This window comes from Gallinula chloropus (assembly GCF_964237585.1).
Source record: "Gallinula chloropus genome assembly, chromosome: 16".
Lineage (NCBI taxonomy): Eukaryota > Metazoa > Chordata > Aves > Gruiformes > Rallidae > Gallinula > Gallinula chloropus.
This window is the reverse complement of record NC_140101.1, coordinates 9,999,216-10,143,394: the sequence shown is the minus strand read 5'-3', so window position 1 is coordinate 10,143,394 and position 144,179 is coordinate 9,999,216. Positions and strand designations below refer to the sequence as shown.

The 144,179-nt window shown below is 41.6% G+C and overlaps 1 protein-coding gene across 2 annotated transcripts; it reads left to right on the top strand.

Annotated features, from left to right (window-relative positions):
• Positions 1-48,477: 48,477 nt before the first annotated feature.
• On the top strand, positions 48,478-141,783 carry EYA2 (EYA transcriptional coactivator and phosphatase 2; the record flags this gene model as incomplete). Of its 2 annotated transcripts, XM_084271624.1 has the most annotated exons (17): positions 48,478-48,542; positions 88,917-89,035; positions 90,690-90,734; positions 92,284-92,332; positions 92,972-93,114; positions 95,946-96,062; positions 109,120-109,187; positions 111,161-111,338; positions 112,942-113,069; positions 113,565-113,648; positions 126,100-126,189; positions 132,843-132,901; positions 135,064-135,224; positions 136,225-136,339; positions 136,932-137,053; positions 137,859-137,959; positions 141,703-141,783. In XM_084271624.1, 17 exons carry the CDS (start codon positions 48,478-48,480, stop codon positions 141,781-141,783), a joined length of 1,725 nt encoding a protein of 574 aa, XP_084127750.1. The 2 variants fall into 2 exon arrangements, with proteins under 2 accessions (XP_084127750.1, XP_084127751.1); XM_084271625.1 differs by lacking the exon at positions 90,690-90,734.
• Between the last annotated feature and the right edge of the window lie 2,396 nt (positions 141,784-144,179).

Sequence of the window (144,179 nt, the reverse complement as noted above, 5' to 3'; positions counted from 1 at the left end):
GCTGGAGGACACTGTGTGATCCCTCCTCAGCCACACGTTTTATGGCCAGGCAATGAGGTACGGCTGGGATTTTGAGGAATGCCAGGTGTGCGTCGGAGAGACTGATTTCCACATTGGGAAAGCCTCCTGCACTTGGGCCTCTCAGCCTGGCCGGCTGGGTGGGCCTCCCCAAAAGAGTATGAGTGCTCACCCACGCCATCCATCGAGCCAAACACCACCAGCATGCTTCAGCGTGATGGCATGGGGAGCGAGGAGGAAGAAAAACAGTGTTCCACAGGGAAATCATCTCCCAGGGCCAAGAGCTGCAGACTTCCATCTCTTCCCACCTCCTAACTGGCTTTAGAACCTGTGTATAACCTTTTTTTCCAAAACTGCTCTGAAATTAGGCACTTAAAACTGTCAGTGAAACTCAGGCTTCAAAGCACAAGGAAGAGCAGGGCTGCCCTCTGTGCACGCACTGGTGAACACTTCCACGGCTGCCTTTGGTGCCATCATGCCTCCTATGTTATTGCAAACACCCCAGTGTGGGACTGGGCAGAGAGGAAGCATCAGAGGGAGCCTTTTTCCTTCAGGTCAAGGCAATTTGGCTGCGTTTGTAATCACTACACACTTTTTCCAGGCACTGGCCATATCAAGAAAAGCATCCTTTCAGAATTCATTCTGATCCCAAAAAGATAATCCAGTGACAAAACCACCATCTCACTAGCATGGCACGCTTCCTTGGAAGCGGCTCGCAGCAGATGAGACATGGGTTGTTTGCAGATACTTGTCTTCAGCTCTGAGAGATGCATGACCTGCAGGTCAGCAAGGTGTGAGCACAGCAGTGAGAGAGCACTCGCTCCTCTTGCTTCTGCTGGATGAGGCTAACATGCAGGAAATCCCATTCTTGCATCCCCCACCCCCACCCCCACCTCCCCCACCCGCCCAGTTTCAGATTAATAACCTTTATTTGTAAAGCAAGAAGTGCCAGATGTATTCCCAGACATACCTGCCCTGCTGTCACCGTTCCTCACCCTCTTGCCACCTCCACTCTGCTAATCAGCGTGCGATAAGCACGCGCTGTTGACTTTGTCTGCCAAGCAGCATTTTAAGCCTACATATAATTGCTGAGAAACTCTCCCTACCTAAAAAGTCAGAGGAGACTCTTTCTTTGTGTTTCTTTTTGCTCAGAAGGGGCTGAACCAGCAATCTTGACTTAAAGGCTGACTCTGATTGGAAAATAAACAACTATAAAGTACAATAAATCCCATTGAAGAGTCCAGTCAAAACATCCCAATGAACAGCTAATGCTCGACTAACCAAATCCAGATGTGACTGCCTTGTCTGGCACTAATTGGTTGACTGGAGAGTAAGTAACTGTGTAACCTGAAGGAAATCTCTACTGCTTGCATTTGGGATGAGTTGCTAAGGCAGAAAATGGTTTGGTTTTGTTGTGTTTCTTAATTTCCTAACAACAGCGGCATCACAGGCACCTGCAGTCATTAGGACCTCTGTAGCCTCCTCCCTATGGCAGGACACGCTTCTACTTTAGGTACCCTAAAGCAGCCCACAAGAAGTTTCTCAAGAGCACGAAGGTGCTTTTGACATCTGATGTTCTTTCATTCCCAAACATTTCTGGGTTTATTTGTTTAACCAAAGGACATGCCCTAGCAGATCGCAGCTAAGTTCTTAGATAAAGGTAGTTGCAAATTCCAGTGGGAAGTCTTTGAAACACCAAAGAAGACACCAAAGAAGGCAATTGCTTTCATATATAATTAAAAAATAAAACCAGAAGATGGGAGATGAGTTTGGAAATGGAAAGTTGATTTTTTTAAAAAAAAAAAAGATTAGTCTGATGAACCCCAATTCCTACAGCCTGGAAATTCCATATCTGCCTGCACAACTCTGCATTGGCAGAGGATACACAAAGTGGCTAACCAGGATTTTCCAATGATTATTTTTAAGGTGTATTTGACAGGATGATATTAGATATTCATATTTTAGAAAGAATTCTGCATAATACTCTGAAGCAATGTGTGTGCCTGGAAGAATCATCTTTGCTTTACCAGCAGACTTCCCAATGCCATGAATCTGCACACATTTACTTCCATTGTTTAACTTGAAGTAAAGTTCTCTCATTTGCTTCAGTAGCTTCCAAGACATTAAGAATTATTTTTCTTAAGTCATTCTTGGGGGTCTAGTCATATCCCAAGCAGATAGGAGGTTCTGTGAAAGACCTTTCTAGAAAGTTAGTTACTAAGATTCTGTTTAAAAAGTTACTATTCATATTCCTTACCATTTTAGATCAGTCAGTAATATTAATTTTGTCTTTAATTTTATCAAATAACTTACAGAAATTTTATACACATTTTCCTTAGCATCATTGCAATGTTTGTACTTTATAATTCTAAAATTATATTAATCTGCACACAAATCTAATGTTGACCTTCTGCTTGCTTATATGATTTTTAGTGCTCATAACCCCCCCAAAAAACATCCCACATAAGCTCTATAACTTGACCCTCAAGTGCCAAAGCTGTTTTTTCAGTGGAGCAGTGGAGCATCTGTCTGGACACATCCAGCCACGTCTTTCACTCATGATATGCAAAGACTTGAAATACAGTAGACAGTTGTGCAAAGCATGAACAATGAAAATTACATCCAGCCTTTAATCCAGGGGATTCTGGGCTGAGCTCAGCCTCCGTGGATATACATATCCACCCTGCATTTAGTTCCACATATTCTAAAACTGGACATTCCCTTACAAGAGTCACATGGGAGCAGAAATGGGATTAAGCAGCTTTCTCTCCATGTTTTGTTATTAGTATTACACATGTACTATGCAGTCACATAAGCAACTGAGCTGCACAATCATCATCAAAAACTCATTTCTTCTGAGACACCAGAAGGTTTTACATTTCATGTATCATCTTTATTTTGTTCTTGGCCTTGGGAGAGAAGGGATGGGAGAGAGGCAGGAGGATATTCATACACCATAAATTTAGAATCAGAAAAATTTTGATAAATCTCCCTCCCTCAAGTGTGAGTGAAGAACTCTCTCCTGCCAACAGAGCGCAAGAGCAGCTCCTTTGCTGCACTTTGCATTCCATGCTTTTAAAAGTGCCACGAGTTGGCCTGGCTTTGGCAATAGTGATACAAGGGAGGATTTCTCTCCTGTGGATACTGGATATTTACCAAATTAAGTAAAACTACTATCTTGCTGGAACAAGCTACTATCTCACTGGAACAAAGTGGCATCTGCTGGCAACCCACAAAAAGCCCAAGGACAAATCAGGATCCTCCAAGGACTATCTCCTCTACCTCTTTAAGTTCAGCTCCCAGAGGTCTCAGGCTGTTATCTCCCACCAGCAGGAATTAGATGTGTAGCTTGAACACTAACAAGAATTTTTTTAGAAAAATTAATGTGTGAAAGCACTACATTTAAGTAGACAGCATTGAACTGCTCACCAGAGAAGGGAATTGAACTTTCAATTTTATGTCAAAAGTTCCTGCAAAGAAATTGTGGGATGTTAGGAAGAAAATACTCATAGGAGTTAAATTCCTGTTTCCATTGAGCTGAGTTAATTAGCTAAAATGGATACATTCTGAAACAGCTTTTTTATAGCAGTGCAGGGCAGCAATTCTTACTGACATTTAAAATTAAATATCTCTCTAGCCACTTCAGAACACTAAAACATATCTTTTAAAACCAGCCTTTGACTTTGGCAGCATAGTAGACTGTTAAAAGAAACTGTTAACATTTGGTTGAGTGGCATGTGGAAGAAAACTGGCAAAGTAAACTCAAGGGTTAATGAAAGTAAATGAGATAATCCTCATTGATCCCCCATAATCCCCACAGTCTAAGTGCAACTGTCAATCACTGGGAGAGACTTTTTTCAAATCCACCCCTGTGTGAATAGGTCATTCCAAACTGAATATACTTTATATACAGATATATTCAAACATACACATGCATGCTAAACGTATAACAAAAATCTTATCAGGGTAAATTCCAAAATGAAGAGGAAAATAAAGCATAGTTTAAAGCATGGTGTGTGAGTAAAAAAGTTTCTTTTGCTAGTTGAAATATGTTCAAGCTGTCTCTTCCTACTAACTCGCTGCTTCCCATGTAAGCTGGTAGCAAGCAACGAATCTGTTAAACCCCTTCTCCCTAAAGGAAGAAAGGCTGTTCCCATAAAATTACAACTCACCGTTTAACAGATTGACCTCAGCAAAATATGGTCTGGAACAGAAAAGAAATCATTTCAGTCCTTTACAGAGAACTACTGACATAAGAAGTGCATTAAATCAAATGATGGCATATTTGAGGCTTACAGGACCCCAGCACACTGCTCTCTCTTCCAAGAGCTGCTCTGGATTTACAGGACATCAGTCTAAGTCTTGAATCACTTTGGTCCTTAGCTACTTGAGCAGCACTGTGGTCTCCCTGCACCAGCGCAACTGGGGAGGGATGCACATCAACAGGCATGAGATGTGTGCTGCCAGAGCTGGGGAAGGAGCTGGCTCAAGAGGCAGCATGATCCAGGGAGGCAAACACATTCAGACTACAAGGGCATCAGTGCCATAGTTCAGATTTTAGCACAAAAGCTCAGCTCTAAACCCACACTTGATTTTGTGAGAAACTCATCCAAGATACCCAGAGCACAAGCATCCTGTTATTAACATTTGTAAGCATGTGGTTATTCCATCTAATATTTTGCTTCTGGAATTCTTGATAGCATAGACATGGCACTCTGGAACATGGTTTAGTGGTGGATGTGGCACTGTTAGGCTTACAGTTAGACTCAATTGTCTTAAGAGGTCGTTTCCAACTTAAATGACTCTGGGATTCTGTAACATAGCAATCACTTTCAGAGGAAGTTACAGGATTTAAGAGAAAGACAATCTTTCTGCAGAGCATTCAGACACACCTGTAATAACGTTTCTGCACGCTGCACTGGAAAAGGAAATTGTCTGTCAAAGGTTTGGGATAGAAATGCTTCACACCACCCAAAGGTACCTCTTGATAACCTAGTACAACAGTCATTTTATTCCTGTAAACATTCAGAGCAAACTTCCCTGCCTAAGCCACCACTTCTAACCTGAGGCTGAGCTGGAAAGAAATGCCCCACTCTCAGGTTTAAAGAAAAACCAGCTTGGTAGCCATTTGGCCTGCAGCCAGGATTAAAGTGCTAACTCCACGTCTGTCAACCTGTCACTTAAACATTTACCCAACTACTGACCACTTCTATTAAAAGACCATTAAACCAGGATTAAGCTTTTCCAGGGTTAAGCTGATGTAAAAATGCATGGAATGTCACACCAAGGGCAGCTGATTTTATTTGTATTTATGTATTAATGATTTATTTGGAACAGGCAGAAGATGGAGGATAAAATGTTACATGTTTATTAAATATGGGGGATATACCCCTGCTTTGCATTTTCCCTTCTTTCAGTTTCCTATACCCAGATCCCCAGCGCTCTGATAGCTGCAGAACATCACACAGTGATCACAGAAACCTCCAACTGCCTTAAAACCAACACTGGCTGCTTGAGGACAGGTCAGCATCGCTCTGCCCAGGGTGGAGGGGACACAATACAGCCCAGCCACATGGTTATAAACACATTGTCATGTCATGCCAGAGACCAAGTGTTTAAAGAAAAGAACCATCTCATCAGAAGTAAGAGCCTATTCTGAGCAGTCTGAGTTTATTTTGTAGCAGTGTTTGCAGCTGGAGATGGAAGGCATGTGAGCAGGCAGGGCATGGGTGCTGCTGCTCCTTTCAGTCTGTTCTGTTATCTTAAAGTAAGTCCTGTAGAAACAGACACAAAGCTCTATAAATCATCACTCCATTAACTAGGAGAGCGCATTACTTCTGAAAATGCTTAAAGGAAGATACAAGTAACCTGTAAAAGCAGCACACTGTCTCATTTTTACCTTTTTCAGTTCCAAGTAACTCAGTGTTGTATCCCCTAAAAATAAAATCCTGGAATACCCCAATCAGAGCATAGTCTGTACTTAGTCAAGGTGGACTATGCAGCCTGTCTGTCTCCGAAGCCTGGGCTCACATGATGCTGTTCAACACTGTTGTAGGTGCTGGGTTACTCCATCCAGGTCAACAGACACACATAGTATCAGAAAGCAACTTTTGGACTGTGCAAGTTTAGTGGGTCTGCAGATGACGCTTTCTGGAGAAAACTCCTAAGAGCTACCACAGGTAGCATTGGAACTAAAGAATCAGGCCTATAGATAGCTACAAACTCAAAACATTAACAAGGAGTATTAGGAAGTTGATACCGATGCTTACTAAGGTGAGCAATGTGTTTAACACATTGTTTAATACTCTTACATGTTTAACACCTGTTTAATGCTCTGATTTCTGTACAGTTCCAGAGGTAAAAGACATAATGAAGTCCACCAAGGGGCACCAAGCACCTCAGTGGAAGTTCCTCCACTTAGCTGACCGGGTGCTGTGATGAGGTTGCTCCTGTTGGGTTATATTTACCCACTACCAGCCCTTAGTAAAGACAGGGTACAAGGCTAGATGGCCTGACCCACTTCGGGTAGTTTGTGACTGCCACCTGATTAGTTCTGAGTGAAGACATGCTGACCTGTCTGAGCACTGGTGCCAAGACATAACTCACAGAACTGTTGGTCTCTGTTAACCACTATTCTGCAGGCTTTCAAAAGCCACTGAACAGTTCTGCCTACATAAAGACCACAGAACTGGCCATTCCCAAAGAGGGAGGTGCACACATTTAATGAGATTCCTCCCCTTCCCCTTAGCCCTCCTGGCTTCTCTATCCTGTTATCTATATTAAATATAATTTTGCTTTCAGGAAGTATCTATGATACTTCCATCTGGAGCAGGGCTTCCAGTATTTACAGATATCAAAGAACTGGTCTTAATTTCATCTGATACTTTAAAAAGCCTTTTATTCTAAAATAAATTATTGAGATGTGGTATTGGTAAAGTGGGCTGCTCCAGTAATGGATTTACTGTGCTGGTGCAATCAATTTCAGAGATTGGATTTCAGGAGAGAAACTATTCATCACTCTCCACGTCAATGCAAGGTTTACCTTCACACTGCGGTCACCCGCTGTAGCTTACCAATACCAAGGGCAGAAGAGGATCTATTGGAGGAAAACTCTTTCTGTTGCCTTTTCCCCCCACATTGTTGCTGAGGTCAGAGCCTCAGGAGTTTGTACAGGTGCAGCAGCTCCACAGCATCACAGTGCTATCCAGGGAGATGCAGCAACAGCAGGCATGATTAAAGACCCTGTTGACCTGCTTTGCCATCATCATTCAAATACAAGGTTTCCTGTTTTTGCACTTCTGTCTTATTTCAGGATCTGCAAAGCCCTTCATTCAGTAAAGGCCACAGGGGTAGAGACCATAATGGTTTTAATAAGACAGATGGGGAGAGACATTGGAGGGGTATAACTTCTTCCCATCCTGTAACAGAAGGCGCTCTGCACACAAGTGATGCTGACATGGGAAGGCAAAGAGGAGCTGTGACATTAACTGTCCCTCCTCCCCCTGCCTTCCTCCTGTTCAGTAAATTTATGCCTCAAGATTTTCACAAGCTGGAGATCCCAGTAACTGCACGTACACCTGTCTTCCCACAGCTACAACACTTCTCCTAGACCTCTGCAGCAAAGGAGGAGGCTGAGAAGAGAAGTTTAGTCCTGGAAGTCAACAGTGAAAGGATTTTGTGCCATTTATTTTTGCTCCATAGAGGTACATGTGTCTTCATTAGCATATATACATATTCATGAGTCCCTTTTTTTTCTTGCTCCCTGCCTGGTAGGGCCTCTTCAGATCTGCCAGGGCCACAATCCATGGAGGTTCCACAAAACAAAGCTTGTCTGTGGTGTCCTGAACTATCAGTGGCAGGAACAAACAGCAAATAAAAGCCTTGTGACATGAAAAACATGAAAGCTTTTTTCCACCCTCATCTCTAACAAACCATGTTCCTAGAGAGCAAAGTCAACTGCATAAATCAAGTCTATGGATTTGGGATTTTACATTAACACCTTCATTCATGCTTTGCCATGACCTCTTAGATTGGGTTGAACTATTCTACTGTGCTGGGAAGTGGCAGCTCTGGAGCCAAATTTAGCACCTAGAAAATTTCCCTTGGCTCTTAGGCGCCATAATTTTTAACCTGACTCCCTGCTTAAAGACAAAGTCATGTCTACATTTGATTTCAGGTGTTATGTACAATAATTTAAGAAGTTAAATGAGGATCTGGCAAGTCTCTGACTATGGAGGGGGTTGGAAAATATTATTTGGAGCCAGAAATGCAGCTTTCTTGGCTCTGGTCTGTCCACCAGCATCAGCTCTGCATTTAGTCTTTCACTAACTTTCTCAGATACTACAATGGAGAAGTTTTGCTTAGCTGCAGAATCACCATCAATAAATACAGCTGGATTGGAATACCTAATGAAGGGTGAAAAACTGAGCTTGTGATACTTATTTATAAGGCCTCTCAGGACATTTAAAAAGTAAGTGAAAGGTGTCTGGAATTTTAGAGCTTTCTTCTCACTCCACTGCTTACACTCCTTTTGCTCTGGTTTTTCATGTGAAAAATGGCCTATCCTGGAAATTTATTTTTTAAAAATCCAAATTTTGAAAGAACTCACAAATGGCAGCTTGCAATGATTAACACACAGCAAGAAAGCTACTGATGATGCCACCATGATGCTTGCAGAGGAAGGGCTCCTGGAAGAGCACAATCTCCCAGAGATAGACAACTCAAACTTTGGTCACAGCAAGCAGTTCCTCTTAATGCTGCTTTTATATGCACAAATACTGTATTTAAATGCACAAACCCTTCCAGCCATCCAATGCAAAGCTTATGCTTTACTTACTGTCAGGCCTATACAGCAAGCCTATAAGATAGATAATTCTGTTCTCATCTCCTTAGTCTCTGTTCAGAGCTTTTAGTTTTGCTCAGGGACAAGACTAGGCTGCTGTATCTGTGTCAGAGTCTCAGTATTCTCCACCTGTGGTAACCACACTCAAAGCACTATAATAAATATGCTCTTGGAGTGCTTCACCTTCTGCAATCCAGTGCTGACCAGAGTAGATCTGCACAACTCAGTGGTCACCAACACTAACTACTTGGAGGTGCTTTTGGAATGGGAGGTGCTGGAAGGGTTCAGGAAGAGGCAATGAAGCTACATCATGGAGTCTTACTCAGAATTTCTAACCCTTTAATTTTGTCGTTTCAAAAGAGCAGCCATTCCAGTAATGAATGAAGAAAGGATTTTCAAAATTAAAAATCCTGTACTCCTCACTGCTCAGACAAGATACAACTCTCCAAAAACTCTACATGAAAAAAAGAATTATTCCCAAATCTGACCATCATGCTGTAAAGGCCCATTCCTGCAATTGTTTTGTTTCTCAGCTTCAAAATATCGACAGAAAGAAAGTTAAATCCAGGATACTGCAGCCTTCTTAGTCAACCATAAAAAGTGAAAAGAAAAAATACCCATAGACACAACCACAGTCATCAATGACATAGAAATCATAGTTATTGTCAGCTGGAGCACAGGATGCTAAGCTGTTAAGTTAGCAGTGCTGTGATGTTGGTTATACACTTATCTACGCAAAATTGAGCATCCTCCAAGGAACCTTTAAGAGCCATGAATCTAAGCTCACCACCTTACTCAGGTACAGCACCACAGACACATTCCTCAGGGTCTCACACAACTTCTACCTGGTTCATCTGTAGAGAGGGGAGCTCCCAGACCTCAGTTCTTCCCTCAACGAGACAGCAGTGCCTCCTGCTGTACTCCAGGCTGCATTTATCCCCAGACTTCCAGTTCTGCCTGGTTTCAGTTACCAGTGAAGCCAGGGTTGGCATTTTAAGAAGAACCGAGATGAGTAATGGAAGATTTGTCTAACCAGCCTCAACAGCTCTGGAAACATCAGCCTGTGTCACAGAAACACACTCCACATGATCACACACAGGACAGGGGTGAGCTGCACAGTGGGGTGAGGCAGCCTGAGATACCCAACACAAACCAGCTTTTAAACACATTCCTGGGTGTATTTGAGTATCACAGCACATCAGGGCTGGTCTGTGGCACCCACAGGGTTTCAGCTGACTCAGACACGCTCCCCTCCTCTGGCTTCAACACGTTGCAGCACTAATCTGCAGGAAGCCCCACTGCAGCATTGTGACCTGCTGCTGAACAGACTTTCACTTGTGCTGACCCATGTCAGACTATCACAGTTGGGGAACACTGACTGTATCCCAGCCCATGTGAATGCCAAGTCTGGCTTAATCCAAAAACATCAGAAAAAGGAACTTGGGGTCAACCTTACTTAAGGAATGTGCCAAGCTTCCTGGAGGTCACAGCGAGAGAACAAGCCCAATGTTTTACCTCTGAAATGAAGAGACAGAGATTTTAAATCCTTTTGAGTCATCAGCCTGTAAAGCAGGTAGCCCAGCAATATAAAAGAAGGGTTGTCTCTGCTCTGGGCTGTAACTGGGAGCCTTTCACTGGAGAGGGTTCTTCCTCCCCCTCGGGCTGGTTTTTCACATATCAGGTAGAAAATCTCTTTGAAAAACAGCAAGTCAAATCTTTCAAAACAATCATTATGATAACAGAGAATAATAATGTTAAAGACCACTCTGCCACCAGGACTTCCACCAAAAAAGTTTCTGAAGGCTTTGCAGAAGCTATTTTTTAAAGTCTCACTGTAGGACAGGCAGCTCTGGGGAGGAACATCAACAACAAGTACCCTCCACGCTTGGTGTAGTCAGAAGAGCTTTGCTGGCAAAGCTGCTCAAGCCAGAGCATGAGGCTCTGGACTACCCTCAAAGCACACTGAAGGACCCCAGCAGCCCACCACCCTTCACTCCCCAGGGCTATGCTAATCCAAATAACATGCCCCCAGTCCTTACATCAGATAATGGCACTGATGAGATGGATGTTTGTCTGTCCCACCCTCACACCACTTGAATCAATCTTGTTTGCCTGACTTCCAGGTTTTGGGGCTATGTGACACTGCAAAGCAGCGTGAGAACTCGGACTCAAAAGATGTCATGGGGCAAAGGACAGTCTTTTCATTCCCAGGAAGTTTCTTAGAAAACCAGTAAGTTACACAACACATTTGGGACACTCCTACATTTTATACTTGAAGAAACTGAGGCAGAAGGTTACATGGTTTCTGAAGATCACCAAACAAAATGGAAGTGCCAGGAACTAGACATGGATAACTAAAGCTCTTCAAATTATCTGGTCCATTAGATAAATCTTTCCTACTCATTTTCCACTAAGGCTTGAGAAATATCCTGACAATCCTCCTAACAGGAGATGGAAAAGGACATTTATACCTGAAATGAGTTTCATCAGGGAACAGGATTACCAAATAACCTTCAATTCCTGCCAGTGGCAGGGTAGGAGGGATCAGTAGATGTGGAAGCTGTGACATGTCCCTTGCCAGAACCACCTGTGACCACAGTGGTCCTGCCAGCCTGGCTCTGGAGGCTGATGCCAAGTCCAGCTCTGCTGCAGTAATCTCCTGTCATCAGCACAGCCAGGAAAAATGTAGCCTACAAGCTGTGATGCCAACATCAGTGCAGTGATCAGCCCTGGGAAGGAGCACCAAGATGAATGTTAGCTCTTCTGTAACTAGAAGCTGCACAAGTGGTAAAGATCTAACTCAGATGTGGTGCAGAGCCTTGTGAGGATGGTCTCAGCTGAGAAGGAGGTTGAAAACACAAGGAGGGGTTTGTTTGGCAGCAAGAAGGTACTTGTGAACACTAATAGAGTCACTCCAGACTTATTCTGGGATGAATGAGAGCAAAAACTTGGTTCTGTATATGTATAGCCAAAAGCAACTGTATGCAAAACCTGAGTAACAGGGAACTACTTCTCCTCACCTCTTCCCCCTTTACCCATTTCACACTTCTTTTCTTCCTCATCCCACAGCAAAAGCCTGATCCATCAAATGACAGGCGATCCATACATAATTTCAAATTTTCCCAAAACACTTTTCCTTACAAAATTATCTGCTCCCTCTGCAGACCAAAGAGAGCATCATCTTCTGAGCATCTGGGCAAGCCGAGCCAAGCTTCTAACTCTTCAGCAGTTCAAGATTCACAGCAAACTGGGAGATTTCAGGAGTTCCTCATAGCTCTGTTGCTGAATTCTTAGAACAGAACAAGCACTGCACTTGGGCAGTTATGCAAAAATATTAATTTACATTATGAAAACACTTTTCTTCAGCTTCATTGACTGTCTTCTTTCCAAAATTGTCACTAAGCATAAGTCAGAGTAATCAGAAAAGAAATCCTTCTGCCATTAACTGGAATATCAGCATGTGCCACCCCTTCTGAAATTAAAAAGCTGGTGCTCCTCACAAGCTAGAAGGTGGCAGATGTGACTGCAGCACCTACCTGCAGTCTTATCACAGACAGTTGCCATAGCAAGAAATGCTCAAATTGAAAGTTTTTATAAGGGAAGGGAAAGAGGCTTCTCTAGCTCACACACACAGAGCTGTCAAGGAAAATTTGTAGAAAAGCAATTTTTAATTCATTCAGGAAGATCTTGAAAAGAATGCTAAAGATTGAGTTCTTCAGAGGTTGTTCCTGTGCCAACTACCTAGTAGCAACACAGTGAGTTCACAAGTAAGTTACACTTGCAAGTAATGAAAGCAATGAGCATGTATCAGACTGCTGCAAGACAGTTCAAGAATATTACTCAGAATATGTTAAAATCTGTTAATTTTGTGATCTGCTTCATCTTTTCTATTGTCTTTTTGCTTAACTGTATGCTGTCTTGATTATCTGTTGAAATTAAGCACTCCGGCTCCATTTCCCAGGTCACCAGTTGAAGAGATTCACCAGAAAAGGTTCCTTAACTCTGAGCAGGGAGACAGGGCCAGGTATGACTGCAGAACTTCATTTATCTTGCCCAGACAGCAATTACATCTGACGGACTTTCTGGCTGCTCCAAGTTTTGTAGAGCCTCCCCATCTTAGCAGAACAGCAGCTCCCACCCTAACCTGAGAAGGCTCAGCCAGACAGCCAAGAACTCAGACGTTCTATCAGCTCTTGTTTTGGTTTTTTTTTTTTTTTTAAGTTAAAATATTCTGGTTTTGGCCTTCTCTGCAGAAAAAGACTTAGGAAAGGTCTTTTCTTTCAGGCACATTTGCAGCTTCGTGCCAGGATCTAATGAGACTCTGAACCAAAGCTGACACAGTTGGTCTCAGACAGAATAATCTCTTCTCATAGTGCACATAAATGCTTTCTGGACTGGTTTCCTTTCTCTCAGGCAATTATAGGTGATTTTAAAGAGACAGATGTTGTCAGATTCCTCCTTTGTCTGACAGGCTTTTTTTTTTTTTCTTCCCTTGACTCTCTCTTTCCTGAACAACAATAAAAAAGTTGGCATTTCTGGCAGACTTACCCAAGTTCATGGCCACACTCACCACACTCTTGCATTCCAGCATTAAATCCCAGCCTTTTCCTGTTTCTCTGTCACAACTAGTAAACAGGCACTCCAAGAGATCAGCTTTTATAGGCAGGAGCTGTGGGTAATCTGCTGGCAAATCACTGCAATTAAGTACAATCTTATATTTATTAAGAACTCTCTGATTGCGATAAAAGACAAAGGTGTTTTTCCTACTTACCCAACACTCAGGAATGACATCTAGTTGATGTCATTACAATCTCATAGCCAGAAATATCCTTGGAGGAATAAAATTACCTGTTACAATCCCAATGAAGAGCCTGGCAATTAGAAGCAATTAAGACCCCTGTTAGGCTTTTGCAGCTCTCACCCAGCTGCTTACTCCACTCTCCTGACTACCTTAGTGGCCCTTCACTGGACTCCCTCCAGTTTATTCTTACCTTAAACTGGGGAGCCCAGAGCCAGCATTTCACTCCAGGAGGGGTCACACAGCCATGCAGACGAGGGGAATCACTATTTATTCCAATGTGCTGGCTGTGCTTTTGTTAACACAGCCTGATGTGCCTTCATCCCCTTTGTGTCCATCATCCCTTCCCTCGTCTTACTTCCCCTGTGAGGAGATGAACAGATTCCTTCAACCAAAGAGTATTTTCACATGTTCTTTATCTTTGCATTGTCCACAAAGAAAAAAACCACAAACCCAAACCAAGGTATTACTGATTTTTCAATAACCTCACAGTTTTTGTAGACCTTCAGTCTTAGTTTAGCCTAATTCACAGATATACTCTGGTCCTAGGAAAGCCTGAAGGAATGAGCAAATGTTAGACAGCTGCAAGCATCTCTCCAAAGTAAAACAGATACTGAATGTAGCCACTTGGAAATGAGGATTTTCTGCTTCTGCTATGCTTGTCATTTTGCAAGTTCTTGTTTTATTTATCAGTTTGGATGCACCTGACCTTGTCTGTTCCATCCTGAAAACCTCCTTGTGCAGAGACAGCAGCTGGGCAACCGGCCCATTCGCAGCCCCGAGCTAAGCAACCAAATAACCCAACATGTAGATGTGCTTGTTTCAGACATTGTTAAGTGAAAAGAGGGGAGCAAAGAACTTGGTGTTGTTCACCAACCTTCACCAGAACAGGTGCAAAAGGAAATCAGTCCTTCTGGGTTGCTCCACTCACTCTCACTGCCATCCTATGGCTCTCTCTGGCCTGGTCACCCTGTGTCCTTCCTCCCAGCTGCCCCTTCCAATGGCCTTACCTAACTGAGATTACCCAGTTTACCCAGTAAACTCATCTGAGTGAAAACACACCCTATAGGAAAAGAGAAGAAAAAAGTTCCTTTTTGTACAAATTTCCGTCCCGATGATGAAAATGTCTAATGAAAACATACCTCCCTTCCAGTCATGGGGAGATAGCAAACACACTGTCTCTTTCCCCTGCCCCTGCTTCCACAGTGTCCGCACGGTGATTTTGGGAGCTCTTCCCCAAAGAAGCCAGACAATGTGGGAACCCGAGGGAGCTGAGGCTGTACATCCCAGCCTTGGAGACCCCTCTTTCCACTGTCAAATATTTGTAGAGTGTCCCTTCAATCTGTCTTCAGGGATGTAGATGGTATCTTCATTCTCTTTAAATGAGAATCACAAAAAGAAAAAGTCCTTGGATCCTGAGCTGGTGAGGAGTATTGACCTGGCTCTTCCTTCTCCTGTTCTCTGGACTGGTGACACCATCCACCTGTGAGCCACAACACGAGTGGTCCTTGCTTTGTACACTGCCATCCACATACACTTGTACAGTGATATAAAGAGGGACTTTATTGCCTCTGAAAGACAACAGGTAGGTGCCCTGGCGAGGTACAGAGGTAAGCCAAAGGCAGTCCATGACATTGGCGGTGGCATCCAAACACTGCTCTGCTCAGGAAGGAGATGGGCTGCGCTCAAGGCCTCTGACCTAAGGCCTCTGACCTCATCAAGATTGAAAATTGAGATTGGACGCCCTCTTGTGCCATCCCATCCCCTGGAGCAGGGGCTGGTGAAGGATGGATCAGGGTGACCCCGGTCCTGGCCCCACTAGAGAGGCTGGGAGCAAAACCTGACCTCGGCTGAGGCTCCAGCCCTGTACCCTCCAGGGACTACAGCCATTAATCTCATTTCTGCCACCAGTTGGGACAGCATTGCCATGACCAGTTCTCAGCTGCCCTGCAACGAGGGCAGTCTTTTAAACACCAGGGAAGTGCCTGCAAAATGCCTTTAAACCAGAACAACAGAAGCCCACATGCACTTTGCAACAGGTAAATGAACATATGAGCTACAAGGAAACCAAGGATTAGTCCTCTCATGCACAGTAAATGATTTCCCCACCCCCAAGATAATTTCTTGGCTCCTCTCTCTTTAAATCATCAGTGTCACAGTGGAAAAACCAGAAGGACTCAGTCCCTTAAAGCTCTTTCCTCTTTTTGCCTGTCGTTTAATTAAATTATCCTATAATGAAATCTTTCCCTAATGAGTCAGTGTTTAATAATTTATTAGACACTGAAGCCCTGCTTGGAGTCTCATCAATTATGTATCACAGCACCAGGCACTTTCAATCCCTCTTTTTTCATTTCTCATTCACTTCATTAAAAGCTCCATCCTTGCTGCTTCTAGGTTTCAATCTGCTTGCCCAGACTTAGAGGTCAGTTCATTGATACCTCTTGTGCTCTATGCTCACTGACAGATGTGTGTGTGTGGGGGGGGGGTGTGGGTGTGTGCATGTGTGAGCTGGTCTAACATTACCAGCAGCATCTGTGTACATGTCAGTGCACACGTATACCAGAGCATGGGTACCAGCCTTTCTCCCTGGGAGTGAGAATGGGCATTTATCCCCGATTTCTACATCTAGGTGTACGTACATGTGTTTGTAGATTTTTAGTGTTTCTGTTAGCGCTGATGTATCTACATCTCTAAGGTTGTAATTGCTTCTGCATCCATGCAGGTGTGTATCAGTGCTGCCTGGTGAACAAGTTCATCTTATTCCACTATTTTCTCATTGTTGTGCTCCTTAAAACAACAGCATCTGTAGGAATCAGTGAGGAAATCTTGCACGAGCTAAAGATGAGTTTGTACCTACGGAAGGGGTCAGGAAGGGATACCATGTACACATTGCTGCAGACCTGACCATCATCCACAGGGTAATCTGGGGAAGGGGCTGACTTTTCAGTGAGATTTCCTGTCCCATTCACTATCAGCCCTCTGTAGTCTGCAGAGCACCGAGTCTCTACACAGACCAAGCTTCCTTAGTCACTCCAAGGTTGTTCTGGAGTCAGCAGCCCCACTGACTACTTGTCCCAGGAGCATTCTCTAAAGATTTGTGTAAAATACGCTGCTACTAAAAACTGAGTCTGGGGGAACAGTTTTCCCAAAGAAGTATTGACCTCAGAATATTTAATCTAAAATTTCACCCATTTTCTCCAGCTTATTCCATTACCATAAATACATAGCTAGTTTCATCTCCTGTTTGGGAGCAGAGAGTCAAGCTCAGTTGTTCTTAACTCAGGCAATGCCCTCGGTAGCCCTGGTGTGCTGGTGCTCAGGAGAGCTGAGAGGTCTGGAGTAGGTGAAGCCCCGGGCTCTGCATGCCCACGTTGGGAGCACAGTTCAGCTTGATGATGTTGCCAGCAGTAAAGCAGAGCTGATGCTGCACTGATGCTGTCCTGCCAAGGTACAGAGTGGTTTAGTTTCTTTTACAAGCAAACCCATGCTCAGTCCTTACCAGAACCTGGGCACACTGAATCTCCACTGCTTTATGGCAGTGTCCGAAGGTCTCTTCCAAGAAACAGACCCACAGCATATGCACTGGGTCAACAACCAACTATCTGCTGCCAACGACCACTATCCAACTGATGAGGAGGAAGCCAGGGCAGAGGTAACCCCTTCTCTTCCTCTGAACAACCAGGACAGGCTTAGCACAGCCTGGCGCTGCTTCACCTGATCCGGGCTGCCTCTGTCAGTCAGATGATGTCAGTCCACTCTCCTGCTCCCACTTACCAGTGTTTCCAAGGATGGGAAAATCACATGCACTCACATCTACATGCATTTGCATTTTGAATACTTAATTAGACAGCTGTGCATGGGAAAGATTTTTTTTGATCAATTTATACCCCAAAGCACAAAATTTGATTTTCCTCTTAATTAACTTCTCAAGCATTTTCAAAGGAGTTGTTAGCAGTAACAATCTCATCAGGCCTTTCAAAAAATCTGCCGAGATTTTAGATGGCCTTTCTTCACCTCAAACTGTTTCTTTCAAAGTGAACGCTTCCCCACAACCACAGTAAGAGAATCTGTAACAGATGCCAATGTAATGCATTTTACTAATTATATGATGATTATTTAATATTTTTTTTCTTTACAAAGGATGCAGCTTTCCTAAACAACCCTGTGTGGGTGTTACTGGAACCCTGTGTTGCTCATCAATAAATATTCTGTGTCAATAGGCCATTAACTATTAATCCCAGTGCTGGCCATTTGAGAACTTTACATCAACACTCTTGTTATTTTACACATTGCTTCTCATCTTATTAAGTGACTTGTGCATATGGACAAGAGCACGGTCTCACAAATGAGCCCACGTCAATAACACACAGGACACCACCTCTGATAAGGAAGGGGGAGAATCCCAAGAAAATTAATATGTCTGGGGCTATTCTGAGTATTTATTTACATTGAGAAGAAAGAGAATCCACTCTTGAAGAGCTTATTGTATTACCTAACCTGAACTTCCAACATATGTTCACTTTCATCCACATTCTGGCTTCATTTTTTTTAACCTTAGAGCAAATTTGGTGTTAGTGAAAGATGCCAGACTGACGAGCAGAGCTCACCGCTCGCCACGCAGGCTGCCGCCCAAATGAGCTCCTCTCCAGGCTCAGCTCCCTGCTGCTACCTGATGCAGACAGATGATTTCCAGGGCGAGAACTGAGCTCACTGATCCAGCACTATGGCACTAGTAAAGAATATTACCTCCAAGAATGTGTTCTCCAGAATGCGAAAGACAACAAGGGAGGAATTTAACAGTTTTGATTCTCACAATTTTCTTCAAGAGCACCTTGCAGCTAAAATGAATTAAATGAAAAGGGAGGAGCAGGAGCGACATTTTATTTTAATGGGGAAAACTTGCATCAAAAAGCAATGTTTTTTCAAATAATTTCAATATGCTGAGTATTGTTCCTTCCAACAAATTCTCTCCAGGCACCTAATTTATGATCTCAAATCAAACTCTGACCTGATTGAGTTGATTTTAACCTGACTCTTCTGTAAGTCACCCTAGAAATATTTTGGTTCCACAACTGGCTTTTCTCTTCCTTCCAAGTAACAGTTGTGCAAGTCCACAAAGCAACTCCAAGCAATTACTCAACTGGACAAACTAAGAAATACAATATCCTGTATCCAGCTACTAGAGATGTCCCTACAGTATTCCTCAGGCTGTTACGGAAGGTGACTGACAAAGTTTTGAAAAGTCCTATTAGTGACATATATGGTGTGACTGAAGGGGAAAAAAATACCCATTTTATGTTTTAACTGTATCAGAGAGATAGAAGTGAGCAAAGAACCCATGTTTGCAGTAGGTATCAAGAGCATGTGGCAACGTGGCAGTCGGGAGACGACCACGCGGAGATAGGATTGAATATTATTGAAGTGGCAATTGCTACTCTGTGATTGTGTGGCTCCAACTCCTGGCATTTATTTGGCCAGAATTCAGCAGGAATCGGTGCGTCTTCGACGGAGAGAAATGATGACAGTGCAACAGCTGTGCTCTCTAGCAAACTGCATAATGATATTCAGGTTTTATGGCTCTTTGGTTTGATTCCCAATAGCGACTATCCCATTATCCGTGGTCGGGACAGGTTAGCACCTGCTCGAAGCAATTTCTCATAAATTAGTTCATGTCAGCTCTTGAACGGCTGCTGCTTAAGCCTAAGGTCTGCCTGTCCCCGCCGCAGCGCTCTGCTTGTGCAGATGGCTGTGTCCCTGCAGCTGCGGGCAGCCGGGCAGGACAATCGGGGCAGTGTGTGAGCTCTGCCAGGTTGTGCGGGGTGCTCGCATGGAGACCCACACCTGTGCTGTGCAGATGGTAAGTGTGTGCCTCCCCTTTGGGGGATTGCAGGGGAGCAGCGCACATGGTTTCTGTTTGCATCTGAAGCTGGGTATCCCAGCAGCTGTGTTCAGGAGAGGGGTCAGAGGGTCTGGCTGGCTGCTGGAGGCAGAGTCCACACCCCGCACCAGGTCCTTGAGCAGCCTGAGGGAACTAGTTCTGTCTGGCACTAGGAAATCAGCAGGGCTGTGGCTCAGGCTCGACTGAAGCACAAAGTGGAGGTCACTCAGCTGTACCGGAGTCTTGAGGAACATTGGACACTACTTTTACGTAGCATTCTTCCAGCCCAAGAAGATCCTGCACTCTCCCATGCTTCTGAGGCCAAACTCATCCCTAAGTTCACAGATTCACAGATTAACAGAATCGTAGGGGTTGGAAGGGACCTCCAGACCTGCTAAAGCAGGGTCCCTAGGACAGGTCGCACAGGTAAGTGTCCAGATGGGTCTTGATTATCTCCAGAGAAGGATACTCCACACCCCCCTGGGCAGCCTGTCCCAGAGCTCTGTCACCCTCACTGTGAAAAAGTTCTTCTGGATATTGGTGCAGAACTTCCTGTGCTCCAACTTGAGGGCATTGCCCCTTGTCCTGTCCCCACAGACACTGAGAAGAGACTGGCCATTTCCGTCTGTGTCTCACACTTCAGATATTTATAAACATTGATCAGATCCCCTCTCAGGCTTCTTTTCTCAAGGCCAAGCAGCCCCAGTTCATTCAGCCTTCACAGTTCATGCTGCTATGATGACAAGGTTGGTCCTTAAGTTAACAACACAATTTGAATCAAAAGATGCAATTTGATGCAAAAATGCAGATCTGCCTTCAGTTCTTCCTGCCCTTCAGCTGCTAGAGATTAACACGTGGTTTGTACTCTCTGCATAGACCCGTACTTGTCTGTCTGTGCCCACTCCACACCACTCCAGACACAGCATCATACCAGACCCATGAGCAATAGCTTCGCAGGCGGAGCCGCTGGCATTGACCCTGGTGCCGACCAGCCGCTCGCCGGATAGCACACACAGATGGAACATTTCCTCGGCACAGACAGACCTTACATTACACAGAGTCCAGTAGGTCACTGTAAGTGCTTTGAATCAATGAGGCATCTCACGAGAGACCGTGCGGGCCCCCGAAACGGGGTGAAATCTGATCGTGCGGCTCAATGTGTTACAACAATTTTTCAACTGCATTGAAAACAAGGGGGCTGCGGGGCAAGCAGTTGTCTCTCCTGAGGAAATAGCCAGAAAAGGATGAGGTTTACACAAGGCATGTTCAGGATCATCAAATTAGGATTTCAACAGACCGAAACGAAAAGTAGCAGTTGTCGAATGCAGGGAGGCAACAAAAATTGATGCCAGTGAGTTGACTGACAGTGGCCAGAGTATGAGTGATCAGTGTGACACATTTGCCAGATATGGAGGTTACATGGACCTGTCATTACAGAGCAGAGTTTCCTGCACTTGTCACCTTGCAGACCAGGAAGCATTGTTTTTTCACAATTGCTCCTGGTCTCCAGTCCTTCCCTTCACTTCCACAGAGTCCCATCCTGGAGTCCCCCATATCTCCAGTGCAGGCTGCAGGAAGCCCTTGCAGCCTGGCCAAAGGAGGCACTGGGGCTGCTGGGAAGTGATACCTTTTCTCCCACCTCCATTATCACACCTTTTCTTGCTCATTTCACTACCCTGGACTTCCTTTTTGATTTCAGACACTTTTGCCACCACCTTTGTTTTGATTTCCGGGGGATAATTTTCTCTTCATTTTCCCCCTGCAACTGTTCTTCCCACACAGTGTTTCTCATTTTTCTTTTCCACTCAGTCCTACCACCTCCTATGTTCTTGAAACCATACATGTTCCCAGCTCCTTCTTCCTCTTTATTTGTAGACAGATTCTTTTTTTAACATAGAAATTTCTTTAGCTGTTGGACAGTGTACTAAACACTGCCCAGAGATTTTGGGTTCCAACTATGGGACGGCCAAGCAGACCTTCTACTCTTCCTTGGGGGTAGTGAATGCGGCACATTTTTCAAGGAAAACTGAATGACTCCCTAAGCAGATTGAAGATCATGTTAGCTAACAGCCGAGCAGGACTGGCACACCTTCATCCACAGAAGTGTTAGTGGCTCTTGAGAAAACATGACTTGTCATATTTTACCTGGGAAAAACTGTGACCATTGGAGCAGCCCCCGGATTCTGTTCAGGTGGTGTGGGTACATATAGGTGCAGAGCCCCAGGCTGTCAGCACTCCTACAAAACAGGGTTTTCACCATATGGAATTTCTCAACACTTGAACACCAGCAACAGCAAATCCTAGCAAGCGTACAGCACGGATGCTCAGGAAGGGAACAGTCACAGAGCTAAGAGCACCCATCATGCAGGACAGCACTTGCCACCAGACAGGCTTGGCAGTCTGGATAACAAAAAGTACCAGAGAAGTTAGGAAAAGGTGTGAGAGTGAATGCAGGAAAGTCACAGTCAGAAGGCATGTAAAGACCTCTGTTTACAGCACCAGCCAGGGTTAAGAAAAAAAAAAAAGAAAAAACAAAAAAACCCTACCAGAGCCAAATTCATCTGTCATGGGCAAGCTGATTACAATCAATAGACACTTAATGGTCTCTCAGAGTCCCATCTGGGCAATTAGCGATAGCATTAAGCAAGCGAAGACGTATCATAAGTCTGTTTCCTCAGTGGAAGTGACAGAAAAGAGAAATAAGAAACCAAGTTACATTTTTAGATTCAAATCCTTCTCTCATTAATTCTGCATGAAACCTACTGCTGCTGGTAAAAATGAAACAAATGTCCATGTTTTTCTTTTCTTTCTGCGATTTTCTGATTTGTTTGTTTGGTTGGTTTAAATATAAAACATTCAGTATCCATTTAATAATACCTATTGAAGTCAGGAGGTAAATATGAATGCCAATGAAAGAAAGAGTGGACTTTAGGGTATTTTTCTTACATTCAAATAAATGAAAAATAATGATTTCAAATGCCCCTGACTTCATCAAATCAAAGAGCTGCATTCACAGTTTCACTTTCTCTACCCTAAAACGCAGTGGGGTGTCATTCCAGGCTTTCTGAGGATAGAAAATGGCATTAGAAAGAAATGTCAAAAGGAAAGTTTTCTGTATAGCTTTTATTTTGTTCATGGCAAGAACTGAAAAATAACATTAATCAGGCAACAGTGCGTAATGTGCTCTCAGTTTTATTAAATATGACAACTCTGCATTACGAATGACAAAATTATCTACCTACAAGTCGTGTAACTAAATTACTGTCTCCACTGTGATCTCAGGACATTTTTCTTGGGAAATGGAGTAGATCCAGTATCTTGCACTGATTTAACTCATTGTCCTAAATTTTTCTCCTGCAATCCAGCTGACCCACTGTTGTGCAAGTTTTGACCTGTGATTTCATAGAAAATAAAGACTAAGGTTGTTGTTGGATTGGGATAATATTTTCTATTATAAGCTGTGCTCTGTTAGTGTCTATCAATCCAGATCTTCCAAAAATAACAGGGAAAGTAAATTATGAGTGAAGTTCCTGTATGAGATGTGCTTAATTATTATCTCTCAAAAAAAGAGTAATCTATGCACACAGCTGACAAATTGGGCCCACTCTTGCATTAAAAGTAATTACATTAAAAGTAATTACCTGTTTTGTGTGCCATCAGTTAACTTCCACAGAGGAGACCAAGTACCACACAAAAGTCAAGTCTATAATATAAAAAGAATCACTTTTGAAAGCTTTTTTACCAGCTCAAGAATTCAGAGTCTGTCAGAGAGTGCAGCATCAGCCTCCATAACTTTTGGCAAGTTATTAGCACCTTTCTACATCCAAGCAGAGCTACTAGGATCAAATTTGCAGCAGATGCTTTTAACTGAATCCATGGAATTCTGCAGACAAAACAGACAAATTGCACAAACGTATGTCAGTTTGCCAATGGGAAGCCACACCCTGTCTATACGTAACTTCTCTTGAGCGATCAAAAAGAACTGATGGAATAGGCATTCCTCATGCATTTGCCCCATGTCATATCTATAAATTAAAGATAATAAAGATAATAATCTCAAAATTATAAGGCAAGAACACGCTGCAACTCTGAGCATGATAAACCTGTATTACGGTAACATACTGCATCACTCACTGGTGTAACAGAAACTCCTTTGAGCTTAGTGTTGCCCCTCTAAGGATCAAATTACATTTTAAATCTGCAGTGCTACTATTTTTCTTATCTTTGATCTACTGAATGAAGCAATTTAAAATCTGTCCCCATTGGACCCATTTTCAACAAACTTTTTAACTATTGCACTGGCACTGAGCTCTGAACGGCTGGAGCAGCAACTCACTTGTAAATACTTAGTAAATCATTTTACCTGAAATAGTTGTCAGTGAGATAGAGCCTGGGTTTCTTTGCAAAATCTTATCTAAGAAAGAGTTCTTTATAATGGCTTTATTAAATACTGTAGAAGACTGACCGTTCTCCAAGCTGACAGCCATAACAACTGAGCCATAACCAGATGCCAAGAGTCAGGCAACGGTAGCAATTATATTTGGCAGCATAGGTTTGCTGAAATACTCCTAGTCATTGAATTTCTTCTTTAAAACCCCTGCCTTTCCTCTGCCATAATGAGTTTTGCAAACATATATAAAAGATGGCACTGAGACAGCTTGCAACATATTGACTGGGTTAACCAGGTCTGCCTAGAAGGGGTTTAGGTATGAAAGTGATACTGAAACCAATCCTGAATGCTGGCTGCTCGCTCCTAATTGATTTACATAAATGTTTATGTGACCCTGATTTGATAAATATTAAATGCAACATTAAAGGATTTGTAGGACAGATTTTTACAGCTTTCTATTCAGTCTCCATTTATCAGCAGAGACAGAGATCAGACAGAAAAGGCCCAGGAGGAGAGGCAGAGAAGGACCAGGAGATCTAGTGTCAGAGGTACTAAACATCAGATTAAGTTTGTAATTTCTGATGGCCTTTTAAAGGTTTCTGGGCTCCCCAGAGCATCAGAGACGTGGACATAATGAAGTGAGTCCAGAAAAGGGCAAGAAAGATGATTAAGGGACTGGAGCATCTGACGCATGAAGGGCTGAGACTATTCAGCCTGGAGGAGAGAAGCCTCCCAGGGCAGGGGGCTTATTAATGTGTACAAATATCTGATGGGAGACAGGAGAAGATGGATTCGTGGTATCCAGTGACAGGACGAGAGGCAGTGTGCACCAAATCAAACATTAAAAATTCCATAGAAACTTAAAAACCACTTTTATGGTAAGGATGGCTGATGTTGGACCAGGTTGCTCAGCAAAGGCTGTGAAGATACTCAAAACCCGTCTGGACATGGCCTTGAGCAACCCACGCTGGCTGACCCTGCCTTGAGCAGGGGGCTGGACTAGACAATCTCCAGAGACCCCTTCTGCTTGCAGCCCTTCTGTGATTCCCCTGTACAGATGGGGCTGAGCAGCGATGAACAGCCACATCGTCCTGGCTTACACCATCAAAAGGTCAGTTCCATAGCAAGATACTGAAGGCAAAAGCAATTCTTGTTACAGTCTGGATTCTGTGGAGTGATTTGGTGGCACACAAAATGTGTTGATAAGTTATTTGTGACTGTCCAACACAGTGGTAGCAGTGGGTTTTTCTGAACACGGTGTGGGTGTCTGTGTGCTGATAACGTATCCTGCACCTGGGTAGAATGGTCATTATTAATACTGATGTAAATGAAATGTTAATTCTTGCTAGTAGATTAAACTATGAAATATTTTAAGAGCAGAATTGCTACAATAAAAGCAATTGGGCTGTTTCTTTGTAATTTGATGGCCACAGAAGTGCAGAAACATATCTTACGGCTTTACAAATCTGTGATAATTTCCCTCAACTTTTACTTTTATTGCCTTGTCATTAAATTCACATTGAGTTCTTAAAACAAAAATGTTTAAAACAGATGTGGCTGTTAAAGTTACAATATGAATTTTACAACCCTAAATTTTATGACACTGAAAGAAATTTCAGCCACCGAAGTGAGAGACAAGAATGGAAGCAGAAGGCAGCTCTAAAGGTGACAGATTTCCATTGTTACCAAACACATAAGCTACCATAATACTTACATTATACACCAACTGTGTAAGTCAGTATTCAGAAAGAAAATTATTCCAAAACCTGTGAATTATCAGACTGAATAGCAAACAAACAAGGAAAAAAGCCCCGACAGCTAATGCTTTAATATCGTAGTTCTACTTCTGTCCTTCATCATTTTCCTCTATGGATCCAATTCACAGGACCTGAATAGTTAGGCTGCACAGTGACCCACACAAGCAATCCTAAGGCAAGCATTCATTCTAACAGAAATAATTGTTTTCATGATATTTTGGAGATTAAATTCCCACTTAGTCTGACTATAAGAAACATGATGCCTGATTTCACCAGACCTTCCACTATGGGTAGACAGATGGACAGAAACACAGACATGATTTCTTTATGTCTTAAAATAATTCATAACAAGTGTAGGAACGATCTCTCATTGTACATTATCCCACACAATGTGTTTTCTGAAGTTTCATGCAAATGGCTCCATTTTAATTCCTCATTCCCTGGACTTGTGTGCTGCAACCCTTCCCCAGTGTGTGCCCGTTTCCTCTGCTACCTTTCAGCAAGAAGCATCTTTGCTTGTTGACTGCTTCTCAGGATTATATCACAATTACCCCAAGTGTGAAAGATAAAAAATTTCCCTCGGTTTTACTTCTAGATTCCTCTTTCTCTTGAGCTGTGTTGCCTTTCCAGTTCTACAGATCTCTAAAGCTCTGATCCTCCTAGCAACTGTGTTGTCGTCTTTTCCAAGGCAAATCATAGCAATGATCTTTTGCTAAATTTAAAGTCCACATATTTCAGATATGGTCTGGCTGACTCTCTTGACAATAAAACATCCATGTTCTGGTTTAAAACCTCTCCTCTTTTTGGTGTTTATTCAGTTCTACCCACCTCAACTTTGGAATCTATTTAAGCAGGTTTTGTGAGGATTTAAATCCTATGCTCAGGAAAAGTGGAAATTCCCGACCACTGTAGGAGGGAGCACACTGAAGTTTTCCCGTGGGGTAAGTCTTTAAATAAAGAGTGGTATCACCTAATTATCATGCAATCAACTTGCTAGAAAGACAGGGTTTGTCCTGTGCTTATGCAGTCCTCATTTTTAACTGGCTTGATGTTGTTCTTTAGTCTCCTAGAAGAGCATCTGTGCAGTGCTCCTGTCAGCAGAGGCATCCCTGCACCATCCCTGCACTAACTGTCCCACAAGTGAGCTCCTGTGGACATTTCCCTGTTCCCCAAATCCTTGTTCTTGCTAATATCTTGCTAAGGACTGGGCAGAGGCTTTCCAGCCTTGTGCTGGTCCTTGATTTACTGCTTTTCCTCCCGTGCACTTCACAGTAACTTCCTCATGCTTGTTATTCCCACAATATCGAGCACGTCCTAGAAAACGCAGCTGTCAGTCAGCCACATCATGACACACACTTTTGGCTTCAGTGAAGAAAAAAACCTTTTCCTCTTCTCTTCCAGTCGTCCCAAGCTCCAGCTCCTCTTCACCAGCAGCCACATTACCTCATGATTTCGGCAGCCCTCCCTCTGATCTCCCCCTTCCCTCGTGACTGATCTCAACGCTGGCCAGGTAACTTTCCATATTAGCAGCTAATCTCTCTGCTTCCATATGGCTGGGGCCAGTCATCATTTCCATGACTTATTTGTTTCAATATCCGTAAAAAGTGAGGAAGTCCTTGGCATCAAGTAGCTTTAAATGATGTCAGGGGTCAACTGTGCCTTTGTTCCAGCGCTGTAAATGTTCCCCCGTGCCTGTGCTCACCTCCGAACGCTGCCCTGCAGCGAGCGAGGGGGTAATGCAGGTGTCCTTCCTCCTCATTGAATTTACTGCAGACATTATTATATCCGTAGCCGTCCAGCTAAAAATAATACAGCCCCTTTTCTATCAGCCAAGTTGTAGGTGCCTGAGAAATGTCTAAGTTAGGAGGGTAAGTCTGGGGCTTGGAGGGAAATCTGATAAAATACTCCCTCCGTTCCCAGCACCGCAAACTCTCTCTCAAAATCTGTATTATCCATGTGAGATCAGAAAGGCAAAAGAAGTGAGAACAGATAGAGAAAATGATCTTTTCTTCAAACAAGCAGAGACCTGAGCTGCCAGAAAGCAGAAGCTCCAGTGCTTAAGGGAGATATGTAGCTCAGTTTGACAGCTATCAGTCCATCTTCCTTAGGTCTGTTAAACCTCATCTCTTTTTAAATTATTTTTGTAGAATTCCTCCCCCATTGCTGTGTAAGATATATAAATAATGATGCTCTTACAAGCTTCTTTCTGCCAGCGTCTTGGCTCCTCTGCCATCTAGACATGTTCAGAGTAGGATTGAATATCCCTTTGATTAATGCTAATGCTTGATTAGTGTACTAATGCTCTCATGAATGGCAGTAAGCCACCACATAGGAGAAAGCGTTATAGGAAACATTTAGAGACTGGCAGGAGAAGGTGATTTAACAGGCCTGTTAACATTTTAATTTTTATAATTTATTGTAGCATATTTATATGCAACTTGCATGCTCTGGTATGGTGATAATATTATATGAAAAGTCAGAAATCTCTCTGATATTAAAATATTCCTGCACCTAGATAAAGTCACATCTATACTGAAAGTCTTCAATAGCATCTAGACATTTCCAAGTCTGGCTATTGCATGTAGCTTCAGAAAAGATATTTCTTCAATGAAAGTATCACCAGTAGTTCCCATTCACAAATAGCTTGGACATGATATCATAGAGACACTGCTTCACACCAGGCAGCCCCCAGATTTTGCAGATCTGCTGTGTAACTGGCTGCCACCCAAGCAGCAATATACTCCAGTCGGACCAGTGCAACAAGATTTCACCCAGAAAATAAAACCAGCTCCTCCCTAGGGCTGCAGAAAGCAGAGTACAAGCTGTGTTTGTCAGCGCTGACCTCTGTGCTTTCATCAGCCCAAAAAATAGAGGGGGCATCGTCCACAAGTAATACCTGCTGGGGGGTCCGCCGAGGCAGCACATTTCCTTTTGTGCTTAGGGAAAAGGAATACACAAAGGGACAATGGCAATACATCCCACCTGCTGCTTTAGGACATGCTCAGGAGCTAGTTAAGCACTTTCTGGACACACGCTCACTATACAATGTGGCAAAACAGGAGCAGGAGCAGAGGGTCTGTGCACGGTTTTCATCACATTAGGCAGCATAAAGTGTTGCCATTTAGATCCTGACATCCTGAACCACCTGGGTGGTGTCTCTGAGGCTTAGAAATGCTGTAAAAATAACCATCTCACACCCGTTTCATGGAGAAGTTCTTGCTTCCTCCCTCCCTTGACATCTGGTGGTGTGGGAATCAGCATGGATCTTTTGTGGTCCCTGGTGTGACTGCAGCTTTGCCTGTGTCTGACTAATCCATGAAGTCCAGAAATGTCTGTGTATACTCATCGGAGCCTTGTGGAAGCTGAGTAGCTGTCTTCTCTACTTAGTTGTAAAAGGAGGCTAGTAATATGATTGACTATTGCAGCATTGATGCAAAGGTGAAGTAATTGATTTGAAGAAGGATTCAGATATGATGGTGATACCACCACGGAAATGTACACAAGTAAATTAACTTTCATATTCCGGCAGCATTTGAATAATGTGCAGTACAAAACATCTGGGACTGCATATTAAAAAGGGATATCAAAATCCTGAAGGGTGAGTGAGCAGCCAGTGGATGAAGCAGTACAGGATAACCTGATTATGATTTAACTGAATCAAGCATGGCGGGGGGGAATCTGCCTTAAAACAAACATGGGGGAAAAAGGCTGCACTGAAGTTACCACATTAATTTTTTACTATCCTCGGTTTTGAGGGCTTGAATTAACAATTCCAACATATTTTGTAAAATGTAATATAAATAACTTTTGTGCATACCTAATGGCTTCAATGGAGGTGTATGTAGGAATTACTAGACAGTATACAGCATCCCTGACACTTCTAAGTTACATTATAAATGGGTCTTGCACATGAAAGGAGAGATCCATGTGAAATACAGAGGCAAACAAGCATCTCTTTCTTGTGCCAGCTAGGGCATGGAGGAATGCCTTGCACCTCAGCTCTGCTTCAGAATTCCTGTTGAGCAGCTTTGCAGCTATTCACAGCCTCTCTGATAGATGCACACATAGAAAATGACAGCAGGAAAACTTGATACTATGTGAAATTAATCTAATTATAGCCTCAACACCAAGTAACTTCCTGCTGAAAAATCTGTGTACCTGTGGCCCATTTTTGTGTTGTCCTGAAAACTGAGCAAAGACAGGAACGGACACAATAAAGGGTTGGTTATGACAGTTAACCTCTGGATTTGGGCTTCATGCTCTGCAGCTGAGTGATAACCACATAAAACTTGGGAAACATTTTTGCAAGGTCTTGGGAAATGAAATAGCAGTGTAGATGGAGTCTTCCCAGATCTTCCCCAATATGGAGCTGACATCCCCAGTGTGCAGTCTGAACTGCTGTCTGCACAGACTGTCAAATCGTGCTTTGGGACGTGGCCCCCTATGAAATGTCCCTGCTCTTGTTACAGTCATGCACAAATGAAGTTAAAATTGCAAAAGTTTAATTCTCACACACTCTTCTGGCTCCACACATCGATGAAACTGGCCACTGACACCCGTACAGCCCCTTTTATGTGAGCAGCTCAGCACATAATGCAGATGGTGATCAAAGCTATCATTTGCTGCTGCGTACAAAGCAGCATTGGCAAATAAAGTGCTTGTCCTTCATACCTGGCTCTGGTATGACAAACATCTCCAAGGTGCAATGTTCCTTCTCCTGCCATCCTGCAGCAGACCATGGGACAGATGCACCACAGGGACCGTGGGTTTGCTTTCACATACTGAGCAACTCTACCAGGGCCAGGGCTGAAGCGCTTTGATGGGAAAGAGGCATTTTTTACTCTATTTTCACTTACTGTGGGATGAGCAAACAGGAAGCCATCAGTGCTGCAGTGGAGGCAAAAGTACAGTGTGGCTCTGAAGAGCATCTTTATAAAAAGACCATCATGGAGTATTTACTCCTCCTCACTTTGATTTCCATATAAAAACATAATCATATTACAAGTAAATATTGTTTAGTAAGAATTAAGTTACCAAGATCAAAGTCTGTTTTTTGTGTGTGAGTTCCTTCAGTCCTATACCTTCATCACACATTATTCTGTAGGCCAAATTAGAATCTCAGCAATATTCATGGTACTCTACTGCCTTAATGAGTTTAAACAGGTGAATTGAGTGACCTTGGATTTGTATAACTGAAGCCCTAGTTTGCTGATTCTCTATTGTTTTGGTTCTTTCAGGCTAGCAGAAGTAAAAATCAGTAAAAACTTATTTTTGGCACTAGAGGCAGTGGATCTGACTGAATACAGAAAAACAGCACATGGACTGAAATGGTTCCATTATTACATGGTCATTTTGAATGTTGAACTTCACTTTAAGCCAAAGAACACGCTAAAGAAAATAAAGCTTGAATATATTGTTCCCACATTTGCAAACCACTAACATAAGAATATTTTTGAGCATCCTAAATATTCACCAATTTTGGCTATAACTTTATCTCAGTCACCATCTCCAATGCCAAGTTTATTTTTAAAGAGCAGTCTAGTTCCTGCTCCTTCAGGTTTATGCAGACAGCTGTTTTGTTTTGCTCTTCCCATGCTATGAAAAATCTGTCATTCAGTATTTAATTCTAGCACCTAACTGGCTCTCTTGAGACAACAGAGGAGCCTCCAACAAATATGAACCCATCAAGATCCCCAAGTAGGATAAAAACCCCCAAAGTGAAGGCTAAAGCAAAACAGTGGGTCAGGAAGCTCAAAGGCTTGTAGTGTTGATTTCTTTGGCACAAAAACCTCTGGGTTAGTCCAGTCCGTACTCTGATTTAAATGGAATTATCCTGAGGTAAAAATAAAGGAATGCAGTGGTGAATCAGGCTCATTGTCTAGAGCTAGTACAAAGCTGAGATGAAGGCACTGGGCTGTGTGTGATGCAAGGTGTAAATGAACAACACGCGTGAGCAAGGCTTGATCTGTTCCTTATGGCTCTCGCTAAGCTGTGTGTCAGGTATTTGTCTGCACAGCTCCTTAGGCCACGTAAGGCTCATCTGGTTTGTGATAAAAAGATTTGGCTGCTACATCAAGATCTTAAAAAACAATTGGAGCCAAATGGCACCATCAAATTCCACCATTTCTCTGTCAAAATGTGAAAGAAGCCACTTTTAACTGGGGAGCGTTCAAGGCTGCAAACTCATGCTTGTTGTTACGTACTTGGGAACAGTTCACTGTCCCTATCTCTAATCCTTTCATGTGGCTGCCCAGCAACTGCATTTGGATTTTTCACCCCTTGGGAAGGTTTAAGGGCTGCTCCTGCTGCTGCTGCTCCTTCCCTCCTCCTTGTTACCCAAAGCAAAAGCTGTTCCCTGCCCTGACTAGCCTGCAGACAGCAGGGGCTGGGCTGCCCAGCCACGCAGACTCAAAGTTCCAGCTGCACAGAGGCTGTGGGGAGAAACCTGTCTGAGGAAGAGTAGAAGATCAGTACCTCATCAAGCCCTTAACATGACTCTCAGCAAATATTGCCCTACTGTGCTTTATATCCCTCAGGAAAGCTGATGGCGGGACATAGCCTGACTTCAGGCTAAGCACTGCGCTGGGTTTAAAGTGGAGCACGAGCAAGGGGCCTATCAGACCTTCTGGGTGTCCTCGAACAGGCCGCTGGCACGCTCACAGTAATGAGGCCTGGCCGTCAGACTGTGTTTCAGTGGATTGTTGCACACAGCCAGTGTTTCTTACGAGGGGCCCGTCAGACAGACAGAGGTAACCAGAGAAGCACCCGCTGGAACTTGCAGAGCTTTTGTGTGAGTGGTGCAGAGTCTGAAGTTCTCTTTAGGGCAGCAGCCCTCACGGCGCATTACTCGATAACGAGGTCTGACTTCATTTGTAATATACGAAGTATATTGAAAATTGCACTTATGAGGGCAGCCCTTAAAAGCTCAAAGAGCACATCATGAGTTTTTCAAGTGCCAACTGACCTTTCCTTACACCAGCGAGGGAACCTCCCTGTGATGCTGGAGCTGTGGGACTAGCAGCAGCGCCAGATTCACAGGGACTACGACCTAGGTGTACGTGAGACTCCCAGAGAGGCAAGTGACACTTCTTGAAGCAGCTTCCTGCCTTTACAGGATACCTCTTCTGGAGATTTTCATATCTCACTACAATCTGGCTGAATTTTAAACAGAAACTTAGCTGAAAAGGGGCTTCTCACTGTGTTTCACAATACCTGGCACTGGCTGCTCCAACAGTGAGCACAAACGCCCTAAGAAAAACACTAGTTCAGCCATAATTTCCTGTCTTTCTGTTTCTGCTTTTCGGGGTTATGCATACCATTACCTAGAGCTTAGCAGTGTTGTGAAAGACACTAACCAAGTGTAATGACTTGGGGAATTCAGCTCACTTTAGAGTTTCCAGAAATTTTTCTCCCCCAAGAAGTTTTTCCAGCTATTTTATAGGTACCAGAAGGAAAAACAGTTTGCCCAGACAGCAGCAGCGTGAGCTATCTTTGGATTCACACTGTCAAATGCAGAAGGCATTTTCTGGGCAACTCCCAGAGTGTGTATGCCACAAGATTTAATCAAGGAAACTCAAGTTCATGTCCTATTTTGCAAGAGGTATATTCCCCAAAAGGGCTTGGCACACCTCCAGAGAAAAGTCATCACTACTGTGCAGAATGGAGAGGGCAAATGCTTTAAGATTGGCAGCAGCCCCACACTGCTCCTGCACTGCATGGTGACCGCTGGGCTGTGGAGCTGGGACCACAGCTTGTGCTGGGGCATCATAGTGGGGCACTGGCCCTGCTTTTGGCATCATGTGCCTGGCAGCAGCCCGTGCAAAGGGTTGTGCTACATCTTCTAAAAATTCAAGAAGGTCCCTCATAGTTGTCAAAAGTTGCAATAGGCATTCTCAGGTTTTTTGTTCTTTTGTTAGACAGATAATTTGATTTGGAAATGTCTGTTTGACTAGGAGACAGAGTAATTTGGAAGTTCCACTCCCTTCCATAAGTGATGCTAGGGTTATACCAGCCCAACTAGAAAAAATAACAACCAAGGTAGAGAAGAAGAGGTAGATTCTGTTATCTCTGCTCACCTAAACCGGCACTTCTGTAAAAATAACCCCATGGAAACCGACAGCCATTGGATGATAAAAAGATCATCATCATCTAAAATATTAAAATAATATAAAAGAATATTCAAATAACATGAGAATCCCTCTTTTAGTAATAACAAAAATGAATGCCAAGGATGATGATGATCGACACCAGTAAGGAGCAAAGTATGCTTCTTTTTAAAGGGAAAACATCTGCTCTGTTTGGTTTTTTCCTGAACACTGCGAAAATAGTTGGTTTTGCCTCAGGAGGTAGAAAAGATTTCAGTCCTCTAGTAAGGCCTTCATTTTTCTTCTGACCCCTTGGATCATTTAATTGGGCTTTTTTTAAAGCCAGCATGTAGGTACAGTGCATGCATAATGAGCCAGCTGGGTCCCCTGCCAAGAGGGTGCCATTTAGTGTCTGTGAGTGCCAGCGGGGTCAGGCGTGACACATGGTGCAGCTCTGGAAAGCAAACAACCTTAAGGTCTTGTCCATAAAACACGGAACACGTTCGGGGCTGTGTCGGGCTCTTTCAGCAGTTCCTCATGCATGACCAGAGGTGTGGATTTTATGTACAACTCATAAAGAAAACTCTCTAATTTGCACGCCACAGGCACTAGCAGGTGATGGCTCAGAGTAGCAGAGGAGGTGAAAAAACTTTGGCAAAGAGATTAAACTGCGTCTGCACATACAGAATACTCCTTTCAATTCAGTGCAAGCATCAGTTGCCGTGCGATGACTTAAGGGGCTCGGCAGCAAGTTTGAAACGTGGTTGGGAATCACTGCTTCGTATCCCAGCACGACTAGCTCAGCCCCTGGGGAAAGTGAAATTTTAGGCATCTACCGGTGAGTTGTGTTTAAATTTGCATGAAACTCTCTGGCAGGGTGCACCCTGCCCTCCCAGTGCCAAGGCAGTGCTTCTCACAGCCACCAGAGAGTTAACGGTGCCCTGGCCGTGCGGTCGCTGGCACAAAGTCCAGGGTGGATTTTGCAGAAGGGTGTGTGTAAGCGAATTCCAGGCATCTCGGCAGCCACTTGAAAAGCACTTGTAGCAACAAAGCTGCATTACGCCGTGTTTCTGCCTTCACTGGGAGTTGTCAGTGAGGATAGGGTCTGCGGCGAGGAGACGCGCTGAGATTTATCCGGAACTGATGAACAGAGAGGCTGTTTCCTGACCACAGTAGAGTAATTTAATGCATCATTATTATAGCAGTGCTTCCATCAAGTCACTCTTACCTTAAATATCTGCCTGACCCTCAATTAATTTCCTTCCAAAATCCAGATGAGGCTCATACATGTGATAAAGCACTACCTGCCTGCATGCAGTGAGGAGCCATCAGACACCATCTGCTTCCAGAGGCTCTGATTTCCATCAGTTACGTTTGCTCTTCCCTTGGGTCAGCCATGACTCTGCCACCAGAGAGTTATCGGCTCATTCGAGTGTATGTTGCCAAGTCCGCTGTTGTTAAAGAAATGCTAATTGTAAAGGAGGAGGAACATGGAAAGCACTCATAAAACCACTGATTAAGATATATAGTGACATTCAAACCCTGGTCATGACAGACCCAAAGCCAGGACCCAGACATGGGTCCCTGCAGTTCTGTGCTCATCAGGCACTCACACCATACCTCCTCACTGCCTCACACCCCCTCTGTAAACCACAGACCGAACACTCATGCATTTTCAAAGAGCCACAGGCAAAGGATTGAATGTTTGAAGGATGGCAGTACCCCAGGATGGCCACACCACCTCTTACCACCAACATTTCTTTCTTCACTTCACAGGCCATGGCTTTTGTTTGTTGAAGCATGGGCAATCTCACAGGTTTGAATTGTAAAGATCTGCAAAACTGAGAACTGTTACTGCTTTGTATTTCTTCGTATTTGAATCTTTCCAGTCTCATTTCCAAGCTTTTCTCCACCAGGAGGAAAACTAGTAGCTTGCCTGTGTGCTTGCTTATGTAAGGTACATGGAAATGATGACAAATTTGTCGATTCCAGAAGCTGGAGATTTAGGAAAAACACCCAGTACTATGAGACTCTCAACAGTCATAAGACTTTGATGTTTTGAATGATGGAGTTTCCACCACTTCCACTGGAGACTTCTCCATAACAGGTCCCTGTATACTCAGGTTGCCGTTACTCAGCAGTTTTGTGTTTTCACTACAAAACCAGTCCTTTCACATAATTCTTGACATCCCATACCGAGGAAAGCCAAAGTATGGAGGCTTCTCAATTCTCCATAACACTTAGGGATACATTTATGTGGTCCACTTAAGGTTATCACATGATTGTCTTCAGGAAATGAAAGGGGCCAGAGCTTTCGTACATTTTAAAGCATATACCAATAGTAATTTTTTTTTTAAATCCCCAAAACAGAAACCTCTCCAATTTTCTTGTCTAACAAAGAAGATATTGTTTGGAAGATAGAAAAGAAATTAATTTTCTACTATGACCTCATTAAAATTGGATTTAAGTTCCAACCCAAAAGAATTTTAGAATGTTAGTCGCTTGCCCTTAAATCTCCATCTATTGAAGCTGGTCTATTTATTAATTTCCCTGCCAGAAAGCATATTTTGACTGGCCTGTGAGCTGAGCAGACAGTCTCTCCCCAGAAGCTCACACACGAGGGCCATTTCCTTATTCATTTCTTCTCAGCAAAGAGGGTGTTTCCAACCATATCATTTTTAATCAAAGCACTCTTGACTCAGACACAATTGTTCACATTGATGGACAGATGGGGATTTGATCCTGAACCAAGAAAACAAAAAAGCAGAAAGGGCAGCGCCGCTCTTATCTGCAACGAATGAACAAGATTAGCCATAACCTGTTTTCTTCTCACCATACAACAAATCCAGTGTGTGCTCCCAGCACAGCCGTAGATTCTCATCTTGTAATTTTTAATACAAGACATATACAGCCTGAGGGAACAAATTACTCTTCTGTATTCAACATGCTTCAGTGCCTTCAGAGGACCGTGCTTGAGAAATATAGTTACTTTGCTTGGCAGGAAAAGCCTTTGAAAACAAAGGAGAGGGCTCTCTGCGATGAAAGTCAAGTTCATCCCAAAAGCAACAAAAGCAAGCGCTTTGGGAAGTTGGACATGCTTTGGTGGAAAATTGTAAAGACACAAGTTTACTTTCTAAGTGGCACCGTGCATCACATTGTTTTTCTGTGCAGTCCTAAAGTATGACTGTTTAAAACCAGAAAACCCCACGTGTGAAATCGGCAGGACTCTGTATCCTAAGTTTTCCATTGGGAGCCTGGAGCTGAGCAGAGGGGATGGGGCAGCCCTTCTCCTCCCTCTCCCCCCTCCTGTCTGCCTGCTGTTAAAATCTCAGCTCTTCAGGACAGGCACTATTTTGCCATGTGCAACTGCAGGAAAATGGGCTCTCAAATGGCTACCGAAATAAAAATACCAGTGAGAGATGAAAAACGTGTGCACGTCTGTAAATAAGACAGAGTGGGCTCACTGTCTGATACCCCTCTGCAGCTGTGCCAACCGCCTGTGCACTAAATCATCACAGTGCAGGCCTCCAGACCTGAACCGCAACGTTCATTTAAGAATCATGAGATTTAAAAAGTTACAAGGTTCTTTCTTTCAGGATGAGTGAGGTATCAGCCTGTGAAAGGAATAGGAAGGAAGGAAGGAAGGAAGGAAGGAAGGAAGGAAGGAAGGAAGGAAGGAAGGAAGGAAGAAAGAAAGAAAGAAAGAAAGAAAGAAAGAAAGAAAGAAAGAAAGAAAGAAAGAAAGAAAGAAAGAAAGAAAGAAAGAAAGAAAGAAAGAAAGAAAGAAAGAAAGAAAGAAAGAAAGAAAGAAAGAAAGAAAGAAAGAAAGAAAGAAAGAAAGAAAGAAAGAAAGAAAGAAAGAAAGAAAGAAAGAAAGAAAGAAAGAAAGAAAGAAAGAAAGAAAGAAAGAAAGAAAGAAAGAAAGAAAGAAAGAAAGAAAGAAAGAAAGAAAGAAAGAAAGAAAGAAAGAAAGAAAGAAAGAAAGAAAGAAAGAAAGAAGGAAAGAAAGAAAGAAAAAGACTTGTGCAGTTGTCTGTCTTTAAAAACAGTAAATGTTATTTTTACTGACTTTAGGAGATGGGGGTCTTTTTTATATGGAATCTTTGACAAATTACATCCAATGCTCCATTTGAATTTCCTTTTTCCCATGCTGTGCTACATGAAGATTTCTGTAGGACTGCAAATGCCAAATACAGAAAATGTTTCTATTTGACTACAATACTTCACACTAACCAGCCTATAGTACTTTACTCTTCATAAGAATCTTCTTCAAGAAAAATCCAAGTACAAAAACTACCAGGTTTTTTGTTTTGCTTTGTTTTCCAGAAATGTTTTCAAATATGATACAATTCTATCTCCATTTTAAATGGTTCAAATGAAAACATCAAAATATCACAGTTTTATACTGCACCCGTTCAGAACAGCACTTCAGGTTTTTGCAACTGTTTTCCACCTCTGGTGGCAGGGCAGGAGGGTTTCCAATTTCTTCTTTTTCTCCTTCTCTACAAAAACCAATATGGCTTGTAAGGAGCATGAAAAGAGAAAATGGGGGGGAAAGCTATATTGCTTTGCCTAGGGAATATAAATGGTGTTTATTTACCCCCTTTCTCACTTGAAAAGATGTAACTAGAATGCCGTTTTCAGATATGGAGTCTTCTATTTTTTTTAATATAATTGGGATTTTCCTATGCATTTAAATCCAACATTCAAGTCCAAACTACATTCCTGTTTTCCCTTAAAAATGTACCCTAGTTCTAGATGGTTTGGGAACAATGCAGGCTGTATTTTCCAGTTTACAAGCAATAATAAACTGTAACTTCCAGGAAGAAAACCTGGGGTAAAGTATCCTGTCATCTTTCCACAAGGAGCCTGATACAGTTGTTTGCCCAAGTAAATATGCAAAAATACATAGAGAAACTAAGTGTAGGTTTGGTGTACATACATTTGCATGGGTACCGACGATACTTTTGTTTGTTAGTTTGTGGCATACTTCTCCAAGTGCAATGTTTTTTCAGTCTGTTCTGAAAATCTGAATTCAGATACAGATTAATTTTCTGGTGTATCTTCCCTACTAATGATTGTCATAACAAAGAAAACACATATGCAAAAGCTTACATATACAGTGCCTATTAATGCAGGCTCAAAAAAAAAACCCCTTGAAAAAATGGTATATGTGCTCCCTGCAGTGAATTTGATTTTGTCTGGTCTGTAACTAAATTCCCCTGATACTCCAGTTTTATGGCTCTGTGATGTAGTGGTAAATCAGGGCCATACTGATGATCTAAATCAGAATAGCCAGCATGTTTTTCATTTCAGAAGCAAAGAAAAAAAAAGAAAGTTTGCAAGAGAAAGTTTGCCAGTTTCAGCACTTCCTGGCCGCCAAGAACATTTACTGAAAATCAATGGTCTGTCCAAAACCTAATGTGAGCAGGAATCGTAGTGCAGCTGTTCAGAATCTATACTGCTTCCTAGGCAAAGTTTCTAAGCCCTTTCAGTCCTTTAGAATAATAAAAATGATTAATGGTCTCGAACACTGTGAACCAAGTGTTTTGAAGTGTAACCTGCTACTTGTAATGCACTCAATATTTCTGATCTGTATTGTACTGTCATACGGGGCCTCGGGAAGTTAGTGTTAAAATGGGCGACGTTTGAAATGGATGAAGAGAGGCTCATGAAGTCTGACGGCAAAATCATTTTCTCCCTAACCAAGACATTATTTTCCATCAGTTCATAAAGGGGAAAAAGAAGTGACTGTAAATATATATAAATATATATCATTTTCTATAAACATATATTCTAGGAGAGCAACGCTCACGCCACACAATATTTTATCAGCAAAATAATCCATCTTGTGCAATGCAGGAGTTTGCCATAAAGGGACCTCAACCTGCTTTGGAGGATCATAGAAGTGTTGGGTTTTCTCAGGGACTGGGTGCAGGAAAAAGAAGCTCAAAAGCTTCATGGAACAACTTTTTTCTTATGGGCCTTCTGTATTCCTGCCCCTCTTGGGTGCAGACCAGCCATAAAACCAACCCTTGGAGCCAGTGTGACCTATATCAAGAGGTGGTCGATTCACCTAAATAGTAAAACCCAGTGAGTCAGTGAAATGCTGGTGGCCAGTGAACACCAAGTACCTGCAGATACACTGGTGAGCCTGTCTCCAGCTGCTCCACACCTGCTCCCCATGTCTTCTGGCACTGAGACTGCAGTTGCAGTCCCACCTTGTTCCAAAAAATTGGACACCAGCCTAAGCTGTTAGTTGGCTCGCTGTTTACCCTGACTTGTTTGCTCATGCCCTGCACCAAACTCAAGCAAACAAACTGATGAACTTGTACCTCACAGATTTCCAGATATTGTCAGGGCCCTGAACGTATCAAGACAACCTTAATTGCCCCCAGCCTCACCTGGGTCACCCACCCACGGCCCCTGCCCATAGTCCAGCTCTATTTAAGCTCAGCTGCAGGATATTTAGCCCCTGCCTCTACTGGAGGTGTTTGTGTCTTCAGTCCTGACTTCTAGGTAGTCCTTGGTCCTGTGCTGGAGGTGGCTTATCCCAGTCTTCTCTCTGGACCTGGTTCATTGCTCCTCAATGGGCCCCATCACTGGCATCCATCACTGCCGATGTTGGGATAACATCTGATTCCTGGGTCACCTTCCCATTTGCTGCTCCCTAAAAACCATAACCTTTAAGTGAACAGTTGTTTGGGCTGGAAAAAAAGCAACAAACTACAACAGAATGGAGAAAGCTTGAGTGCTGGATTGGATCTCCACCACTGCTTCAGCATCCTTGCTGCCTGTACTTCCCTGTCTGCTTTGCTGGCTGTAATGGAAGCTCAGCAAAGCATTGTAAGGAACACTCAGTTAACATTTATGAAAAGATAATGTGCTGAGCTCTCTTATGAAACTTTTTATCCTAAATTTACAGGCCTTATATGCAATATTATTTTGGGGACAGCATATTGTATTCATTAGGTATTTCAAATGGTATAAACAAGGCAGTAGAAGTACTCAAATTGCTGCAAGCCAGATGGAGATCTTATCATACTACCTCCCACAACGTAGCATAACTTCTTTTTGAAAGCCCCAAGTTACTCTGCTTGTAGTGTAGCAGATGAGTGAATCTTCTGGGTCTGTGCTGACCTGTGTGGTGTAGAGTAGGTATGTGCCTGTCCCCTCTCCCCTGCTATGGACAGACACAAAGCGCAGCCTCCTGGCTGAGCACTTGCTGTGCTAGTGCACAGTGATGGAAGGTGCATGTAGGCTTCAATAAAAACAAAGTAAAAATGAGATCATGAGAAGTCACATTTTTGGAGCATAAGGGAACATTTTAGTCTAATTATCTTCTTGTGCACAGAAAGAAAAGGAAACATTTTACCAGAGTCAGTTTTTAAAAGAATTATCCTAGGTAAATTGATCTGTAGAGAATTGCTCCCAAAACCATAAATCATATTGATTTACTTGCTTTCTGGTTCTAAAGGGTGAGCAATGAGTTATCGGATGGGTCCACAGAGCCCTCAGCCTCACGGACTGAGGATGTGGCTTATTCTTACCTGTGATATGAATTAACAAAATGCAAATGATCTCTCTCTGTTGAAATAAACAGAAAGATAACTATATTTCTTCTTGACAAAAACTGAGAATACTCTATTTGTGATTTCCTACTGTTACCTGAGTTTCTTATTTTTCACTGTATTTGCATGACAGTTAGGAAAGAGCATTTGTTCTTTTAATTTGGGGTGGGTCTTTACAGTTTGAAAACATAAGCATTCATTAAATGTAGTATGAGTTGTCCTCTGGAAGCATATCTCCTCTGGTACTTTCCAGTTTTTGGCATATAACATTTTGCCATTTCATTAGTTTGTAAAACAAATGTAAAAGTCCAAAGCATACTAATGATGGGAAAACAGCAAAATGCTTTTATGCATCCATTGTGTTCTCAGCTTGTTTAAAAATATTTAACAGCCATGGTTTGAAGCAATTTTTAAAATATTATGTTAAATTTTTTAATTAAAGTTTTGAGGCAGCCAGACTGACTTATCTGAACACAGCAATTAGTTTGGAGAATTGACTCATGGTCATTCTACCTGACAGCATTCCCTTTTGTGGGAACGTAACTCTTACTGTGAAAACGTTGTACTAAGCAAACCTTAGTTCCGCTCGTAAATCAGTTCGATGAAAGGCTTGAAAGCTTGTTTCTATGATGCAGTTAGATTACATTGAAAGTACAACTGAATTTGTCCCTAGTTTTTCCATCAAGCATAATGTGACTTGAAGAAAAGTTTAGCTAAAGCAAGAGCACCGTTTGGAAAGCCAGATGAGATTTCTTGAATGAAAGTAGATAGAATTTAGGTAAACATTCTCCAAGTTTAAAATAACACACTGAAGCATTTGTCTTTGATTATCAGTTTTAATGTACATAATAATGAGACTTTATTCCCACAGGGACAGGCACGTTAAGAAAATTTCCAGCGTGCTTGCATTCAGATTCCTAAAGTCCAACCCCTCTTAGCAGTCAAAAGCTGATGTAAAGCGGGTAGAGGGATGGGTTTTGATTCATGTGTGAGTGAAGCCCCCAAATTCTTGCCACTTCTACAAGAGAAATTAAATGGAAGATTTCTGGAAGACATGTCAGCCACTCTGCACCAGCAGTTCTGCTGAGCTGCTGTTCCAGCAACAGCCAAGGACTCAATGCTCTTGCATCAAAAGCTAACTGGTGCCTAAGTTGGAACCCACAGAAAATTCAGCTTTTTTGGCTCACTAACATCTACCTGGAGGCAGATGCAACATTATATGGGTCAAAAGAAACTCCAGTGATGTCCCTGGATTACGTTTTGCCTCATGTATGCTGTTCTAGTCATAAAGAAACGGAGCCAAAAGTTGTGATTTATGAGCAGGTTTGCCAGTCTATGGAATTCATAAGTTTTCCCAGAGGGGGAAGCTGATACCTACAAAATACTTCACCTGGAGTGTAAAAAAGAAAAAAGTTAACAACCCATGAGAAAACAACTGCCCAAATACCTTCCCTTTTCTTCAACAGTCACGAATGGACCATGTGTCTTCCTTCCAAACCATGAACACATCCTTTTTTCAAAGGGAATGTTTTTTTATTAAAAATGAACACAAGTTTTCTTAATCCAATTTATAATGATTAGGATTGAAATATAATTATTAGAGTTACAAGGATTAGAATTGAAAGCTGGCCATGTTCCAGCTGAATTGTGCACCCCCTCTCCAAATGGATCAGTGTCCAAATTCTTTCGAGTGATTTCTCTTTTATTACTGGTAATAGAAATAACACATCAAACCTTAAGGTTAAAATATTGCTCAGGCTCTGTCTCAGGTCCGGTTTTCAAATCTTTCCTGCAGACCATCATTCACTCCACCAGCAGAGCCACAACTATTTCCCATATTCAGATCAGAGTTTGTAATTGCATGTACCAATGTGAGTCAGCAGCAACCATATATTTGCATATAACACTCCATCCCAAGTGAAGAATTTCACTCTCACATTATGTTATTAAAAGAGCTTTTAAAAACACTCACAGAGAGGAAAGGTCAAAAAATAGTCACTAAACTTATTTTCTATTTTAATACATTTCCATGCAAATTGGCTTTTATGCAGCTGTGCTCACAGGTGAAATTGGGTTTATTCCTATTGTTCGAGATGTCTGTCTGCAGTAAAGAGTGCCAGCATCCCACTTTGTAACAAATCCTTTTTTTTTTTCTCCATTTGTGGAATTTCATTGTCTTCAATCATTTTTCTGTTAAAGCGTGAGGAAACAGGAAGGATGGAGTAGAGGGATCTTTTGTTTCTACAGGAGAAATTCCAAGCAAAATAGTGGGAGGGTTTAAAAAAAAAAAAAAAGTAAAAAATTCTGGGTTTTTTTCCTTCATTTTAGGCCAGTAGTGGAAATTGATTAATGAAGCCCGTCTGTAGCTGGTACAAAGGGCCAAATCTTCAGTTAATATAAAATAGCAAGCTTCTACTTTTAAAAACCAGAAAGAGGAAGGGGACATAAAACTAAAAAACAAACAGGCACATTTGATCATTTAGTGGTGAAAAGACCAGGCACTCCTCAGTTGCTGGGTTTTATTTTTGTGCATTGTGTCAATGATTGGAAACCATATGTTTTAAGACCAGCTTCAATAGTATCAGTAGCTACAGTCCTCCTCTCAGATTACTTTTTACTGCCTGCCTAATTTTGAGCTTTAATAGCTAACATGCACTTTGTTTATCAGTTACAAATGTTCTGAATTTTGATGAAGCAAGCTAAACAACATATATTGGTTTATCAGCAGTACTAGAGACCCAACGACCAATCGCTTTAATATCGCAGCCTGTGACTTTGTGAGCAAGTAGTTCTTAGAAATAAGAACAATCTTAAAACTGATGGCTCTGGTTGTGAATGTGAGATGTTAGCACTGGGATCTTGACATGGAAAAATCCGTCCTACAAGGTGCTGAGCCTTTTGGCATCAAAAGTGCAACCAAGTATAGCGCCCTTAAGTCCCTTCGGATGGCACTCCTGCTAAATAGCTGGGTCTGTATCAAGCTCTTTATTACAGAGTCCAGTCTGGCAGTATTGAAATTAAATGTATGTTTAAAATCTTTCCAGAATCAGACCCTTAATACCTTGCAGGACTGAGCACTAATACATGAAAGAGCTCTCTTTATTTTTCCTTTTTAAGCAATTCTGTTTAGCTACTCAACAAAGAAATTCGAAATAGTCTCTAGCTTGTCTTATTTATCCTCTAATTACTTGGGGACAGAGTACCTCTCCCCTGTTTTTAAAGCACTGCGTAAATTAACGATGTTCTAACAATAACAGCAGCAGCAATTCTGGGCATTTACCAGAGAGGAGGCAAACACTAGCCTTGAGAATGAAATTTCACTGCAGTCCACAAAATAACGTCTTAGGAAATAATATGGTTGCCAAATTCTGCAATTTTGTTGAAAGTCATCTAAAATATGAGGGTTGGGGTGTCTTGGTTGTGTTTCAAAGCCTGAGCTCTGGCATCATGTGAAAACATGAAAATGTGAGGTTCTCAGTTTTAATTTTAGAAGAGAACGAAGTTACTCAGCATTGTGGTTCCAAAAAGAAATTAAAAACATGAACCCAAGGGCCAGAGAGCAATTAGTAAGAGCCCAAATGAATTGCTTTTAAAATCTTACACTTTGTAAAGCAATTTCATGACACTCAGGGTCTGACTTGGGATGTTTATTTTGGGGTTAACCTTATTCATACCCCAATAAATCCTCTATGTCCTTTCTGAGGGTTTCTCACCTTGCTTTGTACCAGAGGTGGCATCACATCTTAATTTTCAGAGAAGATGCTAAAGTTAAATATTGGCTCATTTCTTGTTTTTAAAAAGGGAACCCATTGTTTGTACTGATGCAACTCTGTCCATTTTGATGATGAGGTGGACAGCAGAAACTGGAAATACTTCAAGGGAAATACACTTTCCATGGTAACTAAACTTTGGGATGTAGCTCCTTGCCTCCTCAGAGGAGAGGCTGAGGTGGAGCTGTGGGCTCTCCCATGCTGTGGGATAAGCTCTCTGGATCCCAGGCTGTGGCAGAAGGTATAGGAGTATAGGCTGGCTGCTTAGGTCCCCCGGGGTGCCCAAGGAGGACCATTAGCTCCTCAATCTGTCCAAGACACTGTCAGGCATCCAGGTGACTGGGAGCATTTCCATTTTGTGAGTATGTGGAGTTTTCTTCACAGTTCTCTTTAATTCTTTATGGTACATGGGAGTAAACACAGGGTGACAACAGGCAAACCCCTTTCCAAACCTACCCTGGTCTTTGACCAAAAAAATAATGCATCACTCCAAGAAATCCCTGGCATTACATCGCTGATGATGGCCCAGTCTGATGAAATGGAGATGTTTATTGAGGCAGCTATGAGGACTTGCTACTATTTTCTCTTGTCTTGCAGGCTGGTACCCCATGCAGCTGTGTGACCCATGCAATCCAACCCATAGCCACATCTATGGGGCAGAAACCATCTTGTTCCCTTGCCTTTCTAAATGGCTTTTAAGATCTACAGGTATTTTGCTGGATACTAACAATGATGAGAATACTTAAGATTCCTAATTGAAAAATATCCTTTTTCTTCCTCTTTGCACTCTTTTCCCACTGCGCCCTTATCTACTTTTCTAAATATTGCATACAATGTTTTCAGTAAATAGAAAGGATATTAGAGTAGACAAATAATGTTTACCCACCAGCTCAGGAAAGGTGTTTCTGGCACCAATTCACAAGTTACAAAAATTACTTAAACTGAAAGGGACAAGGAGTGTCTTTTTGTGTGTGGGGTGCTGTACAAACAATGAGGTCCTGGTCTCTGACTGGCTTGCCGTGGCATTACCACAAACAATACTAATTCTTAAATACCTGCCTGGCTTTAAGCACTTAAGTAAATAATTGTATTGATTGTCGTAGGGCTATTCACATGCATAAAACTAAGCATATATTCAAATATGTTGTGAAATCGGGGGTCGAGTGAATTCTGCATGCAAGGCATTTTTAGATGATTAGTATATATGAATTTACTTGTTAAAACCAGCTTCCAAAGGAGCTAATGTGGCAATCAGGTTTTTGGGCAGGGCGGGGGGGGAAGGAAAAGATTTTTTTTTAAAGAGGGATCTAAAGGCTTTCTTGTACTTCAGAGACTCCTCACCAGAACCACGATTACAGGCAAGAAAGGCATTGAGGAAGTGCCCCAAAGCAGCGATCTCTCTGAGTTTATGTGAGAGCGGTGTAAACTCAGAACTGCGGATAATCCGTGGGGAAATCAGGGGGTTAGTGCTGAGAACTGACGGGGAATAACAACTGAAAGAGCTTTGGTTTTTCTAGGCTGGCGGGAGGTAGCTCATGCTAGGAAGGCTGCCAGCTCCGAACTGATGCTGGGAGCTTTGTCTCCTTTGGATTGTAGGAACACACTTTGCAGTCAAACTGATCTGAGAGATTTTGATAGTAAAAACAGCTGTCTCGTTGCAATGATGTTTTTGTTCCATTGTCAAAAGTTTGAGTTAAATCCATGAGTGGGCTGCAGCTTGTTCAAACCCTGAACTCAACACCCTTTGTGCTCCTTTGGCTTTTCCACTGCGGTTCATGGGATATCCCCTTCCTGAGGAAAGGGCTAGGTGTAATAAAAGCCGTCGGGGTGAGGACTTGCAGGTCTCCTCTGATGCCTCCCCAGTGCTGGAGAGACAGAACTGGAGAGCTGCAGTCTGCCTCGGGCTGATGAGAAGTGGGGAGTAAGGAGGAAGAACAGGGCGTGGAAACAAAACACCCCAATGCCACTGTGGCCAGGCTGAATCCCCTGCGAGCAGGTATGCTGGTGGGAAGTGGCAGCTGCGTGCTACTTGTGTGTGTGTGGGGACGAGGCTGGCATGGGTGAGGTGAGGCTGCGTACATGGTATACAGCACAAGGGGATGTGGAGGATGGATGCGGTGGGAGGCCCACCAGTCCCATCTCCCCAGCATAAGCCCTCCAAAGGTGCCTGCTGCCCCTCTCTGGGACATGCAGAGAAGCAGATGATGCACCTGATAGAGGTGTCTGTGATCAGGCAGGAGCAGAAGTCCCCCTCAAGGTACACATGCCAGAGATTGCCTCTGATTTTGTGCTGATACGGCAGATGGGGAAGCACCTCTGGCCACAAATCCATTCTGGTGCCTTAGAGGCAAGATCACCTGGGGGCCTTTCACCCTTCAGGGAGCCAGGTGCGGTGTGATGCTTGGGCTGTGAGTGCAGAAGGACGGCCTGCCAGAGCAGAGCTATTGCTGCAGGACCTATGGCTCTGTGGCACAGTGTGCGTAAGCAAAGCAGGCATCCACAAAAGCCCATCTTTTTGAAGTAATACTTGCAAATCATCACTAGAGATCACTAACACAAGGACTGTAGTAAAAACTAGTAGTTTCAAGGAAGCAGAGGCTGCAGATAAGGTGGTGTTCAAGTGTCCAAATTTTAAACTACGAATCTCTTTTTAAAACTGCATAATGATAGAGATAAAACGGTAGCTCCAGAAGCAAAACTGGGCGTTGGGCGAGTACCTGCTGTCAGTGCGAGCACTGACCGGCTGTTGTCAGAGAACGCGGGGGAAGCGGCCGGCACCACCGCGCTTCCTCCAGCCAAAACAGCGGCGGTGGGTGACACGGGGCAGGTTTGTGACAATAGCTGAGGGGCTGCCGGGGCGTCCCCGCGCTGCGGCCGGGCCCCGCGGCGTGCGGGAGCGGCGGGAGGCTCCTCCTCCGCCCCGGCACCGCGGGCAGCGCAGCCGTGCGGGCGCTGGGACACCTCCGGGGGAAGCACGCTGCGACACGCCGCGGCCCCACGCGTGCGGTAGGTGCGGTGCGGACCGGCCACCCCCGACGGCGGGCGGCCCGGGGAAAGCCCCGCCGCGCTGTCAGGGGCCGGCGGACCCGGTGACAGGCTGCCCCGGGGGGCGGAGAGGCCGGGTGTTCCGGCCTCGCTACCGGGGAAGCAACAGGTCAGATGAACCGGTTAAAAATCTCCGCGTTGTCCCTCGTGCTGCGTGCGCCGGCGGGACCGGCCGGGGCTCTTCGCGCTGCACCGCTCCGCGCCCCGCGGGCTCTGGCGGGAGGCGCGGAGGGGAGGGGGTGGGCGCTCCTCGGGCGCAGCGCGGGGTGCGGAGCCGCCGCCCCGCTCCGCTCCCTTCCGCGGGCATGCGCGCTTGCCTCGCACATGCTCACTGCGCCCGCAGCGGGCGCGCACACTCCGCAGCGCTGCGGCTCCGCGCTGCACCTCTGGTGAGTAAGGGGCAGGGGGGGTAAGGTCGCGGAACGATATCTCTCCGCGCCTGCGGAGAGGGCCCCCGAGTGGGATTTTGTGCGCCCGCGGCTAGCCCGAAGTGTGAAACTGTCCTCCGCGTATTGCGCGCCGAGCGGTGCGCGGAGGGTACAGCGTAGGGCGCTACCGCGGAGCGAGGGGCTCTCCCCGAAACCCGTCGGGGGACGGCGGCGCTGGAGGAGCGCGGTGAGCTGCCTTCCGCGGGCGCGGAGTGGCTCTGGCCGTACCGCGGTGCCTGCTGCGGCGTGAAGCGCGGCAGCGCGTTGGGGTCCCGCTGGCAGAGTTGTAACCAGGAATTAACCGGGGCGGTTAATTGATGCGCAGCGTGGCGTTTGACTTTACCTTAAAACCGGCTTCGTTTAGTAGTTGTTTTCGAAGCTGATGCGTGCGTTTAAATAAAATGAGTTAATGCTCTGTTCCGCGGTTGCTCATAGGAGGGAAACTTGTACTGTGATTTATGCAGCTTAAGTAAACTTTTTTGAGTGCTAAATTATGCTTGAGCTCAGTGAACGGCCTCTAAAGGAAATTATTCGTGGTATACAACTACTGTTTTTCAGACACTATAAATAATGGTTTTTTCTGTTGTATAAAATTGTTAAAATATGTACGGGTAACTAATAAACAATTTATTGGTCCACATCAAATATATTAATAGGAATTTTGTTCAGTGTAGTGTCAAATCCACAGATCCTTTTGCGCTGTTAAAGGCAATGGCAGGAATGGTTTATTGTTGAATCTTTCTCATGGACTTTACGAATTTACTGAGAGTTTCTTATCTCTGCAATGCCATCCCTAGAAGGGGTCCCTCCCCCCCCCCCCCCCGATATATTGAGCAAGCATGTATGAATTATTTTTACCTGTCCGTATCTGTGTGCATTAGGGCAGTCTGATCCACGAAAGGTGGCATGTATTTAAACTAGTTGTTCTATGTCTAAACTACTGTTTCTTAGATCCTTTCATACATCTAGGGTTGTGTTGTTTTGTGTTACTTTCTGCTAATATAGGATAAGTTCATTCTCCTATCCATTTTTTATGTGACTAATCCATTTATATTCTTAAACAAAGATGAATTTTTATTTCTACTTCAAGGCACCATGTGGCCTCAAATGTTACACATGCAAGTAGGAAAGACTTGCAGTACAAATACCTTGAAAATAATCAGTGCTTGCAGCTTTGGAAACATTCCAGAAACTTTTAAAGCAAGTTTTGAAACTTCACTGGAAATGGCATAGCAGCTGATTTAATTATTTAAACTTACATCTGTTTAAAAAAAAAATTAAAATATTTGTGTGATGCAAAATTAAGTTACAGGGTCAATTTGTCCATACAATTCTTGTGCCTCTTCTGCTCCCCTACCAACAGGCTACACGTTTGTTGAAATAACAAGTGGTGTGCTCTTCTGGTTTTATGCTCATCAGTTTGTTTTGCTTTGCTTTGTTCAGCCTGCTCACCTCACTTTCTTTTAAAAGACTACATACGTAGAGACTTGATTTCCAGGACTCACTAATCTTATCACCATTATTTGGTTGAAATGTTTGAGATGGGCTCCTGTTTCAAATATTGCACAACCTTGGCAGTCTTAAATTTCATTAGAAAAGCTTCATTAGGGAAAAATAAAAATGTTGATAATTCCCCCTCCAACAATAAGTCCCATGTTCAACTGCATGATGCGTGCAAATACGCCTTCATCGTACAAAGGAATTAAAGTCAGCTATTGCTATGAGGAACTCGATCTCAGAATGTTGCTTGAAAAATCTTGTGTGTTGCTATGGTGGTGTGCTTAGGAGGTTGCTGTGCTAGATTCTTCTGAAAATTAAATAATTTAACTATTAATCCTCAAAAGCACAGTTGCGTGTTTAACTAAAGCCTGGAAGGCATCCTCCTGAAGTCGGTGTGGCTGTATTTGTATGTCAGTGTGTATTTGTACACACTGCTGGCTAAAAATAACAATTAGAGAAGTTAGAAATTTTCTGCTGTCTTCTCAACTGTTATTTATGATGTGTAGGAGTAAAACAGCTATTCTGAAATCAGTTATGATTCTCTTCAGTAAGATTTGTTTCTTCTGTGCCAAATTTTGCGGTAACCAGATGGTTTTAAGGTGTCTTCAACTGGAGAACAAGCAAGAACAGTGCTGAAGACTAATTATTCCTTGCAGTACATTTCTTCAGCAATAAATTCACAGGTTGTTAGACTTAATCTGTGGAAATGATTGTTAAGATTACTTGTGCAGTGAAAAATGCTTTTAAAATTTTGTGAAAACTAGCTGAAGTTCTTAGAATGCTAAGTAAATACTTTGGAATTAATTTTGCCTGGCTGGGGTAACTTTTATTAGGGACAAACTGTTAAATGAAGTTGCAAATTCAAATCCTTTTCATAAACCGTGGAATGCTGCAGTTTTATTGTGAAGATTTTAAGCATAACACGTAAGTGGAGGGCTTGCTTGGTAGATAGAGTAGGGAAATCTTGTACTGCCGTTTCCAATGTATAGTTTACCATATGCATGTTTATTATTCACAGTGTTAGCAATATAACCTTGATTAGTATGTGGTGTAGTCTCCCAGACTACTTCTTTTCATTAAATTTCACAGAATTGTATGTACTACACAGGACAGAAAAAAATGTATATTTTTCTCCTTATACTCATTATTACTTGTTATACCAAGGAGTAACAAAAAATACGCTGAAAGCTATCAACAATTGCGTATATAAAAGCAAAGCCATTCAGGTTTTAGATATATCCTCCTTTTCATGGCTTAATTTAGTAAAAAGTACTAGCTTACTTTTTCTTTTTTTTTTTTAAATGAATTTTACCTTTAAAAAAAGATAACTGTTAAGAGTTCCTGGTATAATTTTAAGCTTTGGTATGAACAGGTAGAACTCAGCAAATCTCTTTGCTTCCCTTTTCTACTGAATAAGCCAGAAAGACCGTCCTGGTTGGGACTGTTTGCTTGGAGGTCTCATCAGAAAACAATTGTTTATGGCAGTTTAATTCTTAAAACAATACTTCATCTTTATTTGTAGATCTTAACTCAAGTAATGATGTTTAACAAACGCCTTGTTTTAATCAGGTGAGGATAAGCCCCTCAATTAGGATGCAAATAATTGCTCGTCTTGGTTTGGTCATTCAGGGCCTGGAGGTGTTGCCATTTGCAGGTAGATTTGGTGCTACCAGGGTATTGAAGCAGGAGGGATGAGAAAGTGGGGAGTAAGGATTTAGGACTCTGCAGTCATCTTGCGAAATTTTTTTCAATCACAGCATCCAAAACCCGATCCAGTTCCCTTCTTCAGCAAGCTGTTCAGTTGCTCTTGATTTACAGCTGCATGAGGTGTGAGAGGAAAATTGGATCCAAAATAGTGGTCACTGCGTAGATGGTTCCAGCGTGTCACAGACTGAATATTTAATTAAAATAGTCCAGCCACTCTTCGCTCACTCTTTCTATTTGGACTTTAATTATGTATTTACATTATTTCAAAGGTGTGCAAAATGAGAGGAGAAAGATAACACAGGCATAATCCTTCCCATTTAAAATTATTTGTCTTCAGCTTCTTAAGTCCTAGCATTAGGAGTTAGATATAAACATGTTTATTTAACATCAGCGTTATCTGCTAGATTGTACATGGTTCATTAACATGGAGAGAATACTTTTTGTTTAATAGTGTGTGGGAGCTGCCAGAGGTCAGAAGAGGTTGTTTGCCTGCAGTCGAGATGGCATCTTGGCTTTGCTCTCCATTCTCTTTGTCACCTCTGCTGTCTCCGGGAAATGCTCCCTGCTAAGGTATTTTCCCTTGCATTTCTGTACAGAGGCTCTGCGGAAAGCCAGGAGTCTGCCACAGGGTTGTGGTAAGGTTTATGGGGAATTTTAAGGGAGGTTTGTTGTAATTTGTGGAGGATTTTTTTTTTTTTAGTTGGGGTTCGATTAGAAAAAGCGGCTTGGAAAGGGAGAAGAGGAGCAGGGAAGAGGGGAACCTGAAACGGTGCTGTGGTGCCCACAAAGTGCATGGCTGTAAATCATGGTATTTTACAGGAACAGGGGGATGGAGGTCTGGTGGCTTGGGAAGTTCATAGTGGGTTTTGTGCCATTGAGTAAAGTTTTGTTGCTGTCGGTGTGGCTGAGTCCCAGCAGCACTCAAAACAGCTGTACCTGGCCGTGAAACCCAGCTGAGAGCCATGGGAGGGTTGGCACCTCCATTTGCAGCGGATGGAGCAGGAACGGGCCCTTCTGTCTCCTGCAGAGCTTCACGGGTTCTCTCCCCTCCTACTGTTAGCCAGAAACGTGCTGCGATAAATGAAACAGTATCAGGGATGCTGGAAATACCTTGTGTAGAAGTAACCGCAGCCTCCAGTTTGAAAAGGTTACTTAAAAAGTTTTAATATGATTTATGTATGCAAGCTAATAGCCGTGCACTGCACACAGTGCTGAGGGAGAGATGTGTGCATGCACACGTATGCACAATTCCATTTTTTTTATTTGAGCTTCTAGAATGTGTTTCTGAATGTTTCTGACAAGCTGGTGAATTTCTCCAGCCCGATTTACATGGTGGGGACTGGTTGAGATTTTTTGCCTTGGCGGGAGAAGATAATTTAAACTCCCATTAGAGGGGAAGAAAAAATATGAGAAAATTGACTTCTGTGATTTTTATTAAGCAAGGACCCTTGGTAGATAGTAACCAAAAGGCACTGAATGAAATGAGCGTTATTGTGGAGATCAAAGTGGCTGTGGAAGATGCAACGTGAATGAAGCATACCACAAATGTGCAGTTTTGTAAAAGCATAGCAGTAAAAATAGAAGGGATTAAAAAAAATGAACTCAACTTCTGTGTTGATTATAAGTTGTAACTCAACTACACTGAGGGCCTGAATATTGTTTTTAAAACAGCAGAACAGCTATTTCTAAAAAATAGCATGTTCCCTCAGAAGGGGGGAGAGAGAGAGAGAACAAAAATAAAAGTTGTTGGGGGGGAATGTCTGGTGTAGGCTGGCTTTTTGTCTTTTTTTTTTTTTTCTCTTTGAATTATTTTCAACAAGTACTTACTCTGTTCTGTATTTTTAAGAAATTATGTGGACAGCAATTTTGTTTCTTTACCAAGGCAGTGAAAACACCAAGAATCCTTTTTATAATTTGGAAAGAATGTCAAAAGAATGAAGTAGTTAAACCTAAGTGTATTAGATCATACGCTTTAAATGCATAAATAAGCATAACTGCAATCACAGAAACCAATGTTAAAACCACCAGGAAAACTCACCCACAAACCCTAATGACTTAAAGGGAATGACCTCAGCCATTGTGAAATTTGTGCCTATTTGTTGACTGACATTTTTTCTGTAGAAGCAGAGTGCATGTTCTGTTGGGGTGTGGGATTTTGTTGTTTGAAAGACTGCTGGATTGTTGGGGTTTTTTCTGTTGTCACTGCTGGGTTTGAATACAAAGGGTGAAAATGGGATTGAAGCCGGGAGAGCTTGGATACGATTTGGGCCTTAGCGATTTGAAAAGCAGGTGAAGGATTTGTTGCTGATGGACAGAGACCAGTTGAAATTGATGGAAGTTTGGTTTTCAAATATTAGAAACTTCCTTGATGATAGCCCATTTCTAACTTAGTCCCAGCTGGCTTCCTCTTAAGGAAATGAAGGTTTAAAGTATATGGTTACAAACCTGAGATTTCTTCATGTCCGTGTCTTTGCGTGAGTGCTGTATGAAAAGCCGGTGTCATTCATCTCCCCTCTGCTTTTTGGAGAGGAAATTGATGCATGGTAGAACCTCAACTTGCCTTTGCTGCAACACCACTTAATAATTCAGGGAGATGGAAGTCTTGAATTATTTCAACAGTAATAGACTTCTTTGAGAATGCTTTTAAACCAGTGTTACAGACTGTAAGCCTGGCCAAAGCCAGGTCACTCTGTGGACAAAGCTTCTCTCTGCTGTCTGTTCCTGGCAGCGGGCTCCTACTTTTCTGGGTTGCAGTAATTAACAAAGGTCCAGATTTGATTGTTCCTTCTTAGACATGTAAAAAGTTTTTTAAAAATTGGTCATTTTATATTCTTTGGTGCCTAGCTCTATCTGCTCTGTCTTGTGGTGCAGAAATTCTCATTTGCCATCTCTGCTTTTGAGAAGGAAAACAGCCTGGCTAAATAAATAAATAGATGCTAAGTAAAAAGAATGATTTAGAACTAGTCAGCCCAGATAGTAACTAGTTAACCTGCAGGGAGTTGATGCCTTTATGCTGGAAAGGGCAGACTTCACAGAGAAACTCAACCAGAGTAGCAAAGCCTGGTACTCCCAAACAAAGGGGACGTGGAGAGAATTTCTTAAACTCAGCAAATGCCTTAAAAACTGGAAATGCCTCTAGGATTACTCAGGCACCCACAAGAAACAGTGAGGAGAAAGTGGGGCAGGCATCTGAATATTTTTTTTTTTAAATAGGTTGAGTAAGCAAAGCAATCTGGGGGCCCCAGTTATTTACAACTTAGTCTGTGCACCATGCAGAGAGGCTCATCAGCTGGCTGACAGCAAGTTTTGCATCTTTTGATGACACACTTGGTTCAGGTTTTTGCTGTGTAGTTGGCTTACAGCTTCTTTTGAAATAACTTTGATCAGTTCTGAATACAGATCTGTATCGCCAGTTTTGATTCCCATTATGAGTGCTCTCCGTCTGTGCTCATTTACCATCTGCAGTGGTGAATTGTAACTATCCGACAATTCTTTGATTGTAAGTCAAGTCAAAATTTATGTACAAGGTAGTTTACCTTCAGTAGACATTGACAGTGTGTACTTCAGTTTTGTAAACTATGCAAATTTATTATTTTTTCCTATTTCTGTGGCTGAAGCAACTCAAAAATTTTGTTTAGAGTTGAGCAATACTTTTTATTTGAAAGAAAGATTGTTTTTCCACCCTTTAACAAACAGAAAAGCACCATTTTTTATGAAAAGTGACACTTTTATAAGTAAAACATTTGAATGTTATATTGGCTGTGTCCAAATTTCCCCTTTTTAATAGGCTAACTTGATTTTTTTATTATTATTATTTCATAAGAGCAGGAGTTTTGCTAGTTTATGCTTGGTAAGTGCTATGTTGATACTACTCCTCTCCACTGTGATACACAGTTGGGAGTAAGTCAGCAAAATAGATAAATTTATAGCAAGAGAGATACATTTTTCTTCTTCCTTGTGTTTAACTGTGGGTAAATATATTAGATCCAGTCCTGCTGCCACTGTGGTTCCCAGGCATTTCACTCCAATAAGGGTTGGCCCCTTATTGAGAGGGAACAGTTTTGAGTCTTTTGTACTTGTTGCACAAATGCGTTGTAAAAAAAAAAAAAAAAAAACCAACAAAAAAACCAACCAAAAAAGGCAGGGTTTGGAAAATTGACTTTTCAGTGCCTTAATCTTACAAAACGGGTGGGAATTGCTGATTTTCTGTGCTGTCCTTGCTGCTTATAGGCTGTATGTGCAACGTGGGGAGGGTTCTCAGAAGCAATTAGCAAAAGTTGTCAAATCCCCCTCCCGTGGGAAGCCAGTATGTGTCCCAGAGAGGGAGGTACTACCTCCCCAGTGGTAACAGTGGATGTAATAGCCTCCTGGACTGAAAGACACCTTTGCAGTGATACAACGTAGTCCTTGCTCCAGTATCTCGTCTGACCACGTACTCAAGTTAGGTGGGTAGCAGGAAAATTAAGTCTGGCATCAATTTTCTTGTTATTTATTGAAATAAAATTATCAAGATCCTCATTCTGTTTAGCATTGGTAGACTATTGTATACGTACCGACTTCAGAGGAATCTTGTTTTTAATAAATTCAGCTTTCTGATTAAGTGGCAAGCTTAGGTCTCTCACCAAAAATATGTAATCTTTCAGCAGTGCCGTAAATGTGTGTAACCCTACACAAGGCAATGTAAGATATCTTCTGTATAAAAACTTTGACAGATCTTTGCTGTCTCTTCTTAAAATGACTTTGCCCTCTTCAATATCTCTGCACCTGAAAATTTTAAGTTGTAGTTCATAAGAAGGCTTATTCTGCCTATTGCATATGATTTAATTTTGTTTGTTTGGCAACCATCCTTCCTGTTCACTGAAGCAGATGAATATAATTTGGAGAGGAGAAATGGATGGGGAGGGGGACTAAGGAAGCCAACTGAATCTTCTGTAAAATATTTGAGATGCAGCAAAACTTCTGGGCTAGATTAGTTTTGAAACACCACTTATGCCCACTGCATAGTAGATGTGGGGGGTGGAAGGAGATGTTGATTTTTGAATTCAGAGTCAGAAAGGTTGTTGCTGCTAAAAGTCAGATACATTGGTGTTAGAGCCTGGTGTTTTCCTTCTTAAAGCCCAGTTGCTTCCCCTTCCCCCAGTCCCCCCTGCCACAAATCAGGATTGTTCAATCACAACAGCAGTTTAACCATATCTGTGGTAGAGCATGATGGTTGCTTAATGATGCACAGAAGCATTGTGCCCTGCTTTAGGACAGGAAGTGGAAAATGAATATTGTTTTGAACTTGAACTTTGTGAGCAGACAGAAAGTAATTATCGGAGCTGGAACTCCCCTGGGAGAAGTGGGGGAGTGATGCACTCTGCTTCTAAGAAGCACTGAGGGATCTTAAAGATCTAGTCGCGTTTAACGCTTTGGTTTTACGTTTCTGCTTTTTAATTGATCTTCCACTCCTATTTTTCCTTCACAAATAGAGGAAGAAATAGTTGCATGTAGACTTCATGTACTGTATTTGTTGACAGACAACATTCTGCCCTCCCTTTGCTGGTGGGACAGGACTCTCAAACTTCTGCCTTGGTCCTGGTGTTACTTTCAATTGTAAAATTAATTCTTTCTCTGCCTTGGTTACTTAATGGGCCTATTATATCATGGAAAATTTACTTAATTGATGACTAAGAGCACATAATTGTATGTGAAGCCATTTAATCAGAAGCTGAGCAAGCCGCTTGTATTTAGTATAAATTATAAGCTATATCAGTTTTATATCTGTCTTATGAGGTAGAAAACTCCACTAAATGACACAGTTGTGAAGATAACATTATGAATATTAAATGCTTACTAACATATTAAAATATTACTGACCATTTTCTAAAAAAAAAAAAAAAGGGGGTGTGTGTGTGGAGAAGGAATTTCAATAGCCTGTGACTTCAGCAAACTACCAAAGTGTATTGGGTAGGTTTTTTTGCTCTGCTTTGGGTGCTACTTTACAAATTCTTTAACAAAGAATAGTCAGTGTGCAAGACTTCAGCTTTTCATACAGACTGTGTCATATCTTCTGTAGATTTTGTTCCCTATTAAGTTAGCAAAAAATCTTGTTTTATTATTTAATTTTTTGAAGGTGATATTTCTAACTAGTGTAGGTACATGGTTTTTGGTTCTCAGGAATAATTTGCTATTTTAGCACATTAGAAGTTAATGTGATTTTACTTTTAAAATTTAAAAGTAAAATTAAACACACAGTGCTTATGATGATAATCTCCCTGATCAAGTTCACAAGACTGTTTTAACCGTACATTAACAGTGTGGGATTCTTTAGTTTTGGTGAAGTTTTAAAGGTAGTAAAATTAAGTCACTTTAAAAGAAAATTGTGTGATGATTTATTGTAGCAAAGTAGGCAAATTTCCTCTAGAGATGTTAATATCTTCCACCTGGTATAGAAATGAAAAGAAAATATTCTTTAGCCAGTGACTAATTTGTCACTAATACCCAGGGGTTCCTTCATTACAATGCAAAGATGTCAGTTTTAAGAGAAACGTACAGTGAAAAAAAAGAGTGCAGCTTCCTGTTGCAGACACTTACAAAAAGGAGAAAAATAAAGGTCTGGAAAGCAGCCGAAGCAGTGTGAAGGAAGGCTCTAAAGCTATCAATCAGGGCAAAATGGTTGGGGAAGGATTTTACCTGCAGGCTTCGGTGGAATTCATTAGGACATGTTTGAGGAGGAAAGTCACTTGATACGACTCTGGAGGAGGAGCTCTGACATGCAATAATACCCAGGCTGACGATCAGTTCTCCTCCAAACTGCACGTACTGCGTCCTGGTAATTGTTTGAAGAGGAACTGTATTGTTAAAAAATATACACGCTCTGCTTAGTGATGGCTTTTATATTTTATCACAATGTTAAATGAGGTAAATGCTGCTAGAGAATATCTGCAGCTACCAACAACTCAAACCTGACAACAAAGATCACAGTATCTTTACCCCATCAGTGTCTCGACAAGTCGTTTTTCCCAGGAGAGAACTATTCCAGTGTCCAGACGCTTGCATAGTGTCATCACTTTGCCTTTGCTGCAATAACAAAGCTGCGACTCCACTCCTGTCCTTCCAATACTGTGGTTTCACAACAGCTCAGTGTGAGGAGGCAGAGCATGAGCTGTCGCAATACCAGCAGAGTGGAATGAGAATTTCTTGCTCCCTCCCTTAACAAATCAGTTCTACACTCATGTCATCTGTGAGTAGGCACAGTAAAATGTGAATATTGGGTAGAAGATGTCTGCTTATGACCAGCTTTAGAAATGGGAAACAGGCGATTGGCAATGGCAGCAGAGTGTCGGCCTGTGGCAGCAGAGTGTCGGCCTGTGGCAGCAGAGTGTCGGCCTGTGGCAGCAGAGTATCTGCCAGCAGCCTCTGTGGCCCATTTTATTGGGGCAAGAATTGCAGGAACTGGTCTGGTTTCTGCTGCTGGAGTGGATGCTCTCAGTTGGAGCAGATATTACTGTCCTGTGCCCCTGCAGTAACAGCAGGCTAGCTTCTTGGGTACTTTCTGGTTTGTCTTACCCTACCTTCTAATACAATGCAAAAAAGTCGCTCAGAAAGCAGTACATGTCTGTGACAGAAATAATGATTCAGTGTTGGGAGTGATTTTAGAGATTTTGGAAGAAGTAGTCAGTACTGCACCAAACAGCAATGTGCATGTTAGAAACGACACGCACAACAGCTTTGTGGTAAAAGTGTTTATGTAGCCGGGGGAAGCCCTGGCATGTTCTGCAGACTTCAGGCCGTGTTAACACAGTTCTGTTTCTCACTGGAGAGTAAGATTTAATCTCAGCCATTCTACGGTTAGTTGGAGAAAAGGAAGATTTTGTGTTCTGTCAGAAGCAGATTATTGGAAAGGAAATTTATTGGATTTGCTATGTTTGTTTCAGTTTTAGCATATTCTTCAGTCAGAACACAGAGGTAAGAAATGCTTTTGTATGTCTGGTGGGTTGGCCTTGGCCAGTGGCCAAACACCCACTGGGGTCCTCTCCCATGCCCCATCCTCAGCAGGTTTGGGGGGAAATAAGATGAAAAATCTTGTGGGTCAACACAAAGACAGGGAGATTGCTTACCAATTACCCTCACAGGCAAAACAGACTTGACTTGGCGAAAATTAATTTATTACCGATGAAGAATGTTGGATGGTGAGAAACAGGGGCAAGAACTGAAACAACTCGAGTACCCCTTTTCCCAGGTTTGGCTTTGCTCCTTCATTCCTGATTCGTCTACCTCCCTGGGCAGTGTGGAGGATAGGGAATAGGGGACTGTGGTCACAATGTAATGTTTACTTTAACCACACCTTCCTTCGCCTCACACTTCTCCCCTACTCTGGTGTGCGCACCTGGAGCGCCTGGTTCCCGCCTTTCTCTCAGGCCTTGGTGCAGGCCTCACAGGGCCGTTTCTCTGACTTTTTTTCTTTCCAGCTATGCTGAGTTTTTCCTTTTCTTAAAAACCTTCTCACAGAGGTGCTACTCGCTTCGCTGACAGTCTCAGATGGGTTTTTGCTGCAGGTCTGTTGTGGGGACAGTTGGGACTGGTGTGGAGCAGGCCCATGCCTCTCCTCAGAGGTCACTGCAGTCCCTGCCAGTGCCAGTTACAGCTGCCTGGTTTAGTATGACAAAATCAGCACTTTATTTCATATTGGACTGTGATCTGGAGTGACTGCACATCCCGTCCTGTGGGAATCGCCTCCATTTTTAGAGCTTTTAACAACAGGGAAGGAACGGCAAAGGTGATGTAGAAGGTCAGCCTTGCTTATCCTGTGTCCCGGCTGAGGTAAGAGACAAGTCAGATAATAGTGAGCAGTCCCTGGTAGCTGAAAGCTAAAATTAGATCCATCTTTTCAAAAGTCTCTTGAGTTGGTGCTAAAAGGCTTTTCAGGCATCTTGTGGGCGCAAGTCAGCCTGCTAGGGAAATCAAACTTGTGCTTTACTAATGTTTAAAGACTGTTTTTCCAAAATAAAGCTAATAGCGCTTGTATAACATGCTGGCTGTTGTCATATTTTAAATTAATACCTATACTAGTGATAAATTTTTTTCCATATTCCGGATCTTGTATTTGCTAGATCTGTTTTTCCTGAGAGTTTTTTTGAGTTTAAATTGCTTGTCATTTTGTAACTGCTCTAGAGGACACAGCCTAATCTCTCCAGAGGCCAAATCTTTTTATTCGCTTGGGCCTTTTTGCCTGAATTCTGTTAATATTCATGTCAGGAATGTAGAAACAGTTGAGATGGTTTTGCCATCAGATGGTGGCCGTCCTCTGATTATAATCATGTGTCCAGGTCTTAAGTAACATTTACATTTCCTTCAGGGCTTTTCAAGCCATTAACTTGAAGCTTGTATGGTATCATTCTTTTACCTGATTTATGCTACAACACTTGCCATTCCTGCTGGTGATGGTAGCTCTCTGCCTGGGAAGAGCCTGGAGTGGGCAGAGGTGAGTTGGTCTGAGGAGGTCAAAGGATCCTGCAGTTCTTGGTAGAAGTAGGTTGACTTTGAAAGGAATCTTACTGAAGATTTGCCTGTAGCTGCTAACAGGGTGATAAGTGAACATGACTATGTGGTGCTTGTGTTATTGCATGTACTAATGTGCCAGATGCTCTGTTGGTAATCCAAGATTTTGCTCGGCTGCTTTCTTCTCAAGAGAGAGTATTATGTTAATGCTTTTGTTCTGAGAAGCAAGTTAGAAAAGTCACTTGAATAGCAGTCAGCTTAGGAGAGAGGTCTATGTAAGCATTTTTATGCTTAACCTGACAGGCCAAAGTCTTGCCCCAAAGTATTGTCTCCCACTCTACAAAGAAACTGTCAGTCTTTCATTAATCATTCAGTGGTTCTTTAACTATATGGTAAACACCACCCTCCAGGCCTGGGTTGTTCTGCTTGCTGCCAGTTCTCTTTTGCTCAACACTTCATGCAGCACTTGGTTTGAAACCCAATCTAGGGAGGTGCTGCCTCCCCCAGCAGATATACTATTAATGGCCCAGATGTCTCCTTAAGGAAAAGGTTTTGTTGTGCCAACATGATGTTCTCTGTCCTTCCTCAAATGGATGCTCTCTGTGTTGATGCAGCTACCGTTACCAGAAGTAGTAGTATGGAACCTGCAATCTTGTGGTCACTGGAACTTAAAATTCTGTAATTTTTCTTGGCATATACTCTTAAAGGCTAGCACATACTGGGCTCTTTTTTCAGAGTCAAGACTTGGAAAATCAAGACTTGAGTTGTTGTGGGGTTTTTTGTAGTACTTCAAATGGTTGATACACCCTTGTGACCTCTGGAACTGCAGTTTGGATTGTAATCCACAAATCAAATGTTAGTAAAGAGGAATGTGAAAGGGATGTGACTTGTGGAGGCATTTTTCAGATGGTTCACTGATGATAGTGAACAGTGAAGTGCTTGGAAGGTACTTACACAAAAGGGAAGCAGGGTTTAGTTCCCAGAATCTGACTACTTTAACTTGAGTTGACTGAATATAGGTATGCTTTCCCCTGGAGTCTTAGCCTAGAAGTTGCGCAGCAGCTCCTGACACTGTAAATTTGAAGATTTCCAGACTCATTGAAGTACTGTCAACCGAGGCTTGTGTTCAGTCTTAAGTATTTTTCATTTCTGTTAGGAGGGCCTGAAATCATCAGTCCTTGGAAAGGAAGCTGTATTATCCTGACAAGAGTTTAAAAGAAATATTTCTCCCAGATTCTCAATGTCTAAAATACAGTGCTCAAATTTGTTCTGCTGAATGTTACTTTACAATGGTGAAGGTAAGTGACTGTAAAGTCAATGTTCATGTTTAATTAATTGTATAGATGATTCATATTTTTTAATTCTCATTCCAATTTATTGCCAGCTGTGTATTTTTATACTGCTGTGAATCTGACTTTGTATTTTGAGGCAATAGTTGTGTAATCATGGCCACCAGCTCTCATATTTCTTGGATATACTAAGTGCATTTTGATCTGAGGATCTTGACTCTCTAGATACTGACAAGATTAATTTTTTTATATGCATGTATACAGAAGATATATGATCCAGTTATCTTTAACAATGTGTGCAGTCTCAGAAGAGTAAACCCTTATGTTTATCCCTTAAAAAGCTCTTCAGAAAAAAAATGCATGGAGGAAAGAACCTGCTAAGCCACCTCCTGATTAAAAATGCTTACAAGTACCCTGTAGCCAGCTGCTATGTTCACTGATACTAAACACCAGTGAGCAGTCTCCCACCAATGCCTAAATGCAATTTAATATTCATGGTATCTAATAGAGCTTTTTGGCTCTGTTTTTTAACTGCAGTAGGTGGCTGCCAAGGTACATGTGTGACATGAAGTAAAACACCAAAGTGGTTTGATATTCCTGCAAATAGGACAGTGCTGCAAATACCTAAAGTAGATGTCAAGAAAGGATTGCTGACTCTGAGTCTGCACATGAGTCTAGTTTATGGATTAGGTGGGGTGGGCATAGTCCTCAAAGCCTTGTTAATTTAATGTTCGTCGGTTAGCATTAAAATAGTAGAAGTGGTGACAACTTCAACTGTTTTGGAGTATTTAATTGTAATCCTGTGTTTACAGCTACCTGTAGTTCCCTGTCACCTAAGTAGCAGAGTAACTTGGGCAGACTGCCTTACTTGGCATTACAACTGTAGTCACCATGCAAACAATTGGACCCTCCTTAGAAGCAGCTGTGTTGATAGATTGCAAGTATGGTTTCAAGACTGGATTAAGCTGACTAGGAGCTGTGTTGACATTGAAAGAAGCAGCCTCCTTAGCCTGGCTGCATGTTCCTGTCTCCTCCTCTCTGTTGGTGCTCTTGAGCGTGCCTCAGACTGGATCAACTTGCTGATCTGGCTGAGAAGAAAACCAGGAAAAAAACCAATCAGTTTGGTCTGGCTGTAAACAGTCTTGTGTGGCTTCAGGAGTCTGCAGGAGCTTCTGGCTGGGCTGGGTGGAGGACGACAGGGTTGTGTCGTTGTTAGAAGTAAGGTCTTTGAATTTTTACATTTATTTGAATCTAATCAAATCCTAAGATAGAGGATGATACAGTGTTGCTTATTACCTGTGATAACTGCACTTCCAGGCAACATTTTGGGAAGTAAGTCAATATGCAATTAGTAGTCAACTTAGTATTGAGGATTAATTAGCTTGATGATTTAGTTTAGGCATTTTTACATGTTCCCTGTTTTATTTATGCATTTAATATACAAAATTCCACCCCTTATCTGTCTTGGACTGCCAACAGCACCTGCCAAGTCTTGTCCTGCCTCTTTACCTGGTTCCCAAGGGCACTTTTGAGTAGGTATTTTTGAAATGTGCATCTTAAGCACATTCCAGAAGAGGTTCAGAGCAGGATGTAAAGTTCACTGCTGCTTGCTTTTAAGACAGTGTGGTGGTTTAACCCCAGTAGGTAACTGAACACCACACAGCCACTCTTGGTTATTGCCCTGCTCCCAAGGAGATGGGGAGGACAATAAAAAAGAAAAATAAAATCTCGTGGGTTAAGATGAAGACAATTTAATAGGATAACACAGGAAGATAATAATTATAGTAAGAACATAATTATAGTAAGAACAACAGTTTCCATTTAGGATCTTGTCAAATGTGATTTGCCCAAAATCTAACATCATGTTAGTAGGACAATGATGAGAATCAGGAATTCTTAATTTCTGAGTTTCTGCAGTCATTGGTGCATTGGCTACTTAGAGACCTCACAGAAATGAGCTATAGCAATCCTAACTTTTGGTTACAATTTATGAAATTTGGTAATTGTATTTTAAGGTAGTATTAACTCTCCTTTCAAGTAGGGTTGGTAGAGTTGACTGACTAGCTATATTAATTACTGAACGTAGGTTACATATATACAAGAAAAACTGCTCTCTGACAAAAGCATATTACATCTTGGCTTTTAATACTAACCAGCTCAACTTTAATTTCACAGCTTGCTGCCAACAGCTGCCTTACTGAGATATAGTACTCGTAATAAATGAATTTTCATGAAAAAAGAAAAATGAAAACTTTGTTCCAGCTGGATTGAAAAGGCAGTTGGAGCATTTCTATTCTGCATGTAAAGCTGCCATCCACATAAACATTTCAAATTACTTTTTCATATTTAATAATCAGGATCAGACCTTTTCTTGGTATTGAGGCAAATGAAAGATATTAGAAACATACAATTTCATTCAAAGTCCATTAGCTATTGAATCCTGTCCAAAGTTAAGCATTGAAACATTTGAAATGTTTTGGGAGAAACTCACCTTTTAGTTTCAGGTTTTTGACAATGTACTTGGATGAAAGCCCTGAAATGATCAGACAATTCTAGTCCTGCTTGGTAGTGCTCAGAGGGACATTAGTTACATCATTTGCTCTTGGAGCTGTTGCTTGTGTATTGTTGAAAGCCCTGCAGCTGATGAGTGCTTGCCCAGGCTACCAATGGGAGTCCTAGTTAAATTATCACACAGCCTCTTTGCACATGGAAGAGATTAATTCTCATAGCCACAAACAGAATGAATGCTTTGTACTTGGTACCGTAATGTAACTTCATGCTGAAATACTGTGCCAGTAACCCACTCCTTCACCAATAAATTCACAGTTCTAATAACCATGTGTTTTTACAACATCTGGGTCCCAAAGGATCAGAGAGACATCAACTTATTCAGCTTTAGGTGCCTTCCCTTGTTTTTACTCCTTCCCCTTTTTCCCCATGAACTTGAAAGAGCCTCATCTATGAGATGAAACCTGACTGTTGTTGTATAGTCCACAGCAGGAGTGGACACTTTGCAAAACCACAGAGAAGAACATTTTAGCCAGTAGAAATGACAGGAAGTGTTGTGGGCAGACAGAACACAAACTGTAGAGCCTGCTTTGGCCAAGAGTCGATACCAACCTGCCTGAACCACTGTCAAATTCTTTATTGACAATAAATGGCTTGAAAGTTAAAAATTCAACATCTTAAATTACACTGTGGCATACAGCTTTGCTGCTGTATGGAAAAGTTCATTGAAGATATCACTGATCTTTCCAAAACCTAGTTGAGGTTGCAACTAATGCTATTGGTTCCAGACAATGAAGTTGAGAAGTGTTGATATGAGTGTCTAAGTATTCTGGTATGCAGAAGGGGCTAGCAGCAGAAGCATTTTGTCCTCTAGGAAGAGGTGAATAATACTCACAAGGAGTGTTACCCCTCTGTAGCTGGGCTATTGGTAACGTGATCATGTCCCCAGACCACTGTGAAGGCCCCTTGTCCTATTGCAAACATGTGCTAAGACATTGTGTAATGTCTCTGGTAAGTGGTCCCTGGGGGCTGTTAGGATTTATAACCCAAGAGTTTCCAGAGTTGTAGGATTGGTTGATGTTCCTTATCAAAAGACCAACTCAAGACAAGAAGGTTTCTGAAAATTTGAGTCAACAAAACTATTTAGCAAGCATTAGTAAAATTACTTTACAAAAAGGTGTTTTATGGCTCAGACAGTATTTGGGGGCCATTCTATTACAGCAGCAAGTGGAGATTCCAGCCCCACTCTGTAGTAGGTGTAACTAAAGTGCTTCTTGCCCCAGAGTATTTATTTCTCATGACCAGAGAAAAATGTGTGGAAAACCAGCATGGGCACAAGATAAAAATTGCCATGACCAGGTCATTATTCTGTTATGAAGCAAACCAAATATTTGGGGTTTGACTCTGAATTATCCAGTGTTGGGAAAGCTCAATGATTCATAATGGCATAACATTTTAAGCCTAGAAATGCTGCTTCTGACTAAAATAAAATCTTTATAAAATAACCTGGGCCTGAGTAGCTGCAAGTTTCATTGTTTTAAATGTTTTCTAATCCCTTGTTAGACCAGTGCAGTGCATTGGTTGTATGCAGGCCTGGGGGTCTATCATAACTGCCCATTGTTTAGGGAAAAGTGAATTAATACTAGCAATTGGAGAAAATCCTTTTCTGGTGATAATATACTTGAGCAGCATAAACAAAATAAGAATTACACCAGAAATTCTTATTTTGTTTATGCTGCTCAAGTATATTATCACCTTAAGCAGTGCTTTGTTTGTTTGTTTACTGCTGCCTGGGGTCTATAAAGTAGAGATTGCAGCCAGTACTTGAAGTACATATTTATGTGTTCAAGAGCATGTTTCTTATGGTTATTTGTTTGGGGTTTTTTGGGGGGAGAAAAATAAAGGTTCAAATGTGTGTGGCACAAAAGCATCATTACTTGTGTCTTTCTTGGTGGGAATGGCAGAATTACATACATGTCTGCATGTTGGAAAATGATTGAATATCTAAAATTGTCCCCGACTTAATATCTTCACCTGCATCCACCATACAGTAGAAACGTTTTTTTGACATTTGATCTGTACTGTTCATAGGTCTCTAATGTACACAGAGGGATTTACTGCTTTGTAATCAAGCTGCTGAAGAAAAACGTTGTCCTCTTATTCACTAGGGATGACTGTAATAAATTAAAATGGTTTCCCGTTAGCCATCCTTACTTAGTTGAACCACTTAAAATTACTTTGGACTTTGCCCTTGTCTGACCTTCTCACCTTTGCTCAAACATTTCTGCTTCCAGGAGTGCAGATACACTGGAGTCCTGGAGCCTTACTTCTGTGACTGAAGTTACAATTCATTTCAGGCTGGAAGCAGAGTACTGAGGAGGAGCACGTTTGTAGTTAGAAGAAACATTTAGTAGCTTTAAAAGCCTAACTAAGCATGGCCTAACTAACCTGCAAGTGATCTGTGACATCATAGATTGCTTTTAGGGTTAAGAGCTGATTGTGGTTTGATTGCATGTGTATTTTTCATCATGCAGATGAAAATGGGTTGTTTTGAGGGGTTTTTTTTGCGGGATGTTTTGGGGTTTTTTTATTTTATTATTATTATTACTCCCATGAGGTTTCTGTGGCAATAATAGCTTTACCAGCTTGTGGTCAGAAGTGTGGAGTTGAAACAACCAATGCTCAGAGGCTTGTTTGAGCACAGGCGTACTTTTAAACAAGGATATGTAAAGTTCTCTCTGTCTCCTGCCTGTTAACACCAACCAAAATTCCACTGGTTTACAAAACACACTGCAGTTTTAAGAATGGTGTTCTCTCAAATGTACAACTCTTGTTTTGTAACTAATAGTGCCCTAGTGCTAAATACATACACTCTGACAGTTGTGCTAAAGGGAAGAAAGTCATGGCAGTTACTAGACTGTATATATGCAGTTCCATTCTGGATTGTCATTTTTAGTTATGATATGAATGGAATGGCTGGGTTTCTTACTGAGTTCCCACATCTTGTGTCCTCATGTCTGTTAACCTTACTTTATATTCAGGTTCTCAATTCAGCTTTCATACTTTTGAGTGGCTTGGAATAGTAACTTGGAGTTGATTTAAGATAGTCTTAGATGTTGTAATCTGGAGAGCCTTAGAGACATCATGCTTGTAACAGTGCAGGGAAATACATGGCATTGTTGAGTGAGATTCTTAGAAATATTTATTTGGTGAAATAAATGGGCATGAGAGATGGATAGAGGAATAGTGATAGGATTTAGAAGCTTTTTTAAAAAATATAGAATTTTTTTTAAAACATTTAGAAGTCTGACCAGATTGATTATTTTTTTTTATTTTTTAAAATTTTTTATTTCTGTGCCAGGAAATCATGCAGGACAGGCCCAGAATGATCCCATTTTTGGGGTGTTGAAGGTTGTTCAAACATCTGTCTTCTGAGGCACTGCTAGTGGAATATCCCCTGGTCTAACATCAGGGCATGCATACCTTGATAGATGGTATACTTAGTAATACTTACAAATTACTGAGTTATTTTATAGACAATGAGACAATAGAGCTCCCACTATGTCTCAGCACACCCATCTTAGAGGCAAGTAAATGCACTAGGGAAAGAGCTAACCACAGCCTTTGGAAACACAGCTTACTAGTGGGAAGGTAGCAACTGAAAGAGAAGCTCAGGTGGCATTCAGCAAAGGTATCTTGCAGTAACCTACTGTAGCTAATGTCAGTCCATATGATTCAGGAAAATTTCCAAAACTGACCCACAAATCCCTGCTATTCCAATTTTGAGATATTTTTGTTAAGCAAGGGCTAACTTGTCAGAAAAAGCAGACATAGGATTCTTGGCTGGTCATAGTGAAGATCTCACATCTTAAATATTTCAGCTATCTGTGATTATTCTACATAGGTAAAAATAACTGATAGTCTGCATAAATTTGACTAAACACAAGGAAACCACAAGCTGACTACAGATGTTGCTTGAAGAATAAAAACACATAGGATATGTGATTGATCAAATCATAACTGAGGGATGTTTTGTGTCACTAGTGGTTTCTGGTCAAGCGAATGCTGGGACCAGGGTAACTTATGGGGGGCATTATTATGGGTTTCAGGTGCATCACACGGCATAGGGAATATCTGCCCAAGAAACATGAAAAAGTATTGAAGTTTCTGAAACTATTTCTGGAGTCTTTAGTCACGTGTCTTGGGCTTTTGGGGTGCCAAGGGCAATATTGTGAGCAGTTGAAGGGAAACGTTCTCTAGTTTTGCAATTGCTGATGCGTACTTACATCCTGGGAGGAGAGCAGACCAAGCAGAGTGTTTGCCCAGTGAGGCTTGTCTCTGTTCCAAAGCAAGCACTGGGCTTTTTGCATATGAAAGAATGCAAAAATCCATAATCTGACCCTCTATATTATTTGTGCTTATATATAACTTGCAGTTCATGAAAGACCTTGCTGCAGTTCTCTGCCTCTGTGCTGTCTGGGGGTGATGCAGAGATGAGAACGGTGTTAGCAATTGCAAGAGGCTTCAAACAAAACCACCAGCTTGAAAGAGCTTATAGTTGGTGAGACAATGATCTTTGGCATTTCATAAATCATCAGCAGTACTAACATGCTGTTTGGAGATTTGTATCATTAGCAAATTAATCATGTTCAGGAACACTCCCGTAGCAATGTTGGACAAGATGCTGTGCAACGCCTTTCTGCCAAATAAACTGCAGAGGGGCCTGGGGGATGGGAGGTGGAGAGGAGAAGCCAGGCTCAGCTTTCATATTACCTCAGTGTTGTCCTTGATAGCAGTCTTTAGAAATATTTAACCAAAATGACAGTAAAAAGCTTCTTAGCCGCTTGACTTATGCTTTTGGAAGAATACGAGGCAGGAGTGATTTCTGGTTCTGACATCTTTAGTTTCTGTCCTCACAGGAAGCATCCACAATTTTCTCAGTTACTTTCCAAGTCTCTATCATCTCTGCCATCCTCTATCCCTGGAGTACAAACGGTCATCAGGCTGCTCTAGTGTAAGGAAGAGGAGAGATGGTAGGAGGTGCAGTATTTTTATAGCCCACGGGAAAACACAGTTTTGGAATGAGAACTAAACCTGAAGTTCTGCCCATCTGAGTACTCCTGTCAAAAAACATAGATCTTTTCTTGGCATGAGCTCACAGTTTTGGTGTAACTGAGGGGAATTCTACTGCTCAGTTATTCATAGATTCAGGTGGCATTTCATGTAAATTTTTCCCTTGAATTCACCAAGCTTCAGTTTTGAATTCTAAACCCAATTAGCAGTATTTCCCATGCATTATGCTCTTGAATTCATAATTAGATTTAGTTTTTTATATAGCTAAGGATAATGTTTATACTACTGCTTCTCTGATTTTTTTCCCTCTTCCCCTTAAAGAAATAAGCATAAGCATATACAAAAATCCCCAAAAAAGTGTTAGACTATTAAATCATGTGAATTTTCAGTTGCTGGGTGTTGCCTGGAAATTCAGAGCTATAGGAGCGCAAAAGACCAATGGAACCATTCTGTAATTTGATAAACTGACTTGTATGTAGCCTTTGTTTGGATACACTGTTGTATTAACCAAAATTGAATGCTTGCACTAATGCAACTAACTTCAGTAACCTCCAGGTTAGAAGAGTGTATTTCAGGTGTTGCCATACATTATATTAGCCCAGAGTCGACCACTACTCATTTTGTGTTCTGGTATAAGTCAGATAACTGCAATTAATGACTAAACCCACAGTATAAATTTGCTGTATTTCAAGACAGCTCTTAGTTTAGTTCCCTTGATTCTTTTGGTGTGCTGGTGGATGCTAGCAAGTTCCAAATGTAACTGCTTTTTAATGCTTTGTACAGCACTGGACACATTTTATAGAGCTGAGTTGGAGATATGCTCTATTGTGCTTAATAAACTATTCTTTAAAATATCCATGATTTAGCTACTCGTATGGAAAAATGTATGCTTAGCTTTGAGAAAAATATTAACTATTAGCTCTCAGTATCAGGCTATTGCTTTTAAAACCTGCATTTTTGGTTAAGGGGATTGTATGTGCTTTTCAGAGTATTTCTCCTGCAGATTTACCAGCGAAGTGGTACGTGGTAGGACAAGGAAAACGTTGCCTTTTTCAATTAGATGGTGGCAACCTTTTCCCCAGCAAGGCAGAAACCTGAGTTCTTGTGGATGGCCCAATGAGAGGGGAATAGACAGAGTGTAATTCTAGAAGAAACTTATTTTCTTTGTTTATAAATTGTACTGAAAATTATTTTTTAGTTTTTTGGGTTTTTTTCTCCAGTGCAGCAAAAGGAAGGGAGACTGTGTTTTTCAGTAGTACTTCATAACTTTCTCAGACCCCTGTCCCAGAAACTTTATATACTTTGTCACACATTCTTCTGGTTCTGTGTGGTTTTCCACTGATTTTTTTTTTTTCCTCTCAGCCTCCACTATTCTGACACAAAGCACATATACACTAAGGAAGTAGTTCCTACACTGGTTTTAAAGGGGGAAGTTCTGGTACAGGCTGTCTGTCCTCTCTTCTGAAACGCTGTGGTTTGGAATGGTTGCTGTACCCATTTACTGTGCAATATCTATTGAAGAAAATGCACCCTCTTAACTTTCAGGCAGTATGATAGAAGATGCAGGATTTAAAGATATTAGATGAGCCCCAGTTTGTGAGGAGAAGCTAAGCTAAGCAAAACTAGTTCTCTTAATTTTGGCATTTCCATTCCATGCTTAAATTTGCAGCTGAACTGAATGAATTCAGTTGCTGGGCTCCTAAAGAATCAAAATCCTACAAGCAGGCACACAGGCAGCCTTTGTGATGACAGCCTGTAAAACCAGCAGCTGTCCAGGGGTTAGCAGATTGGTTATGCTTAATATGAACCATGGCAGGACATGTGCTAACAGAAGATGCACAACATACCTAGCACCTATTGCTCACGGATAGAAACAGACCAACTGGGGCAGAATGACTGGGATAGAGGAGTTATGAAGCCAAATGTGAATTAAAAGGAGAATTTTGTCATGCAAAAGTTGGGTGTGGGAAGGGAGATGTTTTGTGGTCTTGGAGAAAATAGGAATATGGGGCTTAGGCTTCTGCTCTGTATTGACAACTGTAGGCAGTGTCTGCTTTCTACATTAGAAGAAGAACAGAGAAAGGTTGTGAAGTAGTAAGGGAAACAGAAATATGCCAGTTTTGTGGCATGTTTATAAGGTGTATTATTGCTTTATTGTCTCTGCTCTTTGTATGGTTTTCTCCCACATGCCCTTGTGCTGACTTACCTGAGTAGAGCACATTGCCTTCACAGATTTGAGCTCAGCATGCTCAGAAGTGGAAAAAACCAGTAATCTCTATTTTACAGAGCAGGTAAATAGAGACAAGCAGATTAAGTGAGTAGGCTTTGTAAAATACTGGTAACAAGAAACCTGTGACTGACACAGAACTGAATCCAAGTCTCCCTAATGAAAGCCCGAGCCGCTGGACTATGGCATCGAATTTACCGTTTCTGACAATCCCACATGAGAAAAAAGGGGATTTTTCCTAATTGTATTTTTATTTGGTTTAGTATTTTAAGGTGCCTCTCTAATTAGTAGCTTAGGGAAATTTATGTAGCACTGTAATTTGTCCGAGCCAGACAACCAGAAATTAGGCAGACTCTTTTTTTCCTTTTTTTTTTTTTTTTCACTAGATTTACCAGGATTACTTTTCTGGGAAGAGGGAAAAGAGGTGACCTGCTGTATTTCCTTAGGAAGCCAAGCGCTGCTTGCAGATATTTTACACAAGTTGTTTTTGTTTGGTTGGTTGTTTTGGATGGGGGTTTTTCCTTTGGTAGCCCATTGCTGCAAATAATGGGGGTCAGCAAGAGAACCTTTGCACACTACTTATGAGTGAATTAGTCATATTTGTGCCATCCTATAGTAGCTGGAGGGAAGAAATTATTTTGCTGCTTTTGTCTATTGTAGAAATTATTCCATAAAAGTGTCAGAGATAAACTGTGCTGAAGGCAATAAGCTGAAGTTAATCCAATCTCAGGAAATGCATCAGCTGTTGAACCAGGCTGTTGGCTACTCTTCTGGGCTGTGAAAGAGTGAGGGCCTTTGAAGTCCCATGCATGTGAGAAAAAATTGCCTTTGAGCTAAGGATATTGAAGATCAAATCTGAGTTTTAAGTCTTAGGCAGTCACCCTCTTAATGGCACATATAAGCTTGTTCTCAAATATCCAAGAAACTAAAGCTGATTTTTACTTGCAGCTGGATTTCCTCATCTGTACAGTTGATGAAACTCTCTTCATAGATTATTTGAACAAACTGTAGGTAGCTGCCATTTTCTCTACCTGCAAGAAATTTTCTTGAGCTGCCTTCCAGTCCTGTAAATAAAGGAGCAGTATCTGTTGCTGTTATGAATCCCAGCAATTGTGTTTAAGGCATTCCTCTGATTTGGCATTGTGCTTAGCAGTGGCTGTTGACAGGTGGCCTCAGAGGTGATGAGAGTAGATTCTTGAGAGTTGGGCTGCTGATCCCAAGGATGAGTGGTATATATAAAATGATAGGAGGAAACTGCCCTTTAGTGAAACAAAGTGGGCTTTAAGATGCTAGTTTTGCCATGGAAGTTGTAAACATCTTCCAGTAAAACATACCATTGTAGTCATTTAAAGTTGTCCTCCGTTTTCAGATCTGGCAGTTTTGTTTGAAGAATTTGAAGCTGTCAGAAAAAAAGTTAGGTCATAGTAACCAGATCTTATTTTTTTCAGCTTGATTTTTGGGGGTCAAGTCTTCACCTGCAAACCAATTCTTGCTGTCTATCTATACCTAAGTTAGTTGCAACAGGAAGCTGTAACTACTATACGCCTCCACACACAAATACCACATAGGGTAGCCTGTTAGGAGTGCTTGTTGGTACTATTTATGAAAGTGTGTGGTTGCTGCTGAGGATCAGATAAATCCCTTGAAATTTGCTTTGAATGTTCTGACATGTTTTAACCAGGATGGTAAAAAGCTTTTATGGTACCAAATCATCAGACCCTTATGTAGAGCAGAGAAAGCCCACACACTTCCCGTTCAAGTCAGGAGAGAGGGATATGGCAAGGAAAGCATGTATTTGTCTTCTTCATTTCATCTGTACTTCAAAAAGAGAAAAATAAATATATACATCTCTTTCCAGAACGCTGCTCCAACATCACTGAGTAGGAAGGTGTAACTGGAAAGTACTGGAAAGATAAATTTGTTGAAGATGTGTTCTTCTATGGATCAAGTATTTTTCTTTGAATAATCTTGTGGAATTTGCAGTTTTGCAGAGATTCTCCTGGCTGGTATGTAGCTAGCTGGTGGGTTTTGTAAGCTCAGTTTGGTATGATGGACATATGAAAAGCACTGTTCTGTTACACTTGGTCCCTGCTACTGCCTTTAATTTTGACATGCTGTTGTATGTAGAAGTCTAGTTTTCATATATAAGTAGGTGCTAGATTAAGTGGTTAGCTAATCTGCTGCTTTGTTCCAGTGACAAAACTGTGGTCTCTTTCAGCACTTTTCCATTTACTTCACTGTATGCTATTTACAGCAGCAATGGCAAACCTTTTCAGTGTGTCTGCCAAATTTATTTTAAAGATCAGGGAGTTTGGTGCCAACCCTAATCTCTCCTGGTGCCAAACTTGGCTTCAGCAGCAGTAGCTCTACATTGTTAGTCTTGTGCAACAGTTGCATTACATCATGGTGAAAGGAGGAAAAGGGATTTTAAAAATTCCAGTTATTCAAATGCAATAGTCACAGTGGGGGAAAACAAAATGGAAAACAAAACTCCTGCAGTTCAAATGTGAGTGTCCCTCTGTACTTTTGTAAGTCACTTGAGGCCTGTTTAATATCATAAAATGGCACTTTCGGGAAGTGTTTATCAGAACAGGCTTTGTAAAGGAAAACAAGGACATTTGTGTGAATGGCATTGGGTTGGTGCATTTGTCATTTGGCATTTTCACTTCCCTGTGGCCCTGTGGTATTTCAGTGACTGGATGGCCAGATCTCTGTAAATGTGCTCCATAACTCTTCCTTGTTTGATAGTATCCTCTGCTTATCCCTTAAAAATCCCTTTCCTCATCTTGAAAATAAACCTGATGCTAACAGATTTGGGACCTTGGGCCCAACTTAGCTTTTCATCTAGGCTTAAAGAAAAAACTTCAGCCTATTGTCACACCAAAACTGTTGAGTAGTCAGACCTCAGCCCACCTGAATCCAGAGAGTGAATCAAATCATCCCACTTGTTATTTCTATGTTGTTATTTTAGCCTGGCTTTCAAATACCCACAGAAACAAAATATTAAAGGAATAGATATCAAGAAAAACACCATGTGAACTTTTACTCTGAGTAAAATCCTTCCCCTCTTGGCTGTTTACACACTAGTAATTGGCTCAATGATGTGACAAAGTGCGGTTATTGTTAAAGCATTGTTTTTGATGAAATATATTTTTTGTATTGTAACATCCCCAACATATGCAGCAATTAGATTGAGTTACTTTCCTCACTAATGTTGTACTGTAGCTGTTTAAAAGTTTGCTCTGCTTAAACTTTATCTATGAACTGCCGTCACCAGCCTGTCTTGTGATGCAGAAAATCCCTTTTGGAACCTTCCAGTTAGAGAAACAAACAAACAAAATTATAAAAAACAGAAACAAACAAATTATTATTTGTTATTCCTCCTGATGAAATAACCAACTTTTGCTACAGAACTAATATTTACCAGCATAGTAACTCCTACACATTTCACACGGATTCTTGAAGACCTTAACCTAAACAATAACTTTTCCTCATGTTTTTAAAAGCTCACTGCTGTAAAAATGCATATCTGGTATGCACATATAGTTGCCAGTAATGACAGCACAAATGTTTCTGCATTTGTATCGGCAGATGAAAACCTAGCCAATAACAGGAATTACTTGTGTGGAGAACTGCTGGCTCTCAAGTTAAATAAACCTTTAACAGACGTATAATAAGGAATGGGCAAAGGAGGGGTGCTACGTATGGCCAATGAGTTAGTGCCAGAGCTGAGAATAAAACCCTTTGATTTCCCAGCTATAACATCTAGAAAATATTTCTTTCTTCAGAAAAAATATTTGAGATCAATAATGATTATTAACAATGGCATTTTATTTTTTATTACAAGTCAAAATGGGGGGAAAGATGTTTTTAATTATATCAGTGAATAAGAGGAGGGAAGGATAACTTCTTGAGGTTTAGCTGAGCGATAAACTCTCTTCCAAGACCGCCCTCTGTTCTTTTTCAAACAGAGGGAAAGGATTGTGACTAAGAGAACATTAGGAGTTTATAAATTTGATTTATTTAACCACAATATTTACTAAAGGCAGATTGGTAACCAAATCAAAATAGGGAAAGTATATCAGAGTACAATTTGATTTCAGAATTCAGGAGCAAATCAGCTGCACGTTCAGGTCCTGCACAGCTTCAGGGTTAAGCGGTAATGAACATGCACCTGCACTGGTAGTACTGTAGCAATTGCATTAGTGCTTGTACAAGCTTTGCCTACAGCATTTATGTAGAAGAGTGTGTTAAGCATGATCAAAAGGAGGAAAGCAGCTATTTTTATGTTATTAGGCTTAAATAGTTTGACTCAGCGTGTTTGAAGATGATCCAGCCAAAAATTAACTTCTGATCACAGAATGGTCTAAACTTTGTGAATCTGGTATTTCCATAAACCTTAGCACTAATAGAGCAGTTTTATTCAGAAGTTTCATAGCCTTTTCACTATTGTTCCCCTTTTATTGATAAGGAGAGCAAGGCAGGAGGGTTCAAGGGTGGCTTTCCCTAGTGAGGGCACACAGGCCTCTTGACTTTGGACAGGAGGAGTCCTTCCTACCTGCACAGTGTTAAGCTTCGAGGCAGATCCATTGCCTTGACAGGCAAACTGCCCTCAGACCAGCTGGTGGGGTTTGTATCCCACTGCTGTTACCGACACATTCAATCAGTAGTTACTTGGGAACCACAAGTTCTGATTTAGTGATACTTTAAGGCAACAGCTACGAAGATCCAAAATTAAAAAGATATTCCCCCCCTCGCCCTGAAAACCCTAACCCAAAAATCTATCAGGTGATGAGAAGCAATTAGGGAAGCCAACTTTGGGGAGTGGTTAAGAGTTCTTGTTATCGCTCTTGTGGTTCTGGACTACCACAGAGATTACACTTTTAAGTTTTTGGTTTTGTTGGAATTTTTATTTTTAATATGAGGAGCTGAGGGGTGTTTGGGAAGCTGCTTAAATCCAAACTATGAGGTCAAGCTAGCTAAAGCAGTGCAGGGGTCTCAGACACATTGTTAAATTATATCATACTTTGAGTTTTTTAAGAAAGTGGCTTCAGTTTTAGAGAGACCATAAACTTTGTTACATTTCCTGCTGGCATGTAGGGCATCAATAGCATTTAGGACAATGAGGACAAACACAAAACATTTGTGTTTTCCCTCCTCAAGATTCTTCATAGGTGGATGAAACAGTGTTCTAAAGATATAAAACATGAGGCATTTCTTGCTTCTGACTCCTTGAGAATGTACCTTGGTTTATTCCTGCAGGTGGATAAGATAGTCTTCCTTTCCCTCACTGGGATAAGAGGGGGAAGAGAATCGTAGTCAAAGAAAGATGCTTTCAGCTTTCCACATGCACAACAGACCTTCCTCTTTGCTGTCTGCTCTGGTCAGAGAAAGTCTGACTTCGGGGATTTAACCAAGGAGAGGGTACGTCATTCTCACTCCAGCCTCACTTGTACTATTATGCTAGACTTTTCCCTCACATCCAAGGTCCTTTTACTAACTTACATTTCATAGTTCTTTTCCCATAGCTCTTTTTGAATTATTATTCCCTGAATGCTACTTCTTTACAGGCTGAGAATGGAGGTGCTGACACAGGCCTGTTGTAAAGGGGCAGCTTTACCTTTCTCACTGGGTTGTTGGAGTCATTGCAGGACTCTGACAGGTTTAAGGAGTAAATCAAAAGGGTGAAGAAATTCTCATAGTCTGGGAATGGGGAGCTTTTGGACCAAAAATGAGTGAGAGAACATGCCCTAAAGGACAGCTCTCGTGCCTCACCTCCTTCATGGCTGTCTCATGTTCAGGATGGTCATTATTCATCGTCAAGGTTATTGATACTGCAATGGTGTAACAAATGTCACCTGAAGATTTTAGAGTACTTTCCATCCTCTAAAAAGAGCTTAATTGGCAGTTTATACTGTAATTCCCAGTTTTACAGATGCCTTAATGTACTTCTGAGAAACTTGTCCAGTCTGTTAGTGACAGAGTTTGAGAGCAAAAGTAGAGCTGCGACTTCTGGTTGTTAATGTGTTCAAGACATCCAAGCCCATTTTTCTAAAATCTCCAGCTATGGATGCTGTGGTAGTAGCAATGCTGAGTGTGGCCGTAACAAAGGGCAAAACAAAGTGTTTTCCATATTGAAAGAACTCACCAGGGGCTGTTTTGTGTTACTTCAAGATAAACTGCAGCCCTAGGGAATTCTGTTTTTGTTTGTTTGTTTGTGGGTTTTTTGGTTTTGTTTTGGTTCTTTGTTGTTATTGCTGTTTATTTAAACCTGGAGATCCCACTGAGAGTAGAACATCGATTCCCTGGTTAATGCTTTACACACACTGAAAAAGAACACTTGTCCTGCAGTCTCTGTAGAGAAGGTGCCAGAAGGTCAGCAAGCACAGCAGTGACACAAAGGACTTGCCTAGGGATCAGCTGAATCATGGGGCAGGTTGGGGAGAAAGCTCCAAGTTTTGATTCTCAGACCAGGGCTTGATCTGCCGTTTCTCTGCAGCAGAATGAATTTGTTCTCACTGTGTTCTCTGAGAGAACTGTCCCCATGTGAGCCGCACACAGTTACCTATGGATTTTATTAAGAGCATTACCTTTCAACAATTGTGGGCAAATATGTTCTGGTACGTTCATTTTTCTGTGTAAACTTAATAAATGATGCATTGCTACCCTTTGAATCAAGAGTTCTTCCTTAGAACCTGGCTGGTATAAATGTTTATGGGTAACCATGCACATTTAGATCCACAATAACGTCAAGCCATCCATCTGCAAAGAAAGACAGCTGCCAGCACTCCTCTCCCCAAAGTAAAGCTGTCCAGCACTAAACTTCCTGGAAAATGTTTCCCTTTGGCACTCATTCCTGCTAATGGCCAACTTGCACTGCGTGAAACTTTCTGCATTTCTTCTGCTGTTAAGAAACTGTTGAGCTCCACTCTTCCTTCCACAGGCTGCTGAGTAGCAGAAGGAAGAATGAAGTTGCTACTAATGTTCAGCTCAAACTAAAACAGAGTGAAAGGCTCCTGAGAGGGACACATGGCTCAAAACCGGTTGTGTTTGTGGTAAGAGAAGGAATGTTGCCCTGTAACTCACAGAGGCATTGAGCTAGCAGTTGTAGCTGCCATAGCAGCAACCTGCTGCTTCAGGCCTGTTTGATGATGGCTTCTGTGTGCTGTTTTGCACAGTGCTTTCCCTCCTGTGCTGTTTGCAACTTGTGATGACTTCTTTGTCTTGTCCTGTTGCATTGAATATAGCTTAACACAAATTACTACCTGAAAATAGGTTCTCTCATGCTGTGCTGCAACTTGGCCACTGCAGTATGTGCAGGTTTACCCAAGTCTCTGTGGTGGGAAAGAAAAGCTGGTTTCTACTTGTGATTTCTCACTACTCTTCGAAGCAGATGTTCTTCTGTGATGTTTAGTGCTTTATTGTCTCTACTTCATCTTGCTCTGGTAGAGCTCTGGCAGCTTAGTTTTTGCTTGTGTAATTGCTTTATGTTACAATGTAGAAAAATAATTGAGAGAAGAAACAGTGTTTTCTTCTCTGTGGAGGTTATTGTTGTGCAAGAATTGTAGGTGACTTAGGTTCTCAGAGCTCCTTTTCCTATAAATTTCAAAACTAGATGAAACTAGTGACTTGACATAAAAGTAACATATTTTTGTGATTTAATTATTTATTTATTTATTAATTTTTTTTTTTAATTTAAGTGAGTTTTTAGCACTGGTGATTTTGAAGAGAAAGGATAGAAAGTGTAGCTCTTCAGAATGAAAAGAGATGCGTAAGTAATGACCAGTAAGTCTCATGAGCTGGACCCACCCATACCTGATCTGGGAAGTCCCATCTTTGGAGGCAGTTGTTCTGCATTAGACCATGATATTCTGAGGCTAGAGCTGCCAGTCACACAGAGCCCTGATGCACTTGGGGGATCTAAAGAGGAAGAGGTGTAATGGAATTAAAAAGCTTGTGAATGTCAAAGAGAAGCCTAGAAAGTGAAAGATTATATTTATACATGTATATGTATGTATACACATACAATTTCACTTTTCAAATGGCTGTGGGCTGCAAGCTTGTAGTATTTCTTTACCAATGTAATCTGTTCTGTGGGGTAACTCACTGTCCACAGTAGAACAGCTGAGTAATTTTATTCTTTGGCAAATAAGAAGATCATTTGCATGTAGAAAACAGGTTCAATAGACAGGAAAAAATAGGCATTCTGAAAAATTCAACTTTCTCATTTTGACTTATTCTGAAATACTAGTGTTTAAATTAACTTTAAATACCCAGTGACTCAAAGCAAATACATAATGTGTTTCCTGGTTAGGCTGCCAGATTGAAAGGCTGTGGCACAAACCCCATCATTAGCTCTCTTCGAATTTTCAAGCTGCCTTTCAGGGCAACCTTCACAGCAAACAGCGAAGGTGGCTGGGCTTGTTTGTTTGTATGTGCACTGAATCCCCTTTACCTTGGACTGCTCAACCAGAAAATGCCGATGCTTCCCTTGGTCTATCTTCCTTCAATCTCTTCCCAAGTTAATTGCAGGAAGCACAGGGAGGATCACAGCCCACCCCAGCCTCACTCTTTCTTCTCTGTCCGTGGGGTGGGAGTTTGGGAAAGAGCACCTGGAAAAGGGAGTAGTGAAGCCTTGCTAGGAGAGGAAGAACAGTTATTTATATGAAGACAGCCTGCTTTTTTTTTCTTTTTTTTTTTTTTTTTTAAATCAACAGATCTCAGACAAGAGAAACAATGTGTTTAAAAAAATAACCATAGAAAAGCAGTCTAGAATAGCAGGTGATGAAACCTGGTGAAGCAAGCCAGTGCTTCTGGAAATTCAGGACTTCCAGGGAAACAAGTTATGCAATTATTTTTGCCAATCCCAAGCACTGGAAAGTCTTAAGGCAGGTTTTCCTCCAAAAAAAAAAAAAAACCCAACCAACAAACCCACCAAAAAGGTAAAGTTGGCTCAAAAAATTCTTGAGATGGGATTTTTCATCTGTTTTCTACTGTCTGGTCTATGGGTTAGAGCAAGACAGAAAACTCCCAGTGAAAGTAAAATTTCAGTCGAAAAGACTGTTTCATTTAAAACAAAACAAAACATGTGGGGAAGGATTTTAAAGCTGTTGGAATACTTTGGTCATTTTTAAACAATAGTGGTTTCATAAGTGTGAAAGAAATGGTCTATTTTGTTATTTTCTCACTTTTCTTTGAATTATTTAAATTAGCACATTTAAAAAAGAAAAAGGAATTTGAAAATATTAATGTAAACACAAAACAATTTTTTTCTTATGTGAAGTGAATCATTTTAGATGTATGTGGAATTAATAGGGGAAAAAGAAAGGCTGTTTTTCTTTGTGAAAAGTTTTCCATTTGACTACTGAATTAACAAGCCTGTTTGTGATCCAGCTCTTACTTGGGCGCTTGAGCTTTTATTTCAAGACTTGGGGTTGTTTTTGGGGGTTGTGTTTTGGTTTTTCTTTGGTTGTGGGTTTTGTTTGGGTCTCTTTGTTTTATTTAAACTGAAGCATGGCATCTGGATCTTACTTTGTTAGAGCTTTTTTTTTTTTTTAACCTAACATTTTGACCAACTAGTCCAGTGATGACTAAACATAAGATGAGTGTTTTGGAAGGCTAACAGTAAGATTTAAAAACTGGTAGACAATATGTACACAAGGGAAGTGCCGTGAAGCACAGCTTGAGACCGCTGTCCTGTGGCCAGAGAAGGCTTGGGTGTCTGTGTAAGCTCTGTGCAGCCTCTGCCCAGCTTTCTCTGAGCTGCACCAGGGCACACTGCTCAGATGGAGCTTTCTCCCCAGCTTCTTCCAGAAAGTGAGTGGCATCCTTCTTCAGTTGAAATGAAGATTTTTCTTGTTGTGGTCATGAGTTAGGCAATACAGCCCTCAGTTCCTTCTTGGTCTCACTTATTTATTCCTCATCTCTCATACTTGACTCAATCTGATCAGCAGTTGTCAGGAGTTAGCTGTGTACCTGTCATTTGGAGCAGCCACGCTACCACCTCATTTAAGTTCTGATTTCAGTCTGATGTGCTTTGTCCCTTGCCTATCTATCACGTAACTTTTTTCTTGTTTCTCATTGTTTGATCTTTAACCTGAGATGTTCTGTGCTGGAGAATAATGCAACTAGGTACCCCCACCCCCAGATGCCATGCTACAAGCTGTACTACTATGAGTCGTCTTTTTGTATCTGGAATGGGCTGGGCAATGATAAATCCAGACTAGTACTGCTGCTTTTATTGTCCCATTACGTCAGCGACAGGCAGCTTTCAGGAATATAAACAGCCTGGAGCATGCTGCCCTGTAGGTCACCTTGAAAGGATATCTTGTCATCACTGCTGTACTGTCAGTCTTGTACATAAGCATTTGTGCCAGCTCAGGTTTAACTTTATGCCTGTTCAGGCCTTTCCTGCATACATCTATCTGATGTTCTTGTGGATGAGCTAAGTTTCATTATAAAGGAGAAAATAGCATCGTGGCTTTCACCTGCTGAAGCATTTTTGAGTTCTTGAAATGGAAGGAACAAAGGATCTATTATAGATGAAGAGAATACATTCTACCAGAACAAAGAGAATGTGCTGACAGAGGAAATGAAATTACTGTGCTTCTGAAACCTATGGATAGAAGTAGCCAAAATCTTCAGTGTGGGAGATTACCTATTATTATACCACCTAGAAGGTGACTGCAAAATAATAGTGTTTTCCCTGCTTATTAATTATTCCTTCTTTTTTTTTTGTGCAGGAATGGAGTAAAATAGAATGTAATTTTGCAAGCAGTTAGTTCTGACAAATCTGCCACGCTTCCCAGAGATTAAAACAGTAGAACTCTTAATTCCCAGTGAAAACTAAGGAGACCTAGTAGGTGCTTTTGAGAATTCTATCCATGTCGAATAAAAATAGTCCAAATCTTGTATTTCCTAGGAATGAAGGAAAGACAAGATTTTTAGGATTGGGATTTGTTTGTTTGTTTCTTTTCTTTGAATCAGAGATTGAGAAAACCATCTTCACGCTTCTGAAACAAAGTGGGGAATCAAGACTGTGTTTTCTTTCTGTGGCAAATAGCACTGGAGTCATAAAGTTGCAAATTTCTACTTATTTGCACCGTTTTTCTGAGAACAAAGGTGAAAGTAGTTGATCAAGTAATTAAAACCAGATAAAGTCATGGAAGCAAGACAAAAATGTTACTCTTGCAGTTAGGCTGCAGTCTCTGTACTCCTCTTCCCAGCAAAGCTGAAAGCAGGGAATTTGGCTTGTACCACTCCTGCCTAGGGCTCTGTGTTGGCATATGCACATGTTTAGGAAGATCTAGTGGTTTAAGCTTGTATTTGGCCTCTAGCCAGATACAAGTAAAAATTCTTGAGATCATTGCATGGGTTTCTTGCAGGGAGAGTAACTTCTAGATTTGCCTCTCCTCCCATGGACAAACTTTCTTTGCAGTTTCTTACTCCCTTAAAGTACTTTGGCTTTTCCCATTGTAGGATCTGGCAGGTTTTTCCCAAGGCAGGAGGCCCATCTTTCCTTCCTCACCTGCTTCTGCGAGGCTCCTAACTCATCGATTCCTACACTGATGGCAGAAGCAGAGCTCATTCTCTTCATTTTTTCCACAGCCATGCCACTTTTTTCCCCCCATACTGTCTTTTACTCATGCTCTGTCCTTTCTAAACTGTACCGTCAACCTCCTGTTGCTGAAATATCCTCATGTGGACTGCTGACATTATGGGGCAAATCCTCTCTTGTTCTTTCTGAAATCACTTGGCTGTGGAATTTACCATAGTAAGTTCTTACTATCTAGGTGTCTTGTTTACTGCATATGCTCTGGGAGTGCTCTTTTGAACGTTTGCTTCGTGCCTGTACGTATTGAAGCCAGAATGCTATCTTCTCACCCCAGAAATGGAGTAGAGATGAATGCTGCTTCCACAGTGGGGATGGAAATGCCTGTGTTCCTGAGGTGATGTCCGTGTGTGATGTGGGGAGGATGTTAAAACAAAGTTAAAGCAGACTGAGAGATGATGCTTTAAATTATGCCTGAGCAGCAGAGGTCCAAGCTTTTGAAGGAAGTCTCCTTCATCTCTTACTGGTGCCTTCTGGCCTTTCAGTTGTACTGAGCAGAGCTGTGGTGTGGGTGCATCAGCCCATGATGCCATGGTGGTTTCCTGTTTCATCCTTTCAAGATATTATCCATGAAATTCTTGTCTCCATCTGCACCTTGCTGACTTGGTCTTCGCGTTGGGCCTGCGTTAGTATTGCACTTAAGCCAATCTTTGAGTACTTTGCTGGAGAGAGATGGGGTTGCTCACTAATTTGATCTTCATTGCACATTTGAGTGTTTTGAGTTGGGTTCTGGAATCACTGCCTTCAAAACATCATTGCAAAAGAAAATGTGATTTGTAGGTTACCCCAACACCTTGATCAAAAATTTGAAACCTTAAAATGTTTAATTTGGCATTCTTAGCTTCAGAATGACTGAAAAGAAACTTTTCTTTTTCTTTTTTCCTTCTTAAACATTAATAAAGAGAAAAGTTTCTGTTCTTGGCAGAGACTTTTGTGGGCGAACTTTCAGGGCAAAATACTGTTTTTTTGAGTAGGGGATTCTAATGGAAAAGCTGAGCACCAAATTCACACAAGGTTCTTCTTAATTATAAAAGCCAAAAACTCTTCCAGATGTCTGTCAGCCCAACATGTTAGATGCTGCCATCACTGGTTTTAATAAAAGCTCATATTCAGCAAACATTATTACTGATTTACTTAAGCCAGAAACAGTTTCTGTTCTAAAAAGCAAGTAAACAAAGACCTGATATTTTCATCAGCTGCACTCCAACATGTCATTCAATGGGTTTAATACCACCCCAGTTCCATTATTTCACTAAAGATTTTCTGTAGATTGCTATTGTTCAAACTGGCATTTTAGAAACTCTCATGAAGAAGTACAGAAGTGAGAAATGCACATGAACAAATGGGGAAATGATGCGTGCAAAGCAGGTAAAGCTGCTAATGATGCAAACCCATACGTGACATGCACAACCTGACAGGCATTTCTCTGAAAAGGGAACCTGTTTGTACATGCAACTAATAGGTACTGTAAAGAAAAACGGAAGCTGAAAATCCCCAGAAAAAATGCTACAGGACAAATGCAGGGAAGTGTGATGTGATTTTTGTGAGTACAAAACTGAACAGAACAAATCCAATAGAAAAATCATCAGTCAGAGAGAAGCTAATGAAATCTCTGAACAATGATGTAATTAAAGTCCATTAATCATTATAAAAGATCATTTCCCTTTAAACATCTGCTCCCATTCACTTGGCAACAGTCTGGGCAGTGTCATGAATGATGGGCTTTTGGATTATGCTGAAGGGCACGTGTTATCAGAGAAACTGTAGAACATCCTCAGTTTGGCAGGATCTGGGACAGCAGTGCTTTTCCTCAATTCAGGTATAGCGTTAAGGAACTAAGGGGAGAGAAAATTGGATATTTCTTACAGTGGAAAGGAAAACCTGGTATAAAACTGAACCCTGCCTTCTCAACCATGCAAACAAAATCTAATTTGGTGCCAATGGATTCAAATACAGTAATTGCTCTAGGAAAAGAGCCCCTTCCCAGACTGCTGCTTTTAAGAGAGCCTTAGCAGCCATAGTTGCTTATTGCGAGACCTTGTTTCTCCCCACTGAGAAGTACCACAAAAACCTCCCTGCCCCTTTTCTGTGGCAGCCTGGCTGTGCCAGGGAAAAGTGAGATCAGCTATTTCAGGTGAAAAATATCTGGATTGTTTGGGGCTTTTTTCTTCCCTCTGGCATAACCAAAGTGTGCAGAAGGGCCATGGCCATCCTGTACTGCCTGACAGTTTGTGTCTCTGAGGCATCTGCCTACCTCCCCCATGCCAGAGGCTCCCTGCAAAGAGAATACACATGTATAAATCCTCTATCTGCAGGTACCAGTTTGGAGCATAACTTGCTCCAGTGTAGTTAGGCCTGGGTAAAATTTCTCATGGGGCTGTGTTTTGTCTGGGGTTCTGTCAGGAGTCCCAGATTGCCATTTTGGCTCTGCCATTAGACTGAGTCCCTTAGGGAGGAATTTATACAGCTAGGGACTAATTATTTTTTTAGCCTTGCACAAATCTGGTACCTTGTTGCATTTCCATGCAGTTGGTAGCATGAATACTGGTTGTGCACACAACTGGGGGCCCTGTTTACCTGCATTTTTACTTGTGCTGTGCTTCTGTGCCTGTGTCTAAAGCAGAGAGGGGGAGGCAGCAGTTGTGCTCATCTTACAGGGACGCTTCTAAAGGTAAAGCCCTTTTATCCTTTAGCTACAAAGCAGCACTGATTTTTATGCTAGTCTTGTTTTCTTAGCAAACCTATAATGCACAGCAGTTAGAAGCATGGAGCTCAGCAGCACTGGATTTGGAGTACTGTATTTCTAACCAGTAGGTTGTTTACTGCTGACTTAAGGTCTCCTCCATGGCACACAATCAGGAAGCCTTTGCCAGTCTCTGGACTTGTGGCTACATTGGTGATGAAAATGCATATGCCTACATTTATTTCCAAGGAGACAAGGCAGACAGGAGGAGCCCAGATCCATTTGGAGAAAGGATCAGGGCTGTGGATGTTGTACTGGGTTATGCCAATTCATACCCATTTTTGGCAGCTCTGCAGATTCACAGAGGATGGATGCTCTTTCTGCCTGGGCAGAGCGCCTTTCCAGCTGTTAGCTGGGGAAAGTAACAATGAACGCAGCTTTCATCTTTGCTGTTCATTACAGGTAAAATACCTCATCTCCTTTGTGCCTGTTGATAACAACGCTTACCCTTTCTGTAAGAGCTTTATAAAAGTTACTGGAGAGGTTCAGATAAAAAGTATGTAGTTTATTATTCTCAGTTTCTCTTACCTGGTATTTAAACAGAAAACCAAAACAAACCTCTTTACATCTCACAGAAGTGTGTAGATTGGCATTGCTGAAGCCCAGTATCAAGATTTCAGGTTTAAGTGCTGTTGTCTGTAACTACATGATATTTAGGTATTCTGTGTCCTGCTACTGCCCTGTTGCTGCCATGCCTTCTGCTACCTATACAGGTAGCTACCTATGAAGAAATAGGTCCCAGCCTGAGGGCAGGGATGTCCTGGCTGCCGAGCAGAAGGGAGAGCCCATGCGGGCTGCAGCAAGGTGCCTCTGATCTCTCACCACCTTATGCCCTCTCTCCCATCTGCTGTTGCCAGTGCCCTGCTCTGTCCAAGAGCACAGTTACTTTTTTGCCTGGTAAACCTAATTACCCCCAGTAGCCTTCAGGAGACTGATGTGAGGACGTACTCTATGTGGCTGTAAAAAGCAAAGAAGGACACAGCATCTTTGAGGAGTCCTCTTTTCATCATTTATTTTGGACTGGAATCAAAAGCTGCAAACTAGTGTAGTCTTAGAAAATTGATATAGGTTTCCATGGCATTGTGTGTATTTTTAAAAAAAGAAATACAATTAATGGACAAGTTTAGCTTCAGATTCTTTGGCCTGTTTCACAGTTGCAGCTGTGATCACTGGTTGCATAGGAAACGAGAGCAGAACATTATGAGGATAAAGGTGTCCAGGAAACCTGCCTTGCATAAAAGCCATTGTGCAGATATTGAATGTAACACACAGTTTTCTCACTGCACTTACTCTGTTGTCTCTACCCAAACTCGCAAATATAGGTACTCAAATCTGTGCTCTTAATGACGTGTTTTGCCTCTATCCAAAACATCTAACGCTTCCAAGGGAAGCAAGCAGCTCTACTTCAAACAAGCCTCTTCGGACCCCACTTGTGAAAAGGTGTATGCCTGGAGTTATGTCACACAATGAAAATGGTGGCATTTAGACGTATTCATGTTGTGCCTAGGATCTGAAATAATGATTTAGTCATTCTCTGTCCTGAACTGTTTGTGTAATGAAAAGCCTGTAAGTTTTCTAAGCTTTCCTTGTAGTGAAGGTCATGTGCACACACAAACAATTAGAGTTTTCTTTACATGAAGTCTTATATATTGTTCACTTGAAATTTTGGTTAAATCAGATGAAGTTATGTGAAAGGGACTATCCTTGTATCAGTGCCACCTAATGGTCAGGACATCGTAGCGAGCTGCCTGGTTTAGGTGTCCCCTGGAAAACTGATCCTATCACCAGTACTAAGTTTATTATCTTGTAAGTCTAGATATTGCTGTTAACTGCCCTCAACTTCGTTTTCAGCCTCTAACAGTATGTTCTGGAGCCTCACTGGAGGCTGGTCTGTACATTCTCACTCTGATAGCATATGAGAGAGAAGGAAATTTAGTTTTCGTATGGCAAAATCCAGGAAGAAAGGGAAAGCATTAATCAGATGGGTGTAATCTCCAAGGGAGTAGGTACTTAATTTTAATTCAGCATTTCCCTTTGATGAAAACTTTAGTGAATGTTATTATGTGGAATTTATATGAAGCCTGGGTTTAGATAATCAGCTTTAATATTTATACTCTTAGGGAAAAAAAATGGAATCATTAGTAAGCATGTATAATTAATGAATAAATTACATTTTTCCTTTGTTTTCCTTCAGGTATAAGGAAATGCTAGATCTAGTGATATCACCCAGCCTGACTGTAAATAGAGAGTGCCCTGACAGACTGAAGCTTAACCTTTCCAACATTTATGCCACAGCTCCAGATGACATAGAAGGTAGGCTGCCTCTTTTGCTTACTAGCTTTAATATAATGTGTATATTTGTATGTAACCAAAGGGAACTGGCCAAATGCAAGGCCTCTGCTTCCCATGATTAGTTCTATAGTATAGTGAGCAGCAGCAATTTTTGAGTATTTGTTTATAGATGCTCCAGTTGTGGCTGAACCCAGTTTGAATGCAAATAGAATTGGAATTTATATGCAGACATATATGTGTGTATAGTAGGTGCATACATATGCATGCACCCGTGTATATATTTGCTCCATTGGAGTAATTACAGGTAAAAAACATGTTTTGTGTAGAGCTGGTAGTTCTTGTTTGAACCCTGCTAGAGCCCCAGTGGTGGCCAGAACATGAGCCCTGTGCTTTGCTGACTGTGCTGCTGCTGTTGGGGTGGGGAGCATGGGGGCTCCCAGGCCCAACACCATATCATGCAGCCAGAAGGCATCTTGCCAAAGCAGCCCCATGCCCTGGTTTGTGTTGTGCTGAGATCATTGCTATCAGCTCCAAACAGTTAGCCCTGCTGGACTCTGGTCTTGAAGTTTCACATTTGGCAGGTACCAAGGACAAATTCTTTCAGCGGTTGAGGCTCTGATGGAAATTTATCTGCTCTTCTCCTCCTCCTTCCCCCCCATTCATACTGTTAGAGTGAAGGAAACAGAAGAATGTTAAATCTGCTAAAAAAATTATTGGCAAGTGATGCAGCTGAACTAGTTCTCGCTAGTACAATCCCAGCTATTGTTTGCTGCGGTCAGGATCTGTCAGCCTTCCTGTTGGAGGGGAGTTAGCAAAAGGCACTGGCTATTACATTTAGTAGTATGTTTAACCCTTCATTTCTAGGCTCTTAAAAGCTAAAGAGATGTTTTCCTTGCGTGTTTGCTAAGGCATTAGAAATTGCGTGATTGTCACATACATTATGACTGCCTATTTACAAGAGCAGATGAGGGGATAATAATCTAAAGGAAACATCCTTTTAAATGTACGTGTTTGCAGAAAAGATTAGAGCTAGAAATGATTTTTAGATACATAATTTTGTAAACTTCTTGGTGCAGGAACTATTTGTCATTAATGTGATATAAATAGGAGCCAACGTAGCACTTGCACTGTTGACACCAGTTTGCTAGTGACAGCTCACGTTGATACAGTTTTAATTTTAGCAAGTGTAGTCGCAATACTTACATAGATGTCCACATAGATATCTGGCCTGCTATTTTCATGAGTGCTTGTCATAAGATGTACAATTACATCAATGTAACTTTCAAATGCCCATTTTGCTTGCAGTCCTACACTGCTGGGTAGAAACACAATTGGTTTAACTTGCCTTTTTTTTTGGCAATGACAGCATATTGCATAGTCATTTACAGTAAATCCCCACTTGGCATTCTTGGCAAATGTGTTTATTCTGTACTTACCTCTTAAAAAAATAAAAAAGAATGAAGATGTAGTATTTCTCAAATAGAAATTAAACTTATGCTCAAACTGTCCTGCTGTTTTTCAAATGTACAAAGTGCCATGAATTAAATGAATGAAAATTTAAAAAGTGTATTTCTTCACTGCAGTTCTGTTTGGTAATGGGGAATCATGTGACAAAAATGGTATGGTTTTTGTTTTCACAGTCTAAAAATTAATTTCCTAAACTGTTTTTTTCCAGGTAAGTCAAAGAAAATTTTTCATAGTGAGTTTGAAGGTGAGTCAGGTAAGCTCAGGTTTGGATTTAAAAACATTTTTTCTATATCTGTGTGTGTAAATGAATATGTACATTTGTACAATACTATCCTTTGTAAATTTTTTTTTTAAACTAAACTTGTCTCCCTGTTGCTTAGGAAATAGGGCACCGTTGCCTATGGTTTATAGGTAGAATAGCTAAGGCAGAGTTGCTTGTGGGTTTTAGATTTTTAAGATGCTCCAGGATTGAAGGAGGAGTCCTTATGGTTTTGTTTCTGTCAGTGATTAGGGTGATTCTGTTAGCAAGTATTCACATATTTCATTGAAGAAAACATACTTCAAATGTTTTACTTCACCACCTTACAAAGAGCCGAACAAATGAAACAGTGCTGTTTTGGACAGCTTATTACTGAAGATAACCTGTCTACAGCATTGTTGGTGCATCCCTTTGGATGCGTGGGACAGCACTGCAGATGTTTCCTGCCTGGTAGTAGCAATATCCAAGCATCAGGGCACTGCAGGAATCTCCCTTTCCACCCAACATGCACAACTGCAGTTGAGAGATCATCTTCTGCATGATATTCTGTGATATTTCCTACCCTGTGTAGCAAATGACACCACAGATGCCAGCAGCCAGTGTGGTGCTGCTGTCAGCTGCCAACATGATGCTTGGTGCTCTCCCTGTGTGGAGAAGCTGTGTGCAATTAGTTTACTGTGTTCACTGATGCAGCCAGCAGGTAGAGAGGCTGAATCTGTTGAGCCTAATCTCATTATTGATGATTTTGAACATGTCTTGGCATTTATAGTGCTGTAGTCTGACAGCTCCAGCCAGGAGAAGCAAAATCAGGATAGCATTATGGATGTAACCTGCATAATCTCATTTAGGCATGCTGTATTCACTACAACTCACAGGCAACTGGCACATTTTAGTTTAGATTTTTTAGACATTAATCGATTAAACCTAAATTTATCTCTCAATATAGATGGTGGCACATTTTTCTTTGGTAGTGCTGTAGGACACAACTTCGTGGTACATTGGAAGGCATTCTGCACATATAACCTGTGAAATACATTTTTCTACTGGTTTAGTATTTTGATTGCTGGGAGGTCAATAAAGTAGGTTCCATTTAACTCAAAATATTTAAGAATAATAAGATTTACAGTGTTGTATTTTTAACATTTTTTTGATTTTATCTATTTTAATGACCATTAAAGAACATGAGTCATGGTCTAGGAAAGTACCACAAAAAGCAAAAGGACAAAAAGTGCAGTGACCTTAGATCACTTGAATAATCATAGTAGCTTTTGTAGCCTTCAGCATATGGGTCTTCCCACTGAAACCCAGCTTCATGAAGAAAAGAAACTGGTGGCTCAATCAGTATCACCCTCAGTTAAAAATGAATTTACATTTGTTGTTAAGTGGAGAATAACTTACCTGTTTCAGTTTGTGGAGAGTCGCCAAAAAAGTCCTCTACTTCCTGTATATTTTTCTCAAACCAACAGTGTTAAAAACAGTGGCATCAGCTGGCCACAGAACAGAATGTGATGAAAATCTAAGACTCTCTAATTTTGTTTTCCAGGCAGCAGCAAAGCAGCACCACAGTGTCCTCTCCATCTGTACTCCACAAAGTGAGTGCTTGTGCCAAATGCTGTAATTTAAAAACTGTGTTTTGCTGAACAGCCATTTTGTGCAGACTTCTGTCACCTTAAAAAGCATTTGCCTTAAGTCCATCCACCTGTTGTCCTGAATGTCTCTGGCCCAGTGAAGTAACTGGTTCTTAATCTTGTTAGATATGGAGTGAAAAGAAGTTGGAGGTACTGTGCATTGTACTTTAATACCCCTAGGAATCCAAACCTTATCAATTTGAATATCATTGTGTTTATGAGTGGTGACAGAGGAATATTTTGAAATGTCAGAGTTTTTCTAAGACACTTGCTTGTTTGACAAACTTTAAATGAATCATGAAAAATCAGTATTAGTTTTATTTTACTTGCACATATTTTGCACAGTCTTAAAGTCTCCATGAATTTAGGTAGCTTAATCTTATTAACTCATACCAGGACCTGTATACTAAAGCAAACCTTTGCCCCAGTCTAGTCAACGTTGAGTTCCTAAAATGCTCACCATCATACTTCGGATATTATTTTATCAAAATGTCTAGACCTGTTCTACATGTACTCTCATGTCTAGACCTGTTCTACATGTACTCTCAAAGATCTTGTACAGTAACTGTTGCCTTAGACCTTCTGTTTTCTTGTTCTGAATAGACATTATCCCCATATAGTGACAGTCCCATCTTTCCCAACAATGGCAACCTATGGACAGACTCAGTACAGTGCAGGGATCCAGCAGGCTGCTGCATACACTGCCTACCCTCCTCCAGGACAGCCCTACGGCATACCTTCCTACAGTGAGTACTCTGATGTCATGTTACCTTTGAGGACATCTTCCTCTTGCTCCTAGAAATAGATATTTTAAGTCTTAAGCTTTAGAATGAAAGGTCATTTCTGTATTGTTCTCAACCTTAGAGGAAAATCTGGCTTTTTAAAAATGTTAGGGTTACTTTTGAACTATCTTCTAGCTCTTGATATCCTGGGTTATGATCTTACAAACTAGTCAGTAGTAGGATGAGAGACAGCATGAGAAACTCGGGTTCTGTAGGATGTGCCACTTAGGAGTAGTAGCTGGTGAGTGTTTCCATGACTCACTGGCAAGAAAAAGTCTTTTGCAGTAAGTGTGATATTTAGGTAAACTACACTTTGTCTTCATTGATTCTTCCTGGTGTTTCAGTGATACAGGCTGGTTCAAGAAAAACTTTTTGTATGTTATTATGGAAGAAGCAAGACAGAGCAGCACAAGGCATGGGTGAAATGATAGGGTACTTTGATTCTGGAAAGCAGTTCATATTTAAATGGGTGGTTGTTAGCTGTAGGTGCAGTAAACATTTCTAACCTCAGTCAGCTTTGTTCCCTGCTTTTCCTGTACAGCCTTGCGAGCAGCTGTGGGAAGGTGGTGCTGGGTAGGAGCAGCTGGAGGATTCAGGCAGGGGACTAATTAAACCAGCACTCCTAGTAGGAGGAATGCCTGGTAAACCAAGTGTTAAGAGTATCCTTAAGCTCTGTGTGGAAATACCAAATTCTTGAGGGAGCTGAGTAGTTCTTTTTACTCCTAAGGACCAAAGAGATAATGCTCTTACTTAGGTACAGCTCTTTAACAGGAAGCTCTGGACTCCTTATTCCCAGCTGATCTTGTGGGAGCTGCATCTTGCAGCATTAAATGCCTTTATAGTTCTGTTTTCTCTTGCACTGTTATACACATTCATTTCCTTGGCAAATACAGTATCCCTCCCCAACCAGAAGCTTTCATACAGCCATTGACAAGGCTTTTACTGAAGTGAAATTCAGTACAGCAGTCTGGAAGGCTGGAGAAGTGGGCTTGGCAGAGCCAAAGCTCTGCCAGGATGATGAGAGGAATGTTTTGAGACCCTTTCGGGGAGCGACTTGTGTGTTTGCATCAGCTGGCTGATTTCCAAGGCAAACTCTGAACAGTTGTCCTATTAGAGCAGGTGAAAGTAGAGCCATTTGCTACTGCATAGAGTCTTTAGGGCATACATGTGTCAGGCCCATATGCTGCTTATAAATCCTGTGAATGACCTCTTAGCATCCTTGAACAGTGATTTCCCTCCCCCAGCCCATATACCCTCTCTTAAGATACTCAACACAGCATATGAAAAACTCCACCTGGCTGACAACCAAGAACAATGAAGCAGTATTGTTTTTAGGCACAAAAATAAAACTCGTCCAGTTTCTAGACAAAACAGAACATTGTGTGGAAATTAATTTGGTGCTAAGTTATTTAGCTGTCTGACAACAAATTTTAGACTTCCAAAAAGGCCTATTCGCTGAAGATTAATTGTAGCTGGAGTAGGTTGAGTGCTTGCATGCAGGGCGCTGATGTAATTGAAAAGCATGGGATGTTATGAAAAGCAGCTTCTCTGGGCACACTTGCAAATCCCTTTGCTTCCCCAGCAGTAATGGAGCCGGACGCTTGCACCAACACATGTTCCTTCACTGTCATAATAAACTTCCTGCGCCTCACAATGCAGCATTGTCATCTTGTAGCTAACTTGTGCTCAAATTGCATTGCAGTTATTCTCACCTGAAGCTAAAAGAAGTGGTTTTTATTAGAGAAAACATCTGAGAGAACGTATTCCCAACCTGAGCAAATGCATACTTGTTGCTTTTAAGAGTCATTAAAACAAGAAAACAGCATGTTTGATGAAAGTCACGTGAATTCGACTTGTCTTTTGGCAAGCTTGCCTGCAAGTGCTAAAAGATCATAACAGCCTAGGAAGTGTGTAAATCCAAGGCCAGGACATCAACAGGGTCTTTGTTTAGTCCCAGCACTCGGGGTCTGTCCAATGGCCATTTTTTTTGTGCATGCAAAGGAGGGAAGTATCACGCCCAAAAGGTTCATAATAAAACAAAAGGGTTCATAATAAAACACACCTTTCAGCTGTTTATTTTAATAATACAGCTGTACAATCTCGGCAGCATCTCATAATAAAATATCAACCCCTATCACTACCAGCAAAGGTTTCATCTTGCAATGTTTAATTCAACTATTGCTCTTCTCCCTTTAAATTGTCAGTTTAATTGCCTGATTTTAGTAATGAAAAGACTTTTGTGGCTTCAGGGCTTACCTATTGTTCCTGAACTGTATGTTACATCTAACTGAATAGATAACTCTCCTGTATGACTTGCCAATAAATATTTTGCTACCAAAGCTGAAAATATAATGCAAGTAAAAGATGACTCTGTTGAGAAAAGAAGTCTTGAGGTTATTTTGCTGAAGGTCCCGTTGCTTTGTTAATCAATGTTTGTATCTGATAACTGTTCAGAAAGTTCATTGTTTAATTCTAAAACAAAACTATTTGTTCAGAAGTTTAGGGTTTTTTAAAACAGTATTATTCATAGTTGTTTCCCCATTTTCACAAAAGTTCATTTGGGTGTGGATACAGGATGTAGCTGGCTGACTCATATTATTTTTGATGAAGTTACTTGACTCCAGTAAGAGACCTGTTTTAGTAATGCAGATAATTTAATAAAATACAAGAAAAAAAGAGAGTTTATTAAATTAAAATCTACCTGAAAAATTGTTTATTCCTAAACTTGCTATTTTTACATTATTGTATGGCAAACACTCATGTTCTGCTTTTGGTTACTACTATGTGTCCCAAAGGCATCAAAACAGAGGACAGCCTGAGCCATTCCCCAGGACAGAGTGGGTTTCTTAGCTATGGCTCCAGCTTCAGTACCCCGACAGCCGGACAAGCACCGTACACGTACCAGATGCATGGTGAGTACAGGTTGGTGCCTTGCAGGATGTGCTGTGAGAAGTCAGAATCTTATAACCACATAGTAAACCAATTCTTCTACTGTGATCACAGTGAAAAGCATTGGTATTAGGTATAGGCAGTCGGGGCAGGCAAGAAGGTAAGTCTTCATAGATCTGTTTTGCTTATCAAGGAATGAATTTCTGGCAGGGGTACAGGATTGAATACCAGTATCCCCTAGCAGAACTTCATAACTTCATGTTTGATCAATATAAGCTGTGAGATCTGAGTTTAAAAACACCTGTCCAGGCAATCCTGCAAAGAATGATGATAAATTCTGTAGCAACAATAGCAGATGAGAGGAATCATACAATAACCATTTCAGTTTTATAAATCATTTTACATACAACAAGAGTAATTAGTATATTCTGAGAAATAGATCATATCCTTAAAATGTCACTCAATCTCTGTGCCTCTACCTTGAGTCCCCTGGGTTGTGCTGGAGACACCTGGGTTGAATGTGGCACAAAAAAAAAAAACCCAACCCACATAGCCTATGTGTTGGGATTTTTGTAACCTTGAATCCTACAAGCTTCATTCATCTTACTCCTAACCAGAGTTAAGTTTTCGGTTTCTGTTTTTCTCCTTGAATGTATCAGTCTTGTTTTGAGTTACGCTGTCAGCAGTGGAAGTCCTCTCTTTTTAGTGACACTGTGGCTTGTAGTTACCAGCAGTTGTAGGTGTTGGAGTGTCAGAACTTCATCAATAGCCTTAAGTGCCAGGTCTGTGCTCTCCTGGAGCAACAGCAGCCATGCTGCCTCCTGTCTAACTGCTATGTGATTTGCTGCCTGGGAAGATCACTGTATTCCTGTCTACGTTTCTGTTGGTTTTTGTTTCCCCAGAACACAGCTTTCACGTGTGCTTTGTGTTAGTTTAGAAGAATCTGAACTCTTTGAGAAGACAAACTCAATTCACTTGGGACTGAAGTTTTTAAGATGGCCCCTTTGTTCAATCAAGAGATTTAGATAAGAAAATTTTGTGCATCAGCACTTGAAAATATTACACTTGTAAACAATAGTGACACAACCATGTATTTTACCAAAACAGACTGTGAGGAACTTCATGCTTATGTGTACGAGCGTGAATATGCCCAAAGTGCTTTCAGATAATGTTCCCTGGGATGATGCTATGGTATTAGGTGAAATCACTTTTTTCACTTTTTTTTATGCCAAGAAGATAATTTCAGCCAGCTCACTAAGCCTTTAATGCAAAATAAAATGGAGAAAAACAGTTTCTGCAAGTGGCAGGTGCTTACTCGAAGGCAAAGGAAGAAGGAGTAAATGTGTCTTCCTGTTGTAAACAAGTATTTCCACCCTTCTTCTCCTTCCTCATGAGAAAAGGTCTGAAGCTCCCTGACAGTAGAGTTTATTTACCTTGCTGAGTGCTAGTGAAAGGTTTGAGTGAGAAGCCAGGAGGCTTCCTGTGCTGAATGCTACCAAGGAATGTGTGCTCAGTGCTTTCCCACGCCACAGCACTTGGGGATGGGGGCATGATTGTTCTGTCTCCCTAACATGAGTACAAAACTCTCCATGCCACCTAGCTCCAGGACCATTAAGACTTTTGCTAAGTTCACTTCAGATCTATTGGTCACTGGTTGCTGACCCAGGCCAGGACTTTGGGTGATAGTCTAAGCCAGCTGAAAAGGGAAAATTTTTATTTACCTGTTTTTATAAAATCAAATTTCATGGAGACTAAGATTCGAGCTCTTAACCACCACCTCAAGGGCAAAATGTTTATTGTATCATGTTGAAAGAGAGATCTTGAAGAGGGTGACTTGCAGGGGATCAGCATGAAAAGGTATCTCCAGGAGTGTGTGCTGCTCAGTTTTGTATTTTGAAGTGTGAAGAAAAGAATATTAAGCTAATCTCTGCAAGTATTGTAAGATGGTAATACTTCAAGTACATAACTGAAATAACTTGGGTGTTGTTTGCCTTCATTGAGAATGAGCTCCCAGGGCAATGTAGTGAAATCTGCAGGCAGCAATGGGTGGTTAATCTGTGAGTCTTGAGCAGACTGTGCAGTCTGCATGTTTCCTCCTTGCTGTCCTCTCATTTATGAGTTCCATGGTCCAGCCAGCAAATAGACACCCATCATAGATGTGTTATGTCAATCACCATGGAATAAATAGCCACTTGGGTGACAAATACTTTGTCTCACAGGACTTGTAGGACAAGTGTTCTTCAGTTTGCGCAAATGTAGCCGGTGCTGGTTTCTTTGCTCTCGTATTTCATTGGTACCAGCACTACCTCTGGCTGGCACACACGTGCCTGGTTACAGCCTCACCTCTTTTGATGGCTGTTGTAACATGGTACTTCTGAAGCCAACTTCTGCTCTCTCTTAAGTCTGTTTTCATTACAAACACAGGTGATTGCAGGTGTAATGGGGTAGCATTTAGCTTTTAATCTTTAATTCCATCAGTTATATCCTGGTTCTTGAAAACATAATCAACTAAAAAGCAAGAGTGAGGATAGAACATTCTTTTGGTCATTAAGAATCTAAATAAAAAAAACCTATTTTACAGCCAGCCAGAAGAGGAAATCTATTTTCATGCTTCTCTGGCATGACAATACATTAAATGTGGAAGGGTTTACAAACTAAATAGCTAATACACTGTGTCATACACATATGTAAATATAAAATATGAGATTGGCAAGTTCGATAGCTCATAAAAATGATATTAAATTATATCAAAAAGGCACTATAGATTGAAATATTAATTTTAACTATCCATGTGACTAATCTGAGGATACCACTCATTTTTAGCATCATGAATCAGAAGAGAAGGCAACAGATTCCATTACATGTTTGCCTTTAAAGTGGTAAATTTGTAATGCTGGTAAAGAAATGTTGCTTCAAGGTCTATGCTTAAATCAATCTTCATGTAAGTGTACGATTACAGAACCAAATCCTCACACAACATTCTGGGCTGGATGTTAGAAGTATAGTGTGCTTTTTAGCATGCATTTTTCTAAGCTTATATTTTCTGATAATTTAGCAGTTCAGTGATTTAATCAGGCTATTGGTAAAATTATTGAACGTAAAACACGCAGATTATTTTAAATTTCTGCCCCAAAGATGGAGGAAACTGAGGCTGAGGCAGAAACTTTTGGAATATAAGAAACTTATCATTAAATGAGCAATGTAAAACTGTGCAAGCACACTAACCAACATAGAAACCCATCAGCTATGCTGAGAGAGCAATAGCAGCCAGCTTATAGAGCATTTCCTGTGGTCGCATGAGCATATGTTACCCCTTTATTGTACATTAGGCCATCTCTTCTAGCTTGTCATTAATTCCTAGACAATGCCTTGCTCTTCAGTCATTATGGTTAAAAAGACAGCTGGTATGAAAGTATGAAGTTGCACAACAGTTAAAACTGTGGCCAAAGACCACTATGGATACTGTTGTTGGGCATGAAAAGGTTTTGATTTGACTGCTTTGCTTTCTTTTTTTTTTTCCTTTTTAATTTCTTTTTTTCCTTTTTCTTTTTTTAAATATCCAAATCCATCTACCCACAAAATACTTTTTACATTACAAAGGAAAAATCAGTTATGTAACAGGGATAACTTTCTTTTGCCAAGGAATTGCAAAGCAGTATTGAGTTCAGTACAGACATAAATTTGGGGCCAAAGACCTACGCAGTGAAATTCTTTGCTACTGCTGAGCATTTGTTTTCTTTGTAGAGTCCATTCTGATCAGCTGTCAAATAATGAATAGAAAATGGCATTCTTTTTGTGCAATGCTGATTTGAAATTGACTAATTATACATGTTGCTTATGTTTGTGGAATGAACTGCTTATGAATTGTTCTCCTGGCCTGAGACCAAGTAAAATCTGAATATTTAATCAATTGTTATGTTATGCTGGAAACGTTTTAGCTCTTGTTAGTATCTGGATAATCTAGATTTCTTTTTTTTTTTTTTTTTTTTTCCTGAGATGCCTGATTTTTTTGTAATTGTGTGCCAGTTTCTGTGTTGTGCATTTAATATGAGCCCATAAATATCTATTTGGCATGAATAGTTAGCTCCATATGCATGAATTTTGTAACGGAAGTGGCATGTTTAATTTTAAGCTTGATTCTCTTAAGTACTTGGTGATGAAATGTGTGAGAAGGGGAAATTTCAGTCTGTGCTTGAGATACGCGAATCGTGCTTTGACATGCAGACAGTGAATCCATCTGAAGTCCCAGAAAATACAGGAGAGTGAGAGCACGTTCTCAGCAAACTGTCACTCAGATGCCTTAGATTCATAAAATTAAAACCTCAGTAGAAAATGACTACTCTCTTTCAAAAGCTTCTGCTTCACAGCTGGTTTGCATTAGTTGCAGTCCAAAACTGTGGCAGCAAAGCTGTGCTCCACTCAGTGGTGAGTTCTGCAGGGAGAGGCCTCTCTTCAGGAGGGGTCAGACCTCACTTTTTACAGTGTAAATACAAGGTTTCTCAGAATAACAGCCCAGTCTTCCTTTCAAAGATTTTTAAACACCAGGGGCTGACCATGCTACATTTACTTTGTTTTAAAATGAGCTCTCTTACAGGAGAGGGAAGTCAAGGAGAGAAGCAAAGGTGTTGACAGTGATGCACTGTAAAGCTGCAAGGATCTGTGCTACTGCTACCCAAATGAAATCCCTACTCTAACTTTTTCCATTTACTGCTTTTTTGAGGTTCCATTCAGAACCTTGGTCATCATTAAACAAGGAGGGACATGGGAAGAGGATATGCTATTGTAAGGAGTAGATACCAGGGTGGATGGTCCTGAAACTAGGGGAGCAAATGTGTGTTTGCAAGAGAGAAACAGGCTGATAAATCATCTGTAACTTCTGGTCTGTTCAGGCTCATCAGGGGCTTTTTGTCAATGTCTTTGTCTCTGAGGAAAAATAGGGTTTAAGGTAAGTCTTAAAGCTTCTATGAGGACGCAAGGTTTCATGGCTGAATAGCACCCATGGAAACTCAAGAGTAATGGTAAAATTGTATTAACTGCAGACTTGATGGTTGTACAGTCAATGCCAGGAATCTTCTCTTAGAGCAATTACTTTGGAGGCATCTTACATCTGTTCTCTGAATGACTGAGTTGTTCAAGAGGAAGTTTCACCAGAGAGATGTTTGGAGAAGGGCTCTGCCTGCACCCAGCTGCCTGCTGTGAAGAGCTGGCTTGCACTTAATGAGGCTTCATTCTTCTGGCTTGTTGCCTATTTTTCAGAGTGTCTGTCCAGATCTCTGTACTTAAGAACTACAGATAGTTTTAGAAGGATATGTTTGAATGTAAGACAAGTCATCAGTTCACTGCAGGCAGCATTGGATAAAATTCTATGACTGTCCTGTACAAAAGATCAGATGATACCCATAAAGTCAATGCAGTGTGGGAGGAAGCTTGAGAGTTTTGTTTGACCGTCTCCAGTCAGGCTGGCAGAGGATGGCATCAGGGAGATGGAAGCAGTCATGAGAGTCATGTATGAGAAGCAATTAGGTAGGGGAACAGCAGTGAAGGGACTGGACAAAATGAGTACAGTTTTTATGTGATATGGTAAGGAAGAGGGAACCAACAGAGAAGAAAGGAGTGACATTTCCCTAGCTTGATGCTTGGCTATCTTGAGATCATTTGTGGAGGTCAGATAGAATGCTCAAAACATGGGTTAATGAGCAAAATCAGCATAGAAAACAGTTGTAGAGATGTTTGGATGTCACAGAGGCTTCATTTTATGGATTTTATATTCATCCCGTTTTGTAGGATGGAAAAAACCCCAAACCATAGGATGGTAACACTTTGGCAAATTATGAACTTGACCGTGATTGTTAAGTTGGCATAGAATGTGTTAAAATGTTACAGAAGCTTCACTGAATAATTGATTCACTATACCTAGTAATGTTTTCTTGAAAATATCTAGAAGGCAGTAGAAGAAATAGTGTAAAATTACATATGAAAATCTGTGTAAAGAAACATCATACCTGCATAGTCAAGCATGGAAAAGCTAGGAAACATCAGATTCATGATGCTGGTGCAGTACTGTACTGCTTTCTGTTGTGTGACTTTCAGATCTATGAGAACACCTGCACTGTCTGAAGAGTTCACCACCAGTTATTAAAAAGGATAGAAACTTGGCTTAGAAACTCTGTAACTGACAGATTAATTGAAGCTCACATGGCAATACTAGGGCAAAGATTGCTCTGTTTGTGTTGTTGCTTACGCTTTTCTCTGAGCAGACACTGTTGGCCACTGTTTGCTTTTTCCTGGGGGTGTGCAGTACTGAAGCAGTGCACAGAGTGGCTGGAAAAGTTTTGGGCTGCATACCTGGATCTAGAGTGTTCAGTAGAGTTAGCATGACCCCAAGTGATGGGTCAAAGAGTGGAAGACATGCTGCCCAGATCTCTTTTTTTCTTTTCCACTAGTATTTGGAGGTTCATATTGCTCAAGGGGAAGGGAGTTGCTGTACATGTGGCTGTGCTCACTGAACAGCTTTTTATCCCCAGTTGCATGACAACAGATGTTACAGGGCTAGTTAGATTTTAATGCTAGCTCAGGGAACTGGAATCTCATAGGTGCTACACAACACAGGAGGTGGCAAATCTAGCTTTCCTTTATCATGTCTTGTTATCTGTCAGTGGATGGTTGTGACCAGGATGAAACTGCAGCTGAAGGAATCTTTAGTCTTTGGTGTCCATGGGGTCATCCAAATGAAGACAGTTTGGCTGGGTCATTTTTTCAACAAGGGATTGCACAGAAACAGTCTACATTGTTGCTGTAAGAATGTTCACTTTTTGGCCCAAGCATTTCCTTGTGATTTGTTTCTGAAGACAGTCCAGTGTGATTTCCTTCTATAGCTACAGCATCATTTGATAAGAGTGGTTAAAAGGAGCACTTTCTCAAAATATAATAAAATTTAATTTCCTTCCCATGGGTCAAATCCTGAGAGTAAATACAAACCATCCCAGCATTTTCAACACCATGTTGAGCTGGATTGAGCTATACAGGTGACCAGGCTCAAAAGGATGGTAAAAGCTAGGCCCTCAAAGCTGCTCTGGTCATCACTTGTTAAAGCTCTTTGAGGCTCTGTGCGTTGAGTACTCCCAGAAGCAGGCAGCAGGGGAAGAGCTTTTACTCAGAAAAACGGTACTGTAAAATGTGTTTTATATCACCATTCAGAATGCCCTCAAACACCTGGTCAGGCTAGCAGGACTGGATGGAACTGTAGTGGGAGACAAACGGACATACTTGAAATGGGTTTGGTATCAGCAGGTGTTATCTGCAGGAGGTGTTCAGGTGCTTCTGGGAGAAATGTCTTTCAATAGACACTGCTGATGTCAAGTGCTGTAACGTTGTGGACTCATGCTTTTCATCTAGGTTAATAGAGTGGGCTCTTCCCTCTACTGTCTGAGCCCTTCCAGACAGAAATACAAGACTGTTTGTGGGGAAGAGTTCATTATGTCTAATGGCAAACAGTTGAGCAATATGCTGCAAGGTACATATGGGTTGCGTTTTTCTTCTCCTTTAACAGGTCAGATAGTCTTGAAATACCTCCACAGCTGACAGCCATGCAACATTTTATGAGTTTTCTTGCCCCATAAATGCAGGCAGATGTTGTAGGATTTGGAACCTTACAAGGCACTGGAGTATAGCTGGTGGGAGGTAATTTTGATGAGTGCTTAACCTCTCACTAAAAAAGTAGCAGCTTGGAGAAGGCAATATTTACTGCAGGAAACATTAGCTTGTCAGAGAGCAAAAGCACAGCAAAGAACCTTTCTGAATGACCATGCAAGTCTTCAGCCAGGTGTTCTTCACAGAGTAATGCACACTCTGGTGGGAGTTAGATCAAGGCCTTTCCTTGCATCACTCTCAGTCAACACAGTTTCCTGTAGGAAAACAGCTAGCTGATGTAAGAATACACAAGCCATTATATGCAGGCTTGTAAAATACCATGCAATTCAGCTGAACCCTGTAGGCATTTATTTTATTAGTGCTAAGTGATCAAATAATCCTTTGAGAGAAATCCCCCTAGAACTGCTGTGCAATTCATCTACAAGTTAGAGGAAACACTTCAGTGTTCTATTTCAAGTATATTCAGAAATGCCCATGGTAGCCACCCTCTGAACACCTTCATCTCAGTCCAGTATTCCATCTTTTGAATGTTCATGGACTCATAATTGCTGCTGGCTGGCCAGAGAGCTGTGATAAATGCTTTGCTGTCCACCTGTGTTGAACCTGGCTATTGTTGAGCATTTCGTTGAATATTGGGAGTACAAACAATCTGTTCTTCTAAATATAGCAGCTTATTCTCTCTCCAGCAGCACTGGAGACCTGGAGAATCAGGTCCCTGATGTCACGGCCCCACTGACCTGTGAAACACAAGGGCACAAACCTGATTTTCAAAGCTTGCTGGGGTATTGATCTGAACTATGCCACAAGCCCATCCTCTCTCTGAAAGCACACCTCTAGGACAGCAGTGTTTCTCTGTCACACTATGTACTGATACGCTGAAAGAAATTTATTTATTTATTAGCAATGGTAGATCTTAGTTTTGAAGATACTGAAAATAACCAGAAATATTAACTTATTTTCTTTAGTTGTTCTTACCTGGGAAGGAAGGGAAGAAACACAGCCGGTTACTGCAGTGACTGAAAGTCAGAAAGGGAGAAACTGAGAGGAAGTAGAAACTGGCATGAAAGCATCACAGTCCAGAGCACACCCTGGTGAAATTATCATTGAGCATGGCAAAGATTTTATACTACTTGAATTAAAAAGGGAATGAAGGGGAAATAGCAAATGAAATCCATCTGTAGGAGAACAGGAATATACCATCAATCAGCTCACAAAGAGTTCCTCTATGCATGTTGCCCTTGGATAGTCATAGAGAAGGGCCACATCTACTTATCAAGGAAAGTCAGGGCACTGAATATGTATGGCATATGCACGCCTTTTATGCGGTCTCTTTTCATGCAAGTGTGTTTGTGATATGCATACTTTACAGGAACGTTTACAGTACCACACATCTGAAGAGCTATCCTTCTGTAGAGTCCAGATTGTTTTATTACCAGCTAAATGTTTTTTAAGCTACCTGTGAATGAGGGCATTGTGACATTTAGCAACTGGTTTGATTGAACACAGATGTGAACCATATTCCATATGGAGAAGATCCAAAGGGAGAGATCCTAGGTTTGTTTCTGATTTGCAAGTAGGAGTTTGAATGCAATTACTTGACATTGAGCTACCAAGATAGATGGAAGCAAGCCGCTTACTCACACACATACAGTATTGCAAATGTACAGCTAACTGCAGTTTGAGATACTGCACTGTCTTCAGAGGTCAGGAAAAAATCCCAGTATCTGTGAAAACTGAAGTCCTGTGGAAATGGGCAGTATCCACTCAGAAATGGGGCAGGGGAGGCAGACGTTCATACACTCCTAGCCGTGCCCCATTCCACATAAGCACCACATTCTAATGTCGTTCCATTCTATCTCTGAATATTACAAGAAGTGCTATTACCTGGGAAAGCATTTGAAAAAAATGGTTACATGGTGAATAGGACTAATTTATTAATGCCAGTAGGCAGGATCTGTTAATTATCCAGTGTTTCTTGAGTGTAACACATACTGATGAATACCTGAAATTGCATGTGTTAATTACAGAAATGTTTATTTCTCATCAAGAAGTAACCATTTAGGGGCAATTCTTTTATGTGTTCTGAATTGCTGAGTTCTACAGGGCTGCTCACAGATACTGTAACTAATAGGCCTCTCCTACTCAGGGAGAGGGTTTATCCTTGTCTTCATTGCCTGTGGTCCTTGTTTGTTTTCCTTCCATTCAAACTGATTGTGCATTATTGAAAATGTTATCTCTCCAGTCCACAGAGTCTGTAAAGTGGAACAGGGACTGAGCTATAGTAATCCCCAAACTGTATTCCCCGGGACAAAGGTTGATATTGAGATTAAATATTTCTGAACGTGAATCTTCAACAGCTTTCTTTGGAATGCACATAATTGATCCCCCCCACCTTCCTCCTGCCCCTACACCTCCCTGCTTTTCATCCTTGTTTGATGGGAAGAAATTCCAGGTTTTTACTAGCTGTTGTTGGTTGTCTTAAGTGTCTTTGTCTGCAGCTATTCTGCTATAACAATACTGAGCTATCAAGTGATACTGAGTTTAGCATCTCTCAGGGTATAGCCTGGGGGACAGGGGTGGATGTCTTGTGTTCTCTGAATGCTATGCTATAGGGCCAGAAAAAGAGATCTGTGTTTGATCTCAGTTTATACAAACTATGCTCAAATGATATTCCTATTTGGTCAGATACAATGACAGGAGCCTGAATAAGTGAAAAACCTGAGTTGCCAAAATTTGTTACCAGGCCTGTTGAACTTCAGGGTATAGGAAATACCAGTCTTAAGTACTTTCACAAGTAGTTGGAGGTGCAGGTAAAACACCAGGAAATTTATTTTCTGTGTCTGTACCACAGTCCTTCCTTTTGAAAATCCCGTGGGCAGAGGGAGCCAGACTGCAGCAGCCTGTAGCAACCACTTGAACTTGGACCTGAGGTAGCCCAGCTAAAATAGCAAAAGTAAACTCCACAACGTAGGGTCTAGTCACAACGTACTGTGGGAAGCTGTGGAGCACAAATCATTCCCTACCCTCTCACCCCTAGTTTTTACCCTCTTCTCACCCCTCACATACCTGCCCCGTGTGTGTATGGACACACTGGCTTTGCACAGTTGTTGCACAGTTCAGAGTAAGTTCATTCCGATTGTGCAGGTCTCTCCATCTTTTTATAATTCTCTGATTGTTTGGAACCCAGGAAGCTATGGTATCATGTGCAGGTAGCACAGCGATAAACATGTTCTCATCACAATTTACACATAAAGCGTGAGTCCCTCGAGGTAACTCATCCCTCTCTTGACAGCTTTAATAAAGGATGATGGATTGTTTCTAAATGACAGTTTAGGAAGATCAAAAATTCCCCCCTGTATTGTTTCGCGCTCTGGTGTACAAGAGCCGTTTTGTGTTCTGTGAAAGTTGTTTTTGCCTGTAAGCACTGGGGCTCCGTTACTCCCCTTCACAGTGGTGAGAAATGCTTAGTTACCACAGGAATACATTCACCCGCCGCAGACTCCTGACTTTTTGAACAACTGCAGTAAAGCAAAGCCTACTGTGGGCAGGAGGTGGGGTGATGCCAATAGCTGAATGCGCTGCCATCTTCAGGATGCTGCTCTGGGCAGTCCCCCCATGTGGGCTGTAGGGAAGAGGAGGGGTTGGGTACTTATCCAACCAAAGTTGCCTCCAAGGGGTGAATGCCAAGAGGCATCACCCAAACCCACCTGCGCTGGCTCAGCTCCTCAGCTGGCTCAGCTCCTCAGCCAGCATATGCAGGGAGCTTGGGGAAGACCCAGTCACCTGCACCCTCTTTTCTCCTTCTCTGTCCTTTTCTTTATAAAGACTACATGTGGCAGTGAATTAGTTCTGGAGGGCAGAGTCTTCCCTCTTGTTTCTTTTTTGCTTGCGATTTATTTCTTGCTACATGTGCTTTGTAGCTGCACTTGGCAGAGTGGAGTTTGCTCAGCTGTCCATTCCCTAGCTAATCTGGTGTCTTAAAATAAAAACAAGCAAGTGGATCTTTGGAGAAGGGTTGCCACATGAAGACATTTGGTGAGTCATGTGGTTAAAACTGCACTGCTCAGTCATTCACGTGGTAAGAAACCAGATGAGGAAAAAAAGACAGAGTCCCTGATTAGGGCTGAGTCTGATGGTACATTCAGGTGACAAAAGGAAGCCCAGACAAGAGCCCACTGTAATGGTGCAGCATCAAAGTCATGGATGCAGCGGGTCCAGGCACTCTTTGAAGCCCATCACATTCCATTAGGATGGAACATGACATAGTCCAGCTTTTGCCTTCTGTACATGAACAGCCAATCTTTGAAGCATACACTGTTGCAAAACACTGGAAGACTTTTGGTATAGATTCTCATAAAACTGCACAGACTCAAGAGAAATTTTCCCACCCACACAAAATGGTAAATTTTGGAATAGAAAACACTATAGACCAGACTTAAAATCAAGGCTAGAACTTTTCAGGGCTTCAGGATCCAGGGCATCATAGAGTCATAGAATGGTCTGGGTTGGAAGGGAACCCAAGGATCATAGAGTTCCAGCCTCCCTGCTACAGGCAGGGCCACCAACCTCCAGGCATGATCTAGACAAGGTTGCTCAGGGCCCCATCCAACATGGCCTCGAACACCTCCAGGGATGGGGCACCCACCCCTTCTCTGTGCAGCCTGTTCCAATACCTAACCACCCTCTCTGTAAAGAACTTATTGGGATGGGGAGCTTGCAGCTCTGTGCCACTTCCCCGGTGGGAAGGAAAGGAGGACTGTCCCTGTAGATCTCTGAACCTTTACTCCTCCACCTGTATATTTTTTGCATTAATGCTTCCAGCAAAGGGGGGCTGGGAGGATATCAGCTGCTTCATTTGGGACAGAACCATGTAAAACTCGCCTGTTCATCCTTTCTTCTTCTAATATCCCAGGATGAAGCTATGTTTTCCTCCCTGTTTTTCTCAGAAATATTGTTGTTTTGTTTAGGACATCAATGTCAGAGAACATATTTTCAAAGTCTTCTAAAAATTCCCAGGTACCTGATCTATTAGGACAGGTACATACCATCCAGGACATACCTATGCATGAAACAGTGTGTGTGTAGTTGTATATCTAATTTGAAGTGTTTTCTTACAGTAGAAGATGATTAAAAATGCTCTTCCAATATTTATTGGAGAAAGAAGTAACTTGGCATTTAAATTAGGCTGAATCCTTGTTTTCCAGGTTTGTTTCCCAGCTCCATAAGTGTTGTTTTAGTGTATGTAATGGTTGTCTTTGAATGCCTTTCAGTAGTAGCCCTAAATCTTTACAGCCTATATTTGTCAAGATTTGTGGTACACTTTTTTTTCTAGTGAGCAAGTACTTTACTTCCTGCTGGAAATCATTTGCATGAACATATCCTCTTAGTTTGATTGCTGTTGTGTTTTATCACTGATACTCTTTCCCTTAGGCACAACAGGGATTTACCAAGGAGCCAACGGCCTGACAAATTCTGCAGGGTTCGGTGCTGTGCATCAGGTATGGTTCAGCATTTAGTATTGGCAGCCTTGATACTATCTTTAAGCTCTTGGAAGACTGGCAGATCAGAGAGGTTATCCTGTTGCTTACTTGTATTTAAGGAAGGTGCTGCTATGTGTTTTGTTGAACTCTGTTTTTCTCTATTCCTATGGCCTGTCTGTTTGCTGGACTTCTGGGTATCTTGATTAATTTTAAGCTTTGTGTATCAATACACAGGCTCGCGCAGAGTGCAGTCCTTGCAGGAGGAGGATGCCCTAGCAGTCTGTTCTGTGCTGCTGCAGCAGTGCCAAGACTTTCATCATTCTTTTGCCATCTTACAACTTTCAGATATGTTTTCCATCCTCTACAGAGAGCTCTGTGTCTAGGATCTTACTGTCTGCTGTCTTGGCACTATGTAATAAATATAAACAATCTGAAAGAGGCATTGGCGCACCCTGATGAGTATTGAGCCATCTGAGCTGTCTGTGTGTTTCCTTCTTTGAGAATACACCTGTCTGTGGGCTTCATGCTTCAGATACCTTGATAAATGTGTGTATATAAATAAACAGCATGCGTATATATATACACAACACAGATGTTTTTCAGTGGCAAATGGCTCTTTTTGATTGGACTAAACATATGAATCTGTGCCAGAATATGTGTTTTGGTTGGCTAATAATTTCAATTTCTTGTTTGTAAGGTGATTGTTGACTTGTATTTATAATGACAACAGTGAACAATTTCTTTATTACTTCAGTTTTGGCTAAAAACATGGTCTGTAAATGCAGATAGAACTGCATTTAATTGAATTATGGAGGTTATTTAAAAGGGGAAAAACAAATGGGTCATTTTAATTATTTGTGATACACTTTAAGAGAAAACCCTGAAACTCTCTCATTCCTTTTTCAGTTTAATTTTTATTAGAGTAACTTGAATCTTTGTTCTTGAGAGCTCCCTGGTGACTGAAAGTTAATGAAATAGCTGTGTCACAAAGATGTAAGCAGTTAAGGAGGAAAGTGCTTTTAGTGTTTCTAAATAATATTTATTATTTATTATTTAATCTGATTTAATTCAAGAGACTAATTAGCATTTCTGAGGAAATAAAAACCTTTTACTGAAACACAATCCCTAAATCATGAATATAGTTATCTACCTGAAAGAGCAAATAGGTGCACAAGAACAGGAGTTGCAGTTTAAACAAGAATAAAATTAAACCTTTTATGGTTTAGTTGTCCATGGACAAGTTTTCTAATCTATTCCACTATCCTGCTTCTCACAACAAAAAGCCAAACCAAAACAAACCAAAATAACCCCCAAACCAAAAAAACACATGGGGATAACAGGATGAAGTTTCTTTAGGAGTGTTAAAGTCAAGACAAAGGGCTTTGCAGTACCTCAGCTCCCAAGGTCACTTGAACTTCGCATTTTTCATTCATTTTCTGTAGAGATCACTCTGGCATTTAGTTTTTGCTGAGATGACTGGGCAATCTCAGCTGTGAACACTTCTGCAAAACAATTGTTACTTTCCTTTGTTTTCTTCATTTTTGTAATGTAACAGCTGATCCAAAAATGTTGCTGGTCATGGGAAAATGCAGCCAGTTTTGCTCCTTCACTCAGTCAGTTACTGATTTGGTTCTTCTAATTTCTTAGATATTTTGCTGTTCACAGGTACTACTCATTCCATCATCAGTGCCCTACTTCTCTCCTATATAACTTGTTGAACCCTGTAGTAATAATGATAACTAAAATCCTATAGAAAAAAACAGAATTTGCCTGATTTCTGCCCTCCTGTAGATGAGTTGTTCCTGACAAAATAGTATATTTGGGAGAAGCAGAAATGCACTTTTGTAAGTGAATGAAGCATGGTTCTTCAGTGACATTTTCCTGAGCCATGACTTGCTTCACATGTAGATAATTGTGCCTTTGTGATGCCTTGCTCATTTATAAGATAAAACCAGATACCCAGACACTAGATGTTTCTTCTTTCCTCAAAGGAATATTCATCGTATCCAAGCTTTCCTCAAAGCCAGTACTCACAGTATTACAGCTCCTCCTACAACTCTCCATATGTGTCTGCAAACAGCATCAGCCCCTCGGCCATCCCAACCTCCACTTACTCTCTGCAGGAGTCTTCTCACAATATCACCAGTCAGAGCACAGAATCGCTGTCTGGTAGGTGCATCTCTTCTGTTTTCAGTTTGGCACCCTTGGCCACATGTAGACATAAACACTGTAACCTTGTTGTTGGAGTTTTTTTAAATACATGGATAAATCACATATCCTGGGACTTAACAGTTCTGCTTACATGGTGCAACACAGGCCTTTGGGAAGAGATTATAACATCTAAACCTTGTGTCATTTTCATGGGTCCCCAAGGTTTGATCTCCTCTAATGGTAGTACAGAAAGATAAAACAGTTCCATACCAAACCCAGAGCAGTACTGTGGACAAACATGGGAGCAGTAAGTTCCAAACACAGCTATGGTCTGAAAAAGTCCCCAGAGCTTCCTGATTGTCTGATGACTTTTTAGCCTGTCTCTCTGTTAAAGGTTTATATTCACCTCTAACAATGTGTAATATATATGTTTGTAAATAAATACATCAAGAGAAGTCCCTCATTTAAAAATCACCACAAACTGTTTACCAAAGTGGAAAGTTCACGATGAATTCCACACAAAAATGCTTTGAAATTTGTGGCCTCTCTTTGAGTGTTTAATTTTTAAACCTTAAATGGTTTATGGAATTACTGCTGGATTATGATCCTCCAATGTACTGTTGAAGTACAATCTTCAGATATCACTTTCCTCCTAAAGTTTTCATTGGCATGCAATAACATTTATGTAAAATGGCACATAATTTGTGGATGATCACAGCATACGCCCATTGTAGGTCTGCTGACTTAAGAAACAAATCTGAACATCTGTGGTTGCTCTAAAAGAAAAATAAACTAATATTGTTTTTTAAAAGGCAGTGATCACAGATTGGTCTAAAAGCAGTTGGAGGATTTTCTGTTCCTTAGATCTTATCTTGGCCTTTTTGAGAAAGGGTGATTTCAAAAAGGCTTGTTAGGCACAATCCAAGCTTCTCTGAAGAAGAATATGGTTATTCTAGGAAGCTGGAGAGGCCACAACTTAGCAAGGTGAAAAGAAAAATATGTTGGGAAAGGATTTGTAATGTAAGGTAAGTGAAATCTGGACAGGTTTATGAAACTCAAGCCAATCAAAACAGATACTTTATAGAAAGGAAATTCACCTTTGACTGTGTCTTCTCAGTTATTTTTAAAATACTATCCTCTGTGAAATAGAATATGGCTAAACAGACTTGTTCTGTATTTTTAAATAGAAGCTGATGTTGAAAGTATATTTTTAATCGTGAGCATTCAACTATTCTTAAAAAGAATAATTTCAGAAGCTGAATTGGACTTGTTTTTTTCTGTTGCCTTTTTAATTTTTCTCTTGCAAAGTAAGAATGTGTGTGAGTGTGAATTCAAAAAGCTTTCTTTTTTTTCCAATCAAAACTATGATGTTCTTAAAGTGACATGTCCATTTTAAAATGTTATATCTGCAGTCTCGGTGCTTTTTGAAATTGTTTTAATAAATCTTAGAAATTAATAGTTATTTCTCCAACAATGTCAGTTATTGACATGAAAAGAATAAGATTTTCTGGTGACATTTTCACGCTGTTTCTAATACTTTCCATTATAAGGTTTCATGCTTTAATTGTAACAACACACTGCAAAATTTAAGTTTACAGTGGAATTTCTTTTTTCATGATAGGGGAATACTCAACAACACCAGCAAAAGATATAGAAACAGACAGACATCATAGAGGGTCAGATGGCAAAGTACGAGCCCGCTCAAAAAGAAGCAATGATCCTTCCCCTACTGCTGACAGTGAGATTGAGGTAATAACTTTAATTTATATCCCTCAGTAAGTTCAGGAAAGATAAGTAGTTACATCTATTAGTAAATCTTACCATTAGACTGGTGAGCTGTAAGAGCCAGAATAAAATCAGTAATATAACTGAAACCTACAGACATCGGTAGTCAAAATAATTGCTGAATTTCTATATTATCAGCATTTCAAATAACCCCAGAGGGTTTTTTCCCTCTGGACTTTTTATAAAGTCTGCTGGATTGTTTCCCTGACTTGAAATGTAACAGGATTTCTGTGGTTGTTAGGAGACCAGACTCTCAGGATGACCAACACATACATAGTTCCAGAATTCCTGATGTTTCATTTTGTCTGCTTTCACAAAAAGTCTACAGTTAGTTCTCCAAATGGCTTTGAGATCTTAAAAACCTCTAGTCCAACGGGACATATTTCCTGACTGAACGAATTCTTGCAATTGCTTAATATGTAACTGTATTTCTTTTTCCCACCCTGTCTGTCATCACAGCGCGTGTTTGTGTGGGATTTGGATGAGACGATAATTATTTTTCACTCCTTACTCACGGGAACCTTTGCATCCAGATATGGGAAGGTAAAATTGAATTTTTTTAGCATTACTGCTTGTCCAGCCAAATTGCATCGGGAACTGTGGGGGCAGCTAATAAGACAGCTTTTCAAACAGATGCTGCCGATTTTATTCAGACACATTTGTATAAATATGTCCTGTGGTATTTCCTTCTAACATGTGAAAATTTAATTTACCTCCCTTTCATGTTGCAACTAGCCCCTTGTTTTTCAAAAGCTTGTATTGTTCAGCTGCTGCTAGATAGGACATCAGGATGTTCTTTCAATGTCTGTCTGCTGCAAGAAAGAGCTTATCAGGCAGCCAGACAGCATTAACTCTAGCCTGAACGAGGTAACACATGTTTTGTTAGACTAGTCTTTTTCTTATGCATCTCAGACTTTATAATCTTTACAAGAGCTTTTGTGTTGGTCAGTCTAGATTGCCATGAAGAAGCTCTTCTTCCCACAAGGCTGCTGAAGCTCACATTTTTATGTGTTTTAGGAACCATATTTTTAACTATCCATACTTCAGATACCCCCTTTGAAATGCAGGCAATTCCAGTTTTTAGGTAATTCTCTGGCTGAACAGACTGAACTTGGCTGCTAAGCAGAAAATGCTGGCTCTTGGATTTAGTACCATGTGCTTCAATTTCTTCCTAAGGCAGCTTTTTATGATAAACACTTAAGTCACTTTGAATTACAGAATGTCAAACACTTCTAAATGGGTAGGAAAAAAGACAATATCATTACCTAATTAAAGGTGGATGACCTAGTTGGCAGCTGTTTCCACACATGGCTTTGAACAGTCAGCTTCATCAGGAGACTGGAAAATAACCCTGCTTCTCTCTAGAAAGCAGAAATATGATTTGACATCATTTCATGGCTTTACCAGCTGTACTTGTTTTACGATTGTTATAACAAGCTGAATGTGTAATTAGTAAGATAGATTTATTGTTCACTGTTAGATGTGCACAGTTGTAAAGGATATAAAATGGTGTTTGTGGTGTGGAAGTCTACTGCAGCACTTGGAATGCTGCTAACACTTCCAACAGCACCCTCTGAAAACCAAGCACGTGTTTCCATGCAGGGATTTATTCAGACCTGTGTTGTACAAGGTAATTGAAGTGGTTACTTTTCCCAGGGAATATAATAAATGAGGCAGCCTGAGGTATACATGTGTAAGCTCAAACCTAGTGCCTGCAAAAAGTAGAAGGAATTAGGCAGGATCAGGAAACATAAACTGACGCTGAGTAGATCTGCTATGTGGTCATGCTTAGCATTGAGTAGGGGCTGCGGTACGTATATGGAGAAGTCCTTTAATGAGCTGACTTTGTTCTAGCATAAAACCTATGAAACAGACGTCTTCATCTGCTGTCTCCCACACAAGTTGAAAGGGTGTGGGGTTGGGATCTGCTGTATGAGGGCAAATGGGAATGGACTGAAGGGTGTGATGGATCCGTGGAGATGAGTCAGCCTGACACTGTAGTACCTGTGAGCTCTTGGTGATGAGCTGGCGTAAAGGCAGAAGCTGCCATCTCTAGACCACCTTTTGTGGGGATGAAGTGGGGTTGGGGAGCGAAGCCGGAAAGGGTTTATCAAAAGCAGTCATCAGTAGCCAAGGTGTTCCCATTGGTCATGAGAGCAGAGTTAGACCAACACATGCACTTGTGAGCAGCAGCCTACAAAAGGATATAGGAGAGAGGAAAATGGAAACTTGGGGAAATGTCTGCTTTGGAATGCCTTTAAAGGTACAAAATGACAAACTTCTGTTGGCTATTTCCTTTTTACAGATGTAAAGAATGATACAAACACGATTCTTTTGAATGAATGAATCCCCTTTTCTGTTAAGCTACAACAGGCTCTTTGAGAAACTTCTCTAGAAGGATTTTTTTTTTTAGCTCTTCATTTGTTTCATCAAATTCCTCAGGGGTTTCCTATAAGGGAAATGGTTGTGTTATAAAAGTATTATAGGCTAACGGCTTGATCCAAAGACAATCAGAGGCTTTGGTGAGCTTTGAAACAGACCTTAAACCAAGAGGGAATACAACACACTCAAACAAGCTGTCCTGGGAACTGTTAAATAGAAACACAATTCAAAAATATTTTAGTGAGTTGAACTATCAAGTAAAAGTGAAGCAGTGAGCCAGAGGTTAAGAGAGTTTCAGAGTCTCATACTTGAATAATGTACTAAGTGTTAATCTCAAAGTAAATTAGGTATCAAGGTCTAAAATGCTTATTGTTGTCCATAATTGGTCATAAAAGATTCATGTGCCTGTAATTAGGCATGCACTTGCTTTGAATTAAATCACACACATGGAAGTCTTGGTTCTCTATGTCTTCCTCCAGAAAAAGTGTCAGTTTATATATGACATCAACGTCTCAGTGTCATCCTGTCTGTTGCACTGGTAGAGCTGCTGTGCAGCCACTTAAAGAATTGGTCTACAAAAGCTGATTAAGCTGAAGAATAACACATCTTTCTGGAGTGATTTTTTTGGAAAGAAAAGAGGAACGTCAACTATTGCTTCAGAGATTTGGGTCTAAGCTCCTGTTCTTTAGCTACAAAATCTCAAATGATTCTGCAATATATGTTGTCCCTTCCTTGGTGTAGGCTGCAACAGGGAGCTGTCCAAAAAATCTGATTTTTGAATGAAAAAAGGAGAAAGAATTCACAAAAAAATTACCAGTTGTAGTCATATTATTAATCATTAACACTTTGGTGTTTTCTGTCCTGATTGCATGTGAAAATTCTCTTTGGTTTCTGAGGGAAGCCGCTCTGGTCTTTGCCATAGATATGGGCTCCTCAGACCATAGACAGTTCATCTCAGGTGTTTAGAAAACAAATTGCTCACAGTATTAATAGAACTTAAGACAGACTCAAGGTTAAAGCATGAAGGAATGGCTTGGCCTAGGTTGCTCCTTTTTTGTTCCCTCTGCCCACACTCTTTGCTCTATCCCATGGATTACAGTCATCAGGCATTTGGTCTTAATGTCTTTCCCGTATGTTGGCTGCCGTATAACCCTTATAGCAGCAGTCAGTGGCCTGAGATTCACATGGCCTTTTGCTTTCTTGCCCATGATTGACTGAATGTGTACCTGCACTAACATCCTGAGTCACGGTCTAAGTGATTGGGGCAGCAAAGCTGTCAATCCCAAAGAAATCTCTCTGCTCTTTCCTTTCTCAGCAGGAGACCCTACCCAAAAAGCCAAAAAAGAAGTTTCGTAGGCACTTGATACGATGTTCAGGAGGGTTTAGAAACCTGCTCTGCAGGCTTCTGATAACTGCATCAGTGCAGAGCATTCAGCATGTGCCATTATTATCATTGAGCCTGGACTGTGTGCTCACTTTGCTTGGGTGGGCACTCTGGCTGCTTTCGGTAGAGACTTGCAGTTTGCCTTGTAGTTTCTTGGTTGATGTAGAAGCTGTGGTTTTGATAGCCACGTGTTTTTACTGCTTTTGCATTTCAGAAGTGGCAACGTGAAATTTATCCAAGTTGTAAGTAGACAGGTATCAGTGAGATAGAGACAGGGCACACACAGCACGTGAACCTGGGCTCTGCCTCTCTGCTGAGAGACTCGCAGTGGCACAGGAACATGAAGAACTAGGAAAGGGTCCTCCCGTGGTAGCAGGGCCTCAAGACCTTTCGGACAGAGAAGTTGCTGCTTGGCCTAGACTGTTGAGGACAGGACCTAAGCATGGTTTTCTAGCATTTCAAGTAGATCTGATAGCTGCTGTATGTTGGCTAGCTGTGAACTGGACTCACCAGAAATTATGTTCTGGATCTAAGAAACATTGTTCCTCAAAAGTTTTATTGGCAGTTATATGTTCTTACAAGTTTTCCTGTAAGTAAATTATCATTTCCAATTAAGAGAAAAAAAGTCATTGAAGAGTTCCTGCTTGGCTCTACTCAAGATCCTTGTAAAATCCTAGGGTTGCTTTTGTTTCTGTGTGTCTTTTTTTTTTTTCCCTTGCTTTCATGGAATGCTTCAAGTAGCTTGTGCTTTTCCTGGCTTTGTTCTCTCAAGGGACCCCAAAGCCAGGACCTGATTGAAACACCATAGGGATTTAATCAGATCTGATGGTGATTCATGCTTCTAATAGCTGAATCTGTCCTTTACTACTTTACAAACTGAGAAGGAATAAAACCCCATTTTATTGCTCGGCTGTTAAAAACTATTTGTAGAAGTTGCTACGGTTCAAATCAAAAGCGCCCTCCCTTGAGAACTATTAGTTAATTCTAAGTGCCATGGCGTCGCTTTTTTCTCCTCTCGCTTGAGATGTGGCCTTATATCACTACTGCTGTTCAAACATCTGAGAGTTTTCCATTCCTTTGACAAACATGAGCCAAAGTGCTTAAGGACATCTGTTTATTTTATTTCTTTAATGAGAAAACCTTCCAATTTCTTACTGGCTCAGCTGTGTTTATTTACGTTTTGTTAGTCATATGTGTGGGGCACCTTGGGACGTTAAAAACCTTCAGAGGCCTGTGCTGAGGGCTGCTAGCCGGCATCCTGGACAGAAAGGCAGAATAAGCCCTTCCTAAGGAAAACATAGTCCTTGGAACTCCATAAAATAGATTTTCAAAACAAATAGAGCCTAATTCACTCAGTAGATCATGGATTAAGTCAAGATGAATACAATTTGGAAAGGATTTTCTGAGGAAGTTGGAGATTTTTTTACCCACTGGAGGCTAAACCTTGTATTTAATGCCTTTTTAAGTTAAATTAAAAAAGCATTCAATCACTGCAGGTAATAAAATAGTCTTTTACTTTAGACATGCTGCTATATCAATTATTAGTTCATTATTGAAGAGAAGGGAGTAAATAATTCCAGCCATTTGATTATTTCAAATGTGTATTTCGGGAGCAAACATCTGTGTTTATCATCTGTGCTGGTAGATGAGGAGCAGCAGCAGAAACAGCAAAACCAGATCCACAACAGCTTAGATGGTGGGCACGGAAGATACTCTGAGCTCGTGTAGATGTAACCTCTTGTCCTAGAGCTTAGGTGAGCAGAGGGTTTTCTAAGCAAAGTGCACGTGTGGCATTTGAAGAATTAAAGGATTATTTCTGACATAGAAAGTATATCAGAAACGATGCTGGATTGTCAAACGAATGTGAGTAAAGGGAACCTGTTTTCTAGTATTGGTCAATCATGACTTGATTTTAAGGGAAAAATAGTTTGAAAAAAACCAAAGGGTTGTAGCTTTCTTTAGAAAGTTGTATCTGCAAAATATGCAGTTCTGCTGAGGACTGCACACTGATGTGTTTCCACCAGCAATTTTGCATTTTTCACACAACTATGAAGAGCTTACACATAGAAATAGACAGTAATTTTCCTGTGGGGATGGGAAGGGAATGAAAATATATTTAGTTTAAATTCCACTCCCTCTTTAGTATCTTACGTCCTGAATAGTAAACAGAAATTACTTTCAGATTTTTGTTTGTGAACCTTTTGTATTACTTAATAGAAACAATTTCCATTTCTTCTTAAGCATCACAGCCCAGCTTTTTAACCTGTATTTAAGTACAGGATTCCCACAGGACTGTAATACATTTCAGAACTCATGGGTTCAGACACTGGATAAATTAATGTCATTACTGCTTGTCCCTAAGCATAGTACATTTAGAGAGGGAGAAGAACCTTTTCAACTTCTTTGTGCTCTTGAATGTGAAGATTTGGTCACTTACATGCTCATTTGCATACTGCAATAATATCCAAGGTGTAGCACCCACCACTTCTGAACAGATGCATGCCAGTAGAACAAGAGCCCATCAGTAAATAATAAGCAACACTTTGGAAGTACATCTCAAGACCAGGGTGAATATGAAAAGGCATCTGAAGAGATTAAATTGTATTTGCATGGACTTTTCAGAAGGTCATACTGTGATCAGTGTAGACACTATTTGTTTAAATTTAGTACGTTGTCAGTAAACTTGGATATAGCAGTCTTTAGGTAAAACAGTATGTCTTAATTTTTGGATAAAAAAGTTTAAATCCTGAAAGTGAGAAAGCTGGGTGATTCTATTTGAAAAAAGGCAATTTTTAAGAAAACTTATAACTGTAGTCACTTAAGACACTTCTGAAAATGGATTTCAGTTCCTGAGCTACTTTGGTTACTTAAAGCAATCTTTCTCACAAACACCCACTCTCACAGTTGAAAAGCTCTGAGAAGCTAGGTCTAGCTGTAGCCCATACCTATTGAAAAAGTATAATTTGTAAGCTAGCTATGTAAGTGTAGTGAAAAACTAGATGTGTTCTCTTTGATATTGTGCTTGAGAACATGGTCTAGAGGTGGACTTGGCAAGGTTAGGCTGTGGTTGGACTGGATGATCTTAAAGACCTCTTCCAACCTAAGTGATTCTGTGATTTCTTGAACTAGAACTGATGCACGTGGTTAATTTCCCAGTATTTTGGAAAGACTTCATCTCTCAAATTCTGATCAAGGCGTAAAATGTTGTAACCAAAGAATGATTTTCTCTCAAACTCTTTTTGTTCAAATGTGTGGCCCACGTATTTTTAGCTTTATGTTTTTTATTATTATTGTTATTAATTTTATACCACAACCAAGCTGGTCCATTTTCCAGGAGTTTCCAAGTAATTTAATGCAATTAAAACTATTATATTGCTTCTTTTGGTGACAACTTCATTATTAACAGCTAACCACAAGGAGGAGATTTAACTTAGAAAGCCCTTGATTGTATACTAATCCATCTCTCACCTCTGGCTGACACCTGTGGCAGATAAACCCTACAGAATAGGAGTCTGATGAATACTCTTAATTAATACTTTCTTCCTTGTAGAAAAGTAATTATTTGCTCACGGCATAAACAGGTATTTGGCAGGGATTGAAAGAGACTGATTAGTTTTAAATACTAGGGCTTTATTTTGTTTTGTTTTGTTTTTTTAAAGCAAGGGGAGATCTGGATCCAAGATCCACGCTCGGAATGACTTTGTCCTAACATTTTGAATGTCGGGTTAATTGGCACATTGCTAAATAGAAGCAGAGTCAGACAACAAGCTGATTTGTTATCCATCTCAAAGGAGCCAGCTTTGCCCCTTTGCTAATGGCCTGCAAGTCTGAACAGGGTACCTTAAGGCAGAGGCTTGGAATAGGCTTTGGAGCCAGAATTCGAGGCAAGACTGACTTGCACTTGAGAGATTGCCAAAGATAAGTCTCCTCTCTTCCTTTCAAATTACAGTGTACAAGAGGGGAGAGCTGGCTGTAGACACCCAGCCACTGGGATTAGTAGTAGCTGCAGGTGTTAACAAATGCATGTCTTTTTAATGTGTTCTCTAGGGCAAGTATAAGCAGTTTATGAAAAATCAATCTCAGTGTTTCAGGAGAGCAGTGGTAAGAAGGTTTTAATATAGAGCCTTTGGGAAGATGCTGACAATGAAGTCTGAAGTGCAGCTACAATGCCTGTGGGCTTTTGTGTAGGTCAGGCTGGTACCTTTAGTAGTGAAGAATCGGTAATACAGGCTTCTGTGTTGGTTGGCTCATGAAGAAGGGTTTAGAGACTTCCATAGTACATGCCACAACAACACAGAGCTGTTTCTACCCACATTCAGTAACTTAAAGCTAATTTAGCTATGCCCATGTGTTCTGCATTCCCTTTGCTTTCTTAAAATCCAGGCTAATCAGTCAGCAGACCTAACTTCTCACTTTAGCCCACTGCTGTAATAGGGAAGTATTTGTTCTTTGCTCACCTTTAGTTTTTGTGGAAATCATATTTAGGCAAAGACAGACTGAAGTCTTTTCAACATACTCTTTTTAGCCATCTTCTGGCATCCTATCACTAAAAATAGGGTATCTAAATTAAAAAAGAAACAGAAATTAAACTTAGGCAAAGTGTTGCTAGCTTGAGTTTAATTATGTTCTCCAAACTGTAATTTTAAAATGCAATTCACTTCAAATGTACAGAGCTAGTTCAAGGATTAGGAACAGCACATGCAACTAGCCAACACAAAAGCAACATTCAGAGCAAATGTGTCAGGTCATGCCATAAAGATGTGAAAGAATCCATCCTTGTTGGTGAATTGACACTTTTGTTGTCTTCTGCAGCATGTTCCACAGGCTTCTGTTGCCCGTGTTTTCCTCTAGTAGGACTGTTGGCTGAACAGGCAGAACAACTACCCCAAAACATGCAGATACAGAGCTGGGAGTTGGCAGTGCCTCACTTAAAGTAGAAATTCTCTTGCTCACAAGATATGGTTGTTGTCGGCAGTAGCCCATCAGCCCTTAGCTGAAATTCACAGCTATGACAAACAGCAGAGTGACATGTCCAAGGAATGAATACTTCAAAATGACCACTGCTCTCCTGGTGCTTCTCTCCCCAGCTGATGGGAAGAAGCCTGCTAAAGCTGTGTGGTGGAGGGTCCCGAGTTCCTGGTCCATCACATCAGAGCACCAGAGGTTAGCACTAAAAGTAATTTGTGGGGCCATTTAATTTTGACCCTGAAGAAAGCTCCAACAATGGTGACTGACAGAGATGAGGTATATAGGGATGCACTGTAATGCTGGAGGTTGTAGTTACAAATGGAGTTTATTGTCTGTTTTCTGTCCCTGCCTTTCTCCTTGTCTGTGAAAGCATGACTTGTAGATAAGCAGAGGGGTAGGACCTTGCTCCTCTAAACTTACTAAACAAGCACTTAGGGTTGAGTTTTTAGATTTATCTGTTTTCAGTGTAAAAAGCAGTTTTCAAGCTGTCCATGGTCCATTCTTCGTTGGACTTTATATGTGTCAGGAAACACTGACTAGGTCAGTTACCCAGGCAGCTTGTTCCCAGGGCTCCAGGGTGCACTCTTCCTATGGAAGAACATGTTAGCAGGGCTCAGTGGTATGGATGTGGCAACTTCATGTTGCCCTGCTAAACTCAAACATAGGCATTAGCAGTCCATCAGGGCATCCCCTGCAGCACAGAGATATCCTTTAGTGGTATAGGATTTCAGTGCTTAGGAAGAATTCTCTGTCAGAATCTTCAGATAAACCATGTAATTCTCTTCCAGACTATTTACATATTTTACAGAGAATCTGGACAACATGTGGATTGACATATCCATCTCGTTTTGGTGCTTTCCTCTCAGTCTGATTTTCCTGTTCGTTCATACTTGAATTGAAAGCTGTAGCAACCATGTTTTTGTGTGGGTACAACCTCTAGCACAGTGGGGTTCAAGCCCAGGACTAGTGCTTCTAGATGCTACAGTAATGCAAATAAATAACTGCCAGTGGAACCCTGGCCTAGTGCCTCTAGACACCTACATCATACTGGGAGTGCTGATTTGCCTTTTAACTTTATCAGCCTCTTTAAGACTTGGAAGCAAGCCTTGCTATAGAGGAAATGTCCATACTGTGAAGGCAGTGATGCCAAATCATTTCCCCAAATGACTTCCCCTCTGGGTGGTAAAGCGCATTTTTCTGTTTTATTTTCATTCCAACCCATCATATTCTCTATCTCAAGAGAAAGATTTTTTTTTTCCCCTAACATCTACAGTTTAATTTCCATATTGTTTAGTTTAAGAGAAGGTAACTTCATACACTGTGGAAATGTTTCCTACTCCCCATTAGTGATTAATACCAATAAAGCTAAAGACAAAACTTAGAGGATAAATGACAGATACCAACCAATGAGAATTCCTGAAAGAGTTTTAAAGGCTAATGATCCTTGAAATGTATAAAAATAAATTGCTTCATTAAAAACTATTTTACAAAATAATTTCTTCCTAGCAGGATATTTTCTTCAAAACAGTTCCCCTGTGTAACTACACCTGGGTAGTAAAATTTGATTCAGTGCTGTTCACGTCGAGCCACAGTCAGATGCCCTGATTACTCCTGTGTCCCTGTGCCTTGTCAGGAAAGCAGGTTTGGGGCTTAAAATTAGAGACGTGTTCAAGGCAAGTCTGCTGAAGTTTACTTTTTGCCCAGAGGAGAAAGTGCCCATCTTTCTGGGACAGCAACAAGCATGTTTAAACATGAGTGACAGAGCTTTTCTTTAGATGGGCACAATGCTTGTGAGTCACACACATGGCTGAAACCACAGCCATTCTTCTCTAATTAAAGAGAACTACACCAAGAATGCGTAATAATTAGGTTAGTGTGTAATACACCATCCGTGTCAACAGCATCTGCCGCAAAGGTTGATTGAAATGTAGTCATCCTCCAAACATTGTGCTCCCTGTTAGAGCTCCTCAACTAATTCACTTCTGTCCTGTCATACAAAAACTCCACAGAAATCTGCAGAAAATTAGAGCAAAGTCTACATAGAAATCAGCCCTGGTTTAGCATGGCTTGTAACTTTAGTGAAGGAAAACCACTCACATAAACATAAAGATGAGAGATCTGTGTCCTAATGAAGATGAATTCCAAATAAAAGCCTGTTGTGGGAATGCTCTCTATTGGTTTTTTTCCAAGTTGTCTGTTGTTGTTTAGTTTGAACAGGCACAATACTTTTGAGCTATGAGTGTTTATCAGATTAACCACAGATTATTGTTGCTTGTGTTTTGAAGTGTTTAATTGATCAAAATATGTTCTGCTGGCAACCTTGTTGACATCAGTGCATTTCCGTGCTTTTGCTGTGGGTTTAGGAACAAGGTCAGTTGTTGGGAGGAGTGGTTAACTTCATGTATGAGACGTGGTAAAACGACTGAGACTCGTTTAATAGTGCTGTGGTCCAGCCTGGGTACAGCAGGGCACCTGAGTGTATTTCAGAGTAACAGATCCACAGAGACTGTGTCCAGTGCTCATTCTGCAGCTTTTAAGCAGGAGGTCAAGAGCTGTAAGACCCGCTGTGTCCACCATCCCCCATCTAAGGGGCAGCTTGGAGGACCAAATAGGTCTGCCGTGCACATACAGTCAGCTGTTAACGTAGCCATCCAAACCAGAAGAAAGGGAAATGGCCCAGCCAAAAGCATCAGTCACTTCTGCCACACAGGATTATCTGTGGGTGGCTTCTCTGGCCAAACCCCATCAGCTTGGGCTGATTTAAACTTGTTCTTGCTGACTTGGCAAGGAAATGAAGTGACAGCCCTCTCACAGGCAGTTGTGGTGTCTTGGCTGGATAGCAAGGGGCAGGGAAAAACATTAATTTTCTAAAAGGAATCAACTAAAAGCACTGAAGGGGAGCTGCAGGTAGCATAGTCCTTCTCCAGGGGAATTCACTTACAGTTTTGCCACTGATGGTGGTAGGAACAGAATCTGGATGTGAGAAAGTTCACACATGCTTAAAGACCATACAGAAGCCATTTAGAGCTGCTGGCATGTGCTTTTCCACATTCTCTTAATCATTAAAAAAGTATTTTTAAAATGCTGCAGGCAGCCAGAGCTTCTGCAACCTGTCCTTCTCTCTTCAGGAGCAGTTTGGGACCCTCTTGGGGAAGGGCCAAGTTAGAGCCACACCTGGCTGGGCAGGGGGCTGCTGGTACAGGAAAATGGCAGAATGAGCACACTGTCTCAGTCAGCCAGCACATACAGACAGGAGCATCAGGTGCATGTCACCATTTCTGACACTAGATAGAATGACCCATGAACCCATCCAGCATTTTAATATGCTGTCTCTTGTCTTGTCTTTTTTTTTTAATCAGTGCATTTATTTGGGTGTAAGTACCACTGTGGCTGCAGTTCTGGCTCTGCAAGCATGCTTTATACCACTGAAGAGCACACTCTGGCCTGAGCAGGAGTAGTCATATTTGGACAAGCATTTTATCATGCTATGAGTGTTTTTTGTGATAGGATGGGATTGGTTTAACTCTGCTGATGCTATTAAATGAGTAGGCAGGTCTGGTGGAAGAACTTCTTAGTAACATGGTGGCTCTTGCATCTCCCTCCAGGCATAGGTGTGCTGCCAAGTACTGTATACTGCAGTGTAGTAGTACTGTATCACACACTGGGCTCTGATGTGGTAACAACACATCTGCCTTTCTGTCCTGCCTTTCACCGCAGTTAGCATGGCAGTAAAGCTCTAATAGATTGCACCCTTTAAAGAGACTCAACAATGTTTGAGCTCGTGGGTTCTGTTTTGATCATCAGATTGCTCTTTGACATTAAAAGAAAATAATGCTCACCACCTATAGCTGTTCTGAAGGATGGAGTCAGGAAAGGATCACCCTCTTGCTTGTAACTGCATCCTAACCAGTCACTAATGATGCAATTGGAAATCAATTCTTGGCCTAACCTACTGAAACAATTCTTATCTAGTCTCAATGTATAAAGGCTCTTATTATATCATTTGAAGTGTGGTGGCTATTATTGGTCAAGGCAAGCCACAGACATCCTTCAAAGAATAGTATGTGATTATCTAGGATAAGTAAAAGAAAGGATGGGAAAATCATGTTAAGATACACTTGGGAAATAAATTTACTTTAATACACATATCTTCCAAAACAGGAATGTGTAGATCCTGTGCTTGTTCAAAGATTCCCCCACCCCAAAATTGAAAACAAAAAAGTCAAAGTGAATTAAAAAATCCTCATTTTCCCCTAACAGGACACTACAACGTCTGTGCGGATAGGTCTTATGATGGAAGAAATGATCTTCAACCTTGCAGATACACATCTGTTCTTTAATGACCTGGAGGTATGTAGCTGCTTATTTTATTTAACATCTCTTTCTCTCTAATCGTTTGCATCTGTGCTAAAACCTCATTTTTCTAAGAAACTTTAATTTTTGATCCCAAAGAATGGGCCTTAGATGGCTTATTGGAAGCATACTTATGGTGTCCCTCTGACATGTTTGTTCTGTTAAGGAAAGTTTTTTGCTAAATATGCAATTACAGTGATGGCTTTTGGCAGTTTTGCTAAATCTAATAATGAGGACGTTGCTGCTACTTCTCCTGAAATTGTCTATTTAATAATTTTATTAAGCTAAATTAGCCTAGTTCCTATGGGGCAGGTGGCAATTAGCTATGAGGTTTTAAAAATTGTCTCTCTTCTTGAGGATACTTTGCACATACAGAGCAGGAGGTCTGCTCAAGCTTAGACACATTGCAGGATGAAACTATTGGAGTTTCAACATAAAAGACCAAGAGGAAAAATCATTCCTGTTTGTGGCCTGATTAGATGTGACTGTGCCTTATACAAAGTGAAAATCCTTTTGAATCCATGGTAAAAATCAAGCCAAGTGATGCTAGCAGAATTCTGTCACCAGCTGAGAAACGGCTGTACAGCGCTGATGAAAAGCTGTTTGCATTGCAATCAGAAATAGTCTGAATGAATCACAACAAAGTGAGTAAGAGGGGTTTGTGCTGTGGGCACCTTGGAGTCTGAGAACTGCTTGAAGTTGTTTGGAGGAAAAAATCTGGCATCCCTAGGGCAGACTTCCATGGTGTTTTTCAAATGAAGAAAAAGGGAAGAATTTGTTTCTGTGCCAGATGAAATGAGAGAGCCTTTTATATGCTTGATGAGTCCAACAAGAACTTCTTGATCCATCATTGCTTAATTGCACTGTGGTCCTCTGCATCACAGGAGGTACATCCTTCCTGCCACCTATCTCCTTACAATCTGAGGTTTCATTTGCTGGGAATTTTCATTTCCTTTTGAAGACAAGAAGTGGGTAGCACCTGAACTGACAGATTTTTTCCTCTTTCAAATTTTTTCAAAGAAGGAGCTGGTGACTATGGAAAATGTATGGAAAATGTTGGTGACTATGGAAAATGTGACTTGAAAAAAATCCTTCTCTTAGGGAGGAAAAAAAAAAAGAAAAGAAAAAAAGAGGGAATGGTGCTGTTCAGGAGTCCAAGGCACTATATAAGTAGTGATAACATTGAATAGGCAACCACCACTTTCCACCCATCAGCTCTCAACATGTGATGCAACAAAGCTCCATGTTCTGCACAATCACCCTCTGCCTATTGAGACTTTTGGAAGAATATAAGTTGGTGTATCGCTTCAAACAAGTTTTCTCTTTGCTTTACTTACTGCTCTAAAACATGAAATGAAGTAACATGTTGCCTGGCCTCAGTCAAATTCTGCACATCTATTAATAAGAGCTTTGGCTGCTAGAAGCAGAGTCCTTATGTCACTCTTGTCTCACATGGCCTCTCAAGTTCTTTAGCCACTACAGTAGAGCAGAGTTTTTCGTTATAAAAAGTAAGTTGTTTTTCTTTTCTTTGACTTCTAGACATTAAGAAAGCAAGAGCTAAACAAAAGTTGCTCAGATACGTGACTCTCTCATTCCATGAGGATCATGTAACTGAGTACAAACTAGTCCAGTTTTTATAGCTACAGTTTAGCACCATGTGTCCAAATAGAAATCAAAACCTTGTGCAAAATACCTGGGCTCCATCTCCAACACAGGAAGAGAGGCAAGTGCTACAGGACACATCTGTTCAGCACAGTGTTGAAGGAGGTTGCCTCTAAGTAGTTTGGACTACAAAGATGATAAAACCAAACATTTATGTTACTAGTGCTGTTTTGTTGCTGCATGAGAAAGCAGAAGCATTTTTTGCTGATTTCCTAGGCTGTCTCTTATCAATTTACCTTTTACTAAAAAATTGAGAACCACAAAGTTGGTGACTGAATGAGTGAGCCCATAGAGCTTTAATGGCCTTTCCAGAGGGTGTAAAGGGCCATAGATGCCTAAAGATGGGAACAACTTGCTGCTGGACCTGGATGGCTCAAACCCATGAGAAATATTAAAAACTTTTGAAAACATAGTGTTCCATGTAGTCAGAGCAGAAGCAAGCAAAGGCATAGCATTGTGAGACATTTTTATTTTAGGTCCAGCCCTAAGATAAAAACACTAAACTGACTAAATGATGGTGCATGGCCCAGGTAGCTGGAAAAAGAAGAGCATTTTAAACTGAACAATTTTGGTTTTCCCTCTCACACATGCTTGGTAAGTGAAACAAACCAAAGTCTTTTTCAAACCAAACCAAGGTGGTTTGGTTTTAGCTGAGCCTTTTCACTGAAAAAAATGAGGGAGGAGGAAAAATTCAAGAGAAGTAAATGTTCTTTACAAAATTTCACTTTCCAAAAAAGCCACGGCGGTCTGGAAGAATTTGCAACACCTGAATCATCCATCCTTCTTCATTAACCATACCTGACTACTCAAGTTTGGGTATTCACAAAGTGGTATTTAAGGATCATATGTCACCAAGCATTAGGCTTAAAAAAAATGCAGTGAATGATAAAAAAGAAATTGATAAAACACAAGCACAGAAGCTGGTTCCCTTCTAGACCCACAAACATTACCATATGCATTAGCACCATCAAGTGGTGTAGCACTGGCTTGTACAAGACAAGATTAGCTAAAACCACACGGGCTGAAACCATTCCTGACCATCTGCAGCGCTGGGGCAGGGTGAAAAAGCTGCAACTGAGAAAGCAGTAGGATGTTGCCCAATTTGAGACCAAAGCAAAACTACTCTTACTAGATAATGCTGAAGATCACACAACCTTTCTCTGGCACAAGTCCATAGCCAAGTTCAGGCTCTTTGCAGGGCCCAGCAGTTTGAACCAACCAGAGCATGGTTGACTTTGGTCCTAACAGGCAGAGGCAGGTAGAGAAGAGGAGGAAATGTTGCCTGTCCTTGCAGAGAGGCATGTTGGACAAGGAAATTGGTCATGACATTGCTTTAGAACAGGGGGAATTGTTTGTTTTGCTGGCTGCAGTTTTGCACTGCTGTGCAGAGCAGGTGCTGCTGGGGTGTAAAGCCCTTTAGGAGCTTACTTAGAAAGTGCCTGATGAGGGTGAAACATTTGTCCATAGATAAAGCAAGGTTTGCACAGTCTTACTAGCATTTGTGTGAGCCTTCTTAGTCTGGTGAGGGTATGACTGCACAGCATAGCAAAAAACTGACTGCAAAGTCTGAGTGAAAAGGCTGAACTGGAATTTCTATCAGAAACTGATTCTGAGCCTCTGCTATTAGCCAGGGCTTTGTGTTTTCAGGGTCTACCCAGAAGGGATTCAAGCAACTGGATCCTAGATGCGTTTTTCCTGCTATGCTTGGCAGTGGGAATCTGGGGTGTGTGGAAAAGCAAACCAGCAGATTCATTCAGATAATCTGCTTCACCCCATCCTCTCCTAGTGCTGTGGCCTCATAGAGAGGCCAGTTTCCCATGCCAATCACCTCAGGCTAATTGCATAGAAAGAGGCTTCTCATGGGTCCCTAAGGCAGGTGGGTATCTGGAGAAGTCTTAAACCTAGACTCTTACCAAAACTTTCTTTTTGCAAAAGGGATGCTCTGTCAGCAAGGCAACTCTTCAGTGGTACTGCTTAGAAGCTGCACTTTTTTCCAGCTGATTGGGAGGCAGGGGAGGTTGATGCTGGCTGAAGCACAGCATAGTGGTGTGCCTACCTTGTAGCAAAGAATTGAGGCACCCAACCTTGACAAGTGCAGCCGGTGTGTAGCACTCCAGGGCACGCAGTGACACAGGGGTTGCCCCATTCTGCAGGTTGTCAGCAGCATAACCCAGGCCAGCAAGGCCTGTGTTTGCTGAGCCGCACGTTGAAGTCATACAAGTGTAGTTTTGCCACACTGATTCACCCACTCTTGTAGCACTTAACATGCCTGTTGACCGCATCACCCCTGCTTGCAGCTGCAACAGTGTGGGCAGATAAATCTCTGTGCTCTGCACATTTAGGCCGTACGTGGTGCTGCGTACAAAGGGCTCTCATCACACTGCAGAATATATCAGCAAATATTTACTTGAAAGGAAGTATTCTCACTCTCTGTTCCCCTTTTGAAAAATCAAGGACCAAAAAGAGTTGCCCAAGGTTACAGATCAAGTAAAATTAAATTACAAACTCTGGGCTTTCCAGGGTTGTGCTTTTTCTCCCAGCTGCCTTTTGTTCACAGTGCAGTGCTGGCTTAAGAATAGTAACTTGCACACCCACCCCCACACCTCCCCTCTGGAGATACTATTGTCCAGCACTCTGGAAAACAGGTATTAAGGACAGGAGGACTAACAAGGGGATGAGGAATTAACAAACAAGGGGATTACTGTGTTTACAAGTTACTGCTTTCAGAGCCATTCCTGGAGGTTTTTGTGTTCTGGGAACTGTTAACGCCCTGCTAATGAAGGGTGTATGCTCGATTGATTAGTGATTCCATGAGATGAAAACCTCATAGCACAATCCTGACAAATAAATAGACAACCTGTTCATTCATACATTCTTTTAATGTGTGCAGGAGACATACCTAGACAGTATTCAGAGGGAGCTTGAGACAGGAGCTTCTCTGTGCATCCTCAGGAACAGTTTGTGTTTCACAAGGAGGCAGCAGAGGCTTTTTCCAAGCCTGCAGTACCCTTTCAAAGCTGCGTTAGCCCAGGCTTCTTTACATCTGAGTACAAGGGTCTGGTCCCACCTGGAGGCAGGTTGTGTAGCACAGACTGACCTGATATCACAACAGTAAAAACAGCTTCCTAGAGTTGGGAGGGTTGACTGAACTCTTGGGTTTGACTCAGTCACAGGCTGTACGTGCCACACATCATATACCTCTGAGATCCTAAAGTATCATTCGAAAAAAAGGAGTGGATGTGAAGACCGGGATATGTGCCCATGCAGGCTTCCATCTGAACAATCTGGACCTTCTTTGCAGCAGCCCAGATATCCTGCCTTGATTCCCTGCTCACTAAGATTTCAAGGCAATTCAGCAAGAATGAAAAATTAGTCTCGTAAGCGAGTAGTAAAACACGGTCCACATGCTGGCTGTAAGCAGCTTCCCTGTGTTTCACCCAGTAACACGATAGGCTCAGCCGGCGGACTATGAGGTAGCGTCTCACCAAGTGTCATGGTATTTTATTAAGTTAGAAATGTGATAGCTACTGTTGTCACACTTCAGTGTACAGAACAATTCATTCACAAATGAGAAAAACAGATCCCTCCACAAATACCTTTCCCCTGACTTAATGCCCTGCATCACACAACTGGAGTGGGCTGCATCAATATTATCCCAGCATGGCTCACAACAGCTATTGGGAGGGGGGCTTAAAAAATGATGGTGCTGGAGGAGAGGGAGTGCTGGCAGAGATCTGCTAGTCAGCCACTTGGCTCCATTGTAAAATATGCACCCCGGTGACCAGTTGATAAGAGGACTGATGAGAGGAGATGTTTTTTTGAGAATTGTCTAAAATAGATGCTGCACAAAATCTCATGATTATGGACAAGGACTATCTAGGGCTTTGGGATTTTTTTAGGGTTTTTTTGTTTTGGTTTTTTTTTTTTTTTTTTGAAAGGGGCTATCTTAAAATAATTCCTAAAACTCCAGATTCTGTAAGGAAGGTCAGGCAAATTCTGTGGCTTACAAAATACTGAAGCGGTGAATAATAACTGTACCTTGGTTAACTACAGGTTTTAGGACCTGGGGGTCCTGTGGCACCAAGTGCTTTTATCTCTTGTAAAAAAATCAACCAGACAGTGTTCAGAGCTTGAAGGCTTTCTGGTTTGTTGTTCTTGCAGGGTTTATGGAGAAAGGAGCTTTAAGATGATGAGAGAAGCTGCCTGATTTTTCTCTTCCTAATCATAATGCTAAGACTAGGAAAGAAATCAAAGAAATAACATTTCTCAGATTTTTGAGGCAGCATTCTAACAATGAAGAAGTTTGGAAGATAAGATCTAGAGTACATAGTTCGTGCAGGCTGAGCTCCAAGTAATATTCTGGTTAAACTTCCTGTGCATAGGTTTCCTCATCACGGACACACTTTAGTCCTTAGCTGTGTCTGTGGCAGGGGTATGAATGGGTGTGCTTCAGTGCTTTGGCCCAGCTTCCTGCACATCAAAGGAAGCTCAGGCCCCTCAGAATGAACTGGGAAAACACCAGCGGGACAGGCGTCTGGAGAAATTTCTTTGGGACAGATCTTCTCCCCTTGTAATTATGTGGGCATACAGCTCCTGTCCAAAGCAGTATTCTCACAGGAGGAGGGGCTGCCAAATCTCTGCCTTATCATGCATACAGAGTTTAAAACCCAGGGTTTTCCTGGCTAAAACACCAGCATCTCTCTCCCTCCTGTCTGCATAGGAAGGAGTTTCACTTACTGCATTATTCAAAACCTGTTGTGCCCTTAGATAGCAGCAGATCATACACTACTCAGTGTTTGTTTTTTGTGTAAGTGCTATGTCATATTTGTTCCTAGCAATTAACTGGCTACACTCTGCTAGACAGTACTAGCAATATGTGAGATTTAATCTCCTTATTATGACCCTTAAAGTAATTTTTTGTTTCATTATTTTAAGTTTTTTTCAAAGCATTTACTTACTGCTGTACTTTTTTTCCCTGCACTCCTCAGGACTGTGACCAGATCCACATAGATGATGTATCATCGGATGATAATGGTCAAGATCTAAGGTACGGGATCTCCGGGCTGGAAGCTGCAGGTCAGGTAGTCCCCAGCTTTTTGAACATAGCAGGGGGCCTGGTCAGTGATGTAAAAACCCATGCTCAGCCATGGCCCTCTCCCCTTCCTGGCTCTGTGTTCTATGCATTTATTAAATACACAGAACCCCGAGTCCCCTTTCTCAAATTAATATGTCTGTGCCTCCTGTCAAGCCCTAATGATATGGAGCTTTGAACCAATCTGGGAAATATATCTAAAATTAGGTTCAATTCCAGTCAGACTATGTTAATTCCTGATACATGCCATCCAGTTGGCACAGGAGGAGCTAAAACACACTTCAAAGCCAGATTGAAAGGTTTCCCACTGTCCTGTTGGTAAGAATGGGCTCAGCAGTGAGGACTGTGCACCTTGCCATCTCAGAACCTTAGTGCTTGTAGAAATTTGTACCAAAACTGCACAAAACGTTATTATCTGTATAAGTTGGATCATGGACATAAAAGCTACTCCTGTACAATTAAATCTGCCTTTCCCAAAGTGTTGCCTGTAGAGGCATGGTAATTGGCACAATGAAATGTGCAGATTTCATATAGAGATTTATAATTTGTGGTATTAAGGCTGCTTATTGTGAGAAATTGGTACAAAAACAGCACAGATAAAAGTGTTTTAGGGAAGAGACTTTTCCTTCTGCGGAGAATACTTGAAAGGTGTTGGGTATTCTTTAACTGAAATGCTAGTTTGTGCTTTGCAGTGCACTGAAATGGTACATATATATATTTAGATCCTTCAGCCTACTGGCCTGTGAGTCTGGATACTTGTTCAGGCATTGACTAAATCATTAATGTGGATTTTATCTCATTCAGAGCACTTACTTTGAGTGGATGAAAAAATCCATATGCTAACAGCATATCTTGACAAAAGCCCTTGCCTGAGTGGTTTCAGTTGTTTCAGAAGTACTTCACAGCTGCTCATGGCTCATCTATGTGAGAAATGAAGCTGAGCTGATTGAAGTATGTTGAGCATGTTAAACTCCTGTCTGGTTGCTCTAATACAGAAATAAAGTGGCATCAGGATTTTCTAGGAGGAGAAAATACTGTGCAGCAAATCAGGATGAGAATATACCAGGACTAGCTACTCCCCCCAGTGAGGCATCAAAGCACTCTAAGCTGAGCTAACTTCAGGCTGCAGCTGAGAAGGGTACGTCTGTGTCATTGAGCTTCTCTGTCCCATCCTTTGCTCTGGTTCAAGCTCAGTTTGTCCAAATCTGCTGAGTCTGTGAGCTGATCCAGCCAACTGTGCCCCATGAGCTGTAGCTACCCTCTTCCATCGCAGCTCAGTCTGAGGTCTGATTGGACCAGGAAACCCATCCTGACCATGTTGTCATTTGGCAAATGATTTTAAGATGACATGAGCTGGTACTACCTCTGTATGCCCCTCCAGGTAACTGATCCAGCTGAAAAGCAGCTTCTCTTTATTTCTTCTTTCTTTTTTCTCTTTTAAGCTGTATTATATTTAACTGGAACAGTTCCCTGATCTGATTCACCTCAGTGCTGGAGAAGTGCTTGTGCTGGTACAAAGGGACATGGAGGAGGGCTGAAGACAGGAACAAATGCCTGGTAGAAGGCAGGATTTCTTCCTTCAGAGAAACTGCCTGTTAAAGGTGTTTGTGGAGCTGCCACTTGTCCCCAGTTTTTTGTGCTTGCTTTGAAACACTATCTCAGTTTAAAGCAGAAACAAGCTCTAGGTGTTGCAGGCAGTCATGGCTGCTTCCAATAATTTCTTAATTTTTTTTTCTTGATCTAACGTGTTCAGAGCCTTATTAGCAGCATAACCTACAGTCAGAAAGGTAACAGGCTTTTCTCCTTTAGCAGCCTTTTCTACAATAGCAGCCTGAATGAGAGGGAGGTGAGGAGCCTCGGTGACCTCAGGACATTCAGATGTTTTGTAGTTCAGAGAACCTCAGAACTGGCAGGTAGTGCTAATTAACCTGCAGTGTGTTTACACCAAGAACATTTTTGAATCTGTTCCCGTAGCAGTGCTAGAGATGAACCCCAGTTCTGTACAGTGTGTCCCACGTACGTCTCTGCTGCCACTTGTCTCCATGGTTCTTTGCAATTTTTTTCAGTCCTTGCTGGCAGTGTATCTATACTGACCTCTCCCCTCCTCCCTTTCCTAGCACGTATAACTTCTCTGCAGATGGCTTTCACAGTTCAACTGCCAGTGCAAATCTCTGTCTGGGCTCCGGCGTTCACGGGGGAGTGGACTGGATGAGGAAATTAGCATTCCGCTACCGCCGGGTGAAAGAGATGTACAACACCTACAAAAACAATGTAGGGGGTAAGTGTCTGTGGCCAGGCAACAAGTGTGCCTTTCACCTTCCCTCATACCTCTGACCTTGCTACGGACGTGCTAAAGGAGGAGGTGTAGAGAGCATCGTGATAAGGATACTTCACACTGAGCTGCATGTTTCATCTTTAAATAAGGCTCTGTACAGGATTTGCAAGAGATATGCTGAAATACCTAGTTTAGTAGTTGGAGAAAGACTCAAATCTGAGAGTGGGGCTTTATTTTCAAATTTCTTTGGCAGGAGAACCTTCTTGTATTTTTCAAAATGCTTAGTAAGCAAGGAAACAGTTCAAAACTAAATCCACCTTTTTTTCCCCTATAGAACACATGGTTAATTTCTGTCTGAAGGCATTCTTGTATCCTAACTACTTGGTTTGAACTCCCACAAAACAGTACAACCAGCTATCAGGATGCCCTGGGTTCTTTCATCTCAGCTATTTCCAGGCAGTTCTTTCAATAGGCTGCTCTACTTGTCTTTTAGAACATCAGTGCCAGGTGTCTGATTAGAAAAAGAAGCAAAACTCAGAGTATCAACAGGTTGGAGGACCAGCCTACCGACATGTACTGGCAGTGGTGCATAGGTTTTCAGGAGAAACAAAGCCGTCCTGGCTTTGGGTAGATCTCAACTCATGCTACTACCTGCTATAGACAGCTCTTCTGTTCTCTTGTTTACTTCCTGTGCAAGCTTTATGCTCACTCCAAGAAAGGTAATTTATCGTGGCCACGCAGCATGCAGGCGGCTGATGCCATTCTGTCAGGGAGGCAGGAAGCTGAGCTGGGTAGCGTAGGAGTGTGCTGCGGTGGGGTTCCTGTACCTCAAGGCAGAGCCTTGGGATGATGGGGCAATGGGCAAAGGGGAGCAGCCTGCACCGGGGCCAGGAGAAGGGCAGCGGGAGAGATCCGGTTCAGAACACAGACAGGAGCCCTTCTGTGTACAAAGCCATGCAACTCCCCTTCTGTGCTTCTGCAAAGATGCTTTCCCTGCTTACAGGTTTAATAGGAGCTCCTAAGAGGGAAACCTGGCTGCAGTTAAGAGCAGAACTTGAAGCGCTGACTGATCTCTGGCTCACACATGCTCTGAAGGCGCTGAATTTGATACATTCCCGGTAAGAACAGCTTAAAGAATTGCCTGCAGGCTTGATCCAGGATCTCCTTTGCTTCCCTGTATTCCCCCCTTCTAAACAAATCGAGACACATTTATAGGACTTTGCTGGCCAAAGCTGTGGGAGGCCAGTCTGCACATGTTTGCCAGATTTGAATTATCAAGGGTTGGGGTGAGCTTGAGATGAACTGAGCAAAAGAAACAAGCAGTTCTTTTTCTTGCCTTTCCTTGGCTACCTCATCTGTTGCATGCTTGTCCTACAGAAGAGTAGGAAAGAGAGAAAAAGGCCCTTCAGTCCCTGAACATGTTCACTCAAAGAACCCAGCATGGACATTACTATGTGGTGTTTAAATTCCCACAAAACAGACCCTGGCCTGCATGCTGTAGGGCTGCACCATCGCTCCAACTTTGTCCTATGTTTTTTTAATTCTACTAAGTTTCTACAAGACATTACCAGTACTCACTTTACCTGCCTGTAGCTGCGTGACCACCCAAGGGCTTTGCAACTTCCAGTTGCAAGAAAGTTTTGCTTCCTGCCATCTTTCAGTCCAGAGTAAAAGAGAGAAAAAATGATTGCCATTTCTTTTGTTTTTTAGGCCTAACTGTGTGAATGTGTTGGTCACCACGACTCAGCTTATACCAGCTCTTGCTAAAGTGCTTCTCTATGGACTGGGCACTGTCTTCCCCATTGAAAACATTTACAGTGCAACAAAAACAGGTAAGAGCAAACTTACATAGGCCTCACCAAAGATAGACTGAAATTTTGTCCCTAAGTCAAGCACACCTGTCCAGTCTAATGGCAACAAGCAATGTGTGAGCTTTATTTCTAGCTCCTTGTTCCCACATCTCTAATTCACGTTCTGTCTGCCCACACTTAAGCTAGTATAGGCTGCAATAAAAAAATTAATGAAATCAAAGTCTTCCAAGTGTCTCCATGGGGGAGTGAAAATTACCCCCTGTGGGGCATCTGCTGCATGTGGGATGTTTGCTGCACCCAGCTAGGAGGGAGTCAGTCTGGTTGGACCCTCTTCTTGCAGAGGGGTCAAGTGTGCTGAGTGAGGTTTGTGAAGCTGTGTGAGTAATAAGTACTGGTAGAGTTGGCTGGAGCCTTTGCGGGGGTGTGTTCTGTTCTTTCTGGTATAAGTGTTTGAATATCTGAGGTTTGTATTTTCATGTATTTACTGCAACCAGAACGAACAGAAGAGGGTTCTTGAAACTGAATACCATGAGTGTCAGATCAGTCTACCAACTGCCAGACTGAGCAGTGCATCAAAAAGTCACAAAGCTTATGGAAAATTGGCAGCACTTGGAAATCCTTGGCTGATAAAGAAAATGCTAGTAACTGTCTTGAGATGGAGAGAATCCATCTCAGATGAAGATTCAGTTAGGTTCTAATTTCAAAAGAAAACAAGGAATCTAGCAGCAAGTTCAGTTAGGTCCCAACTCCAGTTCCAGTACCTGAACGTTAGCCCCACCTGCTGTACGTGTCCAGGTAAAAAAAATGTGTCTTTTCTGTTGATTAGGGAAGGAGAGCTGTTTTGAAAGAATAATGCAAAGGTTTGGAAGGAAAGCCGTGTACATTGTAATAGGAGATGGTGTTGAAGAGGAACAGGGAGCAAAAAAGGTACAGTTTGTGGATGCCATGCTGGATTTCTTCCAAGTTTTCATTTCAATGACCCTTTCTTTCTTAAGCATTTAATGGAGCTCCCTTCATTTGAAACAGTTTACATTTGGTCTTACTTCTAAATAAGCAAAATACTCAACAACCTTGTGAGAAATTTCCTACTGTAATTTCCCCCCACCTTTGGCAACTAGTCCAGTTTTTCAGGTAGTCACTGTCACATGTTCTAGTAGTCATTCTTGCTTAATAAAGTTGTCTTTAAATGTAGGAACAGGAGAATTCCAGTGTGTGATCTGAGATGATCAAACAGGGTGAATTTCTTTTGAAAATTCAAAATTACTGGAATTAGTTTTGATTGACTTATTAGAACACATCTGTGTATTTATATTTATGACTCACTGAGATCAGAGGGTTTAATGTCATTAGATGAATCCCAAATGGACTAGTACCAAGTTACTGCCTTTGATTTATAAATCACTGATAATGTGATTAATTTCACAAGCAAAATGAAATTGGGAAGATGAACTGAATACAGAGTAGAACAGAATCTGTGGAAGCAGCATGGTCAGGAGTACCAAGCCCTTGGTAATTTGTCTTGCCCACTGTATAGATGTGGCCAACCTGTGCACCCAACTGAGTCCTCCAGTCATTAGTATCCACAGTCCACTCATTGGAAAACAAGAACTGGAGTTTTAGGGACCAGTTGAAGCTTCTTTGGTTTTAGGAGAACTGTAAGAGGAGGGAATCTGGAACCCCAGAGCATACAGGACAGAGAAGCAAAGTTTGAGAACACCAAAGGCCACATTTTGCTTACTGTGATTTAGGTGGTGGTGGAAGAATATTTAGAGATCCAGTAAGGAATGCCTTCTGCCATATACAGTGTATTAGAGAAACCCAGGAGGGGCAGAAACCAGCAACCAAAGCAGTCAGGTACATCATCTACATCAGAATTGAACAGCTAGAGTTTTAACTTCCTAAACTTTAGAACAGACATCTGCCTGGAATCTTCATTTATTTGGCTTTACAGGGAGAGGAATACAGTTTGTTAGTGGCAAGCACCATTTGCAAGATGTCTTTGTACATCCTGGGTCTCCTGATGTGAATGCAGAAATGTGATTGAGTTGCTTTTGCTTCAGGAGGGGTGCAGATGAGATGCAGGAACTGGCTGCGTTGAGGCCCATCTTCAGCTAACTAGTTAATTGTTAATAGGCACACAGATGACTGTTGTAGGCGAGGTGATGTACAAAATAATACACCACAGGAACTCAGCTCTACAGCTTTGTCCTGGCATCTCATGCTAAATGAAGGTCCTGCAATGACTTTCCAAGCAAATTTGAGCTCATTGGGTATACAAGCCCAGGAACAAAAGGATCCAGCAAATAAGGTGATCAGTACACATTCTAGCCCCACAATTTTGTCTCAGACCATCTTCAAAGCAGCAGACACCTTCCTTTTTATAGCTTGTTTACCCTAGCCAATGGCAGCAACACTACCTACCCCCACCTTGGAAAACTGCCTACCTCTGCAGATGGGTCTCTAGTACATGAAGGGTTAAGGAGCTGTCAGCAAAGAGTCCCAAATGACAGGGAGTAAAGCAATAATAGTCTGCTGCTTCTGACAGCCCAGTGCTGAACTTCAAAGGCAGTGGGTCAGTGAACATGAGTGCATCAAAGGCTGCAGGGGCTCTCTGACTGTGGGAAGAAGGGGGAAGGTTCAACCATCTCCTGTAGGCAGGATTTCAAGAGCCCTCTTGCTTGTGTCTCCTGGCCTAAGCAGCTCTGCCATTAGTAAAGCACATTCTTTGCTGTGCTGTCGCCTCCTTTGATTGATGACAATCATTAGTGGAGGCTTCCACACACCTGAGCTTTAGAAAAAAAATAAAAGAAAATAAAGAAGAGGGGCAGGCAGGGAGCCTTTCACTGCTTTGCCCACAGCACTGATAGTATCTCCAGTTCAGGGGGTTGTTTTTCTTCACCTGTCTGACGAGTGAGCAGTCTGTAAATGCTGAACAGGAGGGGATAGGAGGCCAAGTTTTGTTCTTGTTTAAAAAGGAAAAAATACATAATTTCATGGAAGATTTTAATAGCAGCCAGGGCTGGGAGAAGGAAATAACTTTTCCCCTCTAAGTGAAATTGCAGAGCAATAGATTCCAGCCACTTCAGATGTCTGTGTTTGCTCGCTGTCCCTGCACGCTGATAAATAGCTTGAAGGAAACACTTGTTTGCTGATAGGTAACATACCAGAGGGGAGCTCGAGTTGTATTTAAAGGTTAGAGGAGTGTAAATAAACACTCTGTAAAATAAACATCTGGAACCACTGGAGCTGTTTGGCACAGGCAGGTTCGCTTGGGAAAGGCACATCTCCCCCATTAGAATCATCTGTCTCGGACACGTTTATTGTCTAAAGCCTCCGGAAGGCCTGTTTGCAGCTGCTTACAGGGATAGTACTCAGACAGCTTATTCCCATGCTGGGAGGGGAGTAGCTCTGTCAGCTAAAGCTCCCTATCTCTTTGTTACCACATATGTATCATTAACTGCACAGAGACCGCTATTTTGAGAGAAAGCTGAGAAAAATCATCACCCCAAATGTGGCTATAAAGTCTAGGTGCAGAAACAAGCTGTGTCTTGGATGTGAAGGAAAACTGCTCTAACAAATCCAGCCCAAACCCCAGGCTCAGCTGAACATACCAAGAAAAGCTGTATCTAATGTCTGAAAGCAAGTTCTAATTACATCGAGGTTACGTTCCTTTTTGCAAGTGACCAAGGGGCTTGTAGCTGTGGCTGCTGCTGTCTGTGCTTTACCAGATTACCTATCTCAGGTCCCCTGTGTGAGGGAACTGCACTTGTTTCACAAAATGTTGATACTTTGTCCTCTTTCAGATGCAAGTCTTTTTTCCTAGAGTATATATCCACATTTTTAAGAGATGACTGGGATGTTCTACAGAAGATAGAGTAGGTCACAGGTAACTAACTTTTCCAGATGCTACCATTGCAAGCGAAACTGGCTGGTGAGGATGTGGCCATTTGTGTACTTCAATATTTAGCACAGTAAATGTAAACTGAAAAACAGGGAGGCAGGAGGAGAATGCCAGGTAGTCTGTCAAAAGCAGGAATTAGGAGAGTTGTTTGGGGACAAGCCTGTCACACCTTTCTCTGAGGCAGCAGTTGATCTGAGTGATGGTTCCAGTTCCTACATTAACAGCAAATGCAGTGTGACCTGTTCCAGTTAGCGGAAGGGACTTCTTAGAAGGGATTTTGCCTCTCTGATATTTATTCTTTTGGTGACATTTTTATAAACTTTAGTGATTTTCTTTTATGTTATGTATCATTTACTTGCCTGTGTCAGAAGCCCTGACAACAGCTTTCACTAGCAATGTTCACCTAAAGTTGTTTCTAGAAATCCTACAAGTCTAGAAACATTCCTAATTAGTCCAGGGGATGGGGGAGGAATAGGAGAGTAAAGTTCAGTAGCTAGTGCATTGAGAGTCAGCCCCATCCTCCATCATCTCTGAAGCAGGACACTCCTGAATTGTGGAGGATGTCTTTCTCTCCGCATAGGAGAAACATATCAGCAGACACTTCCCACTTCTCCCTCTTTCTCTCCCTCCTCCTTGCCTGGTAGCACGGTGGCAACCTGGTGGCCCAGGTACAGAGCTCTGGTCCCGAGGGTGCAAACTAAGAAAGTTGTTTTGATCTCAGTATTAAACAAAAACCCAAAAAAAACCCCTTCTTTTGGTTTCACTCTAGCACAACATGCCATTCTGGAGAATCTCTTGTCACGCTGACCTGGAAGCTCTTCGGCACGCCTTGGAACTTGAATATTTGTAGCAGACCCCAACATCTTAGCACTGTGAGGGCTTCACTCAGACTGTACATCAGTTCCACCTATTCCTCAACATTTTCTTATTAAAAAAAACAAATCCCACAGCAGCTGCAGTTTCTCTCTTTTTGAAGGAGAAACCCTTTCAGGGGAAGCCTTGAAGAACTTGCAGCCAAAGAGCATTGTATCGAGTTCTTCCTTTGGACAGAGGAAAAGCCTTCAGATAACTGGCTGGGGATCCCGCAGTTACATGGCTCAGCCCCATGCGTAGAGCTGCAGCTGCCTTTTGCCATCAGCGCCAAACGCTACAAGTCTTGGGTCTACCTGTCAGTTTTCTTGCTTTTGAAAGGGGAAGAGGACACAGTGAGGAGTCTCTGCACAGTGCATCACATCACATGGGACCTTCTGAAAATAAGAGTGAAACTGTTGATTATTTTTTTTTTGTATTTTTTTAATTTATGAACTAATCTCATTACTCTGGTATTAAGCTCTGTACCTGTGTTTCTGATCGGGCTTTCAGGGGTGGGGGTGGGGAAAGTCATATGGTTCTAAATTAATAGTTCATTTCTCCAGAACAAACTCTGGGGACAAATCATATTGTGTACATTAATAACAAGGACACACGGTACTGTTGGTAAGAACTATAGCTGTGTTTGTAAACCTTACATAGATGGTATGTGGACTGTGCATGTGTCTACACCGTGCCTTATGCTGCCATCTTGGGGCTGGGGTTGGGGAAAAAGTACCTTGTGATGAGTGAAAGGCATTAAATAAAAACATGTTTACATTTTGGGGGACTAGATTACCTGCCTTCTCTTCTCTCCAGCCACTCTTGGATCCAAAGGTATGTGGGGAATAACACATTTTCCCCATGTCAATGTGGGTCAGGCTCGAAGGACTCTGAGCAGAGCCCCTCAGGTGCCCAACAGAGCCTGAGTCCAGCTGTTCTGTCTGGTGGTGGGACGAGGACCGAAGACAGCGACCGTGACCACTGGAAGGAACATGGGTGCTCGGCCAACCTCACTTGTCGAAGGAAGACAGAGGGCAAGCAAACACTGCAGCTGTGCCTATTTATGTCTCTGTAAATAAATGCATCTACAAGCAAGCTTCAGCTTTAGGATTTCTGCTGAGCTGGCCAGTTAATTCTTGCTGTCAGAATGTTTCAATTCCCTGGGCTTGGCTGAATCTAATTCATTTTCAAAACTGCTTTTTCTTGCTTGCTGTGGCACCAAGAGCCCTCAGAAGGACCAGTGCCTCAAGGGAACAAGGTGTGAGAGAGATGCAGCAAGTAACACAATCTCCTTATCTAGCACGAGCGAACCAAGATCAAACAAGTAAAGGTTACACAAGCTACAAGTGTGACACAAGTGCTACACAAGCCTGAGTGCTGTTCCCAACGGCTAAAAGCATTTTCCTCAGGAAACGAGATTCATTGCTGGATCCGGGAGGGGATTTTCTGCAGGACTAAAACACAAAACCTGATCTCAAAATAATCTGATCTCAGGCTTTGGCTCCAAAGGCAGCGGCGGTAAAGCCTGTTAGCTATACTTGTCACCAGCAGGCACGAACAAAACCATCCTCTAAGTATGTGCTCCGGAGGCGTTTGCAAAGAGCTGCTCTCAGGGCTGGGGGCAGCACCAAACAAAGAAAACCGTCTGAGAAGCCTTCTGGCAGAATTTCCCCCTCGAGGTTTTCCAGCTGTAAGACTGTCACAAATAGGAAGTTTTGTCACAAGTCAAGAAAAATCAAACTCAGTAGAGAATTGACTGATGTTTGCAAGATAAGCACACCTGTAAATAAAGCCTTTGAAAGAGAAACAAATGCCAGGGATGGCAGGCTCCTAAGGAAACACAACTTCAGCTTGTAACAGCCTGTCAATCAGCTAATTGCTCTTCCTTGAAATTCCAATTTTAACACCTGCCTTATTTCAGTCAATTGTCTGAGTACTGATTATTGTTTTCCCCTAAAGGTTCTTCGATGATTTTGCCCTCTGAATGTATTTAAAGATTCTCAAGCTCTGCTGTCTGACCCTGAAGTTCAGGGTAGAGGCCCATGGTCTGTTAGTTCCTGCTTGTGCTCTGTGTTCTGTTGCTGTACGTGATTTCTCCACCGTGCTCCCAGGTAACAATTTTTACTTACCCACAGGTGAGATGTTCCAGTCTGGCCAGATAAGCACCATGTCCAAATGCTGAAAAGCTCATCAGAACCAGCAAAAAAAGCCTTCCCACCCCCAATTGATTTGGCCAGGCTGCAACCACTGAAGGAAACCAGATTCTGTTATTTTGTCAGGAGCAGCTGCTAGTTTGGGGTTGTTCAGGGTTTTCCCCCAACAGTGCAAGGCAGGCAGAGTCTTTCGTCTTTTATACTAGAAATTGGAGTTCAGGTAACAGCAAAGGCACATGCT